Source organism: Antechinus flavipes, chromosome 1 (genome assembly GCF_016432865.1).
Source record: "Antechinus flavipes isolate AdamAnt ecotype Samford, QLD, Australia chromosome 1, AdamAnt_v2, whole genome shotgun sequence".
In the NCBI taxonomy this organism is placed as follows: Eukaryota; Metazoa; Chordata; class Mammalia; order Dasyuromorphia; family Dasyuridae; genus Antechinus; species Antechinus flavipes.
This window is the reverse complement of record NC_067398.1, coordinates 303,333,315-303,455,210: the sequence shown is the minus strand read 5'-3', so window position 1 is coordinate 303,455,210 and position 121,896 is coordinate 303,333,315. Positions and strand designations below refer to the sequence as shown.

Below are 121,896 nucleotides of genomic sequence, written 5' to 3'. Positions count from 1 at the left end.
CTTCTGAGCCACTTAGATGGTCTAACATTAAATAAAACTGATCTTCAGCATATATGTAATATTATAGTTTACAGGATATTTAATATTCTATGTTACTATATTAATATCCTATACTTCCCTATCTCAGGAATAGGGGGAGGAAATAAGCACATATAAAGAAAGCTTAAACATATACCAGGCATTCTGCTAAATGCCTAACAAATATTATTTCTTAACATTCTTTTTTTGCCTTGATAGTATTTTATTTTTCCAAATATATATAAAAATAGTTTTCAACATTTATTTTTGTAAAACTTTATGTTCCAAATTTTCTCCCTCCTTCCCTCTCCCAAACATTAAGTATTCTTTTTTTTTTTGTAGTTTAACTTTATTTATTTTTTAGTATAGCTTTTTATTTACAAGATATATGCATGTATAATTTTTCAGCATTGACAGTTGCAAAACCTTTTGTTCCAATTTTTCCCCCTCCTTCCCCCCATCTCCTCCCCAAGATGGCAGGTAGACCAATATGTGTTAAATATGTTAAAGTATATGTTAAATACAATATATGTATACATGTCCATATAGTTATTTCAGCAAGCATTCTTATATAATATATGTGCAATCCTTTTAAACATTTCCATTCTTGTCATTTTGTGCAAAAAATCAAAGGGACCAAAAGGGGAAAAAACCCAGAGAAACAAATAAAAAGGTGAAAATACTATGCTTCAATCCACATTCAGTCTCTATAGTTCATTCCCAAGATGTAATTGATATTTTCCATTCCAAATCTATTTGAATTACTTACAAATATTTTTTCTTTGTGATTTTTACAATAATCCTTTGAATTAGGTGCTATTAAAATCCCTATTTTCACAATTAAGAAAACTAGGATATACAGAGGTCCATTATTTTGCTTAGGGTCACATAGCTGGAAGTATCTCAGCCTCCTTCATGTCCTGAGGGAGGACAGTGTGTTTTATCTTCTATAGTCTGGAATACAGGTTGTTCACTGGAATTCATTTGAATTCAGTTGTTTTTTAATACTTTTGGGAGGATTGCATCATTGTGATCTTGGACATTTTTATTTTGATTGTGTTTGTTCATTTAGCATCACTTTGTGCAAATCTCATGTCTTTCTGAATTCCTCTTGCCATTTTTTTACAATGCAATAATATTCCATTCCATTAATATTTGTTTAGTGATTCCCCAATCCATGAGCATTTGTTTTGTTTCCAAGTTTTTTGTTTTTTGTTTTTTTTTACCATCACAAAGTATGCTCTTTCCTCAATTCCTTCCATTTCAAAAATTTTGAACTTACTAAATAAATCTGGCATCTCAGTATTCAAAGAATAGGAAAAAAAAAGAATTGTATATGAAACTGCTGATCTCTACTGAATAGTTTGCTTTTTGTGTTCTATAAATTCAACCAGAAGCATTCAAAGATGTCCTGCTTGTCTGTCTATGCTTCTTTCTGAACCTTCTCTTTTCATTTAAAAAAAAAAAAATGCCTCAATTACTCTCTTTTCTTTTCTTTTTCTTTCTTTCCTTTCTTTTTTTTCCTTTTGCTATCCAATTTCTATTTCCTGTCACTCTCTCACTCCTAATTCCCCTGAGTGAGAAAAAGGAAAAAGAAAAAGTGTTTATAGCATATGCATTACCAAACAAAGCAAATTCTCCCATTAGATTATGTCTGAAAAAAAAATCTGATTCTGTATTTTGAATCCATCAATCTTTTGTGAAAAGGTGTTCCCACCCAACTCCTCTGAGCAATTCTCTCTCCCTCTTCCAAGTTTCACACTTCTTCCTCTAAAGTTTCTATTGCTACTCCCAATCCCTGACTCCTTTCCCATACTCACATGCTCCAGTTAGGGCAAGTACTAAGTGGAACGAATCACCTGGGAGTGAGAGGGCTGTTTTATTTGATAAAAAACAAGGGGAGACCACCCCCGGAGGGGTTCATTATAAACCTATAAATAAATACCTATAAAATAAAATAAAAACCTATGTGACTGAGTTTCAGGATAACTAGAGCTGTAGAACTACAGCAGCTGAGGCAACCAGAGACATCTTGGGAAATAGATCTAGCTTTAGCTTCTCAGCCCCAAAGCACTTTAGATGCATTAGCTAATTAATGGGAATGGATGGGTGGAGGAAAGGGGAAAGAGGAGAGGAAGGAAATGCTTCCTAATTGAAATTGCATACTCCCTAGCTTTGTGGTTCTTTGTCTCTACCTCTTCTTCCCCCTACTACTTTTCCCTAGAGTTAAGCTGGTGAGAAGCAAATTCTATCTCCTCAATCTTGGCTGATTATCAACAAATAAAATAAACCATATAGCAGAGATTTTGGAGTCCTGGCCAAGAAAAGGCTATCTCACTCCAGTTTTGGCCTTGCTTTGCCATCTGTCTCCTAGCTCAGTGACAGAAGTGCTTCCTAGAATAAACCTGGTTCATGCTTAGGAGGCAATTGGCACAATTGTCTAGGGTAGGGATCCTCAAACTTTTTAAATAGGGGGCCAGTTCACTGTCCCTCAGACTGTTGGAGGGCTGGACTATAGTAAAAACAAAAACTATGAACAAATTCCTATGCACGCTGCATATCTTATTTTGAAGTGAAGAAACAAAACGGGAACAAATACAATATTTAAAATGAAGTAAAGTTAAATCAACAAACTTACCAGGATTTCAATGGGAACTATGGGCCTGCTTTTGGCTAATGAGATGGTCATTGTCTGGTTCCATATTTGTCATTGCTAGTCGTAACAAGTGATGCAAGTGTGCATCCGTTAGTCTTGATCTGGTTGGAGATTTCAAATGTTTCATTCTAGAAAAAGTCTGTTCACAGACATAAGTGCGGGCAAAGATGGTTGCCATTTTGAGTGCATGGTTCCTGAGATGAGGCTATGTCTCAGAGGGGAGAGATGCATAGAAATTATGAAGGCTGCTTGACTTGAATGCGTCTTTCAGAGAGTCACAATTCTGCAGGTTAGCCAATTCCATTTGGTAAATTGTATCCACATTTTCAGTGTCAATAGAAAATGGGTTATGGAAAAGCTGTATGTCCTGTTCATGGAGATGAAGTTTTTAAATCTAAATTGGAACTCCTTTTGAATTTTTTTCCATTGAATTCACACATGTTTTATTTGGGAATGCAATCAGCGGTTTTTCCGCTAACAAATTTTGAGTTTTGGGGAGATGGCAGAAATTTTCCTCCTTCACTTGTTTGATGAGGAAGCCTAATTTTATTCAAATGCTTTGACATGTGATTATCACAAATGAGCTTCCCCTTTTCTTGAAGTTGAATATTGAAATTGTTGAGTAGCTCTGTTATATCTGTCAGAAAGGCAAGGTGCCATTTCCATTCTGCATCATTGATCTCTGGTGCTTCTTTGTTTTTTGAAAGCAGAAAAGTTGTAATCTGTGGAAGTAAGTCATAGAAACGTTTCAAAACTCTCCCTCGACTCAGCCAATGGACTTCTGTGTGACATAGAACATCTTCATACTCAACATTTAGCTCAGACAGAAATTCCTGAAATAGTCTGTGATTTAGTGCATTAGCTCTAATGAAGTTAACACAAGATACACAATTTTCATAACAGAGTCCCACTTCAGTGATTTACTACACAGCGCTTGTTGGTGGGTGAGGCAGTGTATGGCTGTTGGATGAGATTATGTTTGTCCATCTCTTGGTTAATGTGAGCAGTTACTCCTTTCTTAGATCCCACCATGCTAGGAACACCATCAGTTGTCACACTGGCTAGTTTAGCCCAGTCCAGCTCCAAACCGTTCTTAGTTTGGCAAACCTTTTCATAGATATCCTCTCCTGTAGTTGTTCCTTTGATGCTTTGCAGTGCAGCAAGCTCTTCTATGACTTCAAAATAATCATTCGTCCCACGAATAAAAATTAGAAGTTGTGCAGAATCACAAACATCATTGCTTTTGTCGAGTGCCAAGAAAAAATATGAAATTTTTTTTATGGAGTTTTGCCAGTGCTGATGCAGATTTTCCATTTCTTCAATCCTCCGTGTAATTGTAGGTCCTGAAAAACTCACTGTACTAAATAAATCAGCCTTCTCTGGACACATATCTTTGGCAACAGAAAGAAGGAATTCTTTAACAAATTCTCCCTCCAAGTATGGTCTGCCAGTGTGTGCTATTAGCTTGGCAACTTGAAAACTTGCTTGCAGTGATGAAATATTTAGCTGCTTCTGCTTCACAAAAGTATTTTGCTGAGTTGTCAATGTATTTTTCAGTTTTAATATTTTATCTTTTCTCACTTCTCCAACCAAACAATCATATTTATCTTTATGTTGAGTTTCATAGTGTCAATGCAAATTATATTCTTTGAACACAGACACTATATTCTGGCATATCAGACATACAGCTCTTTCCTTGTACTGCATGAAAAAGTAATCATGAGTCCACTGTTCTTTGAATATCCTATACTCCGAGTCAATTTTTCTTTTTTTTGACATCATTATTTCCAAGGGATTCCAAATTGCTATTAGTAAAATACATATATATATATATATATATATATATATATTATATATATATATATATATATATATATAGCGCTACAAAAACAATATACGAGCAATAACTTTGCCCACACAGAGACATACAGATGCAATGCCCAACTTCCTCCAAGCTGCCTCTGCGCTGTGATGCCTCAGTTTCTCGCACTCTCTCTCCTGCTCTTTGTGCTCTTACTTCCGACCTTCACTGCTGCAGTGAATTCCCCCTGCAGTGGCCGTGACATGAGCAGCATGTACTGTACATCCCCCGCACCTGTCTATTGTGGTGGTTGTCATTACTGTACAAGGCCGCGGGCCATCAGTTATCCATCTTCTACATCTCTCTCCCTTCCCCACACCACACACCCTGGCCTGGGAACTCACCTGACCTTGGTATCACCTCACACTCTCTCTCTGCCGCCTCAGCCCAGTTCTGGAAGTGTATGTTGCTAACTCAAGTTTAGGTTGAACGTCACTTCCGGTCTGATTTTGCCATAACCCGATGGGCCACATAAACATCCTTAGCGCCGCATCTGGCCCACGGGCCATATTTTGAGAACCCTGGTCTAGGGATTCTCGCCCTCCAAGAATAGGACTTTATAGGGATGATCAGCTCCTAGGCATATGCAAAATATATATATATATATATATATATATATATATATATATATATATATATATATATATATCATAAAGTGGCTTACCCCCCTAGATGGGGAAGCAGGAGACTTGGGTTTAGGTTTCAATTTTGTCACTAGTAATGCAAGAACAATGCTGTATCGGGGTGCAGAGGACCTTCCTAGTTGTGTCACCTTGGAAGTACATTCTTCCTCTCTGGAGCTCAGTTCCCTTATCTGTAAAATGAGAGGGCTGAGCTGGACGAACTTTATGATCCCTTTTATTTCTAAGATCTATGAATTCTGGTTCTGTTCATTGCTACCTGTGTAACCTAAAGCAAGTAATTTCACTTCTCTCAGCCTCATTGCTTTCATCTCTAAAACAGAGGGGTTGAATTAGGAAATCTCTAAGCTCCCTTACAGAGAATGAGGCAAAGAGTAAGACCAATTTCTAAAATCTAGGACAGACATTGAAGTATAGTAGAAAGAGAGCTGGGTTTGAAGTCAGAGGATATCATTTCAAATTTTGTTTTGGTCACTATCTGGATGACTTTGGATAAATCCCAAACTCTTTGGTCCTTCATTTCTTTAACCACAAAATACAGGGTTTTGTGTTACATGGAGCCTAGGGACCTTTCTTGCTCTAAATCAGGGGTCCTCAAACTACGGCCTGTGGGCCAGATGCAGCAGCTGAGGACGTTTATCCCCCTCATCCAGGGCTATGAAGTTTCTTTATTTAAAGGCCCACAACACAAAGTTTTTGTTTTTACTATACTCCCGTCCTCCAACAGTCTGAGGGACAGTGAACTGGCCCCCTATTTAAAAGTTTGAGGACCCCTGCAATGTGATGCTGTGATCCTATAGCTGAGTGGGGTCAAATGTCGGGATGGTCTTAGACATTCTGTATCATAACTCTCCAAGGGGAATTATCTATGTACAATGACATTGAAGAGACTCCAGCAGGCTTTAATGAAAATTCCTATCTTCATGGCTAACAGTATCTGGTAACTAAAAAAGGAAAAAGAGCCACGTGTGTTGGGCTTCCCTGTAGTGTGCTACTAACACCTCCCTGTGCCCACAAAATGCCTCAGTCATCCATCTGGACAGTACCCAGAGAGTCTAGTCTTACCTCTATCTCCAGTCACTGGATTGAAGTGGGACAACAGTGGGAGCTAAATGTCAAGCATTCAAACTCTGCTACAGAGAGCACAACTCCATTCAGTTGGCCACATTGTTCAAATATATATATATATATATTTCCATATAGTCTATTTCATGGAGAACTTCCATAGGGCAAGCACTGATGGTGGTCAAATAAAGTGATACAAGGACACTTTCAAAGTCTCTCTACAATTGATTCTGTGACATGGGGGATACTGGCATAGGACCGCCCAGCATGGGGTGTCCTCATCAGAGAAGGTTCTGTGCTCTGTGAGCAAAGCAGAATTGAATTAGTTCAGAAGAAACATGAGATGCACAAAGTTAGAGAATCCACCCCAAAATAATGTTCCCCTGAACTATTTGTATCAGACCTGTGGCAGAGCATTCTGAACTCATATTGATCTAATCAGCTACAGTCATACTAACTTGACTCTAACATACTGATATCATTTTGGTCCTCTTCGGACTGCAACTGACTTCCTTTAATCTCTAAGCCTCCAGTCTATCCTCCACAAAGCTGCCAAAATAATATTCCTGACCATGTCCCTCCCTGCTCAAGAGTCTTCAATGGATCCCTATCACTTTCAGGTTGAAATAGCACCTAGTAAGTCTGACATTTAAAATCCCTCATAATAAGTTCCAGTCTATTTCCCAGACATTCCCCATCAATCACTTTCATGCAGTTCCTGTTCCATCTATATCAACCTATTTACTATTCCCCCAACTTAGTATCCCATTTCCTGTCTCCATGACTTTACCTATGACTGAAATGATCAGCTCAACTAATAGCTCCCTAAAAGAAGCTTGTCTTTATTCCATCTATTTGTTTGTGCTCAGTCCTCCATTTCTCTATACCAACACTTAGTAGTAAATACTTGTTGGATTGGATTTGTTTAGATCTTAGTCATGTGACTCTTGGGAAATTGCCTCCTGAACTTCAGTTCATTCATCTATATAAAAGATATTACTTGAAATAATTGTCTCACAGGCTTGTTGTAAGGATCAATCAATATGTTAATAAGCATTTCCTACATACTTAGCATGTGCTAGATACTGGGTACAAAAAGGCAAAAAAATAAGGGAAAGACAAGAAGTTAGAATATATATAAATATGTTCACAATAATATAAAGAGAATAAATATAAATATATAATTAGGGAGAGGGCACTAGCAGTTAGGATGAATAGGAAAAGCTCTATATAAAGATATTTGAGCTGCACCATCTTTTTTTTTATTTCAATAGTATTTTGTTTTTCCATTTACATGTAAAGATAGTTTTCAACATTCATTTTAGTAAGATTTTGAATTTCAAAATTTTTCTTCCTCCCTACTCTATCTCTCCCCTCCCCAAGACAGCAAGCAATCTGGTATAGGTTATATATGTATGATCATTTTAAATATGTTATCATTTTAATAATGTTGTGAAAGAAAAATTAGAACAAAAGGGGAAAACCATGAGAAAGAAAAAGCAGACAAACAAAAAAGGGTGAAAATCTTATGCTTTCATCTGCATTGACTCTCCAAAGTTCTTATTCTGGAGGGGAATGACATTTTCTATTCCAATTCTTTTGGAATTCTCTTGGATCAATATATTGCTGAGAAGAGCTAAGTCTATCACAGTTGCTCATCACATAATCTTGAAGTTACTGTGTATAATTTCTCCTGGTTCTGCTCACTTCATTCAGCATCAGTTCATGTAAGGCTTTTCAAGTTTTTCTGAAGTCAGCCTTGAGATGCACTATCTTGAAAGAAAGGGGGGATTCTATGAAGTAGAGAGAAGAGGGAATACATCCCAAGCATGAGGATGGCCTTTGTCTTTACAAAGAGATGGAGATGGAATGCAATCTTTGTGGGAGAGAAGAAGACCAGAGTGACTAGATCACAAGAGTTGAGAAAGGGGAGCTGGTTAGAATCAAATAAAATATCATATATAAAGTGTTCCATGAATACAAGCTATTATGATTATCACATATCCAATTTCTCCCTGGAAGAAATGGTGGTGGTGCAGTAGAATCTTAGGAGAGAGATGTCATGGAAATGGGGGCCTAGGTGTGGTGACTTGAAGACCTATAAGCAAAGAGGCTGCAGGTTGCCATGGTGAGGAACTATCACCCAAATGGTTCCACTGAAGTCCAATTGACCCACTCTGGTCAAATATGGGTTAGTGTACACATTGGAAATGTAAATACTTAGACTTACAGAGACATAAATATATATCTTTCTATTCCAAGTTAAAAAATTATATATACTTTATATATAATGTACATATATATACTCAGACATATTCATTCATTTTAAAATTTATTTACTTAGAGATTGATTCATTTATCTGTTTATTGCAGTGCAGGCTGGGAGAAACTTTTGTGGACATCAGTCTTTCTCAAGGCTTTCTGAATCCCTTTTTCTTTTTCTTTTTCCTCAATAGTATTTTATTTTTCCAAATACATGTAGAAATAGTTTTCAACATTCATTTTTATAAGACTTGGAATTCCAAATTGTTTCTCCCTCTCTCTCCTTTATTTCCCCTCTCCCCAAGACAGCAAGTAATCTGATATAGGTTTTACATGACAATCTCCTTTTAAACATATTTCATATTTGTCATGTTGTGCAAGAAAAATCAGACTAAAAGGGAAAAAAAAAAACCACCAGAAAGAAAAAGCAAACAAAAAAAAAAAAAGTGAAAATACTATGCTTCAATACACACTGAATCCTTTTTTCTTTTTCTCCTCAGAATTTTTTTTTTCTAGGAGGAGAGAGAAGGGTAAGAATTTGAAGAAGAAAATGATGCTGTTTAGTGCTGTGTATATTTTTTTCATGTAACAATGACAATAACTTGTAAATCCATGAGTGAAAAAAGGAAAGGGCCTTCAGCAACTCTAGAAATTCTAGGTGCCAAGGTAAAATCACTTGAATATAAAACAAAAGGGCTTGCCTGGATTATCCCTAAAGTTCCTTCTAGTCCAGATTCTATGATCTTGTAATCTAGTTAAACTCTTTCATTTGATAGATGAAGAAACTGAGGGTCAAGGAAGCAAAGTGATTTATTCAGAGCCACAGAGGTGGGAAGCAAAAGAACCAGGCTTCCAAATAGTCACTACTTAATTGTGTGACTTCCTTGACTAGGCTACATTACCTGTATCTGTAAAATAAGAGGGCCAAGATTAGACTAATTAACCTTTAAAATCCTTTACAACTTCAATATTTAAGCAAACATCAGGAAGAGAAGAATGCTATTTTGATGAGACATACTTTTTTGCAGGAAAGCATGTTTTTTTTTTCCTTGATAGTATTTTTCCAAATATATGTAAAGATAGCTTTCAACATACATTTTTGTAAAACTTTGTGTTCCACCACTACATAGAATTCCCAATCCCTCTATTTTTGTCCACCTGCATTTTTGATTTCCTTCACAGCCTAATTGTACACTATTTCAAAGTCCAATTCTTTTTGTACAGCAAAATAACTGTTTGGACATGTATACTAATATTGTATTTAATTTATACTTTAACATATTTAACATATATTGGTCAACCTGCCATCTGGGGGAGGCGGTGGGGGGAAGGAGGGGGAAAATTGGAACAAAAGGTTTGGCAATTGTCAATGTTGTAAAATTACACATGCATATAACTTGTAAATAAAAAGCTATATTAAAAAAAAAACACTTTGTATTCTAAATTTTTCTCCTTTCCTTCCTTACTGTAAGACAGCAAACAATCTGATATAGGTTTCCATTTTAATCATCTTGTGCAAGAAATCAGACCAAAAGGGGAAAAAATTAGGAGAAAGAAAAATCAAGCAAATAAACAACAAAAAAGGTGAAAATACTATGTCTCCATAATTCTCCCTTTATCTGGATGTGGATGGCATTTTCCATCCCAAGTCTATTGGAATTGTCTTAGATCGCCACATTACTGAGAAAAGCCAAGTCCATCATAGTTGATCATCATGTTATCTTGTCCTTACCATGTGCAATGTTCTCCTGATTATGCTGCCTGACTTTCAGACTGGAGCCATTTCCACTATACCACATTCTCTTGTGTGATATTGTGGGCTATGAGAGGAAGTAAAATTGTTTTCAAGAGGAAGAAAGAGAGCAGAAACAGATTGGTACTAACTGGTTTCTCTAGGTTACTTTTTATTATATAGTCAAGTTTTTTATTTTCAAAAATATATACATGGATAATTTTTCAACAATGACCCTTGCAAACCCTTGTGTTTCAAATTTTCCCTCTTTCTCTCCACCTCTTTCCCTAGATAGCAAGTAATCCAATATATGTTAAACATGTCAAAAATATGTTAAATCCAATATATGTATACATTTATACAATTATCTTGCTGCACAAGAAAAATCAAGTCAAAAAGAAAAAAAAATGAGAAAGAAAACAAAATGCAAGCAAACAACCACAAAAAGAGTGAAAATACTATATTGGAGTCCATATTCAGTCCCCACAGTCCTCTCTCTGGGTGTAGATGACTCTCTCCATCACAAGATCATTGGAATTGTACTGCATCATCTCATTGTTGAAAAGAGCCACATCCATCAGAATTGATCTTGGAATAATCTTATTGTTGCTGTGTATAATGATCTCCTGGTTCTGCTCATTTCACTTAGCATCATTTCATGTAAATCTCTCCAGGTGTCTCTGAAATCAATTTGCTGATAATGTCTTATAGAACAATAATATTCCATCACATTCAGATACCATAATTTATTCAGCCAATTGATGGGCATCCATTCAGTTTCCAATTTCTTGCAACTACAAAAAGGGCTACCACAAACATTTTTGCACATATGGGTCCCTTTCTCTCTTTATATGATAGAAAGAAAGAAAGAAAGAAAGAAAGAAAGAAAGAAAGAAAGAAAGAAAGAAAGAAAGAAAGAAAGAAAGAAGAGAGAGAGAGAAAGAAGGAAAGAAAGAAAGAAGGAAGGAAGGAAGAAAGAAAGAAAGAAAGAGAGAGAGAGAAAGAAGGAAGGAAAGAAAGAAGGAAAGAAGAAAGGAAGGAAGGAAGGAAGAAGGAAAGAAGAAAGAAAGAAAGAAAGAAAGAAAGAAAGAAAGAAAGAGAAAGAAAGAAGGAAAGAAAGAAAGAAAGAAGAAAGGAAAGAAAGAAGGAAAGAAAGAAAGAAGGAAGGAAAAAAGGAAAGAAGGAAAGAAAAAAGGAAAGAAGGAAAGAAAGAAGGAAAGAAGGAAGGAAGGAAGGAAGGAAGGAAAAAAGAAAGAAAGAAAGAAAGAAAGAAAGAAAGAAAGAAAGAAAGAAAGAAAGAAAGAAAGAAGGAAGGAAGGAAGTAAGGAAGGAAGAAAGAAAGAAAGAAGGAAGGAAGGAAGGAGGGAAGGAAGGAGGGAGGGAGGGAAGGAAGGAGGGAAGGAAGGCAAGAGATATAGAAAGAAAGAAAAGAAAATGAAGAAAGGAAGGAAGGAAAAGGTAAAATTAAAAGAAAAAAAGATATATATGTATATATATATATATATTACTGTTTTTCATGCAGAGAACTACATTCTCTATCTCTGGATTGAATTTGTAATAATTAGCTTACTGGTCTGAAATGCATTCCCTCCTAGTCTCCTTTTTCTTTAGAATTCCTCATTTCTTTCACAATTTAGCTCAAGCTGAGGTAGTGTAATGGATCAAGCTCTGGTTCAAGCTTGAGAAATTTCCTAGCTATTTTACTCTGGGCAAGACACTTAACCTTTGATTCAGTTTCCTCAACTGTAAAACAGGAATAACAAAAGTACCCATTTCATGATTGTTATGAGGAACCCTGTAAGGATCTAATGAAATAATATTTTTAAATCACTTGACATTGTAGGCCTTATAAAAATGCAAACTAGCTATTAGTAGAAATTGTAGTAGTAAGAAAAGGGGGAACAGTGATAACTGAGGTCAAATTTGAATCCAGAACTTCCTGATTCTACATCTTCCTTCCCCGTTTCCCTCCCATCCACTGTACTACCTATTTCATTCAGCTGTTTCATCTTGAAGGAAAAAAAGAGCAGTGTATTCCAGATAGGCAGGACAGCCAGTACAAAGGCACAGAGATAGGAGATGTAGTTCTCTATGTGAAAAATAGCAAAATAGTCAGTGTGGTGGACCATAGAGCACTGCAAGTCTAGGTTGTGAAGGTTTTTAATGCTGAATATTTTTATTCATTTTTGCTTCAAATTGTTCTCCAGAATGGTTGATCAGTTCACAACTCCAGGCAATTTTTATTTATTTTATCCAAAGAAGTAATAAGGGGCTATGAGTTTAGTGAACTGGGAAACGACTTGAATGGAGTTGAGCTTTAGGAAGATCACTTTGTCAGCTGAGAGATTACAATTTAAATATCATGTTGTTCATTGGATAATTAGTAGAGTGACATATGTCTTTTTGTAGGCTTAAATGTGGTGTGCAAACCAATTTGGACTTCTTACACTGCAGAGTACCCATGCAGAATCCCAGACCATCACAGTTCTCATGTAAAGTGTCATAGGTATAATGCACTGTTGAGCTCCCCTACACACCAAGGGGAACTATAACTGGGTTCCTTACCTTTCACCAGGTACTGAGACGTTTCCGAAGCAGCTCCCTCTAGCTGCTCTCTTTCCCCATAGAACACCCTACACACCAGAAGTTGTCAAGCATGGAAAGCGTTTATTAAGCACTCTACATGTGCTCTCTAATGAAGTCGTGGCTTCTAGCAGTTACATTCCTTCTTATATACCATCTCATTACATCATCTCATACCCAGATTTCTTTGTCTTTACCCCATCACGGTACAGGCTACTCAATAACAAAATCATTAATCTTGGGGTAAACAACCTTTCACTACTGCCTTCCTGTTTTCCTCCTCTGCACACCTTGTTCCCCCTCTTCAGGTTATTTCCTGCTATACAGCTCGTTTTGCCACGTATACCTAAAATCATCTAACAATGCACTCATTACTTCATGTGATCTTCCCTACAATTTTGGAGGTAGGCAAAGGGAGATATTATTATCATCATATTAGAAATGAGAACCTAGAAACTCAGAGGCATGAAGTTATTAATTAGTTATCTCTAACCCAAGCTCGCAAGGGCTAGTAAATAATAGGTCTCCTGATTTGCAGTCTTGTACTATTCCACTGGACTAACTTCCAGAGACCCCTGGACACTAACCTCAAAATTGCTAACCTGGCCTCTGGTCAGCAAATATTTAAATGCATAGTTATTTGTGGATACTCCATTTTTAAGCAGATTTTAAGCAGAAATAAGTTTCCCTTATTTAATCATTCGCTGATCAGGGAACTGGCTTTTTTTTTTCCTTTGTGTTTCTTCTTCTGGAAAATTCCTAGCACTTCTGGATCAGCAGGCTGAGGAGAGAATCCAGAAAATTGTCTTTATTATCAGCATCCTCTCCTTCCAGGCAAAGAATTAGGTGTCCACACTTGTGACAAGAAAAATAAGCTTGTGTCCAGGAGTGTTTCAGATTCAACTGAAAAAAAAAAAAAAAGAGTCAGCTTAACTTAGGGTAGGGAGTATGTCTTGGACGAGAAAGAGAAGGGTGCCCTTCCTTAGCGTTGGGATGGAGTTAGGGGAACTACAGCCTTCAGGAAGCCAATCATGGAAGGTTCCTCTTAAACATTCTCCTTTCTACTACCCTCAGGCCACCTCACCCCCCTCCCCCAGTTCTACCTAGGCTGCTTCCATAGAATTCCAGTGTTTTCCCCTACTATTATCTTCAGATGCAGCTTGTACTTGACCTTTAGTACTGGATGAATTCTTGGCTTCATTTCAAGGAAATTTGTGGAGGAAATCCATCCACAAGGATTGATGGAAATAGCATTGTAACATCTAGTACCGTCTTCATATGGCCATAGTCCAAGACAGGAAATAGGTGCCCTTACCCATCCCCTGATACACATGCAAACAAAGAAGTTGCACTTTCATTCAGTACATATTTATTGAGCACTTGTAAATTATTTCTCAAGTTGCCTCATTCCTTCTGGTGACTTAGTACAATCTCAAGTTTTGAAGTCCCCCAGGTCTTTCCCAAAATTCTTTTTTCTTTATCTAAACCTTTATAAGGTGAGTAGAGAGAAGATGAAATAAATGGATTCATGGAATGGCATATAAAAAGAACTTTAGAGATCATTTGAAATAACTTCACTTAACAAGGGAGAAAATAGTAAGTACATACCTTTTGTGTCTGTTTTTAGTTTTTATCTATAGTCATATCTTGCTCAGAATATTTTTCTAAATGTAATTTTCATTTTTTCATTTTTAATAATCATTTTTTAAAAATTCTGAGTTCTGAATTTTCTCCCTTCCTCTTCCCTCAACACACTCCCACCACATTAAGAAGGCAAGAAATGTGATAGTAATCATACATATGAAATTATGACAAGCTTATTTCTAATATTAGCCATATTGTCAAAAAAAGCAAGAAAAATAAAGAAAAAATTATGTTTCAATCTGGACTCAGACTTCTCTAATTCTATCTAGAACTAAATAGATAGACCCTAAGAAGGTCCTTTGAACTAACTTGAATCATCATATTGATACGAATTGCTAAATCATTCTCAATTGATCCTTGTAAAATATTGCTATTACTGTGTCCAGTGTTCTCCTGGTTCTACTCACTGCATTTTGCATCAGTTCATATAAGACTTCCCACATTTTTCTGAAACATCTTGCTTATCATTTCTTATAGCATAATAGTATTTCATCACAATCATATACCACAACTTGTTCAGACATTCCCAAACTGATGGGTGTCCCCTCAATTTCCAATTCTTTACCATCATAAAAGGAGCCAAAATAAATATTTTGGTGCATATAAGTCCTTTTCCTTTGAAGTCTTTAGGCTACAAGCCTAGTAAAGATATTTCTGGGTTAAAGGATATACACAGTTTAACAGACCTTTAGGAATAATTCCAAATTGTTCTCCAGAATGGTTGATCAGTTCACAACTCCAGCAAAAGTGCATTAGTGTCCCAATTTTCTCAAACCAACTCAACATTTGTAATTTTTCCTTTTCTGTCACATTAGTCAATCTAACAGGTGTGAGGTGGTACCTCAGAGTAGTTTTGTTTGGCATTTCTCTAATCAATAGTGATTTAGAGCATTTTTTCATGTGACTATAGACAATTTTGATTTCTTCTTCTAAAAACTGTGATGAAATGTGATGGAAATGATAAGCAAGGTGATTTCAGAAAAGCCTGGAAAGACTTCCATGATCTGATGCTGAGTGAAGTGAGCAAAACGAGCAGAACATTATACATAGTAATAAGATTAGGTGATGATCAACTGTGATGTATTTGGCTGTTCTTAACAATGTGGTAATTAAAGGCAACTCCAATAGATCTGGAATGGAAAATGCTATCTGCATCCAGAGAGAGAGAACTATGGAGACAATATGGATCGAAGCATAGTATTTTCACATTTTGTTGTTTGTTTCTCATTTTTTTCCCCTTTTGTTCCAATTTTTCTTGCATAACACAACAAATATAAAAATATGTTTAAAATAATTGTACATATTTAACCTTATCAGAGTACTTGCTGTCTTGAGGAGGAGGAGGTAAGAGAGGGAGGGAGAAAAATTTGGCACAATAAGTCTTACAAAAATGGATGTAGAAGAAGGAGGAGAAGAAAAAGAAGAAAGAAGAAGAAGAAATAAGAAGAAAAAGAAGAAGAGGGAAGAAGAAGAAGAAAAATAAAGAAGAAGAGATAACAACAACAAGAAGAAGAAATAAGGAGAAAAAGAAGAAGAAAGAAGAAGAGGGAAGAAGGAAGAAGAGGAAGAAGAAAAAGAAAGAAGAAAGAAGAAGAAGAAGAAAGAAGAAAGAAGAAGAAAGAAGAAAAAGAAAGAAGAAAAGAAGAAGAAAAGAAAAAGAAAGAAGAAGAAGAAGAAAGAAGGAAAAAGAAGGAGGAAGAAGAAGAAGAAGAAAAGAAGAAGAAGAAGAAGAAGAAAAGAAAGAAGAAAAGGAAAGAAGAAAGAAGAAGAAAAAGGAAGAAGAAGAAGAAAAAGAAAGAAGAAAAGGAAAAAAGAAAGAAGAAGAAAAAGGAAGAAGAAGAAAGAAGAAGAAAAAGAAGAAAAAGAAGAAGAAAAAGGAAGAAGAAAGAAGAAGAAAGAAGGAAGAAGAAGAAGAAAGAAGAAAGAAAGAAGAAGAAAAGAAGAAGAAAGAAGAAGAAGAAGAAGAAGAAGAAGAAAAAGAAGAAAGAAAGAAGAAGAAAGAAAGAAGAAGAAGAAGAAAAAGAAGAAGAAAGAAAGAAGAAGAAAGAAGAAAGAAGAAAGAAAGAAAGAAGAAAAGAAGAAGAAGAAAAGAAAGAAGAAGAAGAAAGAAAGAAGAAGAAGAAAAAGAAGAAGAAAAAGAAGAAGAAAGAAGAAAAGAAGAAGAAAGAAAGAAAGAAGAAAAGAAAAAGAAAGAAGAAAGAAGAAGAAGAAAAGAAGAAAGAAAGAAAGAAAGAAGAAAGAAAGAAGAAAGAAAGAAAGAAAGAAAGAAGAAGAAGTAGTCACAAAACTATGAAAATTTATCATTAGGGTTCATTTAGGGAAAGAGTAAATACATAGATATTTCTAATTTGGTAACCCCTATGGTCATCACAATAGTTTAGCAGTAATCAGAATCATTGAAAGAAATTTCAGTCTTTGTTTCTTGTCTTTCTGAATGTAAAGAAAATTTTAAAAAGGTACTCATTAAAATAATTAGTGAATACTTTGGTTTTTCTTCAGATTATATACATTTTTCACCTTTTACTAAAGTTGATAGTTGAAAGCTATCTTTACATGTATTTGGAAAAATAAAATACCACTGAGGAAAAAAAAAAATGAGGCCTTTATTAGAGAAATTTGCTGCCAAAAAAACCTTCCCCCAATTTCTTGTTTTCCTTCTAATTTTGGCAACATAGGTTTTGTTTGTGCACAATACTTTTCATTTAATATACTCAATATTATTTATTTTACTTCCTGTGATCCTCTCTATCCTGATATTTGGTCATAAATTCTATAGATCTGACAGGTAAAATTTTCCATACTTCCATAATTTGCTTTTGTTATCATTCTTTATGTCTAAATCATATACACATTTTGACTTTTATCTTGGTACACAGTGTGAGATGTTCTGTGCCTAGATTTTGCCAAACTATTTTCCAGTTTTCCCAGCATTTTTGGTCAAACAGGAAGTTATCACAAAAGCTTGACCTTTGGGCTTATCAAACACAAGATTACTTTAGTCATTTGCAACTGTGTATTGTATACCTAATTTATTCTGAGTTACCATTCTGTTTCTCAGTCAATACCAAATTGTTTTCCAGATTGCCTTTTGTAGTACAGTTTCAGATTATTGAGTCCTTTGATATTTTTGGTCTTTCATTCTTCCGGATAAATTTTGTTACTATTTTTTCTAGATCTATAAAATAAGTTTTGGTAATTTGATTGGCATGGCACTGAATAAATAAATTAATAGAGGTAGAAATGTCATTTTTATTATATTGGCTTGGTCTATAATTAATATTTTTTCTAATTGTTTAGATCTGACTTTGGTTAAAAGTGTTTTATAATTGTATTCATAAGTTTACATAATATTTAATAGCCACAAAGTCTTCCATAGCCATTATTTTGTTTTCTTCTCACAACAAATGTTTTCTATAGCCATTATTTTTCTTGCAACCATGAAATATAAGAGCAGGTATCATTCTTACTTGACAGATGAGGAAACTGACTACTTGATTAGCCTGAGGTTTCACAACTAATAAAGCACAGTATAATATTGAGAATCTAAATTTCCTAACTTGCCACCCAGTGATTTTTTAAAAAATATTTGCATTTATTTTCATTTCTATCCTTTGAATTTTGTCCTATGACTACAATAATTCCAATAAATTATTTTTGGATGAATGAATTAAAAAGAAAATTTGGCTATATAGCTTAAAGGAAATTTTTAAAAATTATCTTTGGTTTTAGGGAAAGGCTTTAGGAAAGAGAGAAATAAAAAATTAAAATTGAATTAAATAATAATTATATATCTTTGGTTTTGATTTCATCTTCATTTCTCACCTTCCCTTTCTCCTACTCAGATAGACACCCTTTAAAAAGCATCAAAAGGAAAGAGGGAGAAAAGAAATTCAGTAAAACAAATCAGTGCAACAGAGATATACATTTCAACATATACAGTAGTCTACATCCATAGTCCCCACCTCTCTAAAGCCAAAAAAAAAACTTTAAAACTTTATGTGAACATTATGAAGTTTTAACATTCTGGTATTAAATTCAAATTTTAAACACTGTATCCCACTTTATGATTCTCACCTTTTATAATATTTTCATAGGCTGGCACAAACAAAAAATCTTTTAAAAAATATTTGTAGAAGAGGTAGTGGCGTGTGTTGTTTTGTCCACATAGGTTAGGTGTATTTCCACATATGTCTGGGTAGAGTGGCCTGCAGGAAGACATGAATAGTTATATCAAGTTTCTTCCCCCCACTTTTCTCCAAGAGAGACTTTGATTCAGAAAATTGGGGCCAAAGGCCTCCACTCTGTTCTCCTCAGAAAGAGGGTAAACCAGGCTAGAATTATATTTATCTACTCCCTTAAATATTATGGGAAATAATTTTTACATTCAAACTGAGTACCTGATCACTATTTCTTCTTGAGAAAGGATTGTCCCAAGCTATATATATATGGCTTGACTTCCTTCCAAATTCATAGCAAAATAGAAACCAGATGAGATTTAAATATATATATCAGATGAGATTTATATATATATATATATATTTAAATCTCATCTGGTTTGTGACCCTATTTGGTATTTTCTTGTAAAGATACTGTGGTTTGCCATTTCCTTCTCCAGCTGATTTTACAGATGAGGAAACTGAGGCAAACAAGGTTAAGTAACTGGTCACACAGCTAGTAAATGTTTAAAGCTGGATTTCAGTTCAAATATTCCTGAATCTCCTTTTACTCTTTTCTGTGTATTCACTTTCTTCTACTTTCCTTCCTCTCCCCAGCATTACTTAGTTTTTTCTTTTGTTTTATTTTATTTACTTTACATTTTCATCAGTTACATTCAAAACATTTTTTACATTTGTGTTTTTTTACATTTTTTTGAATTCTAGATTCTCTCCCTTATCCAAACCCATAATTAAAAAAAACACATGTGAAGTTGTACAAAACATTTCAATAAAAGTTAAATTGTGAAAGAAAACATAGATCTCCCACATAAATCTCCCACCCTAATGAAAATAAAAGCCCTCAAGAAAAATTAAGTTAAAAAGAAAGAGATAGAGAAAGAGGGAATGCTTTGATCTGTATTCAGAGACAATCAGTTCCTTATTTGGTATGGATAGGACTTTTCATCAAAATCCTTTATAGTAATAGTGTGAATGATGTAGTACTGAAAATAGCAGTCATTTACAGCTGGTTATCCCATAACATTGCTATTACTTTGTATACAATACATTTGACTTTGCTTGAGTTCATGGAGGACTCTAATTTTTTTCCCCCAAGAAAATCCTGCTCATTATTTCCCATACAACAATAATATTTTATCCCAAACACATACCGCAGTTTATTGAGCCATTCCTCAACTAATGAGCAACCCCTTGATTTCCTTTTTTTTTTTTTGCCCTGACAAGAGAACTTCTATGAATATTTTTTGTACATAAAAGTCATTCCCTCCTCCCTTTCTTCCCCCAAATCTCTTGGCATTTATGCCTAGTAGTGGTGGTGTTAGGTCAGAGGATATGCATGAATTTATAGCCCTTTGGGCATTGATCATATCTTTTGATCATTTATCAATTGGAGCATGGGTCTTATTTTTTATAAATTTGATTGTTTCCTCTATGTTTGAGAAATGAGATCTTATCAGAGAAACTTGCTTCAAAATTTTTTTTACAATTACTACTGCTAATTATATCCCTCCCCCACCCCTCATTTATTCTCTCTCTCTCCTTTCACCCTGTTCCTCCTCAAAAGTATTTTGGTATTGATCTCTCCCTTCCCCAATATCCCTCTCTTTAATCATCCTCCCCCCCTTCCTATGTCCCATTCCCCGTCTATTTTCCTGCAGCAAGTACCCAACATTACTTTGTTAAAAAAAAAAAAAAAAAAGGTCATTAAAGAAAAATAAATACATTGGTCATGTCTAAAGATGTATGCTTTATTCTATATTTCTAGATCACCACCTCTCAAGAAGTAGAAAGCATGCTTCATCATCATTCTTATAGAATTATGATTGACACTGTATTTACAACAAATTAAAAGTTGTTTTCCTTGACAATTTTAAAATCATTGTATAACTATTTTCATGATTCTGCTAATTTTATTAGTCATAGTTTCATACAAATCTTACCGAATTTCTTTGAAGTCTTCATATTTATCCACCATTTCTTATGTTGCAGTAACATTACCTTCATATACTACATGCTGTTCAGCCATTCACCAACTGATGAATACCTGTTTTAGTTCTAGTTTTTTTTGCTACGGCAATAAAGTGCTACTATAAATATTTTTACCTATATGGGTCTTTTCACCCATTCCATTTTCCTTATTCAGTACATGTCAGTGGCTCCCCATCGCCTCTGACATTCAAGCCTTTTACAACCTCCCCTACCTCCTCTTTTCACCTTTCTCCTCAGTGACACTGACCTTTTTATTTCTCAAAGAAGACAGTGCAGTTTTCAACTCAGGCACTTTTACTAGTTGACCCTATGCCTGGAATTCTCTTCTTCCTCAAGAACTTCCTGGCTGCCTTCAAATCTCAGGTAAAATCCCACTGACCATAGGGAGTTGTCCCTGATCTCCCATAATTCTAGTGCTTTTCCTCTTTTGTTTATTTCCAATTTATCCTGTCTATATAGCTTTTTTGCATATTATCTCCCCTAAAAAGTTGTGAGCTCGTTGAAAGCAGGGAATGATGTTGCCTCTTTTTGTATCCCAGCCTTTAGCATAATGTCTAGTATATAGTAGCTGTTTTGTAAATGTTTATTGAATGACCTGACTGACTTGATCTCTTTGGGCTATAGGCCTAACAGTGATATTATTTTGTCAAATGTTTAGTGAGTTTTAGCTACAAATTGCTTTCCAGAATGATTGAAACAATTCACAGTGACATCAACAGGGTATTAAGGTGCTTTTCCCCCTATCATCCCTTCAATAACTGTAATTTCCCTTTTTTGACATCTCTTTAACCTGAGGTAGAAAATTATATTTTAATTTGGCTTCTCCTATTATTGATGATATGAGCATTTTTTCTATGGTTATAATCACCCTATATTTCTTTTGAAAATTGTCCACAATATCTTTGATCTTTGTCTATTGGTAAATAACTGTTTTTCTTGTACATTTGTATCTGCGTATATTTTGTGATCATCTCTATGTCTTGTTTGATCAAGAATTCTATCAATAGTTGTGAAGATTATCTCCTTTTCTGATCCTCTAATTTATTTATGATAGGATTTTTTATATCTAGGCCATGTATCCATTTGGAGCATATTTGTGATATGTATGTGCACTACCACAAACTTCTTGAAACAAAGTAAATCATGATGTTTGGCCAAAGATAGCGAGAAAGGACCAAATGTACCCAAATATCTAGAGCAACACTTCTTACTGTAGGAAAGAACTAAAAACAAAGTGACTTTCAATAGACTGAGGAATGTTTGAACAAATTATGTTATATGAATGTACTAGAATATTATTCTGTAAGAAATGGTAAATATGAAGAAGTCAGACAAACTTGAGAAGACTTGTGTAAATGTGCGAATTAAACAGAACTAGGAGAACAAGTTACATTATGATTATAATGTTGTAAATAAAATAACTTTGAAAGACTTAAAAAATATGAGCAATGGCCAGCCATGATTTCTGAAGCATGTTTCCTACCTCTTGGCAGAGAAGTGATGAACTAGAAGTGCAGATAGTGACATATATTTTCAAGTATGGTCAATACATTGATATATTTTGTTTAAAAAAATGCGTATTTGTTATAAGGGAGGGCTTCTTTTTGGAAAGGAGGTAAAAAGGATATCCTTTCTTATTTCTCTCCTCTCCCCAAAAAGAGAAGAGTACCAATAAACAAAAATACACAGGGAAAAAAGTTTAGAAGGGGACACAAATGGGATGACTTTTCACTAACTTGTTAAAGGTAATATATACTTTTAAAAAGTGTAGCCAAAGTTCATATTTTCATATACAATTCTCATTTTATGCATTTCATAATGAACCTTTTGCTTTTTGGTAGTCACAATGAAAAAAATTTAAATCATACTTTCTTAAGAATTGACATCATAAACCATTCTGGAGAGCAATCTGGAATTATGCCCAAAAAGTTATCAAATTGTGCATACCCTTTGATCCAGCAGTGTTACTTCTGGGCTTATATCCCAAAGAGATACTAAAGAAGGGAAAGGGACCTGTATGTGCCAAAATGTTTGTAGCAGCCCTGTTTGTAGTGGCTAGAAACTGGAAAATGAATGGATGCCCATCAATTGGAAAATGGCTGGGTAAATTGTGGTATATGAATGTTATGGAATATTATTGTTCTGTAAGAAATGACCAGCAGGATGAATACAGAGAGGCCTAGTGAGACTTACATGAACTGATGCTAAGTGAAATGAGCAGAACCAGGAGATCATTATACACTTCGACAACGATATTGTATAAGGACATATTTTGATGGAAGTGGATTTCTTTGACAAAGAGACCTAACTGAGTTTCAATTGATAAATGACGGACAGAAGCAGCTACACCCAAAGAAAGAACACTGGGAAACGAATGTGAACTATCTGCATTTTTGTTTTTCTTCCCGGGTTATTTTTACCTTCTGAATCCAATTCTCCCTATGCAACAAGAGAACTGTTCGGTTCTGCAAACATATATTGTATCTAGGATATACTGCATCATATCTAACATATATAGGACTGCTTGCCATCTAGGGGAGGGGGTGAAGGGAGGGAGGGGAAAAATCGGAACAGAAACGAGTGCAAGGGATAATGTTGTAAAAAAAAATTACCCTGGCATGGATTCTGTCAATATAAAGTAATTATTAAATAAAAATAAAAAAACAAAACAAAACAAAACAAACAAAAAAAAAGAATTGACATCAAAGAGGTAGCTAGGTGATGCAGTGGATATAATACCAACCCTGATCAGGAGGATCTGAGTTCAAATCTGGTCTCAGACTCTTAACACGTCCTGGCTGTGTGATCCTGGGCAAGTCACTTAACTCCAATTGCCTCAGCAAAAAATAAAGAATTGACATCATGTGATGTGGGCCAATTCCAGTGGTCTTGTGATGAAGAGAGACATCTGCACCTAGAAAGAGGATTGTGGGGACTGAGTGTAGACCACAACATAGGATTTTCACTTTTTGTTGTTTTTTTACATTCTCATTCTCATTTTTTTCCCCTTTTTGATCTGATTTTTCTTGTGTACGATGATAAGTGTGGAAATATGTATAGAAGAATTGCTCATGTTTAACATATATCGGATTACTTGGTGTCTAGGGAAAGAGGTGGGGGTAAGAGAGGGGAAAAATTAGATTTTGTAAGGGTAAATGTTGAAAATAGTCCATTTATTTACAAAATGCTCATCCAAATTATTTTGAAAATAAAAAGCTTTAATTAAATTTAATTAAAAAAAAGAATTGACATCATGGGTCATTAAAGAAGCTGACAAAAAGGGGGCATGATGAGAGTGCAATATATAGTTTCTAACTTTTATTGAAATTTTTTAATAACACTTTCATTTTCTACTATATTTATTTCCTCTCCCTTTTAACTGCAAATTTAAAAACAGAAAGGGAAGGGAGAAGAAAATCAATTCAACAAAACTAATCAACACAATTATTGAAGTTGTCAGTGTATGAGACACTTCACCTCAGTAGTCTCTTCAAAGAAGGAATAGAAGTTAGGCTACCTAGAAATGAAGTATCTTGTTTGGAGGAGCCAGGTTGCAAGGATCACTGGACCAAAGAGTATGTGTCAGGGAATAAAGTGTAAGAAGACTGGAAAGATTGGGGGGAGGGAGAGGTTACTAAGGATTTTGAACACCCAAAAGAGCATTTTGCATTTGCTCTTGGAGGTAATAGATAGCCCCTGGTGGAGTAACACGTACATACTTGGGTTTTAGGAAAATGACTCTGATGACTGGAGGATGGATTGGAATGGTGGGAATCTTAAGGCAAGCACAACCTTCAGCAGGCCATTGCCATAAGAAGATAACAAGGGCCTTTATGACAGTGCTGGCAATGTCAGGAGAAGAAGCTGATTGGAGAGATGCTGCAAAAATGCAATCAGTAGGTCCTGACAATGCTTGGATATGGGGAAAGGGAGAAGAGAGAGAGTGAAGAATCGAGGATGGCTCCTAGGTTTTGACCCTAAGAGATGGGGAGGATGGTGTTGCTGTCTACAGCAGTCTAGAGTTAAGATTAATCTTCTCACATTCAAATCTGGCCTAAAATACTTTTTAGCAAGTTATTTAACCCTGTTTGCCTCAGTCTCCTTATCTGTAAAATGAGCTGGAAATGGCAAATTATTTCAGTATCTTTGTGACTCCAAATGGGGTCACAAAGAGTTGAACATGAATGAAATGACTGAATAACACCAGGATCTTGATGAAATAGTGCCCTCCCCCGCCCCCCATTAGAAGAAGGGCTGCAAGGCTGGAGGTATCTTGGCCAGAGGAGGTTATTGGTGTGTAGATAAAAGAGGAAAGACTCAGGAATGGATCCAGGTGCGCCATGTTATCTAAAACTGTCAACTTAGAATTGTTCCTTCATTATATAGATCGGGGCTTCTTAAAACTTTTCCCACTCTTGACCTCTTTTTGCCCAAGAAATTTTTACATGATCCTGGGTATATGGGCATATAAAAATGACATACAAATCAAATATTTACTGATTTCATAATTTTGTGACTCCCACATTCATGAAAACACGAGGAAATTACAAACCACGGTTTAAGGAGGTGAGGTCTACATGAAGTAACAGGTTTATGGAATTAAAACTTTCCTGAGGTTACACTGGTAGTAAATAGCAGAACAAGGATTCAGACCTAGATTCTGATAAAGTGATGGATACAAAGTACAGAAGCATATAATTCTGCCCTTGGCTACTGTGTGAATTTGTTTTACTTGATGAAGTTTATTTTACAGAGGTTCAATCCCCCTTTTTTCTTCTTTTTATTGAAGGGGGGGGGGGAATAAGAAAAAAAGGTTACTAATAATGATGTGATTCAAAAGAGGGTTACTGCAATGTTCTTAAATGCCCAGAAGAGAACAGAAGGAACTTCAGAAAGAAACATAGAAAAAGGCAGTTTTTGTTCTATACTTAAAAAAAAAAAAAAGAGTATGGAATGAGGATTCAAGATTTTACACAGAATCCTATTTTTGTTGTGCTCTTGTACAGAAATGTATTTTTTGCTCATGGTCAGAATAAGAAGTTATTTTAAGAGAAAGCAGAAATTGACTTGGATATAAGAAGGGCTCTTTCCCCAAAGGACTTTACTATGAGGGAAAAAAAGATCTCTTTGATACCAGAGGCTTAATAGTGGGTGAGGATGGGGGACAGAAAAGATGTTTGCTTTTTATCCTGTACGCTGGGCTAGCCTGAGGATTTGACTCTTTACCAATAATTTATTGTTTCTGGCCTTTTTTATTCTGATTCATAGTTGAGATATGGATTGATAGGTTGGAAGCAAGGGACTCACATGTCAACTATATTTCTCAGCTTCTAGGAATTAGCTATTCCAAAAGCCAAAATTTACTGACCAACACCCCCTCCCCATTATTAAAGGGGACACCTACAAATCCATTCCCCCATTTCCAATTTTCTTCCATTAAAGGGATTGGAATGGACATTAGCTCTGGAATTGTAAGAACTAGATTAAAACTTCACTTTTGTCTGGATTTTTACCATGTCCTTAGAACTTTCCCAGGCTTCAATTTCTGCCTTAGCTGAGGTAATTGGGGCTAAGTGACTTGCCCAGATTCACACAATTAGGAAGTGTTAAGTACCTGAGATTACATTTGAACTCGGGTCTTCCTGACTTCAGGGCTGGTGCTGTATCCACCTCCCCTCCCCCCTTCCCCCCCCATCCCCCCATCCCTTTTCCCCACTTCAGTTTCTTAATCTTAATCCTTCTAACTCTTCTAAATCTTTGTATGATATTGAGAAGCCCACATAGTAAATGATTTCCCTAAAGTGACACACAATATTTTGTTTTCTGGACCAGGATATCCTTTTCAAATCTAGATTTGTGATAAATGAAAATATCCTCTTTTAAAACAAAATATTCCTTAGATGAACTTGATTATAAGTCACCCAAATTTTTTTTTTCTACAGGGTTTTGTGGGATCTCTGGAGGTACTTTCAAGCCTAAAACTCTAGGGTCATTTGACTTGGGAGTTTGGGCGGGGGAGTGGGGTGGGAATCAATGTGGATGAACTAAAAGGTAAAAGTCCTAAAGACCTCATCCTTCCTTTCAGAATTAATCAGATTTACCCTTAAATTTTCTTGTTACATCTTCCTATCTAATTTTAGATCCATTTTAGTGGGCAGCTTGGTAGAGTGGACCGTCTTGAATTTGAGTCAATAAACATTAGGCACCAACTAAGTGACAGATCCTGCTAAGTGTTGAGAAACAAAAGGCAGTCTGGGCTCTTAAGGTTTAACAGAAGAAAATATACAAATGACTGCATAAGATACATATCTGTATGTGTGTGTGTATATATAAATATACATACATAAATATACATATATAGACTAAGGCTTTAAAAGCCAAACAAGATCTGATCTTAAAGGCAAGGAGCCACTGGATTTTACTGAAAGGACATTAATATGGCCAGCCCTGTTAGGAGTTCCATTTATCAGTCTGATCAAAGGCAAATTGCTTAAATTCTGTTAATTTCTGTAATTGCATTTACAATAGCATGAAAGTATTTCTAAGCTTCAACTTCTAGATGTATTCCTCTATTCTGCTCCAGTCATTGCACTCTTACCCCAAGAATTCTATTCTCATCTTAGTATTTAATATTTCAGTGTTTACCATTTACAGAAAGCCTTTCCCACTGTCCCACTCCCTCTTAATTCTAGTGCCTTCCCTGTTTACTTGCATTTATGTCTGTTGTCTCTCCCTAGATTGTCATGGTGTCTAGCATATAGCAAGCACTTAATGTAGATTGTTTCCATACCTTCCTCTGATTTCTCTTCTGCATAATAAACCACAATAAGTTCAGACTCAAATAAACCAGATTGGTGGGATCACCCTTAAAGGGTGATGAACGAAAACTATAGAGGAGGGGAAGAAAGGAAGACTGACATCCTTATCTAGTTCTTTGTTGGATTAACTGTGTCTGAGACTCCATTCCTATATGAAAGCTCCAACCATTATTTTGGAGAAATTTTTGATTTAATGAGCACATTACCCCCAGAGTAGACGATTTGGGAACATCAATATTTCACGCTTTCCTCCTGGCATCCCATTCCCATGATATCAAGAACTCCCTTTATAAGTACACAGGCTCACAAAACTCAAATCATGAACAGATTTATTTAGGAGTTCATGGAAACCAATGATCTACTCATAGAAAAGAGTAATATAAGTGAGCAAGCCTCTCTTCCCGAGGCTTGAACAATCTCAGTTGCTTACAGCCATGCCCCGAGGACGACTCCAGGAAGGACCCCTGGGGTGGCTCCTTTCTGAGGTCATGCTGTTGTAGTCCCTTTAGTTTTCCTGTATCATCTGTAGATACTGGCTTCCGGCAGGTGGCAGTCCATCACAGGCCTTCCCACTGTTAGCTATTGCCGTGGGGAAACTCTCTTCCTCTAGTAGATGGTACTTGTGGTCCCCTTTACCAGAAGACTCATGTCAAGAGTGTCTTGACTGAGCTAGTTCACAACTCAAAACACACCTTCAGAGCAGAGGGTCTCCATTTTTTTTTTTAAAGTCATAGTTTTGGCAGTTTCTCTTGGTAACTTAGGAAATCAGAAGTTTCTAAGTCATAAAGTTGAGATTTTTGTGAAGTCATTTTGCAAAACAGGTAGGTGAAAAACTATTGCTTTAGTGAAATGGCAACGATGCTGGGCTTGGAGTCAAAATAACTTGATTTAAATCCTGGTTGTTTTCTCAAACCTAGTGACCCTGGACACTGTAAAAAATGAGGCCACTGGACTGATGAGGCCCCTTCAGTTTTTAAATCCATCAGAGCTATGAGGCTCTGATGTCAAAAGGAACATGATTGCTTTTTCTTTGCTTTTACATAGCATCTGAGGGCACAACAAATTCCATCCTTAAGTCTTTAGTTTAATTCTGGGAGTGAAATCATTCCAACCTCCCCCCAGTTTTCCATTTAGTGACTTCCAAGATTCTATTCCATTGTAAACCTGAAACCAAAGATTCTATAAATGAAACTGCCTTTTCCAAAGTTTTTTATCTCCCATTTTTCATTCTTTTATTGATACTCCCAATATCCAGCACAGTGCCTAGCATAGAAGAGGCTCCTTTAATAAAAGCTTGATGACCAATTCCTATCACATTTTCACAATGTTTGCTGCCAGCAGCTTGAGCAGCACATATCACAAGTCTAAATTAGGCTCAGAAGAGGTTCTCCTCTTTCAATTGTCCCATTCTCTCACATTACTCTGTATTTGGGACATAATGTAAAGGTAGGATTTAGATAATAGCTGCCAAAATCACTGAGGAGAAATATCGATCCCCATTTCTCAATCACATGAGGATTGATACCTATACCTCCCTCGCTTCTTAGCAGTTTTGTGCAGGGGAAATATAAAAGCTAAGACATAGGTCCAAGGTCCCTAAAAGACTTAATTTCTAATCCTGCCTCTGGCAGTAGTTGTGATGATTCAGGCAAATCACTTCTGGTATTGAGGATTGGAGTTGGAATCAAAGTTCTACCACTTCCCATTTCTAGGCTTTCTTTTCCACATAGGATATCTGGATGACAGGAACTTTGGAGGTTCTAAGTTGAAATTTATCATCCAAGGAAACTTTTTCTTAATTGCGAAATGGAGGTTGCCACATAGAAGTTCTTGAACAATGTGAAAGTGCTTTAAAAAGTATAAAGCTATTTAAAAAAATAGTTTGGGGAAGAGCTAGGTTTTTCATTCATAAGACCAATGACAGAAGGATGAGCTCTTGGAATTTCAGCCACAGAACAAGAGCAGAGAGGTGCCATTTTACTCCCATCTAGTGGTGAACAATGTCACTGCCACTAGTACAACATATATCTTACAATGTTTTCCATCTATCTTGCTCCTACTGCTAGACAAAGTGCGAAACTTTTCTTTCCTCATGAATTACATATTTAATGTGATTGTAGTTAGCCTCTTCAAGCCATTATTTGTCAATTTTAAAACAATCAGTTTCTTAGCTATTCCACAGCAATTTTCTACACAATTTCTCAATCCATTTATCTCAATTTCAATCCTGAATCTGAAAGGCTGATTTGGCTTATGTCAAGCCCTATGTTGATTTGGAGGAGACTGCCTCTCTTACCCTGATCCAACTGAAATCCACCCTATCTTTCCAGATCCAGGACAATTAAAGCTCCCTGAACTCCCTTCTAAAACAAAACAAAAAGAAACCCTTTACTTTTACATCTCCACATTTGGATCATTCTTCCCTTAGGGACTAAACATAAAAGCTAAGTCTTGAACCTATGCCCTCCATACCACTTTTCTCAAGTCACTTATCTTCAAAGTAAACAAGAGTAATCAATGAAATAGGCCATCAAATTTCTTGCTCAGAACATGATATGAAGAGTAGCTAATATCTAGCACCTCAGCAACTTACACTCCAACTCACTAGATTCCCTGACAGGCTGTATGAGATCTTTCTAGGCTTTTTCTTGTACTTAACTTATACTTAGTTGTACTTAACATTTTTCTTCTCAAACATTCCCAGATTTTCTCTATGTGCTCTTTCAATTAATATATTTTAATTAATGCATTCCTCAATATTCTTTTTAATCCCTAAATCTCTTCCTCGCACTTGACATTTTGTAATCCTGAGAACCTGGATCCCTCCAAAACACACTGGCCACCTTCAGTAGTATTATGTGACCTTTCTCTTGACACTCTGTTATCAGAAAGAATGAACATCCACCACTGGACTATACTCTTCTATTGACACCTTGAACCTTACCTTGCCTCTTCTCTTATGCCTTAATCTTTTCAATTATTTTCTAGATGGAATTATGGAAATAGGGGGGAGTTTCACCACTACATTCCAGTCTAAACCTATGCTCTGGTCTCACTTTCCTCCCTTTGCAATCTTTAGAAAGGTAAGAGTAACATCTATTCAAACTTTGCTTTTCCCAAGTGCCTAGCAAAATGCTCTGGATATAGAAAGTGAAAAAAGACCTAATATTGAATCACCTCCTAACTAATAAAGGTATGAAGCTAAAGAGAGAAGTATTTAGAGAAGTAGTTTAGAAGAACCAAGGCTCATGTGCAATATAGAAATATATCCTTATTTATATCTGTGAAATGAATATATTTCAAATACAGATTTAGGAAAATCTTCATAACCGAGTGTCTATTACATGCAAGACATTAAAATTAGCTAGTAAATGAATATTGCTTGTTCAAAAGTTGGACAAAACCCTGAACTTCACTATGCTGAACACAAGTTACCTAACCTAGCTTGCTGGATTGTAGTGAAATGAATCATTTCTGTCTAGATGTACTTAAGAGTGGGACATAACTACCACTTCTTTCTATTTCTAATAGCAGCTACAATCTTGTATGACTTTGTACCAAAATCTTATAAACTGTTCAAACTGAATCTTGAAATAATCAGACTTTCCAATGCACCTTCTCAGAAATTATCATTATATTGTTTTTGTATTCCATGCCTCACATTTCCTCATTTCAAATCTTGACTAGCTCTCAAACATGCTTTTATTGATACATTTAAGCAGCTTAAAACTCACAGGAAGGGCTAATATACTAGTCAAGTTCTCATATCGGTAAATGTATCTTTCCTCTCTCAAGTGACTTTACCCAGTGTGTTTTCTGTTTAGAAATGATCACCATATTGAGCTATTATCATTATTTTATTCTTATTTTAATATTCATATTCATATCTTAGTATTTGAATTAAATGGTCCCACTTTTCTAAGTACCAAAAGGAAAAGGCACAAAATGTAGGAGATGTGTTCAAGTGTTTTCTTTCCTTTCTTTTAGTACTTAAAACCACTGGAAGAAATTATTTTCTAATTTTACTTTTTCTTTACTTAAAACAAAACAAAAGCAAACTTTTCCTTTTCTTAAGGAAGGGGACAGAGACAAATCAACAAAGCATAATTTAAAGACTTCTACTGATGGAAAACTTAAGCATCACTCAAGAACTTTTAATTTAGAAGAAAGCTACCAAGTCTGACAACATACAATAAACCAAACAAGGTATTTTTATTTATGATTTATAACCTACCTCCTTCCCAAAAAAAAGTAGTCAGGAGGCAAAAGCCAAACAAGTTATGTTCTTAAAACATATTTAAGTATTTCAATCTTGTAAGAATCAAAGTTGTAAGAATCAGTGGATAACAAATTACTTGAGTCAATTGGTACAGATATTTTCCTTTACCCAAGATTGTCATTGAGCTGACAGTGCCACCTTGAAGATGACTTGCTTTAAATTCTCTAATAGTCTATTACATAATTTAATACATTTGCATGAAGGTTTCATGACATATTGGACAACTGGATAAAAATATTCTGGGTGACCAAGAATAAAATCTGTATGAAAGTCAACTTTAAAAACCCTTACAATACACATTTGATACAAGGCTTCAAGAACTGGATGCCACCAAGTATTCCCTTCAATGAAATCCAAAATTGTACAATTTAGTATTATGTCCTTTGAGAATTGTCACCACTCATGGTGAAAAGCCTCTCTTAAATTAGCCAGATAATTCAATTAGCTAAAAATGCTTAGACAACAGTTGTGCAGTATACCATGGCAGCCTTATTTAATGTCTTTCCAGCCTGGTAGGATCTACTGGAGCTTGTGCTCTGCTGATACAGCCAACTCTCTCTGCCTGCCAACTACCACTTAAGTGGGAGATCACTTCCCTACCCTGTTCCCTGCCTAGTTTCCAAAGGTATTCACTGCCTCTGGTGTGGCTAAAAGCCGGCAGATTTTGGGGGTGGGGGGAGTTATGCCATCAGGTGATCTCTCCCTGAGTGTAAGAGGCCCCTGGCACACTTAACAAACCTTGGGGTTGCAGGGGATAACTTGTGTAAACATGTGACCTCACTCAAATCTTTTTAAGAAGCTAGTGGAAAAATTGGTATTAAAATTAGTCCCTTGTAACAAAGATAGATTTTGAGATAGAATGAAAATGTCAAAGTGGAAACAGGGTTTTTAATCAATTATTCAGAAGAAGCAACAGAAGGTGAACGGTAGAATTGTTTGATCTTTTTTCTGGCATGGATGCTGAATTCCGTGTTGATAAGCATGCCAGCAAATTTTCACAAATTTCATTATATAAGATTCACAAAATAAACTTGTTCTTGGCATTATAAAGCCTGAAGTGGGAAAAACACACTAGAAAGTTGTCACATTGTTTAGTTCTCACCAAACAGAATACAGTTGGATAGAAAGACTTTCTCATCCTACTTCTTTGCTGTGCTGAAGCATATCTGACAACAGCACCCGTCCATTTCAAAGGTTAGGTTAAATTCACTGCTAGGAAATATTTTTAAGATTCTTTACTTGTAAGAGGATAACACAGTTTAAGATTCATTGAGTTGCTGCACACTTTGGTTAAAAAAAACAAAAACACACCTATAAGTATGTCAATTTGCTATCAAAGGCATGTTATCACAATACTGTGGCTGCTAAAATGAGCCATGGCTTCACAATATCCCAAGAATTAAACATAATGTACTCCACCCAGTTATTTACTCCAATGATTTCAAGTGAATCTATAACATTTTATAAAACTATTATCCTGATTGCCCATAGAGGGCCTAGTACATCACTAGTATCCAATACATAGTAAAGAAGGTGGTATTCACTTCAATGGTTTAATATAAGCCATTAATGCCATCATTAAAGAAGTTCCTTATATTTCATAATTAGAAAACCATGTTTCACTCAATTTAAAACTCAGAAGCACTGTTCTTTGATTTCCTTGACTGGAAGCAAAGGAATAATTAAATGCATCACACAAATGTAAACATTACCAAAAATTCTTTGTAAAAAGTCATTTAATATCCTTAGGAGAGTGGCAGGTTTCTGTTACCCTCCAAGATTGTACTTAACCCCTTCTCCCTCTAAAAAAATCCTTTAGAAGTTGAAAGACAAAAAGTATTGATGAATTATTTTTACTATCATTTCCATAACTAATTTTCAGGGATTAGAAGGGTGAAGTCTGTGGTACTGATACTTCCCATTAGTACTATCTATTCATTGATTTTGAAGGCAGCTTTTGGGTTATGAAGGCATACACATTACAGTGGAAGTCCAGAAAGAGAGATCATAATTGCAAAGTACAGATTTCATCACATACCTTTATAAAAACCACATTTGGGGTATGTGGATAACAGAATTTTGAACAAGGCAAGTGGAGCCAATCTACTCCAAAAACTATGGATCCCACAGATTATAATACCTTAAAAAATATTTAAAGAATATTTCCAGTCATTGTATTTGTACACGGTTCCCTCCTGGAAAACCTTTTATTTCTTAAGCTTGAATGCGACTAGTTAAGAGGCCAAAAACCAGGATTATACATTGGCAATACTGAAATTAAAAAAAAAAAAAAATACATCTTAGTAAAACCTTGTTATAAATGAAAAGGTTTCCCAAACTGTACTTCCAGGGAGAGTAGAAATCTTCCTCAACTTCCACGTCACTCACTGAAGTAAAATTTTTATAGAAAATTTTATTCAACATACAACATTTTCCAGCAAAAAGGCAATATACAGGAAGAGTTGTTGTACACTGCTGCTACAGAAACAAAAAAAAAAAATACTGGAAAAGAATGAAAAATAAATGTGATTTGCTGATTCTATTTTTACTGCACTCAAAACTAGACACGCTGGCATTAGCTCCAAAATAAAAGGAAACAGTCTGGGACTGAAATAAAACTACACACAATGAATATCAACATCAGTGAAATTCACTTGCAGACTCACCCAACAAAATTAACCTCCAAGTGTTAAATTGTACATGTTCATTCATTAAATATACAATTTCATGTTCTTTTTTCTTATTTTTTTTCTTTTTTGTTTTTCTTTTTTTCCTTTTTTTTTTTTTTTTTTTTTTTTTTTTTTTTTACAAAGTCAATAGCTTACTAAACACTAGTGAGCATGCCCTCTGTGCTAAAAGGCTATTTTCTTTGTTTCTTCCATCTGTTCCCATTTAAATGAAATTATATTTATAATCCTTTCAACCTGCTTTTGCCAACTTCTGATGTCATTAAATTTGCCAATAGGCAAAATAGTAAACCTTAATTGTATTTAACAGTGTTTTTAATTTATTAAAAAGACCCAAAATGTCTTTTAGGGTTTTATTCAGTGCACCCACTCTGCAAAATGGGCAGCAAAGTAGTGGCTGAACTAAATAAATCAAAACTAGTTTTATTAAAAAGATCCTATGCAGCTGGAGGAGACATAAATCCCGAATAAGTGCCAACAATGTACACAATGAAGTAGAGATCTCTATTTATTGATGTTGTGAGTTCTTTTTCTTTTGCATTTACAAATGCACAAAAGGTCATTTAAAGTATAACTGAAGGAAATAAATCAGTTGTGAGTCTAAACATAAGACTTACTTGCTGCAGGGTTGGTGAAGGAAACCATACCGAGAAGAGCAGCCAGTCAGCTTATGCCATCTATAAACATACTACAGACACATTTTTTGCCAATATCAATTGTCCTACTAAACTCTTCCCCCATTATGCTGACAATTGCCTTGCATTACGTTTACCATAAAATAACTCTCATTGGCATCCAAGCTTTATAAAAACACCTTCATTTTGCTCAAAAAGGGCAGTCAATAGATACAGAGAAGCCAAACTGAACAGCCTCAACAAAATAAAATTAACATCAGCAGCAAATCCTCTTGCTGAAGACTTCAGATATAGTGCACGTGTACCAAAGTTCTACTGTTGTTAAAAAGGTGCACACACACACGTATTGTCCCTTGCCTTGAACAAACTGGTTAAGTAAGTCAGTTATGAATTTTAATAGCCTTTTCAAGGTAAGTGTAGCGACTTCTCTTTGGGGCTTTATTGAAATGGTCAAGCCCCAGCCAAGGCCTGGGATGAGACATGTTACCTAGGGGGAAAAAAAGGAAAAAATCTTTTAGAACTGATAACTTATACCTGAATACAACGATGAGAGTTTCTCTTGTTTTATAAAATCAAAATAGTAGTTTATACATCGCCCCCTCCCCTCTATTTAAATTATAATTCAAATATTTCTTATTAATTATTGTCAAAGTGAATAATAATAGGCAAATACTTAAAGGTTGCTAATATTTTCTTTTGGATACTGATACATAGTGTAACTGGTTCTGAGAATGGTTCTAAACATTTGGTGGCATAATATAATAAAGTATTTCTTATAAAATTTAATTTAATTTAAATAGCAATAAATTTAAGAAAAATTGTTTCTGCATCTCTGACTTACACTTGGATAAAGAACAATGGTCTAAAACTAAACGTCAAGTCACTCACCCGGCTGAGCCTCAAAATCTTTCAAATTGACTTCATATTCATCTTCATTTATGTACTGGTGCCGACCCATCATTACAATGGCAAATTTAAACTTAAAAATAAAAAAAAAAAACACACACACAAAAAATAAAAACAAAACAGAAGTCTTTTCAAATCTGAATAGAGGCATAATGTGACTGCTGTGGAGATAAAAATAATCTCATATCCAGAAATATACTGGGGTGTTTCATATACACAGATGTAAGATATCCTTTAGTAATAATGAAAGCAAATCAGGAAGGAAAGGTATAGTGTTTGTCATGAATATTTGGGGGGGTGAGGGGAGAGAAGAGAGAGAGAGAATTCATTTAAGTGTGGGGAGACAGAGATAAGGATCTATTGGCAAGGTTCCTGGCAGGGATACTCTCCTATCCCATTCACTCTACAATCCGGGAATTTCATGAATGTGGGGGTGGGGGTCCCCCATCTAGGTGGTTGACATTTTATCAAGAAACTCTTAATTCACACTAAAAGAAATACCAGTGCTTAAGAACAATTTGATTAGCTGTGCTAGAGACAGCAACACAATTTACATCAGGAATAACATTACAGCATCTCTAACAATAATTAACATTACAGATCACTAATAAGGATTATATAAAAATGATTTTTACCTCCTCCTGCAGGTCTAATGTAAATTCTTACCTTCTCAAACTCTTTTTCCTGGATATCTAGCATTGTCTGAATTCGTTTCATCACTTCTCTGAAATGTTCACCCTATAAATGATTAAATATATTTAGTAGATAATTGTAAATGTATTAAAAGATAGACAAATTACGTCTAAAACTACAACTTTTCAAATGAGCCACATGTATGACATTACTATTACACTTAAAATAAAAATACATTAAAAGTTAATTCTTTGCAGTACCCCAGGCCGGATGTCATTCAAGTTTTTCCCAGTTTAAAAAAAAAACCGACTACAGTTATTATACAATTTTTTAAACAAAAGTAAATCAGGCAATAAACATATTACAAATGATTAGCCAAACACTGAATCATCAGTATGTCCTAAATTGCTCTGCTTTGGGAGATATTAAGATATTAAAATGCTGATGGATTAAAAATTGAACAAAAGAATTTAATTAATCTAGTAATCAAGAAGACCAGGGCAATCTTAAAAGGTGACTTACCTGGTGTATCCTGAGCAAAAATGGTATACCAAAAGTTCCAAAGACCTCTTTGTGGAAATGAGCCACTGTGATTAGCATCTCATTTTCTTTATCTATATCTACCTGGTCCAAGGGTATTTCCTGTAGTCAAATTAAATATTCTGATCATGAGCAGTTCTGATAAACAATTTAGAAGACAGAAATAGGTAGATTTACAATTAATACACTAACAAATTCCAAGGTTTTTTTTTTTGTTCTTAAGTCATTTCTAAACTGCATTTTATATATATAGATGAAGAACCAAGACTAAAATTATCTTCAATATAAAACCACAATTCTAATATACTTAACCAATGGTTTCAGAGAAACTAAGAAAGGTTTGTATGAAATAATGCAGTGTGAAGTGAGTACAATTTACACTACTACACAAACCTTGTTAAAAAAGGATGCAAAAACACAACTTTGAAAGCTTTAAAAACTGTGACCAACCATATGAAGGATGACACCCAAGAGGCAGACAGACAAAAGTGCAGGTCTAGCCACTGTCTTGCCGAGTGGTGGTAAGGCCTAGTTAGGGCCTCTATGATCAAACAGAGCCTTTTGCTTGATAATAAAAGTCCTTCACAATCCGGCCCCCTCCAAACTTTTCTGATTTTCTTAAAACATAAACACGGCCATACTCTGATTTAGTGGGAGTGGCCTCTTTTTTGAGTCTTGCACATGACAACCATTCTACTCTCCTGATTCCAGAAATCACTAGCTGTCTCCTATGCCTGAAATTTCCTGGCTTATTAACAAGTATCAGCTTGAATCTGATCTGCAAGAAGCCTTTCCTAACTTCCCTTAAGGTTGTTGCCCTCCTATATAAATAATGTCCAATTTATACTATAGGTAGTTTGTTTTCTCCTAGCAGCAGGATTAAAGCAGCATGAGCTGTCTTTTACCTTTCTTGTATCCCTAGTAATAAAAGCACAGCACATACTAAGCACTTAATAAATGTTTGCTGATCAACTGACTGAGTCCTATTACCTTTCTATCAGGAAATAAGTTAACATGAGCAAGCTTTGAAAATGATTAGTACCTAATGAGGCTTTCTTCTGGAAATAATCAGGAGAACTTTAAAAAATCATGGCATTGGACAGAACCCTCCAAGACATTTTTTGTCAGAGTTCATTATTTGCAGAAATCTCTAGAACCCATTCCCCCATAAATGAGAAAGCTTAGGAAACTTAGGAGCCAATTTTATAGCTAGTTCATAACAGATCAGCTTTGATCATAACCCGCCAACTTCCTTGCATAGAAAAATTCCTTTCAGTTCTAAATCTTTGATTTACTAACCTCTATTCGAAATGTTCGACTTGTTGCAGGTGATAAACATTCTAACAATTCATCTTCCTGATGGACACCAATAATTTTGTAGCTTACAATTTCTAGCAGCCTTAAAAATAGGAAATGAGTAAAAACAAAATTAATGCCTTCTCCCCCAAAAAAACCCAACATTTTTTTTCTTACAAAAATGAATGCTTAGATTAAATTACTACTACAACTAGGGGTGCTTTTCTGAACTTACATATTCCAACTTTACCTAATTGGATTCACTTTATGGAATATATCATTTAACCAAGTCAACAGTTATGTTGCCTGAAATGTCAAAGGAGGTTTTATCTTAATAGTGGAAAGTGGTGAGGAGAGGAAAAAAATTCTTATTGGAAATAATTTACAAGAAATTTGTGAGAGGGAAAGATAATGAAATGAATACCAACTTCCTTATATAAAGACAAAAAAAAAAAAAAATCACTGAAAAACAACACCTGAATTAAAATACTTTCATATTTTAAGAATAGCTCTCATTAAGGTTGAAATTATGTTGGGCAAGGATACAAAAGGGGAGGACTTAAATTAAAAATAATCAATTTTTTTTGTTGATGAACTTCTGAAAAAACACTTGAAGGATCTGGAGATTTGCTTTCATTTTAACTATCATTCTGGAATGTAGAAACACCTCCTCTATTCAATGCCCAAACTCCTTATGATATCGCCTATTAAACCTTCAGCTTTGGATGACCCCTATAATCTGTTACCTTCATGCCTACTACTGAATAAAGACTAAAAAACAAAAACCACAATGACTCTGACTAGATTCTTGAGAACTTTGTCATACAACCTCAACTGGGACCTCACTGCTGCTAGACAAAATTTTACTGTACCTTTCCATATCAACTCACTCTTCTACCTTTTCTTATTTTCCTGAAATATTCCATGGTTCTCCTTCTTCCCACTGTGTCAGATGAAAATCTTGCCTCATATTTTATAGAAAAAACTGCGGCCATTAGCTGTGAACTTCTTATCATCTATCTTTACAGATTTATCTTTTTCCTTCTCCTTTATCATCTATCACTCAGATGTAGCCTGTCAATTTCTCTTATTTAACCCGTGTCTCATGAAGTGATCTCGCTGCTAACCAAGGCTATTCTCTATTTATTCAAAAAGTCTCATTCCAACAGATTGCTCCCACTGTCATCTCCAAGGTTTCCCTTATCCTGGAAAAGAATTTCACTTGATCCTTATCTTTCCCTTCTTCCCATCATCCCACATGTCTCTGCCTTTTTGGAGCTAAACTCCTTTAAAAGGTCACTTATAATGTAGAAGAGAAAAAATGTACCTCCATTTCTTTTCTGATATCACTTTCTTTTCAGTCTTTCAGATCTTCTCATTCCAATAAAGCTACTCTCCAAAATTACTACCTTACGATTAGTTGCCAAATCCAGTGGTCTTATCTAAATCCTCAGTCTTTGACCTCTTAGCCTTTGACAGTATCGCTCTCCTCTCTAGGTATCCCTCACCCTAGTTCTCCTCCTATTTCACTCACTCTGTCTTTTGTTGTTAGATCCATAGGGCAACTGGTGGCACAATAGATAGAGCATCTGCTCTGCAGTTAGGAGGACCTTACTTTGAATCTGATCTCAGACATCTGACACTTAGTAGCTATTTAGACCCTGGACAAGTAACGTAACCCTGATTTCCTAAACAACAGCAAAGATAATATAATCTCTATAATATAAGCTCTTTGAGCTTTTTTTTCCTACTAATATTTATTGATCATGTAGATGAATAGCAACAGTTCATTTTATTTCCTTTACACTTTCCACAACTATTTTCCAGAAATGCTTACCTAAGTTTCCCTGATGCTTTCTCGCATAGTTCTACAGCCTTTTTACATTCTTCTAACAGGTCCCGGACACAGCCATGTTTGTCGGGATATAGTGTTATTTCCTAAGTAGTAAAAGAATTAAAACTGTTTTAAAAATAGAAAATGGCTTTTTTTCATCAAGTTTTCCAATGTCTCACCTTCATGTGGAAGTGGACAAGTTCTCAAGGGTGACGAAAAGAAAGCTATAGCAGATCACATGCAAACTGGAAATCCTTGGATTAGTGGTAACTGCTATAATACCACAACAAATTATTTGTGGCCTAAAATTTCCAATGAAACTAGAGAAAAATCTTATCATAGGACTAGATAATCCTCCCCTGCTTTCTTCTCTACCAATTTATGACACTGTATAGTTAAGAATGGATGAACTATTATGATCTGTACTGCAATACATACTAATAGGCCATTTTTTGCAACATTTTAAAAAAAGCAACCTTGTGAGATACACAATATTTATCTTTCACAGACCAACAGAGTCAGGAGACCTATATCAACAAAACAATTTTCATAGTATAAGATATCTTCAATAATATTCTCAAGTCTGACATAAGGTATGGAAAATGTCATGTTCAAAATTACTAATTAGTAGTTTTATTTCTAAATGTCACTTTTAGAAATGTCTGGGTGTCCTGAAAACCTAGAAGAAAAAAAAAGCTGGAAAATAAATTTTTTTATATTAACTAAAAACTTTTGGAATGTTCCAATGTGCAATAATAAACATACTATCACATTTTTGTGTATAACGCAAAGTATTTCACCTTCTATTTATCCACCTATTTCTTACCTACATACCCAACTGAAATAAAATAGTGCCATTTTAAAATAAAAATGTAGCAGAATTTAAAATTTAAAAATTTAATTTTAAAACTTAAAAATTTAAATTTTAGGTAAATACCATGTCCCATATGGAGAAATCCTGCTATATACCTTGAGGCCAACTCAGAAGCCAAATTACACAGCTAAGTTTTAGAGGAAAGATAAATAAAATTTGTCACTTTATTCACCGGAACATGCATAATTGTTTGGTCATAAATTATTCCAAATGTGTAACTATGCTTTCTTCAAATAATAATGTTACATCTCCAAGTTTACTACAATTGTGTTTACTAATTGCATTCGAGCTCACTAAATGCTATAACCATAATTTTACTAGCAAATCAGGGGAAAATGCAACTTGTTTTTAATCCAGAGTGTCATGAAGCCTGGGTAGAATGAAAATATTTACGAAGTATTCCACAATTACAAATAAAAACCAATGTTTATTCCACAATTACATTAACCAATGTTATATACCTTGTTCTTTTCATACATAGAGTGAAAATGGTACTGTTCTATAGGGGGAATTTTTTCCTTTATATGAAAAATTATTTCCTCAGTGTACAGGAAAAGATCAGATTAAGATGGAGGGGGGGAGAAGAGAGAGGGAATATAATTGGAAATAATTAAATGTAGGGGTATAAAAGTTCACTAACAATAAGAAGGAAACTTTTCTGAGGGAGTTTACAATTAGATCATATTACAAATGTTACATTGCTTACCTCTTCCCTAAATTGACTGTTTAGCCAAATGCATTTAAAACTCCTCCGATTTTCAAAATCTGTTATTTTCATTTTCAGCTAGGAAAAACACACACAGTTTAAATATATATCCACATGTACTCTTCTCCCACCCTTTTTGTGATGATTGTTATTACAAGTATAAATAATTTGGCTTCCTACCTGCTGGTAGTAAAGTTTCTTGGGTTGTCTGGGTTTAAAGAACTGCAGGAGATCTCTTAAAGTACCTTCATAATTATGTCTAAGAGGATTACCTGGGCCATCCCTATAACTGCACAAAAAAAGAGTATATAAATATAATTTATTTATACCTATATTCTAAACATCTGGCTGTACATAAAGAAGCAAGTCACTATCCTTTTAATGCTAGGTATGCAACTAAGAATCTACCATTTGGAAGTGAGAGTTGGAATTACCTAAACCACCACATTATGATAATGATGTTTTAAAAAAAAAATCAGATTGAAAAAATTCTTACACCATTGCAAATACTGCCACAAATGTAATATTTAGATGTGGATATATGCTAAATTCTCTTTAAATTTAATATTCTGAAATCTTATAACTGAAACTGCAAATAAAACAAGCATCCTTAAAAATTATACTTTCACTTACTCCTTTACATTTCAGGCTAATTGTCTGAAAAAGCTCTTTTCTTCCCATTCAACAAGTTTCACATGATCACCATCTTCCAGCTAACACACACTCTGCAACCAGTCACCCTTCAGTTTTTCAAATCAGTGACTGCAAAATATTAAAATACAAAACCTCCTACTCTTTCCTTGGGCCAACCCACCGCAGTAATAGGAAGCAATGGAATGCCAACTGAAGGAGGAGTTGCTTGGTATGGGACAATTAAAAAAAAAAAAAAAAGACTAACTTATTTAAAGCATATTTCACTATATCAGAGAAAGCACAAAGAAAAGCACAGATTTCCATAAATACATCTTACCCTTGGGACTTGAAAAACTGAAGTAGCATTGGATCTGTATTTAGCCTCTGTGCAACTGTCTTTGCAACCTAAGAAAGGGAAATGATGGTGATGACAAACTATGTCCCAAATTAGATTAAAATATAAACTCTAAGTTATCAACATTAGCAGTTTTCTTGGTAAATATTCAAAACCATATGAATATGGATAGAATCTGATCAAGCAAAAAGTGGTTTTTAGCTTTTTCACCTCTTGGAGATAATTTGAGTCATTGCAGTTTTGCTATTTGTAAAAATGTGAAGACCAAGATTAAAACCTTGATATGCTGAAATAATATTCATTCAATAAACAATTTTTTTCACAAATATTTTAATTTGCCAAATAAAATGAATACAACATTTTCTTATGAAATACTAACTTTTAATACTACTCCAATATTTTAATTATGGTTATTAGAGATTACTACTACTAATATTAGAGAAAATGAAAAAAAATCAATTCACTGGAATTTATATTGAACAATGCTTTAAGAAGAAATGTTTTAATGGGTATATGTAAGGATATTCCAAATTCTGTTTCAACTATCTAGTTCCAAGATGGTAAAGCTATGTGGATAGAAATAAATCTGAAGAAACCACCTACACCCCAACAGCTGACATTATATTGTGGTGTGTACACATATACTTCTGACAACTTTCCATCATTAAGGGTAGACTTTGAGTGTGAAGAAAAAGCAACAAAAGCTTCTATTTTGTTGGGGAAGAGACAAGGCATACATTGTTTCTGCGGGAACATTTCAATTAAGAAAGGAAAAAAAGTGAAAGTTGTATAAAGTACATTATGGGGAAAATTTCTTAATAAAATTTAAAATGTGTTTTGACTATGCCAAAATGATCAAATTAAAACTAAAAGACTAAATGACTTTTTGTGGACTATTCACCAAGGAAGTTCTTTTAACAAAACTGAAGAAAAATTTTTTTCAATAGCTTGGGAAACAAAAATTGCAATTTGTTAAAAATACCTGAAAATAATTCATCCTATTTGACAAAGTAACAACAAATCCAGGATCATTGGGAATAGTTTTATCACAGAAAATGACATCCACACGGTGATATAAGTCTCTGAAATATTCCTTTGCAGTTGGTAGTTCACTGTTATCATTTTCTGGGTCATCTCTGAAAACAAAAACCTAAGTTATTAACTACTTAAAAATACACACTAGAAGAAATCATTAATACAAATTACACTAATGTTTTTTCAAAAGATATTTTCAATGAAAAAAATTAATGTGATAGAAAATTATGCATTAAAGAATTTATATTGTATTGGTATTTAAATGTTATGTTTTGTCTTAGAAAACCAAAATCTAGTATTTAAAAAATGATCTGACGCAAGACAGATCCACCTATAGAGGTATAGGAATAGATTAGTCTCAGTTTAATCTTTGGGGAAAAGTTAACCAAAATTAATTTGAAAATCTGATGACTAGAATATCACAGTTCTTTACTTAACGCTTATACCGACTATTGCTAGAAAGGTCCTTGAGGGCCCTCTAATTGTAATTGGTCATTTAATAGAAGTAGTCCAGAAAGGAAAAGATATACCATGGCAGTAAATAGCAGATCTTTGATCTATCATGGAAACTAACCCCAAAATTCTATCATGGGGATGCTAGTTCCAATGCTTTTTTCCCCCCAGAGCATCATTAAGAGTCCTTAAGAGTCAGTTATATTTAACAAATAAACAGAAGCTAAGTTTTAATTTCACATGACAAATTCCTACCATTCATTAAGAAAAAGTTTGCCAACCACTTCAATTTGGTCATAATTAAACCCTTCATACTTCTTCATATATAGGATTTAACATACATCTCTACCATGTTTAACATATATTGGAGTACTTGGCATTGGGGAGGGAGTTGGAGAAGGGAGAAAAAGTTGGAACAAAGTTTTGCAAGGGTTTATGTTGAAGAATTATCCATGCATATGTTTTGAAAAATAAAAAGCTTTTTCAAAAAAAAATACATACTTCTGAAACACTATGATGTCACCATCCATTAGTTCATCGAGTGCTTTATCAAGAGACACATCATAATCCTGAATTCTCTCTGTTAAATTCGGTTTAACTTCCTATAGGAAAAGATAACATAGAATAAACAACAAAGCAACTTATGTATTCTGTGTAAGTAATCTAATATATTAACTTTCTTCAATAAAGACACTACTTTATAGTCACAAAATCTGAATGCAAAATAGATATAAAATTAATGTGATGCCAAGTTTCTCACACATTATAGCTATAAATACAAGTTTGAAATTGTCACAATTTTACACAATTTGATGATGAACGAATGAAACTTAGAACTACAATTTAACACTTGAACTTGAGAACTACAACAACGTTGTAAACATTGAAAACAAACAATCCAAACCTCATAGAGGATAAGGTTAGTTTCTTGGGAGAATCCTGCTCTTTCACACATAACTGGGAGCAAATCGCCTAACAAAGAAAAGAAAATATGCATAACAACACATCATAATGTAATATGCTGAAATTTTAAGTACCAAAATTCTAGATTATAAGATAAAAGCTTACGTAAAGACTTACGAATTTTACAGGATATAGGAGTATAGATATGTCCACAATAATTCAAACTCCGTGTTTTTGGATCATACATCTTCAGGAACAGCATTACATCATCTGTAAATTGAAAAACATATTTTTTGGTATACATATCAAATACACAGACCCTCACTCTCTCCATATTTAAAATCAAAAAACATTAAGTTTAAAAATAATCAAAGATCATTTATTGTTTTGTTCAAACTTGATTAGTATTATTAAGAAGCTATTAATGCCAGGGCTAAAATTATTATGTTGGATTTAGAATAAATGAATTAGTTACCTTAATCAATTTTTGAAGTTTATTTATCATGATATATTTACACTGGAGTAAAGATGATGAAATATCATTAGTCTAGATCAAATATAGGTTCTTTTTTAAAACTGTGTGACTTGAGGCAATCTGTAAGTACTGGAACAAATAAACTTCTACTGAAGTCCTACCTCACAATGGCAGGCATATGGCCCTGAAGTCTTTAACTTATGTCAACAGTGTAGCAACTAGCAGGCTGTATAAATAAGACTAACCTAATATTCTGTAATATATTAGGGACACTTTAAATATTTATAAAATGTATCAGATATAAATATTAAATCCAAAAAAAATCATCTATATCTTCTCAACACATGGCATTTCTGTTCATGTCAACCTATAAACCTATCAGAATACTCTTCCAACATGTTCAAAACCTTTATTTTACATTTTAATGACAAACATGATTAACATAGAGAAAAATTAAAAGATTTTTTTTATGAAGTGATGCAGAGTAAACAATGTGGAACCAAAACATAAATAAAGTGCCATAAATAATATCCCCCAAAAGGAAATTTAATATTACAAAATTACAAAGAAATTCAAAAATGTAATATACTTTACATCTTTTTATTTTACCTTTCTTTGTAAGAAATATTATTATCTAAGATAGCTTTTTAGGAAAGGGATAGAGATGAAGTTATTTACTTTTTGCTGTAGCCAAAAGCTGAAAACAAAATGGGTAGTCATCAACCAGGGAATAGCTAAGCAAATTAAATTATCTGTCTCCTTCTACCTCTCCAAATGTTTTACAGTTGATACTCTTTCATGTACTCTTATGATATAGCTATAGTGGTATACCTTTGTCAAACATGACTTTCTGTCTCTCATCTCTATGCTCCCTCATCCCTGCTTTTTAATTTCCTTAGATTTCTTTTAGATTCTGCAACAGGCCTTTCTTTCTATTTCCCCAACTTCTCCGCTTCTAATTAATGCCTGTCTCCATCTACTTTCTAAATATCTCACATTCACTAACTAATGGATGTTTACTCTATTAGAATACACTTTAATTAAGGGCAGGGGTTTTATATCTCTAGTCTTTACTTAGCACACTTACTATACACACTAAGTAGTTAACACATGCTTATGAACAATGAATATAATATATTATTACTACACTATCTAAAAATGAGGCTTGTGAGATTTCTCAAATTTGAACATTATTTTTTCCATCTAAACTCCTTTATTCCCACCTATGTACAGATTAATTAGGTTTGGAGGATCCTGTCAACTTCTTTATAGTTTTACAAAAGATCTTTTAAACTTTATTTCACAGACTGTTGTGGCCAAAGAAAATATCACTTAAAGACCATCTATTGTCAAAGACTATATATATAACATCTATGTTATATATGACTGATCTAGCTATATGATATTCTAAGTGCATCACTAGAAGTATGGTTTCTTTTAAAGCATGTACCAGATAATTAACATCTTTTTTGGAGGGGAGTGGGGGTGGGAATGGGGGTGTGTTTGATTTTATATATTGAATCATGTATTCTAAAATATTTAACATAATATACAAAAGGCTAAAAAAAACAATGCTCTGTATGATACAAGGAGGGACCTTGAACATCTTTATCCTTGGTTCACTTTTATGTATATATTGACATTAGAGAGTTTCATTTCTTTTTTCTGCTCAATCTCATGCACGGAATTGTCAAGTAATTCTTTTCTTCCCCTAAATACTATTTACAAGTGGTTTAACAGGACACAAGAAAAACCCATTAGGGATCACTAAACTCACATTGTTCTTAGATCATTGTAAGAAGCTTTTATTTTTAAAAAGCACTTACGATCTTTGTCAAACTTCGGTAATGTTGCCCCACTAGCAGCCATCTCAGGATCTACTGTTTCAAGGAATATCGTCCATGGATTTTCATTGTCACTGAGTTCAATCATCTTATTTGGAAGAAATAAAGAAATAAGCACTGAATTTGATAGCAAATATTTACATTCATAAAATGGAGATGTGATCCCATATTTTTAAGAACCCCCTAATGATACATATAATACTTACTGTTTTATTGCCATCTGCTTCATTATCTAACATTGCTGGTCGTTTTGTTCCATTACTCCTTGCCTGCATGGGCCATAATCGAATCTGATCCTGTGGAAATCCCTAAACAAAACATAAAATAACCAATGAAGTAAATGGCATAATGGTTAGAATACTGGACTTGAATTTAGAAAGAGTCCCAACCCCAAAGAGGTCCTTACTAGCTTATGAGATTCTAAGTAAATCTAAGTAAAATCCCCATCAATTGGGGAAGTACTGAACAATTTGTGGTATATGAATATAAACAAATATTATTGTGCTATAAATAATGGTAAGCAGGATGATTTCAGAAAAACTTGATTGATGATTGAATTGATGATTTAAATAAACTTATGCTGAGAAAAGTGAGAGGAACCAGAAGAACACTGTACACAATAACGGCAAGATCATGTGATAATGAACTATTATAGAGTTAGCTCTTCTCAGCAATATACTGATTTAAGACAAAAAACTTTATCCCAATGCCATCAACATCCAGATATAGAACTATGGAGACTGACTGTGGATGGTATTCGCCTATGTGTGTGTGTGTGTGTTTGTGTGTGGCTTTTTCCCTTTCATTTTTATTTTTAATTCCCAACACAACTCATATGGAAATATGTAAAATGATTGTACATGTATCATAACTTTATCAGATTGCTTGCTGTCTTTGGGGAGCGGGAGGTAAAAGAGGAAGGAAAAAAATTAGAACTCAAAAAACTTAGAAAAATGCTCAAAATTATCTTTTACATGTAACTGGAAAAATGACACTATTAAAATTAAAGAAAAAATATTAACTCCTGAGGTAGTGATTTATGTAGGTATCATCCTCTTTAATTAACTTGTCTCATGGAGGGAGAGGGTCACAGAGGAAATGTAGGTAGTATAAAAACAAGTTATCAATAAAAATCTTTATTGAAGAAAAAAAAAGTTAGGCTATTCAATGCAGAGAATTGCATTCCTTTGGTATTTATATCTTGAACACTTGTAATATTTCATTTATTCTCTGCAATTTTATCTCTAATCGATTTTTTTTTTTTTACCAATGGTGTAAGAAAATTTCCAGCAATTTAAGTGATAGGTGAAAAGGAAGTAACAAAGGTTTTATAGTGTATCTAGTGACATTCATAAAAACAAAATGTCATTCCATTCCCTAACATAAATTGAATCCAATTTTCTGATTAAAAGTTAAGACTGTCTTCAACTCATGAATTCAGCAACCTTATAAGAATCATTTAACAAAACAAACTTACCATTGTTTGAGAAAGATTCTGTACAAACTCGGCTAATGAGGAATTTTTTAATACTTTGAAGACTGTATATTTTACTTTTTCTTCATCATACATATCATTGCCTTGGTGCCCACAAAACTGGTCCTCGGTCACTATCTGGAAATATGCATTGATGTGTGAAACTGATTAAAAAAAAAAAACTATAGGAAATCTACCAAACAACTTTTATGAATAAAGTCATTGTGCTTGATTATAGCTATGTTCAAGTAAAAAATTATAAGGAAAATATAAATATAAACGAGCATGTATAGCTAATAAGAATTAGTTACTATGACAGCATTTCGTTATAATTCATTTATTCACACACAAAAATACAAATTCTAGCTCAAAAATTCCATTAAAAGAAAACTAACACTTTTCTGAAAGAATCAGGATACCATATTATTTGCAAATCTGCTTAACACTTACATATACATTATAATATACTATGAAAATAAAAAAAGATATTTAAAGCCTCTAGATCATTGTCACCTATTTTCTAGCTAAAATTTTTGATTTGTTTTTCTTTCAGTACAATAGAAATTTGAATGTCTAACATCCTGTTCCTTTTTCAATGTTGCTATCAGTTTCTTCTCCCTTCCTAGTCTGTTGTAAAATGTAAACAGCTAACACATCAAGTACAAAAAAACAAAAACAAAAAAAAAAAACTACCCAAAAAGGATTGATAGACTCAAGATTTGGACTTTTGTGGGGAACAAAAATTAGGCTCAAACAATCTTGGATATTTCAATACAGGAATCTAACAGGTTTAGTAAAAGTGGTAGTGGTAGTGATATGAAATAATAGTACTTGGAAACACTATCAATAGAACCAACTTGAGGTCTGGGAGGAGGAGGGAGAGAAGTAGTCTATGGGGGAAAAAAAAAGAAAGAAAAGCAAGAGTTAACTCTTCATCCCATTTAGACTTCTGAGCACAAGGGGAAGGGAGAAAAGAACTTTACAAGAGAAAACTGGAGAGGGAGATCCTGAGATCTTCCAGATGGCTATTGGTATAAGTGGCATGGGTGAATGGGTAGGCATGAATCATTAATCATCTGCATATGATCTTGTTCAACAAGTTTTCCATTAGTGAAAGTGAATCTTCTTTTGTATTTTTAGTTCCTATTCTAATGCTAGGCAGACAAATATTCGAAAAATACTACTAAAAATGAGAAAAATGGCTCCAAACATTGTTCAGAACTATGCTGATTTTCTCATTTATTACTCCTAAAGTTTGAACATTCATAGGGATTCATGCTTTATACCCATGCTTTTATACCTGTCTCATCTAACAGTCAAATAAGGACTTTGTGTCCTCCTTGGTTTGGAAGCTGACCTGCACTTGCATATAGAGATGGGCTTCCTGTCGCTCCTTCCTCTTTTGAGCCTCTATTCTTTTTTCTTCTTGTAAGCGTTCTACCAATTGTTGAGGAATATCATGATCAGTGACAGCTTGCAAAACTTCACCTGCAGAAATAACTGGGATTTAGTTTAAAAATTTTAAGTGATTCAATTCTACTGCTCTGAAGTGAGCATTCTAATCTAATAAGTCACTTTCTAATTGTTATTTATATAGTCTAATCTGTTGACTGGAGAATTACTTTGTGCCATGAAATCAACAAAATAAAAGCTGAAAAAAGATTTTTAGTCACATGCCTAATTTAACTAATCTTCCACTTGAACAAGATAGCTTTGTATCTTTATAATCTGATGAGTAATTGGGCTTTTTCCATTCTCCTTTAAGAGTGCTCTGATTACTAAAAAACCATGAAAGTATTTTTTAAAAAGCTATTTTTAAAGTTAAAAAAAAAATTGTCTCTCCCCCCTCCCCCAATAAAGAATAACTATAAATCAGTACAAAGAGAAAATTTAAACAACTTCATAAATCTGTTGATTGTTTTTACTTAATTCTCCCTCTAGCCTTTTTTTTTTTTTTTCCTATTCTTTGATTGAAAGGATGTTGGGCAAAGATTGGATCTAAAATAAAGATGGTAATAATTTCAAATAATCAAGGAAAAGAAGTATACAATAAAAATAACAAATAATATACTTACTCAGTTTTGATTCCCTGATATAAACTAACATATAAGCATTTGTACAATGCCGAACTGATAAGTCATCATCATGACCTCCGTAATTATGCTCAATTGCTTCTTCCTTTGTACACCTTGACACAACATCGTCATCAAATTTACACCACTGTAAACAAAATGGACATTGTTTAAATAAAATGTACACCAATCCACATTTTAAAATGTCAACTCAGTAAGTGACAGAATTTTTGTATTCTTTGCATGCCTAGTCTAAAAGAGAGGCCGGAAGGCAAGGCAGTGAAAATGCAGGTCTGGGGTTGGAAACAGGAATCTGGACTTATTCTCTTACTTGGCATGTGATCCTGGGCAAATCACTCAACCTCTATGGTTTAGTTTGCCCAATTGTGAACCCAGAAATTAGCAGTGCAAGGTACTCCTTTTAATAAATCCTCTTTTCTTCTTATCTTTGACAAATGTGATATTACGCAGTCACTAGTTCTTTATAAAGTTTTAATATAAATCAACAAAAACTATTTTCTCCAACAATTCTGTTCCACTGATGGCCACAGACTCTAAAGACGTGAAAACAATTTCCATCCTAGAATCGCACATTAACTCAAAGAGCAGAGAGGGTAATGGGTCCTTCTAAGACTAAAACTTCTACTAGTTTTACTCTATATTTGCTGCCAACATGATATAATAGAAAGCAGATCAGGAATTTGAAGAGAGTTCAAGTCCTACTATACCCATATGATCTTGGCCAACCCACTAAAACTCTCTGAAGCCTCATCTCCTTTAAATGTGCAAGAGTAATAAATTTGCCCTGCCTAATTCAGGCTTATTGAAGATCAAAGGAGATGATGTATTTTAACACTGTCTTGAAATTAGACATGTTAAGCTAGAAATGTCATCATTATAACTAAATTCCTCACAAAGGATACTTCCCCAGTGATGTTTAGAATATTCTTTCTCTAAAAATTATAGAAGAAACTCACCAGATTAAAAATACTTGCTAAATGCCCTAAAACAGCTGGCTATAAAAAAAAATTAATATCTTAAAAAAAAATCTTAAATGTTAAAACAAGTAACATGATATAATAATTTAATTTAATAGAAGAATGAAACATTTGTTGGTAAGCTCAAAATTATTTATTTTTAAAAGGGGTGACTATATTCCAGGTTTTGCTGGATTTTAATAACTTTAGTTACTTACTTTGCCATCCCCTCTAGGGTTTAGGTAAACCACATAATGTCCACCATGATTATCTCCACTATGTACTAGTACTGCATGAAGAATATAATTTGCAGGATCCTTGGGATCAGTTTTTTGCAAAAACTCATCAAGTGGTAACTGTTCAGGAAACTCGAACCTATTAAAAGAGGAAAAAGAAATAGCTTTAATTGATGTATGAAGTATTTAAGAAATCACTAGTAAAAAAAAATTCTTAATTAGCCATGTTAATGGAAGGAAGTCATGACATGGTTAACACAAAGAGAGATGACATAATTGATATTGACTGTTGAATGGTAATTTTTCTACTTACTGTGCACAGAACTGTTGCTGATTTTCTGGAAACTGAAAACATTTTCAAACAAAATAATGAAACCATAGTATCCAGCTATTCCATCTTGTCCTTCCTGCTTCACAGTCCATGCTAGGAATGGATTGCAATACCTATCAGGTTTTGTAGTCACGTTCCAGCAGCCTAAAGCAATGCTAAAACTTTTAAAAACTGAACTGTTCTTAGGGAAAGGATGCAAGATCAATGCATGAATGCAAGACCAAAGAATCAGTGTGTGACATGTCTGGGGAAAATGACCATATGTTGAATGAATAGGGAAGTACCAAAAGTTTTGCTAGTTGTGCTGTACTAAACAGCCATTTCTTACTTTTACAATGTCTTTCAAGTTCTAATTCAGATGGGGGATCTTTAGAGAATAAAACCTCTCCTGAATCCTTCCTTCATGTCCCAAGCCAAATATTATTTGATTTTTAAAATGCCCTCAATCATAGATCCTAACTGAGGCACGTGGATACCTATCCCAGTAATCCCAAGGGATTTTAGAAAAGATTCAAACTACAAGGTAGCAACAGAGACCTTCTTTGAAGATTATTGAATGATTCATTAGCACAGAGATTTAACAAAATCCCTTTTCATATTGAACACAACAACTAAGGCTCTATGTGTTACACTTTGACAAATACTGTACTTGAAACATAGCATGCTTTAAAGTAACATGAACACAAAGAACCAGAGTAATGGAAAATGAAAACAGTTTTTGAGAAACCTTCATAGAATTCCTTTACTAGGTTTGATTCCATCATTCAAGGCAATATTTAAAATTTGATTTAGCAAATTACATGTAGTAGCAATTTTTAAAGAAAATAGCCAGTAATTACACAACTTTTAATTAAGCCATATCTGTGATTTTTTTGGTAAAACTTTTTTCAAAAAATGAGCAACACCAATTTAGAAACATAATTAAGTCTTTTGAAGCAAAATATGTTACTAATATAAATTTATTAGTCCTCATAATAAATATTTATACAAACAAGATACTATCTTTCCTCTTTGCATAGAGAGCATACTTAATGGTTACTAATAAACTGGTTGTTAGAATCATTTAAGTAAACAGCAGAAGAGTACTATCATCAACAGGTACTTGTTTATGTTTACCTGATTACATCTGTACTCCCCTCAAATAACAAGGAAATACATTATTTCAAGTAAGACTGAGCAGAAGTTGTACAAGTGAGAATATCTGCACTGTTATTTTCTATATCAAAATTATTTTTAAGGATTGTAAACAGTCTGCTACAATCTTATGATAGATGCAATGAGGAATGACAAATTTGATAAAAGTAAAAAATTATGCTTTAGTAGGGCTGAAGGGACATCAAAATTGCTCAAGAAAACATCTCCTGGGTTGTGAATATTCGCGTATAATTTTCAATCTATCTTAAATTTCGAGTGTTGGACTAACATTTAGATATATATATATATACAAATAATATAAATTAGCTAAGGCTATAGACTGTGTAAATCAAAGTGCTTCTTAAAGAATGGTAAAAAAAAAATTATGCAGGAAAATTTTTATTAACTAATAAATTATATATTACCTATCATTTATCTTGATATTTTGGTCCGTCTGTGGGTCATACATAAATCTCATGAGTTGTAGATGTAACACTGGTGGCAATGTGAGGAATTTCACACCTTTTTCAGCTTCCTGATAAATGAAGAAATGTACATTAGCTATTTATTATCTCTTAATAACAAAAATGCCATCATATAAATTGGAAATTTTCTTTTTATTAACACAGCTTTATCGTCTTATCTTTTTAAAATGTGATATAAATAATTTATAATTCAATTGCAAAGCCAAAAAGCCACTAAATTTACGTATCCTTATGTTTTGTTCTACATAAAGATCTGGTTGTGGGATTAACAGACAATGAGTTTAAAATTTAAAAATTAAAGTAGATGCCAGAAATATACCACTATCGATGAATTAAGAGATAATGTTACAAAATTCCCAAATACCTGCAAGCCATGCTCTCCAGCATCATATTTGTTGTCACCATCTAGCTGTTCTACTGCCACATAATCTATGAAGGACTCAAATACTAAGAAAAGATAAAGAATATTTTTAACAAAGTGTGTTTATTACAAGCATTATGTTATAAGTCAATTTTAATGAATTCAACAATAGCAAAATGTTTAATAAAATCACAATCTTAACTTGTCATCCTCTTTCTAAAATTCCAATTCATTACACTATTATAATCAACAATAGTAGAAAAAAGAAAATAAGCAGAAAAGTGAATTCAATCTTTTATACAGGCAATAAAAACATGCTAAATGGAAATCACAACTACACTTTAACCAAATACAAAATTTCACTAAAGACTTAATTCAACAACATCTTATTATGTATGTGAAACTTACTATTCTTTTTCCCCTTTATACTTAGCTGGATATCATAATAATCTTCTCTCCGATCAGATCGATAGTCCACATCTTTGCACTGGATATAGGACTAAAAAATATATATATAAAAATTGACTTAATATGTAGCCTTACTACAAGTACTCAACAATATTTAAATACTTCTTTCAAAATAATTTAGTGAACATTTACATACCACCATTTTGCCTCTAAATAATTTAGGTATGGTGCCTTCTACACACGTTCCTTTCATTTTATTCTCCACATTATCAAGCAACTGAAAGAGAATTTTACAACTTTTTTAATTTTAACAATCATATAGCTCATATCATCCTTCCTTATTCCTACCCTATAATAATCATATCAAATTATATAGATCATAGATTAAAGAACAGAAGGAACGGGAGAAAGCAATAGGCAAAACTCCCTCATTTTGCAGATGAAAAAAATGGCTCATGTTACAATGACAATTTAAAATAACACAGAAGTAGTGAACAGAGAACCTGGATTTGAACACAGGTCTTCCAAGCCCAAATCCAGTGTTCTTACTAATTTTCTAGATACTTTTATTGCAAAACAAACTAACCATAGCATATATAAAGATAATGACCTCTTAAGAGGTGAAATAGTTGTGGAGTAGTCCTCAGAACAAGAAAATAGACTTAATTTGTAAGCTTTGAAATAAGGAGAAACAGGATTTGATTTTGGCTTATGTTGGGACTAATACAGTTAGGTTACTGTTTCTAGCCAGAAAAAAGAACCAGACAATCAAAATGCTCTTCCTAGGAGTGAGGTGTCACAGAAAACATTGAGAGTTACATGCTCTGAAAGCTATATTAAACACAAAAAGCCAATCTTTAACTAAGCATTCCTTATGGAGAAAAATTCCAGAGTTTAATAAATTCATCCATATCTAAGCTTTTGAATATTATCTTCCTTTTTTCCCTTTAATTTCCAAGTCATTTCCTGTGTGTGGTATTGAAATGGGAGACACACATATGGATTAAATTATAAAGAGAGAAGCCAATTATTCAAGTATACATCCAAGTTCCAATTCTTATTTTTTTTTTAACAAATATTTTACTGCTTATCATTCAAACAAAAGACTTCCTTCCTAGCAAAGAAATGACTTGTCTCTAGTTTTAATCAAATAAATACAAAACAAATATTCGTTTATACATAGGATGGAGCTTCGCATAGAAGGGACCTTGGAGAATAGCAAAAATTTGCTGCTGTAAAGGGACATTAGACTAACATACTCATTGTACTAGACTAAAATTTTAACCAATCTAATGTCATGCCTCAATTAACAAGGAGATTGCATATACACCTTAACTTCTTATTAAGCGATAAAATTTACCTTACTCTTCTTAAAAACCTATTTTACATAAGAGTAAAAACATTGCTTGAAACTTACCACTCGACATAGTTCTTGGACATCATGTTGCATGAAGCTGTCTAAAGTTTCCCATCTTTTAAAAGAGAAAAAAAATTATTTTATAGAAATGTAGGTTTAAAAGATATAAAGGTACCCTAGTCCAAACCAGTATCTTTATTGTTAGGAAATAAAAAAATCTTGGCCAATGAAGACAAAGTGGCTTGTGAATGTGTAGACAAGTGAGAAAGCAAAAAGAAACCTCTAAGTCAAGAACTCCAAGTCTGCTTCTGCATTTCTATTTAACAATTTAAATTATAAGTAGAAGTTAAGTTTTGGCTGATATGGGGACTGATACAGCTAAACTTCAGGGAAAATGGTAACTATACTGTCACTACTAAAAGAATAGGAGAAATAATCAATTTATCTCAATTGTCTCAGTTGAATTAAATGACTCAATTTATGTACAATTGAGTGATATTTAGGTTGAAAAGATGACCAAGTATACTTTTACAAAGCTGAAATGTTTAAATGAATTATTTTTCTGGGGACAAAACACATTATTAGTCTACTCAATGTCCAAATTCTGTTTTGAAAATATTCTAGTTGAGATCCTAGAAATCTGTAAGAAATTCAGGACCTATTTATCTTTAAAATAATTTCTATGGATATAGTCTATTCTAATTCAAAAATCACCACGAAGAGATACAAAGAAACAGAAACACTGAAACCACCTTTGATTTTGTTAATGAATTCCTGGTATAAATCCTGGTCATAGTATATTATCCTGCAGATAAGTTTTAATATTTTATTTAAAATTTTTGCATCAATAATCATAAGGGAGATTGGTCTATAATTTTCTTTGTTTTAATCCTTCCTATTTTACATTATCAATACCATATTTATGTCAAAAAGGAATTTGTTAGTACTCCTTTACCTATTTTTCCAAATAATTTATATAGTATAGGAGTTAATTTGTTTTTTAATTGTTGATACAATTAAAATTAACAATAATGAATCCATCTGGCTGGCCCTGGAGATATTTTCTTGAGGAGTTCATTGTTCAATTTCTTTTTCTAAAAAATTTCTAAAAAGACTAGGTATTTTATTTCCACTTCTGTTAAACTGAGTTTATATTTTTCTAAACATATATCCATTAGATTGTCAGACTTGTTGCCAGAGTTTTGGGCAAAATAGCTACTAATTTTTTATTTTTTTTGTTAGTATTAAGTTCTCCCCTTTCATTTTTAATACTAGTGATTAGTTTGTTTCCTTTCCTTTTTCTGAACAAATTACTTTATTTAACTATTTGTTAAATTTTTGGATTTTATAGATTTATATAAATTTTATTTACATATGTATATTTTTTAGATTTATCTATTTTATTAGTTTTTTTCCATAAAATCAACTTGTTTTCCTTAGTTTCTCTTTTATTAATCTATTCTTTGAGTTTCAAAATTTCTAATTTGGTATTTAATTGAGGATTTTGTATTTGTCCTTTTTCTAACTTTTTTAGTTGCATGCCTAATTCATTGATCTCTTTCTCTATTTTATTTATATAGCTATTTAGAGATATAAAATTTCTTCAAAGAACTGCTTTAGCTGCATCCCATATGTTTTGGTATGTTGTCTCATTATTGTCATTTTCTTGGATGAAATTATGGATTGTTTTAGTGATTTGCTGTCTCACCCACTCATTCTTTAGAATTAGATTATTTATTCTCCTCTTGGTTTTAGTCTTTCCCCAATCCTTTACTGAATGTAATTTTTATTGCATTGTGGTCTGAAAAGGAAGCTTACTATTTCTGCCTTTTTGCATCTGATTGAGGTTTTTATACCTTAATAAAATGGTCAATTTTTGTGCCACTTACAACCCATTTTCTATAGAGGTCTATCGTATCTTAAATATTTTTAGGATTCTATTAACCTCCCTGGTTTCCTTCTTGTTTATTTTGTGGTTAGATTTGTCTGATTCTGAGAGGGGAAGCTTGAAGTCCCCGATTAGAATAGTTTGCTGTCAGGGTTCAGCTGAAAAGATTCAGAGTGGAAGAACATCAGTTCAGAAGAAGCCATGAGTTGGAGTTGAGCTAGAGCCAGAAGTTACTTCAGAATATTCCCAGGGGTTGGAGAGGAACAATCTGGGACAGACACCGAGCACTCTGGGAGATTGAGAGCCAGAAGCCCTCTCTCGGAGGCAAGACAGATTCACCTTTGTGCTGGCTGGAGGCTGAAGAAAGCAGAGGCAGAAGGACAAAGCTGCAAGAACTCTTGGAACCAAGCAGACAGATAGGCCTCTAAGCTAACCGGGCTATTCTGGAGGAAGCAATAAAAGATCTGAACTTTTATCAGCTGGCTGTATTTGGGTGAATATTACTTTTAAGTGAAACTAAGGCTGTCTCCAAAAAACCTCCCTGAGAAACCTGTTCCCAGAGAGAACCATTGTCTTTTAAAAAAGAAAAACACCACAATTTTGGGTTTTGAGTTGTCTCCTTCTTTAAAGTGGTGGTGAGGGAGAAAATGGCATGCTCTATAAGCCTCATTACCATCATGAATTGACCTAATTAAACACACTCTAACTCAGTTATCAGAAGGCACCAAAAAGAAATGAATTTTGATCGCCTTGCCCCCTTTGGAAGGAACAGGTAGATGATAACTGAAATTTGACATATTTGCTAAGATGAAATCAAAAGATTAGGGGAAAAGGAATATTTTTGGATATTTCAACTAATAATAATAGTGTTTTCTTTAGATACTACATAGCAAAGCACTTTGGTAGCTGGACTGTTAATATTTAAGTTTTCTCACTGAGGAAAGAAAAATGGACATATTAATAAACTTCATAGTGAACGAAGGAACTGGTTCATTTAAAGCTGTCCACTAATTAATTTTTTTTCCTGTAACTGGCTTAAAATCTTCTCTAGGAATTTAACTGCTCTACCACTTGGTGCATTCACATTTAATATTACTACTTCATTATGGTACCCTTTATCAAGATGTACTTTTCTTTCTTATTTCTTTTAATAAGAATTATTTTTTCTTTTGTGTTACACGAGTTTTCTGATGTTTTTGCCGATTTTCTCTCCACACAATTAATAAAATATGTATTAAAAAAGAAACTTAAAAATTATTTCATGTATTATATATATGTATATGTAAATAAAAGTAATTTAGACCCCCCCCTCTCCAAAAAAGAAATTGTAAATGAAATCTTTTTGAAAAGCAATGGCAATATATAATAAGTGTTATAAAACTGTTCAGATTCTTTCACCCAATGATTAAATTCTAAAATATATAGAAACATTTACTTACTATATATGGAAATATTTTTATAGGAAATAAATTTTGGGAGGGTATGAAATGGAGATAGTGCATGACATATGACCATAACAGTATGGGAGAAAGGTGTTAAAGAATTTCTAATATAGAAATCCAATCTCCCCATGACCAAGTCAACTGACGGTTGCCTGCTATTTTTAGAGCATAATCATGTCAAAATGAGAAGTATTATCTCCCTGACTCTAAAGCCAAACACTTTCTATCCACTATTCCATATTCTTAAAGTGAGATTTTTCTTTGTTATTACTAAATTCAGAATAAAAATAACAAGTTCCAGGTGCCAATTTTCTGAGGTTAATTTGACAAGATTTGGCACCTGAATTACAGGGGTGAAAGCGAGGAATCAGTGGGAATGTTGATATTGTAAACCTGTGAGAAAATGGTAAAAGATGGTAAACTAAAAGCCAACTGATTTTTGAGAAGCAAAGCCTACTGGTATAACAAAGGGTTATTTTTATAGACTATCAGGATACACAATATGTTGCTAATTAATTGATGCATCCAAAAAATTAATTATTAAATGAAATGGAACATTCCCACTATTTTTTGTATGTTTTAAAATTATCATCTTCTGAATTTTATATTAACATACTTAAAATTTGTGAACGTGCTGTTGTTTTGATTCCTTTTTCACTATGTACCGAATTACATAAATTGTCAACATTCAACCAACATTTACTAAGCACTCGCTACGTACAGGGCATAATGCCAGGATCATGTTCTCTTGAAGCTTATGCTTTTACAAGAAGGATTCAACATTTACACAGTTATTTAAAGTGTATAAAAAACAAATTATTAAGGGGGTTGTGAAAAGCCTTTACGAAAACAGTGGGACTTGACAAGTGCTTTCAAGGAAGGACTCTATGAATGAAGGTGAGGAGAGTGTGCTCCATAACACTGGGGGACAATATATACAAAGATACACTCATAGTTACTCACTTGGGTTTTAAAAAGGTGGCATATTTCAAGTCATATATTGTGCTATGTTGCAATTAAGCTATACAATATTAGTTATTCGGCTTTTGACACTATAAATGATGCTATGAAACTGTCTAGACATCGCTTGTTCCAACTTAGATAAATAACAACCCCATGTAAAGATCATCCCAGATGTGAGTATTTTTACAGCTCTGACTACTGCTGCTTTCCAAAAGACTATAATTTAATTTAATGTAATTTAAAAATTAGTATCAGTCTATTTTTCCAGTCCTACTGGTATTAAATTTTGTATGTATGAATGGTAGCATCGTGATTTTTTTGCATTTCAACTTATTACTGGAAAGATATGGTTATTATCTATTTACCAATGTCAAATTTGTTCAAAAATGCTCATGGTGAAATTTGTCTCAATATTATAATTTCTAGATATGCTGCTTTTCTGTTGTTCACACATCAATTATTATGTTTTTTCTTCTGAAAATTTTTTTGTTCAAAGTTTTTAGGCATAAAAAAATTCTAATCACTGATGGGGAGTTTTTATTAAGTAGCATCAAGTTCCTTTTCTGTTATATTGTGATATATAGGGCTAACAAAATGAGACTAATTCCTTTGATCTTTTCCAACATGTTTTGAAAATAAACTTTTAAACAGCTGCTTTATTCTCAGGAAAGTACCCTATTTTATTTCTTTCTATATCTCACTACTCCATTTTGAGAAAGAAAACCAGTTGTGTATTAGGTTTTTAAACTGGAGATTGTAGTATCACATGGATGCCTAAATCAATTTTAAAGAAAAATTTTCACTTGAAAGTGGAAGTAAGAATTTGACTTCTTCATACTTACCCAAATGATTTTGTTAGCTTTTTTGTTCCTACTGGTTTGTCACTGTGTTGTAATTCATAAAACACTCTTTGTAATGCTAAAGGAACACTTTTTGATGAGTCATCACCTTCTGTTGGCATCATGTATACAGCCTAAAAAAAAGAATCATTAAATTATAAAAAATAATCTTTGCTCTCCTTCCTCCTGCGAGACAATTTCTATTTTAAATATAACCCTTTTTCTCATTTATATGTAATTGAGGCATCTCCAAAGTGACTTGCCCAGAGTAACACAGCTAGGAAGTGTTAAATATCCGAGACCATATTTTGAACACAGGTACCACTAACTTCAGGGTTGGTGCTCAAAATCTAACATTTTAAAAGCAATATTTCCATTTTCAAAAATGTTATTCATTTTCAGATCATGCCAAAACAAACATGGTTGGCTCCTACTAGTCCAAGTTAAAAAATGGAACCATTTGAATCCAAAACATTTTGAAATATATGCCAAAATGCATTTAAATGTGGAAAGAGGGAGAGGGAGAGACAAAGAGGTCTACTTGGGGCAATGAGGTGGTGCAGTGGATAGAGTACTGATCCTTGAAGTCAGGAGGTCCAGTCAACCTGTCAACCTCTGTGTCAGACACTTGATACCTATGAGCTGGGCAAATCACTTAATCCTGATTACCTTATCCAACTGAGTAAGATATACTTATATGCCTCTAGTTAATAAGAAAAATTTTGTCTCCTAGGCTAAATTTTAAAAATTAAATGTTTAAACACATTAACATGAAAAGATAACATTTTATTCCTAAAATAGAAAGCTGGAGGTAGAGGGATGAATTGTAAAATTAAATTATATTCAATGCAGCTATGTTTTAATCACCTGTGTGATTAACAAGGCAAATAAAAACAATGGGTAGAGGGGTGGACTGTAAAATTAAATCATAATAAAAGGCAATAGTCTACTAAAAAGGATTTTCCTGAGTATAGTGCTAAGAGAAAAAGTTCAAGAAAAAAAAGAAATGGAAGGAGAAATATGATACACTTTACCTTGCGTAGTTGATTTGTGAAAAATAAAGTTTGTAACAAACTGTTCATGTAACAAGTTGCTCCCTGGTTCTTTAAACCAACATATCCCGTATGCTTCTTGGAATCCCACCTAAAATAATTTAAGGTTAAGTGTTAAACACATAGCTTGTATGTATGTGTTTTACCCTCATATTAACTACCATAAAATCAAAAAAATATATATATATACATACATACATATACATATATATATATATACATACATACATATACATATATATATACACATACACCAATCTCATAAAACCTACCTACTGCATAAGATGATGGAAAGAAGAGTGATTTATATCATGTTAAAATGACAGAAACCTGAGTAATTATTAGTCGTGAAATTTACTATTGACCCATGTATCTGAACACTATATTAATGAAATAAAAAGACAAAGGTTTATAGTGAGACCAAACCTCTAATCCCATCCTGCTGCCACGGAAATGGATGGTATTATTTAAAAAGTTTGAGACAATTGATGGATAAAGGCAGCTACATTGTACTAAGGAAAAATACATGACAACACATACCCTATACCACAGATAAAATTCTACTATAACAAATAGAGATCTGACTTCATCATCATGAAAATCTGGCTTAAGTCCCACCTCTGACACAGACAGTACTGGGCAAACCACCTAACCTAAATTACTACCCCTTTGAAAAACTGCAGCTTCATAGGTGCTGATCTGTATTGGTAAAGATAGATGTTTAATCTACATATACCACATTACCTAATATTGAGGAGATGAAATCAAAACAGAACTGAATCCTAAAAGTGAAGAGGAGTATTTTGAATACAGAATAAAAGCTGATGGTTTCCTGTCAGGAAGGAATAAAATCCATGAACAGAAGACAGGTATTGAAAGTCAACCAAAAGAATTATTGGTTTAAAAACAAATAACTTTTTTTCCCTTTAAAATTCAACGAAAAGACAAAGTAAAAGTAATTTTTACTCGATAAACAGAAGGATCCTCCTTAAATAATTTCCTTTTCTATTAAGATGATGCAAGCATGACTGAGTCTTAAACGTTAATAATTCAGTAATGTTTGCATTGTTGTGAGGTTATTTTAAAGAAAGAATTTTAAATCATGAATTCCTTTGCAATCCTGATAATATCAATGAACTTCCTTCTCAAAAGAGTATTACAAAGGAAACCAATTATATTTCGAAGTTATCAAAATATTCAAAAATAAAATTTTTCAAACATCAAGTTAAAAACTTGCTTTACAAAGTTCTAGGATAAGGATAAACATTGTTGGCCTGTAAATGCGATGAAGCAGGATGTCTTGATTTTTAAACTGCTGATAATTGTTTATCACACCATCATTTCAATTAGCCATACAATTTTCAAAGTATATAGAACAGGGCTGGAGAAAAGACTTAATTGCTGGCTGATCAAGTTTTTAATTTTATTTTCTTTATGGTATAAAAACCACTATTTGAATAAGACTCTTGTGGTAATTACTTAGCTTGAAATATGAAATAATAATAACTTTCCAAATACCAATGGTATGAGAATACCCATAATTATTCATAAATATGGATAATCTCCTATAATGCACATTAACGTGTTTGCATCTTCATATTCCCACAGCCTTCCAAAAAGGGGGCATATATTTTTTGAAATTTGGAATCTACAAAGTCTTGAATTTATTATTACCTGTAATACATGGCAAATATAATACCTATTTCTAGTTTTCCTTTTCATCAATTCAGCAAAATTATGAGGATTTTGGTGATCAAATTACCAAATCTGTAAAATACTTGGCAAACCTTAAAGCACTATATAAATCTTCCCCTGTGTGAGCCCTCTCATATATCCTCCATAGTGGATTTACTGAACTTATCAGAGGCCCTTATTTAATAACATTCTAATAGTCTCAGCCCAACAATATAATCTTCTATTGCTAAATAAACAATGCAATCAAACATTTCCTGAATACCTTCTGTACTATTTCCTTTGAAATGATATTTTTTGGGAATATTCCACAATCTATTTAACATGCGCCATCCACCTCTTTTGAAAATTTAGAGTACCATGATTTCTACTAAGAGAAATCTGTATCAGGAAGCAGCTTGGCAATGTTGAAATAATTTGCCAAATGTAATGCAGTTTTATCTTTCTCTACTATTTAATAATAGGGGCAAAACTTATTGTGCATCTCCAGTGGCTTCCCAAGATCAACATGTTAATGAACATGCACAACTCCAAGCCATAGCTTAAAAAGAGACATCCTTCATCCACCTAAGTTTTCATATGAGTGATTTATTGTTTTATTGAGGAAATAGAGACTTGATTATCCTCAATACACTGTCATCCATAAAAAAATATTGGGAGAACTTCACCAGCAAAAGAGAATCCCTGTTTTATTTGAATGATGAATATGAAACACCTATCAAGGTAACCATTTTACTCAACAATAATAAGTATAGGAACACTCTTATTGCTGTGCATTTATTGGAGAATTTTCTTTGATCTTAACATGGGCAAGATATATAACACTAGAGGAAGGTCTTTAGGACTGTTTTGTTGTCATGTACTTCTAGGTGTAAAAGAGATAAAGGACTTATCTATGTTATTTAATTATTTGTGTAAGGACATGGTCTAATGTAGGAGGCAAACATATTTTGATGGATTTATGTTTAATTTAAGAAAATTATGGGTAACAAAGTACAAGGCATTTATGTTCTATCATTCTCGTACCTTATATGACAATCAATTTACCCAAGAGAAGCCTCTATTATTAGTAAATAAATGACCATCTTCCTTTGAAGCTACAATGTTTCATGGAGTACTGAGGTGGAATTTCTGAAGGCTATGCCTACATAGAAAATACGTAGGCACAACACCAAAATAAAAAATTCATTAAGTATAGGCTTTTCAATGGATTGATATGCAAGGAATGGACTAATTAAATGTAGAGAGTAGAGCCACTATAATGCTATAAAAGATGTCTGCTGAGTCACAGAATTGTGCTCTGAGTCAAAGGATATTTATATAGCAATGAAATCAACAGTATCTACAACAAAGGTAGTAAAAAGTTTTAAAACTCTAGCTCCTGCTTAATATGTGCTGATGGTTGATAACTACAGGAAACTGTGTGTATGTGTGTTCTTTATATTTTAAAAATTATTATAGCTTTTTATTTGCAAAACATTATGCATGGGTAATTTTTTAACACTGACCCTTGCAAAACTAAAGGAAACACTAAAGAGGAAAAACTTACGCAACTCCATGGGGAGCATCTGCCTGTACATAGACTTCAAAAGTAACTTTGTCATCTTCTATAAATCCTTTTTCAGGATCAGTAACTTCCTACAAAATAGAAAAAAGACTGCTGAATCTGTATACAACATAAGATCATATTTACTCAATTATATTTATTACAGGCACAAGTAGTAATTACCAAGTACTTAAATTCTTTCCAAATGACAATAGTAATAATAACTGACATGTAAGTTCCTTCTAAATAAGAACTGCTTCATTCACTGAATACTTATTTGAACAATAACTAGTATCCATCACCCCTTTCAGTCACATCTTGGTGAAGCTTCAGCAATCCTGTTTTTGGTTTTTATTTTTGCAACATTTTAATATTCAATGCACTGAGCAAGGGATAAAAGACCCACTAGACATTTCAAGAATTACTCTAAGAATGTATAGACATTAACCAACAGTTAAAGGTAGCATTAATGATAATTTATGATCTCAGCTATTGTTGTTTTCCTGTTGTAGATACTAGCTACTGGCCTGTCTTGACCTATAATATTGTAAATGCAAGCAAAACATGTAAAATCAGTAAGGAATTTGACCGCAGAATAATTTTATGAATCAGAATTGTGCAGCAAAGTATTGAAATAACACTGTTAACTTACACTCCATGCCATGAAATTGGAAAATCCCCAATCATTTTCTTTATGAAAGAATAAGTGACTGATGCGGCGGCTGAATGATTTTTCATCATCTTTGTAATTTATTATCTTCAGCACAGCTTGTGCATGACAAGACCATGACCTGTTTAAAAAAAAATATATATATATATATATTTGTATAAAAATATATGATAGGTTCATTTGATGATAACACCATATACTTTATCTATTTATCAATTAATCAACTGAAAGGCAAAAAATGTTTTTTAAAGTTTTTTTTTTTTTAATTTTCTTTGGTAAGGAGTTGCTTTTGCCAAAACACAAGTAAATTTGTATAATTAGCTGTGATCCAGTATTATATCAATTTATTATATCAGTATAATATCAATTTTGGGTGGGGACAAAAAGAGCAGTATCTATTATTCATGGTTTTTTGGCTTTGTTTTGTTTTTAAATTGGATGTATAATTGAGTTCCTGATCAGGAAGCTCTCTTACCCAATGTAGGGTCAGCAACTTTAGAAAGTTACCTGGAACACTGAGAGGTCAGGGAACTTTACTAAGGTCATGACACCAGAATGTAACAGAGAGGAAACATGGACCTAAGTGACCCAGACTCTGAATCTGTCCCTTTCACAAAATAATTTTCTAACAATAATTATAACAATAATTATAACTTATCTAGTAATGATTAAAAAAAAAAAGAAAAAGGTAACTCAATGGCAATTTAAGATTGATTAGATGACAATTTGTAACCAAATTTATAAAGTATACATAAAACCACATAAAAAAGGAACAAGCAGATTATAGGCTTCAAGATTTCAAAGAAAAGTGAGTAGTGGAAACCTAAGAAAAAAGCTTTTATGACTAATCAAATGCATGACCTAGTCGTGCTCACCACCCAAGTGATATAGAAGAATTTCAAAATTTTGTACTGATGTTTAGAAGTGAACAAAATATTGAATTCAACTAAGAATTGCAACCCCAAACTCCAACATTTAATTCTTACTAATCATGAGCCAATGTTATGTGCCATAATTTGATGTTTTTTTTAAAAAAAACTGATAAAAACGTTGAGCTATAAATTTTTAGCAAATTGTTCGAATTATAGCACCTTATTTTATAGATGAGAAAACTAAGTTTGAGAAAGATGAAGATGAAAGGACTTGCCATAGTCACAACAGTCCTCAAAAAAGCATAGTTAAGTTCTCAGAAATCCAAAACATTATACTGCACCTTTATTAATGATTAATCTTCAAAATCTCCTTTAGAAAAGTGTGAAAACTAGTCAAAAGCAAAATTAGTCAAATCAAATTTGGCATCCTCAGGACAAATGACAGTAAAAATAGTGCAAAGCAATTTGGAAGGCAATACTTATAAACACAAGATTTATGAAAGAAAAATGAGATTATGTGTTACAGTTTTCTTCTGCAGGATTGTACACCAATTGTTTCTTTCCTGACCAGGAAAACGATGACATTAATCTATATTCTCAAACAAATAGTATTTTTTATACTCCTTAATTTAAACATACCATTTTTGTTCATCAAGTTATGGGCACAAGAACGAGAAAAGTGGATGACTTGTCCCAGCTTAGGAACTTTAAAATAGAGTTTTTATTATATTATTATTTTATTATTCTAATATATTTCCTCCTCTATACAACCAAGGGGGTTGTATCAAAACACCTCTAAGGCACTAATTAAGGTCCTTGTTTAATTTGGGAATGTTCATTTTCCAACACAAGAGGGGACAAGGAAAATACTCCCAAACATCAAAAGCCATATAGAGACCCAGTTGTATCCTAGTAAGGGCTCAGGTTTGGCAATGAGAAGCAAAGACAAGTCCCAGGTCTATCACTACCTCGTTGGATTACCTTAAGGCAAGTTGCTAAATGTCTTTGGAAGTTTCATCTTGATGAGTTCCTAAGTACCTTTCAGTTTTTCTTTGAGTCTTGGTTCTTAATATATATATATATATATAAAAATTGTAAAGATATGTAAAAAATAACATATAGGACAAGTTAGCACTGTTGATTTGTAAAGTGGTTTCCACTCAGAAGATAGTAGGTAAATATAACGATGCTATATGTATACAGCAACTTACATGACAGACTGATAGCAGGGGCTAAGAATAATAGGAATAAGCCAAATGCTTACATAAGGGACAATTCATTGATTTATGAACTGAGGACTGAAAATAAGACAACATAATTAGTTAGAACTTCATAAGAATACAAAAATATGGTAAATGGAAGAAGTAAAGAGAAATTATTTTCACATTTTCCAAAAGGGGAAAAAGTCCTTGTATTAAATGTATCACATCTGAAATTTTAAGTAACATTACTATTGGTGGGTTCATATTGTCATAATATGAAGTATCTTACGTGGAGTCAGATTCAGCATTGCATTGGAGAAAGAATCCTACGCTTTTTTGGTGTGGTCTGTCTGGATAAAATCGTGGCATCACCATGATCTTCCATGGAAGATTCCGTACAAAACATGGAGGACTAAGGACTGACTCACTCAGCCTGCTGAAACGTTCAACTGTAAACTGAAAGGTTGCTTCTGAACGCCAGCTGGTATCTGTAAAAAAATGGTCAGGTTATCAGAGCACATATGAATATTAAAAGCTAAAAACATTATTCTTTATAGATATAGTTCGAGACAATAAAAAGTACCAGAAATACAAAATCAGTGACATTCACTGGCCAACCCATTATCGATTAATATGAAGGATAATAATTTTGAGTATCAATTGAGTCCCAACCACTATATAATAGATTAGTGACTATGTACTCATGAAATCTGAAAATGGAAACGGTGAAGAATAGAAATTGAAGTAATGACAGAAAATATCTGCATGTTTAAGGTTAGGGTTATGATAGAGTAATCAATTTCAAGGACAATGAATAGTTCTTTATTGAACTCAATTACCCCTACTATTTAGAATTTCTATTGAGTACAAAGGAAAGATTCAACTCTTAATTAATTGGCAGTCCAGATCAAAGAGTGAAAGAACAAAAATTTAAAATTAGGAAAATGGAACCTATATGCAAGGAGCTGGAAAAAAAGCTGAGGTCGACAGATCAACTGTTTTATGGATTATAAAAGGATTTAGAGGAGGTAGTGAATGACTGCTTGTTTCCCAGCTAGTTAAGAAGCATTAATCACCTCTAGGTAAATAAGTACAAGTGTTTTCAACCAGTACCATGCTTCTAATAAAGGAAGATCTTTATACATTAAAAATACAGCCAAGCAATGACATTAATAGCTAGCTATACATGAAGGGGAAAAAAAACTGACTTTAGGTTTAAAAAATTAAAAAAATTTTTTTTTTTTTTTTTTTTTTTTGCTGTTTCTTTTTTCCCACCTGGTTAATGGTTACTAAACCTGAAAATTCCCTTCTAGGTTGTTAGATATTAGTATCTAATTCTGGATTTTAAAAAATCATCTTTCCAAACAAAAACTTATCATGAAATCAGGTTTCCTCAGATTTTCACTTATGGCTAGAATAATCCATTTTAAAAATATGTTAGATATCAGACTGTTAAAAGATGGTGGAAATGTAGAATTACTTAGGGAATTTCTTTTAGTATTTTCTTAAAAGAAAAACCTTGGCTTTAAAGGTTGAATTTTAAAACATTTAGCACTGTCATCTCAAACATATTTAAATATCTTCTTTAAGAGTTGAAAAGTTGCTTGCAATATGGGGGAGGGGTAGAGGGAGGGAGGGGAAAATTCGGAACAGAAGTGATTGCAAGGGATAATGTTGTAAAAAATTAACCCAAGCATGGGTTCTGTCAATAAAAAGTCATAATTATTTCCTTTTAAATAAATAAATAAGAGTTGAAAAGTAAAAGTTGATTCAACTTTCAAATAAAGTTGAAAAAAAAGAATTTTATACTTCTAGACAATATTCTGATGATTGAACAAAAAATTATGATTTCAATTTGACATTATCAGTACTGAAACTAAAGTACGCTTATTCCCTATAACCATATGGGTAATAATTTTGATAAATATCTTAATAAAAACACTACTTAGTATGGAATGCTGAACAGCAGATTTTTGTCTTCTTTAGCTTCAAACCAATTTTGATGTCTTCAGGACAAGTAACACAGTAAAAAATATGCTTTGTAAAACTTGATCAATCCACTCTACCTTCCTTAGGCACAGCAATCAAAATCTCTGGAATGCAAAATATATAGCCTATGGAACAACACTAGCAGAGAAGCACGAAGATTGAAATATTTGATTTCTTTATGTTTAGTAACCAAGAGTCAGACAATGATGAAATGCAGCAACTCATGAACTGTTTGAAGAAGTGGTTAGGGTGGAACATAGAAAGCAAGGAATATAAATGATTTCCTAGTCATTTATTTTCAAAGTTTGCTGGCACTTGAATTTGAGCTTGAAAAAACATGTCCATCAGTACTCACAAAAGGGTAGTACTCTTTTGCCACAGATAAACATAAGTATTAAAGGTACACCTAAATTTTTTTTTTTTTTTTTTGCTATTTCTTCCCTCTCAATAGCTATACAAGCAGGACAACTAGGGGGCGCAGTGGATAGAGAATCAACCCTGGAGTCAGGAAGACCTGTGTTCAAATGTGACCTAAACACTCCCTAGCTGTGACCCTGGGCAAGTCCCAACCCCCGATTGCCTCAGCAAAAAACAAAAAAACTAAAAAACATCTACATAAGACATTTTGAGGAGGAAAGAGGCTTCTTCTCAGACTTTTTCCCTGAACAGATATGAATTAGTTTCTAAAGAGGCTAAGTTTTATTGTTGTTAGATAGGCTACAAAGCCTTCAAGTGATGACAGAATACTACTTATAGCACTTTGCAAAATCTCAATACAATGGGAGTATCAATAGATGAGGCTGAGAAATTAATCAGAACTAAGGAACATTCCCCTATCTGCTCTAAACGTTGTATGTAATTCTTAGCACTTAAAATTCAAAAGCCTTTCAGAAAAGAGTAGCATTCAAATTTAAATTCACAATACAAATAGTAATACGCTTTTGTATTACTATTTGTAATTTTGTACATTGTAGGTATTCCATAAATGTGACTAGATAACTAGCTTGTTTCTAGGCTCTGTTATAATTTAATAGGAAATATTAGCAACAATCCCAAATTGTCATTATTTGCCTTACAGATTTAGTTTGTTGTGGTTTTTCTCTTTTAACAGTAAGTCTATTTTAACAATTGAAAGCCACAGAAAAGATTATTCAATACCTATGGCAGACTCAAAACCTATTCTAACAATAGGTCTGCAAGATGATGATATGATACACATTGCATGATTGTTTAAATCTCTATGATTCCTTTTATGTCCAAATCTGAAAACACACCTTAGCTGGTGTTCCCTCATTCTTGAAGAGACCAATATGATAACATGACATTAAGGGTCAAGTGTGTCTGAGTGTAGCTGATCAGACTGTCAGAATGCTCTACCTCTGATCATCCAACAGTCTATAAATTTGTGCATCTTACTTTTTTTTGGAGAATATGCTCCTAAATTTAACTTGTTGGAGGAAAGACAAATTTAAAAACCCAACTGCATATATAATGTAATAGGCATCCCTTGTAGTTATATCTACAATCTCAGGAACAAAGTATAAGGGAAAGAAAAGTAAGGAAAAGAGTAAGAAATCCATTTTATTAGGTAGTATCACCTACTTCTAAGTCAAACTCCCTGAGAGTGAGGTTGCTTTTCCAACTACTTAGAAGTCTTTATGGTATTAAGAATAAGACTCACCAACCATACTGAGGCTTCAAGAAATAAAGCATAGATTTGGACCAAAATACTTACTCCTGATTTTAAAGAGGGGTTAAAGAATATCTTAAAATTAAATCTTAGAGACTCTCACTGGTGCTTTTTGCCTTAAAGTTAAGTTTATTTATACCTGTACTAAGCATGTAAATCATCCCCCTTTCCTTCTTTTCAACTGTTAAACAGATTGTTTTTCTAGGTTAAATGGTACTGTCTTTTTTACTGGAGAAAATACTGCAATATGCAATCCAAAAAGCAATTTTAACATATGACCTATAATGGAAATTCACATTACATGTGTGCAATGTTAATTCAAAACAATTGGAATAGAAAATCTCGATTGCTCTCAGTTTTGCAAATCAGTCACTTGTAAGAAGTAAATGGCTATTTTGTTACTAATACTGAATCTTTAAAAATTGAAAAGCATATGGTATTATTTGTATAATTATTTGAGGTTTACAATAATTCAATTGGGATACAACTTAGTTTTAATGCCTGGACTATTTCAACTTTCTGGTCACCAAGTCTCTTCCCACTCAAGCCTTCATTCAAGCTACCCTTACAAAAAAAGGAAAAAAAAGGAAAGGTCACCCTGCCATTGTCCTAATTACTAAACAGGATAAAATACTACACTACTTGTCCCCATACCTAGAATACTTTCCCTTAAGCTCCTGGATTCCTCAGATCTCAGATAAGAAACACCTCGTTGAAAAAAACTTTTCCCATTAATGCTAGTTGTTCCCCCCTTACTCCCCTTTGACAAATTTATCCCATATATATCTTATTTATACATAGCTGCTAGTATGTTGCCTCCCCCATTAGATTGTGAGATCCTTAAGGGCAAGATATGGTTTTTGCACATTTGCATTCTCAGTGCTTAGCATGGAAAGGAGCACATTGTAGGCATTCAAGAGATTCTTAACCAGCTCCATTTCCCCCCTACTACTTCACTATTTACATAGTTCCTTAAGATTTGCAAAGCACTTTATAAAACATTTTATCCTCCTAGCCAACTCTTGGAAGTAAATGCTATTATTCTCAGGAGATAAGGAAACTGAGGTAAAAAGGTTATCCATTGTGCCATCAGCTTCATATTCTTTTCAAAACAAAGGTTTACTTTTTTCTCCACTATTCCATGAAAAAAATCTGATTAGTATTTCTATTCCAACTCTTAAAAAGAAACAAGAAACACTACAGTATATTTACACTAGCAGGATTCTTGGTATACATAGGCATAATTTCTTCCAAACAAGAAAAAAGAATGTGACAGAATAATCACTATGAAGATAAAAATAAATGTTTCTTTTACTCTACAATAATAGGGACAAAGAACCATCTTTTCCTCCTTAGCTAAATCTTTACATTTTTTCATTGCACATTATGTAGTGTCGTTTTCATCCTAATATAAATTCAGGTTTGAATTCTTGACCACCTGCTCAAAAAGACCACTGCCAAGTCCTAGTAATGATCGATACCAACAATCCTTTGTTAATCTGGAATAAATTCTATTCACCAATTCTTTTTATTTGATATGTAGTTCTATTCAAGCTTCTACCCCAAGCCCATCCAAGTAATAATCTCTATTACAAAACTTCTTAAATATGTTATACACTAAAGATAAGGAAAAGAAATGGGTTAAGCTATAAATAACCTTTGCAAACTCTCAAAAGAATCATTTCAAATATTACAACTGGAAGGAATCTTGGAGATCCAATCAGCCCAAACTCTATGGTTGACATGATACCATTATTATCTTTCAATTCCTGACTTAACCTCATCTCAAAGATTCTACACACCAAAAAAACCCCACCCATCTTAAAACAGCACACAAAAAGATATCTAATTCAAAACACTTCACTGCCAATTAAGGACAGTAGTGTCAGCTGTTTCATCTCTAGCTCCTATTAAAAAAAAAAAAAAAAAAAAAGCAATGTAATTTCTAACAATTTAGTCACTTTTATTGAAATTCCATTACACCCTAGAAATACTCCTAGATTGTTTAAGTTCGACATAAAGGTATTTTACTTCTGTTGTTTCCTCCCTATTTCTAGTGCTACAAAACTGTTTAGTATACAATCATTCTAAAATATAACAAACTAGAGTGGAGTGCTCTCTTTGCTCCTGCATCTCTATCTTTGTAATAAAAACTGGTTACTTAGACCAGCTTCCTGGATGCTTTTTGTAAAAAGTCTCTTTTGGCATTTCTGGTGAAAGAAAAACACCAAAAATCCAACCAAAAAAAAAAAAAAAAAAACCATACCCACACAGTTGTCCTTTTCTACACAGGATTGTAAGTGCACTCCACAGGTAATAAAGCAGCGGGATTTAGACCACGCCTTTTTACCTTCCTCAGATATTGCCTCAGTCAGCTGACAGGGGATAAACCGCACTGTGAGAGAACTCTCAACTACTGCTGCAGTTTCTCATGAAGGCTGAACTTTTGGCAGGAGGTCTGAACAGCAGTCCTTCTGGTGATGCAGCCCGTGACTGATGGTTTCTTTCAACTGCCCCGTTACTCCCCTGGGAAGGACACAACCCTCATGAGGATTGATGGACTTGTTTTTGACAGAACATGGTTTCATATTACACTATAAAGATTCCAGGGACTGCACAAAATTATTACTGGCTGGTATCTTTTTGGCTTTGGCAAGTTCTTTTGTCTTTTCCTTTTTCCTTTTAAATTAATTCATCAGAGGTAGCCAAACTAAACAAAGTTATTATTATTTTTTTAATGAAAGGGAAAAGTGAAAGAGGAGAGTAGTATATGAATTCATTATATTTGCTTCAACATTAAATTGTGCCACTGATTTTACTGTACTAGTTTCAAAATTTATTGTCCTATAACTATGTATGATCTTGGGAAGAAACCTGCCCTTCTATTTAGAGATATATGTAAAAATGGAGACCATCCAACATTGATTTTACACCTATGAACTATAGCCATTAAAGAATAAACAGTAACTAATCACCCATAACACAATGGAAAAACCAAGCAAGCTCAAGAGATCTAGGAACTTATGTTACTAAAAAAGAGCTATAGTCTATGCTTCTCATTTTGAGCCCACAATCTTGTTCCTATGAGTGGATGGAAAGTTGCAGGCACGAATATATAATAAACTGCTATAGTTTTAAATATTCCCAAACTTAAGTCAACTCAACAAACAACATTCGTAAGCTACTTTGCAATTCAAACCACAATATGCCGTTGCTTTTTAGGCCAGACTGCATAAAAAATACTATAAAGGAACTCTAAAGAAATGTAAATAATGATAAACCACCTTTACAAATCTACTTACCATCCTCCATATCTTCCTCTGTGTTGTTATGTCCATCGGCCATTGCTACATTCCCATTGATGACAGGATTTTGTGTAATTCTTGGTGGATCATCTGTATCTCCAGCTTTTAAAAGGGGGGGAAAAGAAACTCAATATTTTAACTTATGTCTTCACTTTATAAACAATAATGAAGCTATATGTAACTACTTTTTATTGGAGACCATAAATGTACATAATAAAAATGCAGTTAAAGATAGTTTTAACAAATACATTTTAAAATTCTTCCTATAAGTCATCTGAATGCTGAATGCTTTACTTTAAAAATATCAGAAAGCCTCTCATATTTGCTAAGTATATACCAATTACCACCATTATTTTGAAGAGAAAACTATGTCTATGGATAATAAACACATTCAATAAGCTAACATAAGGATACACTACTAAAAATAGAAATTCTAACCTGAATTCTGTGAAAATGCCAATGATTGTTGCATACATGTAAAAACATTGTACTTCTTAGTACAATAAATGTCACTTGATTGCCAAAGTAGTCCATGACGTACACAAAAACCTTAAGAACGGGTTTTAAAGGAAAATACCCACACTTAGCTTTTATGTTAATTATTAATTAAAATAATTAAATTATTTTGGGAAAAAGAGGAATATATTCTACATCTGGGGCAACAGTTTAAAAATCTTCATATACATTAAAGAGTACTATCTGAATTTTTAAACTTGTTTTATTACTAATGGCCATTTCTGAATCTTAACTTATTTATATATTTCCTAATGGCAAAAAACCCACAAAATTTTCAAGTAATCTTAACTAAATTAAAGTAAATCTACAGGGATGTCTAAAGTAAATGGGAACAGGATCTGAGGTCCCTAGTGAAGAAACTATGTTCTAAAAATGCAAGTTGGTTAAAAACCTCTAGTTTTAATCATCTAGTTAGTAGTTAAGTGATTTGCACAGCATCAGAGATTTGCTTTTCCAGACTCCAAAGTTAACTCCTTATAATTCTACCACTGTTTCAAGAAACAAGGGTATACTGAAAGCATAAAATATCAATGCAAAATGGAGGAAAAATACTAGTTCATTAAACTGAATGCCTATAAATATTCCATGTTAAGGGACAGGTCAATTCTCCAAGAGCTTTCATAGATATGGATCATAACATCTGAAGAAGTGCAAGGCAGCATTTATTGACACAAGGTATTGTGAACTGGGAATGAGATAAATTGGATGCAGAGGGAAGAGGAAAGAGGTCCGACAACACAATGGCGTCTCAGAGAGGTCAGAAAACATCAACTGCCTTTCAGTCTCCTTGTATCATTCTCTCACAAGAGGAGATCCATTCTGGGTTGAATCTTCAGTAGCCACTGTCAGGTGGCTCCTGTTTATTCCATAGCTCTCCCGTATATTTCAACAATTCCAAGTAGTAACAATGTAACATAATGTTGATATGTTTCTATATGTTATTTTAGTTTAGTCTATTTGACATAGTCATGACAATAAAATGAGGCAGATATTAAGTGCCATTTTTGGTGACCTCATTTGAGGTATTCTTGGCCGAGATACTGAAGTGGTGCACCATTTCCTTCTCCCAGCTCATTTTATGAATAATGATATTAGGTAAACAAACTTAAGTGACTTGCCCAGGGTCACATACTATTAAGTCTGAGGCCAGACAACAATAGTCGAGTTTTCTTGACTCCAAGCTCAGCATTCTATCTACTGCCCTTAAAGTGAGGCAGAGTAGAGAGATAACATTTCTTTTTACATGAGGAAATTGATGCTCAAATAGGTAAATAAACTTGCCCACAGTCAGAAAACTAGGACTGGTTCTACCTGATATATACATGTCATATTTAACTTTCAAATATGCTACCATAGTGTTCTTATTCTTATTTTTTTTTTAACCACCAAGGGTTTTAAACACTTGTATTACCATTTGCCCATATCTTATGCCCAGAGAGTACCATAATATCACTATATTTTATTGGATATAGAATTCATGACTATATGTGTATGTATATATGTGTGTGTATAATAAAAAGTAATGTGTATTTTTATCTGCATACTTTGTTTTTATTGGAGTTGGGGTAGAAGGAATAGAGATTTTAGATGCTGCTTAAATTTGTTGTCCAAAGAATATATTTTCAGATGAAGTGTCCTAGAGATTGGTTAACAAATGAAAGTACTACAAGTGAAACTTGCTATTTTCATTTGTGAATTTAAAAAAACTCCAAGATTAAAATTCTTATCAACAGCTGAACAAGCTCAGAAACTGACATGAAGCCTCCTCAGGCTACACTTCATTTGAATTCACAACATCTGCATCCATCCTTAGTGCTCTATGGTTTTATCTTTTAGGATCTACTTTGCCTATTAAGGGTACAAATATTTCATTAAAAGAATGTCAAATACTTTCTCAAACAAAAATTTCAGTTGTAAATTCAATATTCCATGATTATGTATAAATTATACAAGTCTTTTAAAATTAGATACATTCATTCATTATCTGTCTCTGCCATGCACTTTGAAGATTATTCAAAAAGCAAATGACATTCAGCACCACGGACAGCATCACTTTAATGCAGGCTTGCCAGCCTCTTAGTGACTTTTTAGCATCAAAAGAAAAAAAATTCTACTTTCACAAAAACCCAAAGTTTCCTCAATTTCACATTAGACTATCATCTTTTCCAAGTTGCAATTATCCTTACATCTTTAATATAAATGAAATTATTGTACTCTTTGAATTAATATACATATATATGATAGGCATTTTTAAAAGATAGTGAAAAATGTTTAAAAATCTATTTGAAATGTCTTTCATATCTAGTTTAATATTTCCCTGCAATAATTATTTTAACTGAGTAACAATGCATCTACATAACAAAACAATTGGATGTTATATCAAATACTTTTTATTTCTAAAAGTACTACAAAAATACACAAAACTTTCTCCTAAGGTATGTAAACAGAAGGGATTTAAGGAAGTTTCTGAAAACTTTATCACTCTCACCTTGTATTCAAAGGAAACAATGGTGATAAGACTATTATATTTGGAATCGGAGCACAAGTGTTAAAATTCCAGCTCTATCACTTGCTACTTGTGTCATCAACCATATCACTTACCTAGTCTGTGCCTCAGTTTCATTAATATCAAAATTAGGGGGTTGAATTCAGATTAAATTGCCTCTCAGGTACCTTGTACCATCCAGCTCTAAATCTATGATTGATTCCATGACATTTCAGAAATAAGACAATAAGGAATAAGAAGTTAATGTATCTAAGGGGATAAAATTTTAAAATGATATTGTTCTCCTTGGCCTTATTTTTCTCTTATGCAAATTCTGTGACTACATGTCTCATTAAAGGAGTTTTGTAGTAACCATAGTTCTTGAGAATTTATGTAGTAATTGCACTTATTAGTTCTTTAAACATTTCTTTCACAGTGAGTTCTATTTTGTTTTTCTAGTTGGTCATATGGACATTTTCTTAGGGTATAGATTTCTTTTGTGTTCTTAGTTTTATTAGAAGAATCTACTATGCATAGTTATAATTTTATTATTTTTATTTCTTCTGGTTTTGCTATGATTTTACCTTATGTATTTTCTATTTTTAGAACGTGAATTTTTTAATCAGTTTGTCAATTTTCTTAGTCTTCACAGAAAACTTAGTTTAATCATTTTTTTTGGTTTCCAATTTTTAACTTTCAATACCCTTCTTGCATATCTTAGGTTATTTTTTAAAAATTAATTTTCAGATCATTAGTTTTCAAATCCTTTTTAGTTGTTAATATATGGCCTAGGAACAGATCTAATTGCATTCCAAAATTTGTGTAGTTTCATCATCATTCTTTTGCAGAATCTTTTCAATGATTTGTTTTTTAACTGACTTATTTAGGTTTTCAATGTTAAGTCTCAATTTGAGCCTGTGACTTTAAGGCTGATAGGAAATCCCATAAAATTAATAACTAAGGTTGGGGGGGGGGGGGGAATCTTATGTCATTTTACCAGGAAAACTGAAGTTGAATGATTTAGCTTTAGTGAGTTAATGCCAAGGCTGATATTAGATGTCAGATGTCATTTTCAGTTCAGGATCCTTTCAATAAAAGGATTAATATTTAAAACTGTATTTTAGTTTTGAAAAAAAAAAAACTATTCAAATCATCGGATCTCTTCACATTCAACACATTTAACTGTATTCACATAGTTATCTTACAATAAAAACTACCATCCTGGTTTCTCATTGCTGTGTGGTAGCAATACAGAGACTATGGGTATAAAGTCAAGGGATAAAAACTTTCTTAGGCTGTAAGACTCAATAACAGGATTAGAAAGTGTGACGGTTATCAACACAAATAAAGAACAACAGGGATAGCTGATGAAAGCACAGATTTCTTAAGGGCTGAATGAAGTATATTTGAGCATTTTAGCTATAGAAAGATAATAAAGTAGAATTGGCAACAGGCTATTTTCTATAAATCAGGAAAACATGGAGTTAAATACTCCCTCTGACAATTATTAGCTTGTGATAATCAGAAAGTCATCAAACCTAGTACAGGCAAGTTACCCAGATTGAAATCTGTGAGTTTTTAGACAAGGTAATTCTGACCTGTGAGTGCTATGAGATTGTGTACTGCAAAAGCCAGCTTCTGATTAATTAGAAAATAATATCATGCTGGGTAAAATCAAGAATGAAATTTCAACCTCTGTCTTTCTGAAGGAATGCCAAAGAGCAATAAGAATGGGATTTTCAAAAAAAGATTTTCAGATAAATTGATCTAAATTCACTCCCTCTCTTTATTCCTCAAATCCAGGTCACTTAAAAAAATTTGGAAAATGCTCTTTCCAAGGCTGTTAAAAATCTGCTTAAAACAAAAACAAAAAAATTCTCTAATGGGTTTCCCTGCTCCTCATGACCCTTTGACATTCTGGACCACCTCCCTGATTAGATATCTTTTTGCCGAGCTTCCACTGATACTTTCTGACCAGACTGCTTTTGCTACTCATTATCTTCTTCTCTTCTAATAACAAAATAGCTAGCATGTATAAAGCAATATACAAATATCATTTTATTTCATTTTATTCTATCAATCCTAGTATAGTTTTGACCTTATCATCCCAAGTCACTACTTTTAAGCTGATGCTCCTTTCTCAGTCTTAACTTCACTCAATAAGTTTGGCATGCTACAGAAGAGCTGTTCCCTACCTTTTAGCACTCCTTTCATTGCACTGTTTTCAACTCCTAGAACCATGAAATACAAAGTCACAGAGACTAATCTTCACTAAAATAAGTGAGCTACAAACTGACAATCTTTTGTAGGCTACATCATTAAAATGCTTTTATTTGGAAACAAGTATCTGTAATTTTTTTGAAGTTAAAAAAGCGTGTATGTATTGAAAAGTAACAGCAATTGTAGGCTGCATGCAGGCTTTATACACAACAGATTTACTAAGAAAAATTTATCTTAATCAAGTGTGTAATTTTATTGTTGTAGAGTTCTCTTTTCTGTGCTAGTTCATACTTTAATTTTCAGAAAACTGTGGAAAGAACACTGATTGGATTCAATGGATGCTTAAATTTAGCCTCTACCACCTGTGTGACCTTGGGCAATTCAATCTCTATTAGCTTCAGTTTTCTCACTGTAAAAATTAAAAAATACACTGGGGCCCCTTTTAGCTGTAGCTGTGATTCTTATGGAATCTTAAATATCATTAACTTTTACCTTCCAGTCTGAGCTCTATTAGCTAGACTTAGAAATGTCCACCATAATCTTATACATTTGGATGACAGTTTTCTGCCAAACATCATAAGGCTCTTAACAAAATTTCTTAGTCCTTTTCTTCTACAAGGGCTGTCTCCCTTCATCTACAATCTCTATAATAGAAGTTAAGTTCTCTATAACAGTCTCACATGCAACTATTAAAAATAATGGAATTTAAAGGTAGAACCTTAAATATAATGAAATCCCAATTCTAATTTTAAACATGAGAAATCCCCTACAGAATGAGGTGATTTGTTAGATAGAAAGTAAATGCCAGATCACAGACTAGAATCTATTTCGGATTTCCTGTTTAGTGTTAACCACAATCTTGGCCCTTATAATAAGATGGCTGGATTACTATTATATTCTCCTGAACAGACTACCTGCCTGAAGACTGTTTTGAACCACTCTATTGTTTAATGCCAAAGAGCAGACAGAAGATCAAACAGAAACGTTATCTTTAGGAAGATGCTAATGCTTGATAAATGTATTAATTATAAAATTATAAAACCTTAGTCTATTATTCAAAGACTCCATAATGTAGTCACAACTAACCTTTCCAAATATATCTCCAGATATCCTCTAAGGAAACTCTGGTGAGATGAAGGGAGACCTGGCATTGAAATTGGAAAATTTGGATTTAAATAATGTCTGAGAATGGCTGGTGCATTCTCAGTGCCCAAGTAACTCTTCATTATAAATTATAGATTCATGTTTCCTGTTTACCACATATTGTTCATTCATTCCTCACAGCCTATGAAGCTAATCCTCCCTCAAGAATTCCCTTTCACAAGTCTCAGTACAATTCAAGTTCTAAATTATACCAAAAGATTTTGCAAAATTATCTAAGTCTAATATTCTCCAAATAAAACATACTCTGAATAATCCTAGTCCAAGGTTCTCTTCTATATATACCCATTGCATTTACTGTCACTTCCGGTACTTAAAATATATAAATTATATAATTCCTTTGGGCAGAGACTGGGTGTATTCTCTATTCCACTACAGAGCTTGGAACAGTTTTGTGCACATTTTCGACATTTATTATCTGCAGATTGGGGGAGAGGAGAAGGAAACTAAATCATTAGAGAGTTTGTGATTAATTAGGCAAGTCAAAACAAAAATAATTTTAGGGCTGTAATACTTTAAATATTTGTAGGATTAGTTCTTTAGTCTTATTATTTGATGCATGCAATAGAATCTTGGAAGATCTAAATGTGCATCCCAATCCAAACTTAGGCCTCTCTGAATCTGTTTAGGATTGCCTCTATTAAAATATCTGCTGTATAAAAATTATTGGTTATTGGCTTCACAGAAAACATATCACTTATACTATATAGAGTTGTTCTTATATTCCAACTCCAAAACATGGCCTTTATTAAAGTACTAATTCTGAAAATACCAAAAATACTCAATCTGAAATAAACATAGGAACAAAACATAAAAAACTTATGGTAACAGGATTAACAACTGCTATATTTCTTCCTAATTTATCAGAGAATCATCAATGTCTTAACCCTAAAAGCCCCAATTTATACTATCAGGGCTTTAATGAGGAAAATTATGATTGTGTTCTAAGGTAACTCAAGAGTTGGAAGAGGATAATATGAATTTCCTGACCTGAAAATTGAAATCTACATTTTACATAGATATCACTAAGTTGAGGTGGTCCAAAAAATGATTCAAAGTAACAGGAAGAAATCAGTTTCATAGCATCTACAATAAATAATGTAGCTTTATGTATTTGACTGAAATACTACATGCCAAATAAGAGTGGGTTGTGATGATTCAAATTGGAATGACTATCAAAAAAAATTGATAGTAAATAATAAAAACATTGTTTGATGCTAGGTATAATGAAAACATTCATTATACAGTGAATGCAATTAACACACATTGCTGTAAAATGCTTGTAACTTGCTTGAGGGCACTGAATAAGTAAACTGTACAAACTTAATATGTGTAGTGAAGGAATGGGGGATTGGAGAAGCAGCTAGGCGGCCATGGAAAGAGCACCAGGCTTGGAGTCAGTTCAAATCTAACTTTTTGTGAACCTGGGCAAGTTGCTCAACTTTTTGTTGGCTCAGTTTCCTCCAATGTAAAATGGATAATAATAGCATAAAGCTCACATAGTTGTAAGGATCAAATAATAACAGTATTCATAAAGTGGTCACAGTGTCTGGTACATAGTAGATGTTATATAAATGACTCTTCTCTTCATCCCCTTCTCCTAATATACAATTACTATAATTATATACCAGCAATTTGCCCTCAATCTTTGTGTCTTAATTGATAATAAGGACTTAACATTTGTATCTAGAAATAACAACTTTTCGGGGGGGAGGGGTGGGAAGAGAGAGAACAATCTAGCTACAAGACATGAGATAGTGTTATTACAACAGAAAAACAAATTTGCTAGTCTTTATTACCTATACCTTACAATACCAAAAAGAATTTATTGATACAGCATAACAAAAACTTCAAGGAAAAAAATGAATATGCAAATGTTATAGGAAAGTTTACTGATGAGTTAATAATTGTTATTTCCATTATCCATTATATGTCTCTTATTAAACATGATATTCATATATACTTGTCAGACACAAAATTTCTGCTATAGAAACAGATAACACAGATCATTAATGAAACTGCTACAGAATCAGTTGAATAATGTGATGTGAGTTGCCCTTAAGATAATGATGTTTGGTCCTAGTGGTTAGTCTATACTACCTAACCAAGTATATTATTAGAAGTTTCCATATAATGTTTTAACTGTGACCTGAATCTATAGCAAGTATTGAGTGGACTAAGAAAACACTATCCACAAATGATGCCCAATGGTTCAGCCAGAAAACTAATGATTAAAATACAGAAAATTTTATGAACAAAAAACCAACAAAATATGATTTATGTTCTCAGATTCTAGAAATGCCTTGTGTATACAATGTTCTTTCAAAAAGAATATTTTAAATTTGACATTTAACAAATGTCATTATTTGTAACATTATGCTCATTAATAATTTAAATGATTTTCACTTGCTAATCATTAAGTTTTAATAATTAGTTCAAATTTTCTTGACCAATTTAAGGCTGATTAGCTCAAACTCAGATTAAAAATAGGTTTCCCGATTTTGTTAATATTCAACTTAGAGATATCACAAGCCTAACAATTATAATACCTTTTGAGTTAGTTAATAAACCACTAGTTCATATGTAAACCCTATCATAAAATCTTTATAAAATCCTGCCCATAATATTAAGTCACAGACAGGACCTATTTCTGTGGAATATGAAACAAGCCAATTAGAGTGTTAAAACAAATCCAGAAGACTCAAATATTAAGCAGGAAATGCTCTCAATTACCGAGGTGAAATTATTTGGGGAAAAAATTATTTGCAATAATATATGAATATATAAAGACATACACATAAGAAAAGCACAAAGTACCTTTTTAAAGAAGAGCTTTTACTCTGGAGTAGATATAACACATACACAAAAGGCCTATACTTGGCCAGTTTAAGATCTGTATTTCCTCCACTATTATTGAAGATGCTCAGGCTTTCTCTTCCCACTAGCTTCCATTTGTGATGTCATAAGTACAGAACTACTAACTCATGCAAGAAGATCTGTCTATTGCTATGGAAATGATAGTATTATCACTAATTCAGCTTTTGAAATTCACTAGCGGATTAAGGAGGCAAAGAAAAATGTATAATTTATTCATCTCCATAATTTGCTAACTTTTAATTTTGCAGAATAAAGCTTTATTTTAAAAGAAAATATTTATGCCACAAAAACAAAAACACCCTGAATTTTAAAAATAGGGGAATAGTCACCAGATATTGTTTTAGTCCAAAGTAAAGAGTGTGCCTTTAATTGTTATTCAGAGTTCTCTGCTCAAAATTTCCCAAACTTCAAAGCATTGCTTCTCAATATAATGGTATCTAATTCAAACTTTTTTTTTTTTTGATGTGATAAAAAGGGAAAGTGAAGCATAGTCTGACATGCATCTTAGACTTTTACAAACTTCTTAAGAATTCTAGGAATAAATTGGGGAAACAGTGTTAAATTTAAGGGTTCTGATAAAGGCCTCATTTCTAAAATATGTAGAGAATTCACTCAAATTTATAGGAATTCAAGTCATTCTCCAAATGATAAATGGTCAACGGATATGTATAGACAATTTTCAGATGAGGAAATTAAAACCATTTCTAGTCATATGAAAAGGTGCTCTAAATCATTACTGATCAAAGAAATGCAAATTAAAACAGCTCTGAGATACCACTACACACCTGTTAGATTGGCTAAAATGACAGGAAAAAATAATGATGAATGTTGGAGGGAATGTAGGAAAATTGGGACCCTAATACATTGTTGGTAGAATTGTGAACAAATCCAGTCATTCTTGAGAGCAATTTGTAACTATGCTCAAAAAGTTATGTGCATATATCCTTTGATGCAGCAGTGCTTCTACTGGGCTTATATCCTAGAGAGATCTTAGAGGAAAAAGGACTCATATATGCAAAAATGTTTGTGGCAGTCCTTTTTGTAGTGGCAAGAAACTGGAAACTGAGAGGTGTGCCTAGCACACCAGAGTAAGTTGAGTAAGTTATGGTATGTGAATGTTATGGAATATTATTGTTCTATAAGAAATGACCAACAGGACGATTTCAGAAAGGCCTGGAGAAACTTACTTGAACTGATGCTGAGTGAAATGAGCAGAACCAGGAGATCATTATCTATGGCAACAAGACTATGCAATGATCAATTCTGATGGACATGGCTCTCTTCAACAATGAGATGATTGAGGCCAGTTCCAATGATCTACACCCAGAGAGAGGACTGTGGAAACTGAATGTGGATCACAACATAGCATTCTCATTCTTTTTGTTATTTGCTTGCATTTTGTTTTCTTTCTCATTTTTCCCTTTTTGATCTGACTTTTCTTATGCAGCAAGATTATTGCATAAATATGTTTACATATATTGGATTTAACATATATTTTAACATGTTTAACATATATTGGATTACTTGCCATCTGGGGAGGGAGTTGGGGGAAGGAAGGGAAAATTTGGAACAATTTTTTGTACGGTTTTGTAAGAGTCAATTGTTGAAAAATTATCCATGCATGTTTTGAAAACAGAAGGCTTTAATTTAAGAGAGAGAGAGAGAGAGAGAGAGAGAGAGAGAGAGAGAGAGAGAGAGATTCAGAGACTTATAAGAGGAAAAATGAAACGATAAATCCCAAATTCTTTTGAATTTTATATAAAAAAGATTGGGAGACAAGAATGAAATTATGACAACATAAAAGTAAACAATTCTAATGAAAAAGGGAAAGTTAGCTAAAGAGATGAATATGGATACACTAACAAACTAACATTTTAAAGACAAGTTCAGAAGGTACAAGATTTATATGAAGAGGTGTAGAATGAAGTAAGCAATATCTGGAAATTATATTTATATTACGACTACTATAATATGAAAGGAAAAAGCAATAAGAAAAGTGTGAGCCCTATATAATTGTAATGATCAAACTTGGCCCTAAAGATGACAAAATATACTTACTTCCTGTCTGCAGGGGGTGAGGGAAGAGGTACAACACATTTAGGGTTGCAGCACATTGCATGAACTGTCAAGGTTTGATAGATGTGTTCATTTTCTTTGGAGAACTATTTTTATTTCCTCATTTTTTTAATCTTTGCTATAAAAAGATTATTTGCTAGGGAGGGAAGATATATTCAGAAATGAATGCAACAAAAGTGAACATAAACAACCAAAAAAACACTCCAATATCTGATAAAGCATGGTAAACCTGAGATGGAAGAACTATGGGTGTAGAATATTGTATATACTACCAGATACAATAGATGTGTGGTTTAGTGATATTGAATTGCCTTTTTTCAAGTGTAGCTTTGAAAAAAAGAAAAGCTATGAAGAAATTAAAAACATTAAGATCAAATAGAAAAAGCCAAACTTGTCCCCAAATTATCCTCATTTTGTTTTCTGGCAGTTTTAAGAAATAAAGGGAATGTTGCTGATATAGCTATGATGCAAACTTCTTGTGCTAATTGTGTGAACAAGATGAAGTGATATGGATTAGGTGCTAGTATAGTTAAGTTGATCTGAACTTAACTGAATGGCTGCAATAGGTATTAACAACTATTTCAAATTGAGAGAATATGCATAGAATACCTGAGGGTTCTGCTGTCATTAACTAGTCCAGGACTAGTGTTAAAAAGAGAGAGAGAGAAAAGGAAAAGAAGAGGAAAAAAAAAAAAAAAACCTGTGAAAAGATCATAGAGAAGGCAGGTCCCTTTCCTCAATTCATACTCAGTTATTTGGTTCTAATGACAAGTTCAAGAAAAGACCAGTTCTGAGCCAGAAATCTAGGATAGGTCCAAGTCACCAGATTTAAGAAGGTAATGTTTTATGTACATAAGTATAAAATGGCCTCTTTCCAAGACGCATGATTCTGAGATGGAAAAAATTTCCCACTTTTTATACCATGTCAATTACATGAAATTTAGGAGAATGGCGTTTTGGCACCTGTTGCTGATCTAACAGCCTTCTCCTTCTAGCCACAGGACCTAAATAATTTGCAGATGACCAAGTTCCTTAGAAATATATGGACATATTATCCTATATTTTCTTTGGTCTTAGCTCTCCTATTCCTTTGTTCATTATTCCTGTTTAAGTTACATTTTCAAGTCCTATCCTCCCCTCCATCCTCTATGAAACATAAAGAATGCTTCACTAGATGTTACCAATTATTTCTCTCTCCTTCTCATTTGAAACTGCTCTATATCTGTGACCCATTCCACTTCTCACTTCTGCAATCTGTTTTCTGATCTCTTCAGTCAATTTAAGCTGCCCCTCCCCCCTTTGGAGGCAATTGGGGTTAAGTGACTTGCCCAGGGTCACACAACTAGGAAGTGTTAAATGTCTGAGACCATATTTGAATTCAGGTCCTCCTGACTTCAGGGCTAGTGCTCTATCCACTGAGCCACCTAGCTGCCTCCAATTTAAGCTGCTTTTTCTAAAGTTACTATTGAAATGTACCATATCTAATGACTTTTCCATCTGCATTCTTCTTGAATTCTTTGATGTACCACTAAGTATCTGGGGATTTATGACTCTACTCCCTCTTAGTTCTCACCTGCATCTATCCGCTCCTCAATTTCCTTTGGTAGCTGTTCATATAACTCAAGAATGCAAAGCTCTGGCCTAGGCTCTTGTTTCTCTGTTCTCCCTATAGCATTTCACTTGATCTCACAAGTGCCTATGGGTTCAGTGGACATGTCTTTGAAGATAATTCTCACAGATAATCAGCCTCAATTCTCTTTGTAATCCCATCATTATAAATTGCCTAGTTGATTTAAGACTCAAAATGTTCAAAGACTATTATTCCTCAAAACTGATTTATTTGCAAACTTCCTAATATTCCTGTGGGCACTATCATCCTCTAATTACCCAGGTTTGCAACCCTTGAGTCACTTTCAAACTCTTCATGCAAGCCACATCTAATAATAAAATGCCAGATGTTATCCATCTCTTCTCCATTCACAAGAAAACTATCCTAGGCATTCACTTCTTACCTGAATCATTGAATAATTCCTAGTAAGTCTCCCTTAAGTTTTTCTTTTCTCTAATTCATCCTCCCCACACTTACAAAATTAGTATTCCAATGCACAATTCTGACCATGAAACTGCTTGCTGGGTTCAAGGAGCTCCAGTGGTCCCTACTGACTCCTACCTCTGTAGGGAGTTTCCTTGGCAATATAGTCAGGCCAGCTTTCCTGCTGTTCCTGCACAATATTCTTTCACCTCTATGTCCTAGGACTTTAGCCCCAAGTTTAATTCAATTCTTTGCCTTCTTTTCTTCAAAACTCAGTTCAAAAATTTGGAGCTATGTCCAAAAGTCTATATATTCTCTTTTGATTCTGCAATGTCACTAATGGGTCTGTATCTCAAAGAGACCATAAAAGAGGAAAAAAGGACTCATGTCCAAAAATGTTTGTGGCAGCAGTTATTGTAATGGCAAGGAATTAGAAATTGAATGGATGTCTCATCAATTGGGAATGGCTTAAAATGAATTATGAAATATGAATGTAATAGAATATTGTCCTATAAGAAATGATAAGTAGGCCTATTTCAAAAGGGCCTGAACTGATACTGAATGAAGGGATTAGAACCAAGAGAACATTGCACATAATAACAGCAAGACTTATATGATGATCAACTATTATAGACTTGATTTTCAGAGCAATTTGGTGATCCAAAGCAATTCCAATATAGGTGGGATAGAAAATGCCAGAACTAGAGACTGAATGTGAATCAGTGCATACGCTTTTCATCTTTTTGTTTGTTTGTTTGCTTTTTCTTTCTTGTGTTTTTTTCCCCTTTTGTTCCGATTTTTCTTTCACAGCAAGACTAATATGGAAATGTAATAAAAACAAAACTTGAGTGCCACCTTCCACATTGAAGCCTTACCTAATTCTCAAGCTTCAGGCTTTTTTTCCTCAAAAAACTACTTATTTTACATGTACTTATTATATACTATTGTCTCTCTTGATAAGAGTACAGTTTCACTTCTTTGTTCCAATAACTAGTACACAGTAGATGCTTAACAAATGTTTCTGAACTGACTAAACTATTAAGCAGATTTGAAATGTACTATTATAGACTCCAACTATTTCTTAGATGCAAAATACAACCAAGGCACACCTGAGATTTAGGATGCATGGAGAGGTTATTTGAAGTGAATGGGAGTGAACAGGAATGCCTATTGCTACTGTTTCCTCAAGACAGGTTACAATGTAATAAACAGTACACTGTGAAATACCCATACTAAATCTGTAGTGTTTTCATTTTCAAAACAATTTCACATTTGACACAGATGATTTTAACACTACATTGTCTTCTAGTTCTATACCATAACTAAAAGTCACACTTCAATCTGTAAGGGCTAAAGAACTGACATTTAGTTTTCTGATAGTGAAGGAAAACAGATTATGACATTTTAAACAAAATAAAGCTATGATATCCAAATATGCCTGATTGTTTTCAATTTTCAGTTTTTTAAAAGGAACTTTCAAGCAATAATTTTGTCTCCTATGACTCAAACAATACCCTACTGATTCAACTTTTTCAGTTAAAACTAAATTAATGATTAACAAGGACAATTTATGTATTTCAAATTATTCTAATACAGTGACTTGTATACCCTGGGTGCAGGAAGTTTTATAAACACTTCAGAGATCTTAGAATAGAATGGTTTGAATATAAATTAGGTAAGATGACCTGAGACTGTAAAATGTTTGTCAAATTGAAATTTTTTGTAGCAGAAGGTATGAGTTTAAACCACTATGACACTGATATACTAAAGAGTATATACACCATGTCAAGAATATAAAGTTTGCATAAAAATTCATATTTTTTTAAACCAGAACCTACATGGTGTAGATTTTAAAATTATCTTGCAAATAAATACCTGATTAGAAATGTTAGTTGCATAACATTGCAGCAAGGTGATACAATGATAAAGCACCAGGCCTAAGTCAGGAAGACCCGAGTTCAAATCTAGTATCAGACACTTGATACTTCCTAGCTGTGTGATCCTGGGCAAGTCACTACAAACCCAATTGCCTCAGCAAAAAAAAGAAAAAGAAATATTATGTAGACTTATTAGCCATCATTACTTTACAATCCCTTTGAAATAGCATTCTTTTCAATTATGATTTCTAAAATATGAAAGATAATTGTGTAAAACAAACGTTCTAAAAGTTTATTAAAGATTATTAACAAAAAACACATTGGTCTTCCAAATTATATACGATCAAGAAAATCTGCAGAATGCTTGAAATTATATATACAAAGAATGATATTAAAATTATCTGATTCCCACACAAACTATAAAACTAAAATTTATCAAAAAGTTATCAAAAATCAGGTTAGCCCTCAATTTTTAATAAACGACTTTCCAACTGATGCAAAGTTCTGATGCATTGGGGAGAGAAGAGAATGGAGCAAGAATATCAGATGGACTCACTCTTATAGAAAGAGGCTAGGTCAAGTGTTCTAAATTTGGAGAGCAGGGCTGCAGAAAGGAAAGGTGAGAAATGATAGGGAATCAATGAATATAGCCACTTCAAACTTTGAAAACAATTTAGTATGCAAAATAGTTTTATCTAAATTTTTTTTTCCTCTGCAGGACTAGAGGAAATTGATAATGGAGATCACTCACAAAAATGAAGATTTGCGCCTCACAGAGAACAAAATGTTAAAAAGGGACTTAAGTACAGTAGATAGGAAACTACAAAAATGGTGAATTGTCCTTTTCAGGGTTGAGTCTGAAAAAAAAAATAAAGTCCAGAGTAGATGAACTGGATTGAGAGGAGAAAGACAAATCATCAATATCAAAAAGCATTTAAGCTATCTAATATGTAACAAGTACTGTGTTAGGCTCTGGGAATATAGAAGACAAAATGATTATGGAATGGGAGTTTCAGCCAGGGCACAGAATAGATAGTATTAAGTGGGGAATGCTATAGAAAAAACTGAGGGTAAAAGGGAGAAAGCAGTTACAACTGAATTTCAATGTTGTATTATTTTGAAACTAGTACAAAACCAAGCAATGGCAAGCTCTTATATGGCAATGCAAGTACCAAGGAGGCCTTATCCCCCAAAACATTTTGAATAAAAAAAAGAAAAGTCCAAACAAAGCTGATGGGGATTCAAATGCAAATATTCCAAATGCCTTTTTATTTTTTGTTTTAAGGGAATAATTTTATTTTTGTCCAGCTGCATGTAAAGTTTTTAAACTTTTATTTTTTGAGTTCCCCAAGTCCTCTTCCTCCTTTCTCCCTTCTTGAGATGATAAGCAATGTGACATAGATGATACATGTACAATCAGGCGTAACTGCTCCCTATCTAGCATATATCTCTCCCCTCTCCCACCAAGATCTCAAGGCCTCCAAATCCAGAAAAACAATAAAGGAAGTGAAAAATAATATACTTCGGTCTGCATTCTAATTGTCTTGGATACCACTGAGAACAGCCAAGTCATTTATAGTTGATCCCTACTGTAAGGGATATTTGTAAGGCAAGTTGATCCCTTACAATATTGCCGTTACTGTGTACATAAGCTATCCATTTAAAAGAGAGCATGAATTTAGAAAACAAACTATATGCCCAAATTTTAGACTTTCTTATCTCATCATCTGGCAAAATAATTCTGATAGAAGATAGCTTGCCCTATCTATAGAGGTCTTAGTTAGAAGAGTAAAATAATAATAATGATGATGATGATGATAAAGTGTCTAAGGATATCAAAGCTTGCCTATTTGCCTTGTTTGTTGTCCTGAGCATAAGTTCCCCATTTCATATGCCTTCCTGCTGAGATACTATAAGAACAATGCTATAAATGTGACTTTATGGATATATTATAATATTTGTAATGTAATTGTAATGTTTTAGTTGTGAGTGTTATGATGATTATTCCTGGTTTTACTTTCTTTACAAAATGTTTAAAAGGGTTTTTAAAAAGTGAAAATGTCCAAGCTTGGTTATATAAGATATAAAGGCACCTTTTCCTTCTTTGCAAAGGAATTCAATTATCATGATTATCCTTGTATGTTGCAACAATAATATTATGCAAGGATCAATTCTGAAGAATGTAACACTTTCCAACAATGAGATGATTGAGATGATTGAGGCCAGTTTCAGTGATCTCGTGATGAAGAGAACCACCTACAGCCAGAGAGAGGACTATGGGAAGCTAGTGTGGATCATAACATAACATTCTCATTCTTTTTGTTGTTGGTCATTTCCATTTTGTTTTCTTATTAATTTTCTTTCCTCTTTGATGTGCTTTTTCTTGTGCAGCATGATAATTGTACAAATATGTTTACATATATTGAATTTAACATGTATTTTAATATGTACAACATATCAGATTATTTGCCATTTCTAAAGGAGGTGAGGGGAAGAAGGGGAAAATTTAGAACACAAGTCTATACAAGAAGCAATGTTGAAAAATTATTCATGCATGTTTGAAAATAAAGGCTTTAATTTAAATTTTTTTTTAAAAATCATGATTATGCTGATATGCACTAGTTAACTACCTTGTCTTTTTTACAAGTTGTTTCATGAATAGAGATTTAATTTCTTGTTAGACAACTTTAGCTCTAAGTCTAAAAAGACAAGGTAATTAATAGATTATTTCAATAAAGGTCAGCCTTGGAGAGTGAAGAATAACCAAGGGACAAGTTTTGCACAGGAGCCCTCAAACCGTTAAAAAGGAATATTTCAACATATATTCTTCATACAAGTTTTAGGAAAGACATGAATCAGCATCACATAGGGTGAGAAGCTATTAGGCCATTAGTAACCATACCCAGTAAGAACTGGTCCACTGCAGTTACCAAATACAACAAACAACCTAACTCATAGTTAATTATTTCCCTCTGAAATCTTATATGTGCAACAAATGTCTTCACAAAACAGGATGATTTTGTTATTACATTGTTAGTGATAATATACACACTTACAGGTTTTTTAATCTTTGTTGTTCACAGTTTTATTCAACATTGTTGTTGTTTAACATTTAGGTTGTTTTAGGCATTGTGTATTGTGATGACCACATATTTAAAATCAGCCAGAGTCAAGAATTCAGGTTAAGGGAAAAATCTTCAATCTTTATTCTCAGTAGAGGTGAAGAAGGAGGGCGATAGCAATATGGACTGCTGCGACAGGAAGCCAGCTAGCAAAGGTGAAGGGGGATTGCAGGTGAAAAGGGGATTGGAGGTGAAGGGCGGTTGCCATAGCAATGTGAGCAGCTGTGTCTTGACACCAGCCAGCAGTCTCTCCTTCCGCTTCTCTTTCCACTTCCCTGCCCCCACCCACCAAAATCATCATTTTCTATACAACACATCAGGACTTGCACAAAGAGTGGGCAGGAGGCCATTCTTTCTCCAAGCATATATATTAATAGAGTATGGTCCATTTACTATTTAGCCTCATGTGCTTGGGACCTCAGTGCATCAACTCAAGCCTCAGCCCATTACACTGTATGTACCATTTTCCCCGTCCAATTTTACTTTAACCTTGCATTAGTGCTCAACTCTTTTCTGGCAACATATTTACATTAACCTTAATAGGGCCTTCAATGCAGCAATCTTTTTATTCCTCCCTAATTGGTCAGTTCACTCCTATTCCTCTTTAAGCTGTGACTTTTTTGAGGAAACAGGTTTATTTGTTTTGATAAATTTTTCTCTTTCCCCAAGAGTCCTCTCAAAACCCTTTTGCTCCCCCTCTAATTTCCAATCTCTCTTTCTCTACTGGTTTCTTCCCTATAGTGTACAAACATGTCTAAGGCTTTTGTACTAATCCATATTAATAAAAAAAAAAAATCTTCATTAGACCTTACACCACTAACCACTAACCTCAAGCTATCTTATTCCTTCCTTTCTGAGCCAAAGCCAGTTACCATCACTTTCTCTCCTTTTACTCATTTCCTCACCTTTGTAATAGATCTGAAACTGCTCTTTATGGGAGTTTTTCAGTTTTCTTATTTCTAGACCTTTCAGAAACATGATACTGTTGACCATTCCCTACTTTTAGACACACATCTTCTTTGGGTGATTGGTGAAATTACTGTCTCCCGGTTTTCTCCATGGCTCCCTATTCTCAATCTCTCTCAATATCCTCTGTCATATTCCCTCTGCTGTCATGCCTTCAGAGTTCAGTCTTGGATCCTACCTCCTCCTTTTTCTACACTCTAGAGCAATGGTTCTCAAACTTTTGTTCTCAGTATCTTCATGTTGTTAAAAAAAAACTATTGAGGATCTGTTCAAAGAGTTTTTGTTCACATGGGTTATATTTATAGCTATTTACTATATTAGAAATAAAAAATGATTTTGTATTTGTAGACCCTCTGAAAAGGTCTACCAACAATTCTTTGGACTACACTTTAAGGACCACTGCTCTATCGGTAAGCTTATCAGCTCTTGTCAGTTTAACAGTCTCACACACACAAGATTCCCCTTTAAGTCTCAAAACTACCAAAATGTCTATTGGATGTATCAAACTGTATGCTCTGGAAACATCTCATTCTCTACTCTTCTTCCCATTTTGAAGATAGATTTCACCGCCTTCAAAGTCTGTATCCTCTACTCTTTCTATATCTTTGTATATCATACATGAAAAATGTTCTCCTTCCTCTTTTTTCTCTTCCCAAAATGCAGGTCAAGCACCCCTCTACACAAAGTCTTTCTTGACTGCTAGATACCATACTTCCTAACAGTGGTGTCTGTGTGTGTAATAAACAATTTGTATATATACACTTAGTATTGAGACACTATCCTATACAGAGTCAGTCCTAGCCAGACTAACATATCCTGGGTATATGATCCTAGGCAAAACAGTGAACCTCAAAGTGCTCTAGGCAATTTACGAATGTTAAGTTCCAGAAGTGTCAATCTGTATTTGAGTTTTCTCAGAACTATTCCCTATATCTGTGAAGACACAGGTCTAGGTTCAATCCTTACATCCTCTATTCATGTTTATCTTTATTCTTGACTTAATTAAACTCTTGCATAAAATGTTATATTTCTTGTATTTGTATCCCAGTGCCTAACACAGAGCCTAAGACAGAATAAATACTCAGTAAGTGCATGCTGATTGATTCATCACGTTGAGTTTTTTACCAAATGCTAATATCCTTTAAGTTCAAGACCCTCAACTTGTTTAATTATTCCCCAAACAATGATTATTTTTATTACCAGTTCTTTGCTGCTAGAAAGCGCTTCTATAAATGTTTTGTTATATACAGGGTCATTCTTTTTATCACTGGAGCAAATGCTTTGTGGTAAAAAAAATTTTCAATTATAAATTTGTAAATAGACTAATTACTGTTCCAAAGCACAATTTTATTTGGATGTTTGAACTTTTGTATTTACTATAGTTTTTAATAATTTACAAAAAGCAAATCATTCAAATTTCAGAGATAGAATGGATCTTTAGAAATTGAGCCAACCTCCTTCTTAACAGGGAAGAGTTGCCCCAAGATCAATAGGGAAAGAGGCTTGAACTACATTGCCTCATTTCTCTCTCTCTTTTTTTTAAATTTTATTTTATAATAACTTTTTATTGACAGAACCCATGCCAGGGTAATTTTTTTTTACAACATTATCCCTTGCACTCGCTTCTGTTCCGATTTTTCCCCTCCCTCCCTCTATCCCCTCCCCTAGATGGCAAGCAGTCCCATATATGTTAAATATGTTGCAGTATATCCTAGGTACAATATATGTTTGCAGAACTGAACAGTTCTCTTGTTGCACAGGGAGAATTGGATTCAGAAGGTAAAAATAACCCAGGAAGAAAAACAAAAATGCAAATAGTTTACATTCATTTCCCAGTGTTCTTTCTTTGGGTCTAGCCACTTCTGTCCATCAGTTATCAATTGAAACTAAGTTAGGTCTCTTTGTCAAAGAAATCCACTTCCATCAGAATACATCCTCATATAGTATCATTGTTGAAGTGTATAATGATCTCCTGGTTCTGCTCATTTCACTTAGCATCAGTTCATGTAAGTCTCTCCAAGCCTCTCTGTATTCATCCTGCTGGTCATTTCTTACAGAACAATAATATTCCATAACATTCATATAGCACAATTTACCCAGCCATTCTCCAATTCATGGGCATCCATTCAATTTCCAGTTTCTAGCCACTACAAACATTTTCATTGCCTCATTTCTAAAAAAACATTCAGAAGTTTATTTAACCACTATAAAATAAACTAGAAATATTTTGACACCAATTTCTGGTTCTAAAGGAAACATTAATTGCACAAGTAAATAGTTACTGTATCTGGATCTCCAAATCCACAATTATTAATTGGATATTGAATAAATTGCTGCTATCCTCAAATTTCCTAAAATTCTGAAAAAAAAAATTAGCTTTTCCTGCTAATGCTGAAGATAATAATGTTAAAAAAAATTCTACCTGTTGATAAATTTCCTTAGCACACAGGTCTAAATTGCACAATATTTTGTAAATCTGCACACAACACACTAGATAGCAAATTACTGTCACTAATGTATCCTCAGCTTTGCCAGGTCAATTTGGTATCAGGTTTTTTTTCTCTTGAACATGTCAAGAGTTAACAAATAATTTCTACTAAAATTAGGATGCTTATTATAATAATCTACTTACAATATCCATATAGTTCATAATTCAAAAATCTGTATAAGATCATTTCTAATGTAAACATTCTATGACTTATTTAAAAGCTAAATAAGAAAACTTTTTTTAAAAAAAATTAAGCATATACAGTGTACCAAAAGTCTTAGTGCAACTTTAAGCTTTAGTGTATAGATAAGATGTAAAAAAAAAAAAAAAAGTAGGAATGGTTGGGCAAGGAGAGGTGCCCTAATTGGTTGAGGTACTCAGAGACCTAAGGGAAAACTTAAAAGGTATCATTTGAGTTTATCTAAAGATTTCAAAAGCTAAAGGGAATATCCTTATATATATGGAAGTTGGAGGAGGTAGGTTGGAAGCCAGTAAAATGGGGCATTAAGTACAATAAGGAGACTTGAGTAAAAAAGGCAGACAGCAAAAGCAGTTTGGAAACAGATTGCTGAGGATAAAAGAAGAGTTTGCCTTTTATTCCATGGATAAAGAATATCAAAGTCTTGGAAAAGCAAAGTAATCAAAGAAGTACATTAAGAAAATCTTTGGAATCTAGATAAAGGATATACTGAAAATTGGCTGTTTAAAGAAGACTATGACATCAGGAAGGTGATACCATGACTTGCAAATGAATTGGATTTAAGTGAGCCCTGAGCCAAAGTCCCCAGTCTCACTTTCTCCTCAGAGACATCTGGGTCCCAGTGGCAAAATATAGATGAGAATGATTGGTAATGGTCCAGGATGCAGTGGGAGACCTTGGCCTTTTTAAGTTAAGGTCTCAGCTTGTGGCAATGCCCATTAAGTGATTAAGGCCAGACCAGAGTTTAGGCAATAAAGGAGAGATAGCCAAGAAAGGAGACTAATGAAGAAGCAATTAGATAAGTATAAGAAAAAGGGCTGAAGTAGAATGGTAGCAGTGAAAGGAGGCAGATAGATGCAAGAAATATTGAAAAAACAAAGCACCTGCAGAACTTTGCAAGTTGATTGACTCGGGGAGGAGGGGATTGGGAAAATCACCTATGATTCAAAGGTTAAAAACCTAGGGGATAAAGTGGCAACTTCAATTAAGTATAGATTAATTTGGCAGAGAGGAACAAATGAGTTGTTTTAAATGTGCTCCAACTTAGGTGTTAGGAGGCAACCAAAAATATGAAAGGCACTGAGGAATGACTAAAATTGGAGATCTTTGATCATTCACTGAATAGTGTAGGTAATCATAGAGAATGAAGAAAACCAAGAACAGCAGTCAAACCCCAGCAGTCAAAAACAAAACATGAAAAATTTCAAGTTTTTTGAATAAATGCAAATTATTATAAACAAGCATATAAAAGTACTTCAAATCACTAATAAGAGAAATGTTTATCAAAATACTGACTGTCACCTTACACTCAAACTGGCAAAGATATTAAAAGGTAAAGTCACATTGTTGGTTGAAGTTGCAAACAGATGTATATTATGGAAAATTAGGAGTTAAGAAAAGTTTCCAAATATAACAAAATATTTCTAACTGCACTTTCTGGTAGCAGAAAAACCTCATCAAAAAAATTCTATAAACAAAATGTGGTACATAAATGTTGTAAAGAAATAAGAAATGGAGATAGTCAAGTGATGCAGACTAGAGACAAAAGTAATCAAAAGAATGAAACATACATAAAATAAAATAATGTAACACTAAATAGCAACTGAACTCAAATTGCAGTTTGAATGAAATACACATCCTTCTCTCATATAAAGACTGAAGGTAAAAGTATTATGTGCAAATCTTCCCTTTAGGGAAAAACATGTTTAAGGGCCTCAGAAGAAATCTTTTAGGGAAATCCATAAATAAAAGGAAGTTCAGGGGAAAAAAGAAAAACCAACATTACTATATATTCACTAGATTTAAAATTCCAGAATATCCAATTCTGTCTATCATTGTTCTTTGAGGGAATATCTATCATATGATTAATGTCTGTGTAAAATTCAACCCAAAATCAACTTGAGTTATTCCATGCAAGTTTTCAGAAAATTAACTATAAATTTATACTTATCATTTTTGAAAATATCTATTAATGCCCAACATTAAGATTGCAAATAAAAAATGTTTATGTTTTAAGTATACTTTTACTTACACATATCCAAGGAGATAGGAAAGGAAATCAGCCTATTTTTTAACATGGAACATTTAATTTCCTATCTTCCTAAGGCACTAACATCACATATACTAACATCACTACTATATTAGTAGAATCCAATTTGCTTTGGTTATGAACCATTTTATATATACAAAGCATGTGATGAACCAATCATAATTAAGCAACTTGCCCCAACTTATGCAGCTAGTGTCTGTGGCCACGTTTTCCTCACTCCAGGATTGGTAATCTAGCTACTATGCCACTAAACTGTCCCCTGAATCATACATACTTTTTATATGTATAAAGATACAAAGAGCCGAGATAGCACCTCTCAGTCACATGCTTGGTTGTTTGTTTTTTTTTAACCTTGATGAATCAAAAGAAAAGGACTTAAAAAATGTTTGTTCTACAGCCATGACTGCATGTCTCTTATGAATATAATTTAGTTCAAATAAAAACAGATCACTTTTCTGGGACCAGAGGATAGAGTGCACCACCACAGTTGTGAGGTCCTTGTGTTACACCCAAGGTAAAAGACCAGAAGGATTTAAGGCAATCCATTGGCTTAAATTGGTTTTTTTGCTGACGCAATTGGGGTTAAGTGACTTGCCCAGGGCACAGCTAGAAAGTGGTAAGTGTCTGAAGGCAGATTTGAACTCGGGTCCTCCTGACTTCAAGGCTGATGCTCTATCCACTGCGCCACCTAGCTGCCCCCACACATACACTTTTAAAAAATTCTGAACACTCAATAAAATTTCCAAACACAAAGAACAAAAAAGACTGGTGATATTAAAAACTGCAAAACATCTATTACATATATCCTTCTTTTCCCTTTAAATATATAATAATTTTTCTGTGCTGCTTTTTGAATGCCACATTGACCCTTGCTAGTATAAGTGGGGCAGTGGGGGAGGGGAGGCAGGGTCCTGTAGAGTGTGATTTACGCTCAACACTACCTTCTCTAATGTCCCTTAAAAAAACAGAAACAAAAAACAAAAACAAACCAAACACCTAGTTTAAAAAAAAAAAAGAATCTATATAATGGATCTTTTTTTTTTAATGTATATTTATATCTCTTTCTGCACTCTGAGTCTATCACCTCTCTGGTCAGAAGACAGGTAACAGGCTTTATCAAAGGATGGAGACATGGTGCTGCTTTTTATAAGTTTTTCTTAAACAGTTGTACATTTATAAATTGTTCTGGTGCTGCTTATTTTACTCGGCATCAGGATATAAAAATCTGGGCATGTTTTTGTCTTTATCACTTTTGTTGTTTTTATTTTTCATTTGTGTTCATGGCCTCATTTGAGGCATGGTTTGCCATTTCCTTCTCCAACTCAATTTATGGATGAGGAACTGAGGCAAACAGGGTTAAATGACTTTCCCAAATCACAAAGATAGTAATTTGAGTCCTAATTCCAGGCCACTATGCCACCCACTATCGAGTTCAGAGTACATTAATAATCCACTATACATCCACATGCCACATTTTGTTCTACCTTTCTAATTGATGGTCACCTCCTTGTTTTTCAGTTTTCTGCTTAAAAAAAAAAAAAAAAAAAAAAAAGGAACATATGTCCTTTTCTTTCTTCCCTTAGGAGCCTAACAGGATTATCATTAGAGTATCACTATGTCAAAGGGTAAAAAACAAGTAGTTTAATGAATTTTAGGATATAGTTCCAAATTATTTTTCTAGAAATACTTTTTCAAGGTCCAAAACTCAAATGAAGGCACTTGGAAACAATGGAAGTTTGTTTTCTGAAAATTAAAAAATAAAGACAAAAAAAAAATACTACAGACTCATTCATAAAGGTTCTAATGATGTATTCATTCATCTTTAAATTTTGCTCTTCAGCTACACCCAAAGAAAGAACACTGGGAAATGAATGTAAACAATTTGCATTTTTGTTTTTCTTCCCGGGTTATTTTTACCTTCTGAATCCAATTCTCCCTGTGCAACAAGAGAACTGTTCGGTTCTGCAAACATATATTGTATCTAGGATATACTGCAACATATTTAACATATATAGGACAGTTTGCCATCCAGGGGAGGGGGTGGAGGGAGGGAGGGGAAAAATCGGAACAGAAGCCAGTGCAAGGGATAATGTTGTAAAAAAAAATTACCCTGGCATGGGTTCTGTCAATAAAAAGTTATTATAAAATAAAAAAAATTCTAAAAAAATAAATTTTGCTCTTCAATTTGTCATCTTATATCTTGGATATAAATCTGTCCTTGCAAAAAATCTCTCAGTATCCCAATTAAAATCCATCAGCACTAATTTTTTTTTTTTTTGCCGGAGGAGGGGAAGGGAGGAGCAGAGAGGGAGGCATAGACCCCTTTGGCAATCAAGTGAAGGCTAATACAACTTTTATGTGTTGCCTATGTTCATTATGGAAGGAAATGCTAAATTTCAATTAGAGGTTAGTGGGGGAAAATATGCAAATTCATCCACAAACTCCTGTTTTATATGAACCAGGTCTATGAATTAGAAGACAGAACTCCAAATCCACATCTTCCTCCTATCTATTCTTCCTTCTAGGATTTGGTTTTTTTGTTTGTTTGTTTTTTGCTGAGGCAATTGGGATTAAGTGACTTGCCAAGGGTCACACAGTTAGGAAGTGTTAAGTATCTGAAGCCACACTTGAACTCGGGTCCTCCTGATTTCAGGACTGGCGCCCTATCCACTGTACCATCTATGCTGCCCCTAGCTGCATAATAAACAGCATTTGTTATTCTATTAATAAAAATAATGATCTAAAAGTTAAGGGAAAAAATGGAAGCCATGGGCAAGGCTACATGGTGAATAACAGAAATATTTTCCAAGACTTCACAAGTATAATTGTAATCATATTACTTGCCTTCTCAACTGGGAGAGAGGGAAGCTGAAGAAAGGAAATTTGGAAGTCATTTTTTAAAAAATGAATGTTAAAATAGAAATAAAATAATTCAAAGAGATCTATAAATAGATTAAAGTTGGCATTATATGAAAATACTAGGAACTAAGTCTAGTCATCTTCAATAGCTGACATTTAAAAGTTGATAAATTATTTTACATATATTACAGCTCATTTGATCCTTAAAATAATCTTGTGAAGTAGGGATCATCACTCACATTTTACAACTTAGTAAAATGACGCTTCTAACCAGGATCATACAGCTTCTAAGTCTTCTTGACAAGCCCAGTGTTTTATCCTGAAACATTCTGCCTCCAATTCTAAATTCAAATTCACTAGCCCAATTGAATACAGGTTAAGTCAAATTTAATCAAAGACTGACCAGCCAGTTTTCTGTTATCAGAAAACAAACTTAATCCACTGTATTATTCAGATCTTTTACTTTACAAAATAAATCTCTACTAGGAATTAAATGGTTTAAATTTATAACTATTGGATGTAGTCTTACTGCAAAAGTCATTACACAATTAAAAGGGTTTTTTTTTTTTTTTTGCTTACGTCTATTCAAGCTTTACTCTATTTTACTTTTATTATTTTACTTCAATACTGGTTTGAAGTTATAGATTCGTTGAAAACAAGATTTGTAAACCCTAAAATATCATGTGTCAGATATGTTAAAATTAGTTAATAGCAATACCATTTAAAAAAAAATTGCTTCCAACACAATTAAAATCAACAAAAACTTAATCAAATGTGGTGATGCAGAAAGAATCACTAGATTTGGAATCAGGAAACATGGGTTTCAATCCTGACTGATATTTGCTACACCTGTGTGACCTTGAAAGTTCACTCAAAAAAGTTCACTTAAAAACACTTTCAGTGTTTGTTTCCTCAACCATAAAATTGAAAAGATCAGACAAGAAAATTTCTAGGATCTTTAAATCTGCCAATTTTCCAAATATAAAACTTTGAAACTACAAAAGAAGTAGGCTTCTTTCAGCCCTAAAGCAAATTCAAGCAAAATAATACAAGCAAATACAAGATAAATGTAAACCATTATATACACAAATCAAAGATAATGAGTACAATTTTAAAGTTCCTCCCACTTCCATACTCCTATATTACTATACAAATTAGTTAATTTGGGGAAGCAACCCACAATTTTATATTCAACACTGCAACTGTAGAGTGACAAGAATTACCTTGTTACAAATTTGTCATCCTAGTGGTAGGAGCTGTGTACTAGATGTCACTTCAGATACACAAGCTACATGTTACCTATTCCATAATAGTGAAACAATAACAAAACAGAAGTGACTTAACAGCTTTAAAAACCATATATACATATGGCAATTTTACTAAATAGGAAATTTGGGGCGATTAGAACATTGGAAAATCTGATGTTAGACTTCATTTAAAAAAAAGACCTTTCTAAATAAATTGGACTAAACAGTCTTCAAATTGTAGAGGGACAACCCTCCTCCCCCCCATCCTAATTTGACATTATGACAAAAAACACAGGGCCTTATACTTAATTGCCTAAAAATGCTTTATCTATATAAAATCTTAATCTTATTTTCACATATCTAACTTAATTCACGAAGAATAAGGGAATAAAAGGAATAAAAGGGAATAAAAGCTAGAAAGATTTGCAGAAATTATCCACTTTCAGGTAAGGGACAAGAAACAAAGACCCAGTAAAGTTAAATGCCATGCATAGGTCACATCTAGTAGAAACCTGACATTACTGAACACATAATTGAAAGGAAAAAAAAAAAAAAGACTATGGTGGATGTTATAAGAACTCAAAGATTGAATTAATTTTTTTCTTTTTTTGTTGTTTTTAAGTGCTCTAAAGTGGTACCCAAAACTATCACAATCTGGCCCACAATCTGCACTCATTTTATGGGAAGGCTTAACCTGCTTAAGATTCCACAAATAAAGGTAATGCTAAATAGTTAAAACAGCAGTGATTAAACATTTTTTTTTTTTTGCTCCATATCCAAAACTCTTCCCATTATACTGTACTACTTAAATAAAATACAGAGAAAAGTACAGAACTTGGAGTCCTGGGACCTTACTTATGTGATCTTGGACCAAGTCCCTCTCCTCTATGGATTTAGGTATTTCCAATATGGCAATTTTCTCATCTGTAAAATGGGAGGGTTGAATTAATCCTCTAGAGCTATGATCTTTAGTTGAAGAGAAATGAACATCTTTCTCTTCAAGAGTAGAGGATGGGATAAAGCACGATTAAAGAAGGTTTAGAAGAACTTAATCTGGAGGACAAGTTTTTTACAAAGACTATGTAAATATTCCTGGAAAAGTACATCAATTGACTGACACATCACACCATAAACTAAGATATGGAAAGGGAAATACAGGGAAGGTATGGTACATATGAAGAAGTAGTAAACCAGTTTGGTAAAAACACAAGTGTAATTGAAAAAACTACAAGATAATGCTGGAAAGGAAATGTTAGAAATAAGTTGTTAAAGGATTCAAGCCAGGTTAAAAAGTATTTGATTTCATATGCCTTTCTAAAATCTCAGACTTCAGAGTAGAGAGGGCAAAAGGTGAGTTACATTAGATTTATTTTGTGATTATGTCAGAGATATATTAGAATAAGTATTTTTGTGCTATGGATTCCTCTGGCAGGTGAAGCCTATGGACACTCTCTGAATCACATTTCTAGACAAAATTACAATGGAAATCAATTATATTGAAATTATTATGAACTTTTTAAAAAAAAATCATGGCCCCTTGTTAAGATTCTATAGGTTAGAGAGAAGGGACTATAAGCTGAGGTGCCAGGAATAAAAAGGAAGGTATAGGTACTTCAGAATAAAAGAACAGGTAAGATACTGGGAGTGACTGAAGAGCAGGAGGAATCTAAAATGACTCCAAGTTTTTACAATGAACTGGTGAATTTGCTTGACATTTCAGAAATTTACCAAATATTGGGAGGCCTAACATTCAAATTAAAGTCAATGAATCCTTGTTACAATGAAAAGGTATAATACATAGATTCTGGGATAATAGATTCACAATATAACTGAATCCATGGGAAAATACTTTGGCTATATAGTACAATCTGGTTTTAACATGTTATATTTAGTTTGACCAAAAAGACATCTCCATAAAACAAGATAGTTGAAACATAAGCAAACCTTTCATATTTCCTTCCACAGTTCCTAAATCAGCAATGAAGGTATTTAATTATTGACCATTAGGAAACTGAAATTCAGCACAAGTGCCTACGGAAGTTTATTACTAATTCCTTGCACACTTATTATAGTCAGGTTTAGGTTTTTTTCATATTTTAATCTGAAGTTTAATATATTTTTACTAAACCAAAAATGAGGGAACACTGCTGAAAGAGAAAAGCTTTACTATGGACATTTAAAAGACTAAGAAACAGTGTAGATGTTAAATATTTTCTGGACTCCCTGCAATTTGTAATTTCCTACCAGTCTGTTTATAACAAATTATTAATTTGTTCATGATACAAGGTTAAACACTATCCAAAAATTATATGGGTGTCACACTGCAAAAGAAATGAGACTAGCATGAACAAAAATGAGAGGAAATTATTTAGGTTAAAGCAAAAGACTTGTTGTAATACAAGAAATAAGACACAATTATTGGAATTGCATTTACATTCAGGATGAAATAAGAATGATGAAACAGCAAGAATGATCTGCCCCACCATAAGCTAAGTTCTCTCCCCCCCCCCAAAAAAAAAAAGCTAAGAAAATTTAAAAATAGAAAGTGGGGAAGACAGAGGAGGAATAAAATTTGTTTCAGACAAGAAGATAGAATTATTTGTTTTATTTATGAAAAAATTTAACAAACGATTGCCAAAATAGGGAAGAATGAAAGTTGACAAATTGACGAAATCATTTCTAAACTACATGCCAAAAGTACTAAGGGATAATGCTCCTTTCAAAGCTTTTTTTTCTCATTCAGAGAAATACTATCACGTACTTCTATGATAGCAGATAGAAGGAACTAATTAGTATAACTGAATTCCCAAATATAAGATCTACAAGAACTTCCACTGTGCTCTACCCTGTTACTCTTTATTCTCTGAAAGAAATTCTAATTATTTTTATAGTGCATAAACAATGGAAAAACCCATCCACAATTTAGGTCGATAACTAAGAAACATTAAGTTAAATTTTTAAATAATCAAAATCTAATTCTATGAAACATGTTACAATTAAAAGGCTCGGCTATATTTTCCTACTAATAGGAAATAACCAACCAACCTATCTGATCTTTGACCCTTCTCTCCCTAGAAGACTCCTCTTTACAAGGATAACAGACATGAATTTTAATAATATACCACTAAGCATCTTATCAGACCATCTTTAGAAAGGCTACAAGAACAGTAGAATGGAAAGTGTCAGCTTTAAAGTCAGAAGCTTTGTTTACTCACAACTTAAAATAACTTGTCTAACTCTCAGAGCCTGTTTTAACTGGGAAATTAAGAGATTTTAATTAGGTAATCTGTAAGGTTTTTTCCATTTCTAAATCTATTATCCTATGAATCTATCTTTTCCCCCTCCTATATACACAACTTGGAAAAACTCTCAAAAGGCAATTATTCACAATTTAAATTTAAGCCTATAATAAAGTTGTGATTTTTCTTAACAGACTTGATGACACCATTTCTTAAGTATCTACAAGACAACATAAATAAAAATGGACAAAGTTTAAGTGCTGCTGATGTGCCGTGTACTGTCTAAATAAATGGCTTAATTTTTCTCAAATAAAAATTATTAAAATTAATTTCTATCTACATATCTGAGGATGTTTTATGATAGTCGTAGGCCCCCAGAAGGCATAAGTCTTCAAAAATTTCAGCAAAAAGTTCCATCAAGTATATTTTATGGAACTGGAACAGAATTAATTTTAAACCAATTATTTCTTTTGAATTAAAAAAATAGACATTTATCATTCAATATTTTGGTTAATTTTTGATTTGTGAACTATAACATTCCTTTTTTGAAGAAAAGATTGCAAAGTCCAAACTGATACCGGATATTTTATATTTTATACAGCAAATTCTTAAAAACAAAACCCCGTGAGTAGATGGTCCAAGTATGATACTGCAATTTACATAAGTTTTTTTAGAGGCTGACTTTCCCAAAAACAACCTTAGTAGTAGGAAAGGAAGAGGCAGAGTCTCCTTCCAGGTATTTGGATTCCATGTCTGATTAGTTGCTTTTTTATTATTTATATTATTTTTATATTATTCCAGAAGAATGTGCCTCTTATTTTAGATTAATTAAATAGTAGTGTAATGTACTCTGGAAAAAGAACAAAGTCTTGACTTGACTACTTTTTCTTAAGATATTTATCAACAAGACACCAACCAACTTCTAATGCCTATGTCTTTGAATTTGACAGCTATTAATGATGTAATTCTACATCACATGACAGCATTTTGGTTTTCTTACAGGCAAAGTTAAAAAGTAGCACTTGAAAAGTAAACTCAAGTACCAACTTTTTAGAACAAGTTCCTTGACACAAAATGGCATTAAATCATTTACTGTTCAAGTACTCAATGAAATGCTCTCTCTCTTAAATATGGTACAATCAACATGATGTCTATCCTAAGATAACACTTTGGGCACAATTAAATTGGTCACCCTGTCCTCTTCCACAGCCCTTGCTTCATTCATTACTGTCATCAATGCAGTCAAATAACTTAAGCAGTTTATTTCTTTAAAACCTGAAAAGACTAGTCTCACTTGAACATCCAATTATCACCAAGTTACCACAAATCATTAAAGTTCCAGAAACTGAATTCAGAAACTAAAAAAGTTCATTTCTTTCGTTTTTGTCAAGCTAGTATCCCTACATCTTGTTTAGATTTTGCTTTTAGCCCAATGTTACTAAAATTCAAATTTCATTTCAACCGACCTTTAGCGTTTTTGAAAAAAAAAGACTCATTGTTTTCAAAGTATTTTTCATTTTAAAAACTGCCATGTCAAAAACAAATTTCTTTCAAATAGAATTGCTTGACAAACTTACATATGTGAAAAGGAAATTTATAATATATTAATTTTATGTTGATTTAAGCCCACAACCAAACTTCATACCAAAAGAAAACAGTATTGATTCCCAAGTACAGAAAAATAAGCCATTTTTAAAACAGGTTTGGCACGATGTTCCACAGACAGCTTCTGAGGCATGCCCAGCTACCACGTGTGACCAGATTAATATGGTTTCAAACTCTATTTGTGCCTTATATTAACGAAAAAGCTTCAAAGCCTCAAAAAAGCAGGTAGGTTAAAAAAAAAGCTGAAAGTTCTAGAAATTAAGTTGTATATGTACTTTTTGGTTGAAACAGCCTTTCTGTATTTATATTTCACCGCATATCTTCAATGCTATGGCTCATATAAATTCAAAAAGTGAGTCAGTTTTTTAGAATCTTTCATCAAAAATACACACGTAATACATACACACAGACACAGTGAGGGAAAAAAATGTATATATTTCTCTTTCAAATATAGGAAGCACTTTGCTAACCTTAACTATAAGAATGCTGCTGAAATCAAACAACAAATATCTTTGACAAGACCACTGAAGTTTTTTTTTTGACTTAAGGATAACTTACACTTTACAACTTCTTGTTCCAGTTGCGTAAAGGATAAGAATGTTTTTCCGTAAAACAAAAATAAGCTATTAGGGAACTCCTAGACAGTTTCCTTTTAAAAAGGGTCAGCAAAGGAGACTAGGAATAATTACAAGGAGATAAACAATGCACCTACAACTGCCAAAAAAAAAAAAAGCTTCCTAGCTCAAACTCCTAGCGAAGCCACCCCCAATTCAGTTACTCAAAGTCCCTAGTTGAGGAAGCTGTAGTCTGGGCACAGCAGCAAATCCTTCAGCCGCACAAGTTTGACCGCAAACCAGAGAGCCCCTGCGCTCTCGGGCCGGGCATCGTCCCCAGTCCGTGGTGCCCCATGTCCCCTCCTCTCTCCACCACAACACGGCCCTGCCCTGCCCAGCCCTCCCCTCCCCCCCAGCTCTGCTGCATGACTGGGCAGCCTCTCCCTGGGCTGGGGCCCCCGGCCCCGGCCCCCACTTTTCGGAGCCTAGGAAGGTGGCCGGAGGTGGGCTGCCAAGAAGTGCAATCGGGGCCGGGCGTAGGGGGAGTGTGTGCGGGCGGGCAGGCGCCGTCCGGTTCTGTGCCCCGATTAAAGATGGCGAGCATCTCGCGTGGCTCCCTAGGCTCCCCCATACAATGAAAGGGACCTGGAGGAAGCGGCGTCCCCCTACCCCACCCCCCCCACGCGGGCCAAGGAGGGAGAGTGGGCGGGACGGCGGGCCTACCCAAAACACTGGGCGGCGGCGGCGCGGCGGCAGCAGGGCAGCCCTGGGTCCCCCACACTCCACCGGGCCCCGGGGAAAACAAACACCCTCCTGAGCCATCTCTGCCACTCTTGTCTCAGACACATTCACACTCACACGCAAGGCACCCCCGGCCCGGCCGCCCCCAAACGCGGCTCACCTTCCATCTCCATGTCTTCCGGCTCGCTCAGCTGCTGCTCCCCCGCTTTCTGCTGCTGCTGCTGGTGGTTCATGTCGGCCGCGGCCTGGGCCTCGCCTGCTGCCAGGAACCGGGACTGCGGGCCCGGGAAGCGGGGAGCAGCGAGGAGCCTGGGCGGCGGCGGCGGCGTCGAGGCGGCCTCCTCCTCCTCGTCGTCTTCGTAGGCTCCGGCCGGGCCTGGCGGCGGCGGGCAGGGGGCGGCGGCGGCTGCAGGGAGGGCAGAGGCCGGGGTTGGCGGCGGTGGCGGCTGTGGCGGGGGCAGGGAGACGCGCACGTATTTGCTCGCTATTCGCCCAATCTCGGCGCCGAGGCGGGGGAGCGGCGGCCGAGGCGGGGGAGAGGCCGGCGGGCCGGGCCGAGACGGGCTTCCCTCCCGCGCCTGCCTCCGTCCCTCCCGCCGGGGCCCGCCCCCGCTCTGTAGCCGGCCCCGGATTTATGTAAGCCGGGCGGGGGGCGCGGGCCTACAAGCCCCCTCACGGCGGCCGCCTGAATCTGGGCGGCGGCGGCGGCTCGGGGCGAGCTGGCCCCGGCGGGCGGCAGGCTGGTCAGGCTGGCTGGCTGGCGAGCGGCGCGGCCTCGGCCTCAGCCTCGGCCTCGGCCTTAGAGGGGCGGTCTGAGCGCGGGACTGCCTCGGGCCGGACTCGGGCCCCGGGATCGGTGCGGCGGCGGATCCGGCGGCGGCTGCGCCGCGCTCTCCGCCTTGCGGCCTCCGCCTCCTGTCCGGACAGAGCAGCAGACGCACCTCCGGCGGCTCAGCTCCCTCTCAAAATGGCGGCCGCGTGAAATGTCACATCCGCATGGGGGGCCCGAGAGCGAGCGAGTGAGCGAACGAGCGAGGCAGGAGAGGGAGAGAGAGGGCGAGCGAGCGAGCGAGAGGAGAGACGAGAGAGAGGGAGGAGAGAGAGGAGAGAGAGAGAGAGAAGGGTGGGAGGGAGGGAGGCAGGCAGGGAGCAAGGGAGGGAGGGAGGGAAGAAGGGAGGGAGAAAGCAAGCCAAGAGCAGGGAGGCAACCAACCGGGGAGATCGAGAGCAGCAGCGCCGCCGCCGTCGCCCCGGGAACAGCAGCGCGGGCCGGGGGCGGCCGAGGCGGAGGCCGCCCGGGAGATGCTCAACTTCCCGCCTCCTCCCAGACTCCCCTCGGGACATCCCTAGTCACCCATTGCCCAGATGGCCCCGAAGATGGACCTCTTACTCTCTCATTCATTCTACCTTTTTTACAACCCACGTGCCAACTTTCTGCCCACTCCCTTCCCCCTCGGGATCCTGTATCCCACTCTACCCTTCTCTCTTCCCCAAGCACTCAACACCCACACTCGATACCCGGTTACCTTCAGAAGATTCTTCTTTTTGGCTCCTAGGATGGGGAAGAGTGAGTGGAAGAAGCTCTGGGTCTGTTGGAGGCCAGGGACCTGAATTTGAATCTCGTCTCTGCCGGCCAAGGTCGTTGTCGACCTTGGATCGAGTCACTCTGGGTCTCAGTTTCTTCCTCTGTAATATGCACGGGATTCTCTAAGTTCCCTAGTTCCAAAGTTAAATCTATGATCCTATATAGTCTCCCCAGCTCTAGAAATAAAATACTTGATCAAGGCATTCTCATTTTACACCTACTTCCAATCCAATGGGCAGCCCCCTCCTCGCTGTTCTCCCAGCCCTATAGAAATCTCCAATACTAAATATTCCTTTAATCAGCTCAAATTTGCATGACAGTAACTCTCAGACCAGTCCACCCACAATTCACCTACCCATCTCGGCTCTCGGAGGTTGGGGAGAAAAACTTCTGGTCCGTGTCTCGTCTGGGAATTTATTCATTTCTCTAGATAATTTCTTACGAAAAATAATGTTTTTAGGAGAGTTTAGATAACAGATTGTGAACTCTTCTGGGCAGTTACAATGTCTTGTAGATTTTTGACACTCTTAAGTAGCATAACTGAGAAAAACATTGGAGAAAAAAATTTTAAATGATAACCCAAAGGGAACAATAATACAATGTTAAATTGGTAAATGCCTGAGAGGAAACTTTACTGTCTTAGGTAAACACTTGCAAATCATGTTATTTAAATGTATTTGTGGATCTCTTGCTCATACACCTGGATGTTTCGCTTCAAAAATATTCTATGAACGCGTCAGTTTGGGAAAAGAATACTGAAGTTCACCTAATATTCTATCCCAATTAAGAAGCAACTATGTACCCACTATGTGTCAGAGTGTTAAGCACAATTTTTTTTTTTAAGCATCCCATCTCCACATCCCTCTTGCCCCCCAAAGTTGGCAATTTAATAATTTCCCTTTTAGTTTTTCTTCATCCGACCTGCCTTTTCTAACATATGGGTAGGAGTTTCAATATTTTAACTTAGGTATTACTTAAGTTAACAAAGGATTTGCGAATACAAAACAACTTTTCAAATTCCTTACAGGCTGGGACAATTACATTTTTGGCTTTGTACACCCACCACCCAACTGTGGAGAAATTTAAAAGGTTGAAGCAATTGCTTCTATACGCAGTGGATCAAATCAAGTATTTATCCATGTGTACTTGTTACAAACAACTTATCTTCCATACTTGTAGAATCAGAAAGGAAGATTTAAAAGCATATGTTCCTACCAAAGAAAAAAGGGGAAAGGTTTGAGAAAGTATTAAATGAAGGTGAGGAACTGTGAAAACAAGTTAGATATATGATTGTATGTTCTGTTAAATATGTTGCCTTTTTTAAAAAACTCTTCAGCCTAATTTGAAAATGGTAATGGAAGGCTCAATTCCTGTTTGAGAGTAGGGATAAGAAGTAGGGGAAGGGACTTCTGAATCGACCTGGAATTCCCTCTGTCTTTGTCCAGTTTCTAATTTCTTTAGCCCCATGGCAATACTTGATGTTGGATGGCTGTTGTATATGTTTTAGTCCAAAGGTAGTGGATAAAGTCAAGGAGTTAAAGTCAGGTAGGCCTAGCTTTAAATCCTGTCTCATGTTCTAATTAACTGTGCAAGTCATTTAATCCCTCTGAGACTCAGTTTCCTTCTGTGTAAATTAGAGATTATAATTGCACCTATCTCCCAGTATTGTTATGAAGATCAAATGAAATAATATATGTTAAATAATTTGCAAAACTAAAAGTGAAATGCCACATAAATAAATGTTAGCTCTTAGTTTTGGAGAAAAAGAAGTCCGGACAGTAATGCCAAAGAAATGTCAGTGAAATATTTTTAAAGGATAGAGTTTGCCCCATTTTCCTTGCACTGGTGTTATGTCCACTTTAAATAAAAAGGCTACTTTTTCAATAGGAGTGCATGTGGAAGAGTGGCTCTGCAGATGTGAATCAGCTGGGTGATGCTTATTTGCTCAGGAGACTGCATCCAGGTTTAATACAGTTGATGCATTTAAAGATTTTTTAAGTTCTCCAAATGAAAGAAAGGCCTTAAGTGTAAAAGTATTATTACAACAATTTAAAATTTTCTAGTTTGTTCAACTCATGAAATTGAGAACAGGAGGAAGGAACGTAAACCAGGGTAGCCTCAATAAAAGCATGTTGAGGGAGGTGGCTCTACTCATTGAATACATCCCATAAAGTAAGTCTATGGGAGTGGCCCCCTATCATTACTAGTTTAGCAAGAACACATTTCATTTCACAGACCTGGTGCCAATGCCATGACTTGACAGAAACTTAATTCTTTAGCAGATATATAATGTGTATTGAAAACTTTTTTTAGTTCAAAATAATAATGCAATAAAGAGTCAGGTAACTGAACTAATTTTTTTTTTTTTTTTTAATGTATCTCAGGGCCAGGGGTGATTGGAAAGAATGGGAAAGTTATATGGAGCTACAACATAAACACGTCATCAACAAGTATTTATTAAGGACTTCTTATAAGCCAGGCACTGTTCAAAGCTTTGGGGATATAAAGAAAGGCAAAAACACAGTCCCTATCCTCAAGAAACTCACATTCTAATGGGAGGGAAATTCAGTGTAAATTTATGTCAGATATTTTATATAACAAAGTGAATTGCAAAATTATACTGTAGTTTCCCTTTGAATAATTGTTATACTTACCCTGCTCATATTCATAGATTGTTGGCATTTTTATGTTCTGTACAAAAGTATACCTCACTTTGGAGGAATGATTAGATTAACTTAAAACATTTTAATGTATGAAAAGCAAGCATAAAATAATTCAAAATAATAACTTAAATAGTGGGTGTCTTTGAAACAAGTATGTTTTCAAGAAGTCTACTTTGGATTTTCTTTCCTGAGCATTTTTATGAAGGCAAAAATATTCAAAACCATTAGTTTTTGCTGTCTTCCAATCAGGAGATAGATCTTTGTTAAAAGGATTAAAGCATATTGTTATTTTCTGTATTCAAAATTATTGGGAGTAATATGAATGGTTATTACACTGAATTCTCTGTATTTTAACCATCTGTTCTTATAAATTTAAGTAACTTTGGTAATATGTTAAATACTTTCCCTAACTTATAAAGTAAGCTAATACTAAGCATTTATGTAAATAGTATTTCTTTAAGGATTGAAAAGTATTTTACATATATTATCTCATTTATCCTCACAAAACTTTAGGAGATAGGGGATGCTGTTAAGTCCATTTTGTAGATGAGGAACTAAGGTAGATAGCAAGTAAGTGACTTGGCCAGGGTCACACAGCTAGTAAAGTGTCTGAGACAGGTTCTGAATCCAGATATTCCTGACTTCAGATTCCTAACCTGCATCTACTGTCCCACTTAACTGCCTAGAAACTACATTTAATTCCTTTTATTTATGAATGTTGTCCCAAAACTCTTAGTACAGGTTTAAGCTTTACTATCTCTATTAGTTTAAAACTGCACTAAAGCTTTGGGATATCCTGTATTATATATCTCCTAATCTCCTACAGTATGATCCCATTTGATTTTTCCTAATAGAGTCTATTTTAACTAAAAAACAAAAAGGAAATTTTGTATTTAAATTGTTGGGCTACTTTTAATTTCTAAAAAATGAAATTATTTTTAAAATCAAGAGTTTATTGGTCTATACTCAAAATCATTATGGAAATTAAGATCTGAAAAGAACTTTGGAAGTCATCTAATCATAAGATCAAAAATTTAGAACTCGGAAAAATTTTAGAGTTATTTAATCCAACTAGAACACTTGTCATTAACCTGATCAATTGGATGGGGTTGCAAGATGATGAACATTTTGGAGCTTAATTATATCTTCTAAGAGAGATGTAACATCCCTCTTTAAGGATGAATAAATCTTCCTAATTTTCATTCATTGAAATGATAAGAATTTATCATTATTAAGAAACAAACCCCACTTTTCCTAGATATTTCTCATTTATCCAGTATATGATTTGTTTTTATGTCTTTCTATGTTCTCTTCTCCATTAGTTTATGAGCACCTTGAGGTCAGGGACTGCCTTTTGCCTCATTTTGTCTTAGCACAGTTTATCACATAAAAGACAATAAATATTAATTAATTTATGTTTATATATTCTACTCATTGAATTAGGCCAGGAATCCAGATAAAAAAGCAAGTCTTTTCCCTCAAGGGGCTTATATTCTATTGAAAGAAAAAAACACATAAATGTATAAATAAATATAAAATATATTTTAAAAGTTAATAGAGTGCAAAACAAATTGGAAGCAGTGGCACTGAACACTGAGGATCTCAAGAAAGAGCTTAAGAAACAGTCCATAAACTGAACTTTGAAGGGAATCTAAGGATTCTAAAATGTGGAAATGAGAAGGGAGTGAATTCCAGGCATGGGGGATAGTCTCTGTGGGATGTTAAATATGCAACGTCATGTATATGAAAGACTTCTTTCTTCCCTTTCCCCCAGCAGGTACATATATTCTCTACTTTATCTCTTATGAATGACTTATTGATAGGTTGAGTTTTCTTTACCCTATTCCACTCCCTTTTGCAGCTCTCAATTGGTTACTGAATTAGAAAATCTGAGGACCAATGATACTTTGTAGATTTAAAAAAAAAAATAACATGTTAAAAGAAAAAAAGCCAGCTTATCCGTGGTGGGTATCTTTCAGGCAGCTTTTGAGATGACAAGATGTGACACTAGTGGGTGGATGGACTAAGAGAGAGGCATACAACATGCTGGAATAATGGCTGGTCAAGGCCCTCTACAATCCTGATCCTAACATGGATTAGTCTCAACTAGCTGAACTTCCAGCTGAACCTCTAGATCATAACTAGTCCATAACTACTCCTATAATTACATTCCTATATTACTCCTATAATATAACAAGTGAATGAGTAACAACTTTCCCAGAGGAAGCCAAGGTGAAGGTAAAAAGCCAGTGAATATGAAAATTGGAAAATTTGTTATTTGCCTGCCTTAGGCAACCCCAGAGTAATGAATCCAGGGCAAACTGAGATGACAAGCAAATGTAAGGGATTGGCTTAGGTTGCCTTCCTCTATAGCCTCAACCCCGTGGGGCCCAATTGGCCACTGTTTCAATAAAAACAGACTAGTTGGACTGTGCATATGAGTTCATGAAGCCTGGAAAAGTAGGCTAGAGCTAGACTGTGATCAATTTGTATTTTATATTAGAGGGAAAAGGGAAGTAATATGTGGAACTTCTTAGGTGATCTGGTCAGACTTCATCTTAATAGTAATTTATTGTTTAGCTCTGATTGTTGTGGGTCTGAGTCTGAATCATTGCTTCCTACCAAGCCTATACAAAAGAGGTTTTGTTGAAGAATCAATCTCTTTCTCTTTTTCCCTTTTCTGAGAGATCCAGAAAGAGTATAAAACAGAGAGCTGACCTGGGTCCTATGAGGCAGAAAGTCCATGCATGTAAACAGCCTACTCCTCTACTCCCTCTGGACCCACTAATGATTACCTTGGGGCAGAGGTAAGTGGTAGTTTTTATATGCAACTTACTCGTGAAGCTCAAGAGAAAGATTCATGGAATCCAAGTTCCTGTCCCTAGCATAAGAAGAGCAGTAACATAAAAACTCAGATTATTTGTATTATTACATGGGTCATTGGTCCAACACCAGGAATGAGACAGAAAACTATTGGTGAATTGCATGTCACCTACATTTGGTTCTATGAGAAAGCAGGATTTTTAAAATTCCATTTTCACAAGGGAGAGGAATTAACTGTTATGAATGAACCACCTCAGTTTAATGAGCAAAATATTCAGTGTTGTTTTGGGGACCTCCTTGAGTCTGAATGGTAGAAATTTTTGAATTTTATATTAGAGGGAAAAGGGAAGCAATCCATGGATTACTAGAGAAATTCCTAGATTTGGGGACCAAGTGTCTCTAGTGGAGGCGGTAGCAGAGTGTGTATTTCCTGGGTAATATCAAGCTCTTCAGTAGTTGTGGGATTCTACCCTTATTGGATAGGAATGTCTGGATAAATAGCTATGACTTCTGGGAAATAAAAGAACCCTGGAATCTAGTCTGCTAGAAAGAGAATGAGAAGCTCCGGTTTTTGCTGGAGAGAAGAGTATTTTGCTTATGGTTCCTGAAGCTAGAAGGCAATCAAGAGACAAAAAGGAGGAATTTTTTTGTACTTGGCCTGTGATTTCACCAATTTAAGAAGTTCCAGGTGAGGAATATCTTCTGTCAATGTAGATGAGCTATTTCTCTGCAAATTTCAGTCTTAGAGAATTGTCTGGGGCAGAGGGGGAGAGTGCATTTGAGAACTCAAGTGATTTTCCCCGAGGCACACTGTCCCAATATGTCAGAGCAGAGACAACCCAGGTCTTCCTGACTAATATAGCCAGGTCCATATTAGTGCAACTAATCAATATGGTGAAATGAGATTATTCAAATTCTCACTGCATACTTCCATTGGGCTGAAGTCAATGACCACATTTTATGTCATTTTAATTTTGAATAGCGCACATTTGAATGCATGTGACTCCTTCAGGGAATTCATTATTTGCACTAATGGGGTTGAAGCACAATACCAAACTCTCTCTCCTATTACTAGGAATTAAAAAAGTGTTCTAACCACTAGACTGCCTAGCTGCCCCCAAAGTGCTTATCTTTTAAAGGAAATAGTGCTGTTAGTTAGATGGAGACCCTGAAGATGGAATTTTCCAAATAAAGAGAAATTGTATCAATTATTATGGGCTATGGCATTTGCTTGGAGAGAAATCAAACCTGTCTATTATCTGTGGAAACCTAGATACTAGGATAAGTTAATATTTCCTAGGGTCAGCTCTGGGTAGGGTAAAATGAGTCAAAGAGTCAGTCAATGAATCAGTATGTGTAAGCACAGAGCCTATATTAGGCTAAAGGAACAAAGAAGCTTTTAGAAAGGGTAAGCCACTTATTCAAGTTCACACAGGTGACTATTTCTAAACATATTTCCATCTTCCTCAGGCTACTCATTTACTACCTAATGAACCTTGGATTCTGCCTCTGGAACCATCTTGAGTTCTGATAGATGAGCTCTCACCTTACTGTCAGGAATTAGGGCTCCTTATCATTTCCTAGATACCACTTCCAAATCATGGCACTGAGAGTCTCTTTATTCACTTTTTGGCTCCCATTTATGTGTTGTCTTCCCTCCATTAGAATGTAATCTCCTCAATTATCTTGTTTATATTTGTATCTCCAGCACTTAGTACAGTGCCTGGATCATAATAAGTACTTAATTAACTTTCCTTTCCTCTCTCCCTCCCTTCCTCTCTCTCTGCCTTCTTCCTTCCCTCCCTTCTTCCCTTCCTTCCTCCTTTCCTCCTTTCCTTCCTCCCTTCTTCCTTCCCTTCCTCCCTTCCTCCCTTCCTCCCTTCCTCCTTCTCTCCTTCTTTTCCTTCCTTCTTTCCCTCTCTTCTTCCTTCTTTTCTTCCTTCCTCTCTTCCTCCCTCCTTCCCTTTCTCCCTCCCTTCCTCCTTCCTTCCTTCCTTCCTTTCCTTTTTCCCTCTTGTTTTCTCTTTTTTGTCTTTCTATCTACCATCTATCTTTTTATCTTATCTGTCTATATGTCTATCTTTGTAGCAGAGACAGAGTCATGCCCTGTTCGCTATATCATAATACCTCTAGAGACCTACTAGGAATGAACTGATAAAAAGAGAAAAGCACTAAACATTTTTTCAGTGATTTACATGCAGAAAGTAAATGAATGATCCTTAAACTAAGTAATTTGGCATCATTGTCTTCTACATGAAATCTTCCCTGATTCATTTCTCTTTTACTCCCCATCCCAACCTAGAAGGAAGGAAGAAAATAAACATTTATTAAATAACTACTAGAAACCAGACACTGTGGAACACAGGTCTTCCTGATGTCAGATCCAGAGCTCTATGCACTGCATTATTCAATTGCTTCTAGAAGCAAAAATGATAACGATAATAATAGGACTTATATATAGCACTTCCCATATGTCAGGCCCAGTGTAGTAAGCATTTTACAGTTATCTCTTTTGAGCATCAAAACAACCTTGGGAAGTAGGTACTCTTACAATCTTCATTTTGTAGTTGAGGAAACTAAAGTAGACAGAGTTTAAGTGAGTTGTCTAAAATCACATACTAAAGAACATCAGAAATTAATTTTCTCTCCTCTAATCTCCCAAAGCCTTTTACTATTATATTTTTAGGGTACCAATCTCCTTTTTCTCCATTATTTTTATTTGTGTATATGGTAGTTGCTAATATTTATATAACATTTAAAAATTTACCAAATACTTTATTGTAACAATGTAGGAAGTAAGTAGAGGGTCTCCCAAGAGTATTAGAACAGTTTTAAGCTTTAATAATTGAATAATAATTATTATGTACTATCAATTATTAAGGTTGAAACTGCTCTCATACTTTTTGGAACACTTTATATTGTTTTTCCCCTTTCATCGGTAAGGAAACTGAAACTTTGGGAAAGGGAAGTGATTTGTCCATAGTCACACAGCTAATACGTATCAGTGGCAAGATCTAAATTCTGGTTGTAAATCCAAATTCAAAGCTCTTCCCTCTGTACAATGCTGAGTTCTGATCCTATCTTTCTCCACTAGATCCTAAGCTCTAAAATGACTGGAATTATATTTTAATGATTTGTGACTTCTTTAGTATCATCTCAAGATGGTACCATACATAGATGTTCAACAAATATCTTTGGGATGAGTGACTAAGGCATTTTAAAGCAAATTTTAGTGTTGTTGAAAGGTTTTTGTGATCATTATAACAGAAAATTGAAATCTATTAATGAAGGGAAAGGTAAATTAAAATGGTGAGAATGGAACTCAAAAGATAGAAATGCTAGGATTTTCAGGTCCCTCTAATAGGCATATCATTTAACTCCATTATTAAAGTAAAATAACATATGGATTTCCAGAGTAAAACAACTTTATTATCCAGAGTAAAACTACTACTAATCTGTAGTAGCAAATTAGCTTTAAGTCTTTCAAATTTTCTTAAATTTCTCTAAGGAAGCCTAATCCTAAAGAAAATAATACCTCTTATCAATACATATTTATTATTTGCTAAGGATTTTGATAGGCATTGAAGACACAACAATTGAAGTGAGACAATACCTTCTACTTTCCATAAAGAAGCTTACTTTCTACTAAGATATTCACTAATACTAGTTCTTTTTTTTTTTTTTGCTGAAGCAATTGGGGTTAAGTGACTTGCCTAGGGTCACACAGCTAGGAAGTGTTAAGTGTCTGAAGTTAGATTTGAACTCAGGTCCTCCTGACTTCAGGGCTGGTGCTCTATCCATTACACCAACTAGCTGCCCCCTCTACTAAGATATCCTAGAATTTTGAAAGCATTTCTAATTTTGGTACAAAGTTTAGTTTAAGGTCCTTCTCCTTCAAAAGGCCTTTTCTTATGTTCCAGTTATAAGTGTCATACCCACTCCCCATCATTGAGCATAAATTTTGAATATAATCTGTGCTTGTCTTCAAATATATTGGATTTCTTTAGTTGAATAAACTCCCTGGGGACAGGAGCTGTCTGCTATACTTGTGTCTAGTACAGTGCCTTCTTCATTTCCCACTAATCTATATTCCTCTGTACTTTCCCATCATGTCCCAGAAACCTTTTTATCCAATAAAATCACTTCAGGCCAGGTCCTCACAGCTTAGAAGAACTCTTTAGAAGGAAAAACATGGCAAATCTGAACAGCATACGAAAAAACCTGAGATCACTTTGCTGACAAAGGTCCATTTAGTCAAATCTATGTTTTTTCCAGTAGCAAAGTATAACTGTGAGAATTGGACTATAAGGAAAGCTGAATGCCACAAAATTGATATTTTCAAATTTAAGAGTCCCTTGGACAGCAAGGAGATCAAACCAATCAATACTTAAACGAATTCAGAATATTCACTAGAGGTTAAATACTGAAGCTGAACTTAAATATTTTAACTACATACTAAGAAAATTGAGACTCATTGGAAAAGATCCTGATGTTGGGAAAGATTAAAAAAGAAATGCAGAAGATAATAGGCATAGAAAGTATCATGGAAACAGTGAACATGAAACTTTGAGAGATAGTGGAGGATACAAGGACCAGGTATGTTATGATCCATGCAGTCACAAAGAGTTGGACATGAATGAATGATCGAACAATAACAAAACAGGTAGTAAGTGTCAAAAGTGAAATGTAAACCTAAGTCATTTGACTCCAGAATCAGAAGTCTTTTCATTATATCATACTGCATGTGAGGAAAATGTGGGGTAAAGTGGAGGAATGGGTGGGTGAGTGTGGAAGGTCCAAATTTGTTGTCTTAAGCTGTCTCAGACCAGCAACACACAACACAGTGATGCTTCTAAGGCCTGAGCTTCCTTGTTATTATTATCATTTGTCCTTTGTTCTTGAAGAAGACCATGACATCAGGGAAGTGAAGTCATGACATGAAAGTGAATTGGATTTGTGAGAAAGAGTTGTGAAAGAAAGATCTCCTGCTTCAC

At 34.2% G+C, this 121,896-nt stretch overlaps 1 protein-coding gene and 1 long non-coding RNA gene across 3 annotated transcripts; both read right to left on the bottom strand.

Annotated features, from left to right (window-relative positions):
* Positions 1-12,882: 12,882 nt before the first annotated feature.
* LOC127539386 (uncharacterized) lies at positions 12,883-26,130 on the bottom strand. The gene is made up of 3 exons (XR_007947913.1): positions 23,370-26,130; positions 18,537-18,667; positions 12,883-13,721 (listed from the first exon to the last, which is right to left on the bottom strand). It is a non-coding gene; the product is annotated as an uncharacterized LOC127539386 (long non-coding RNA).
* A 5,502-nt stretch (positions 26,131-31,632) lies between these two features.
* On the bottom strand, positions 31,633-110,530 carry USP7 (ubiquitin specific peptidase 7). 2 transcript variants are annotated; one of them, XM_051963544.1, is made up of 31 exons: positions 109,992-110,530; positions 75,515-75,619; positions 68,823-69,021; positions 66,442-66,580; positions 65,793-65,881; positions 62,534-62,642; positions 61,503-61,633; positions 56,428-56,482; positions 55,207-55,287; positions 55,011-55,101; positions 54,606-54,688; positions 54,182-54,291; positions 52,274-52,430; positions 51,082-51,226; positions 50,364-50,494; positions 49,010-49,144; positions 47,739-47,840; positions 47,515-47,620; positions 45,391-45,483; positions 45,215-45,282; positions 44,812-44,912; positions 43,805-43,958; positions 42,805-42,872; positions 42,015-42,123; positions 41,835-41,912; positions 40,258-40,358; positions 38,424-38,523; positions 37,107-37,226; positions 36,618-36,689; positions 35,934-36,024; positions 31,633-35,532 (listed from the first exon to the last, which is right to left on the bottom strand). In XM_051963544.1, the coding sequence occupies exons 1-31, from the start codon at positions 110,062-110,064 to the stop codon at positions 35,426-35,428; spliced, it is 3,303 nt and encodes a 1,100-aa protein (XP_051819504.1). In that variant the 5' UTR covers positions 110,065-110,530; the 3' UTR covers positions 31,633-35,425. The 2 variants fall into 2 exon arrangements, with proteins under 2 accessions (XP_051819504.1, XP_051819512.1); XM_051963552.1 differs by lacking the exon at positions 109,992-110,530 and adding an exon at positions 84,717-84,814.
* Between the last annotated feature and the right edge of the window lie 11,366 nt (positions 110,531-121,896).

What these genes read in the sequence shown, in the direction of transcription:
- USP7 (XM_051963544.1), bottom strand. Translation starts at nt 110,064, where the DNA reads ATGAACCACCAGCAGCAGCAGCAGAAAGCGGGGGAGCAGCAGCTGAGC. An exon ending in AATATCAAGATAAATGATAG is followed by an intron (nt 52,431 to 54,181) that starts GTAATATATAAT and finishes CTCTTTTAATAG; the next exon opens with GTTCGAGTTTCCTGAACAGT. An exon ending in ATCTCTATATGCAAGTGCAG is followed by an intron (nt 49,145 to 50,363) that starts GTCAGCTTCCAA and finishes GCATATTTCCAG; the next exon opens with ATAGTGACCGAGGACCAGTT.